The 142,876-nt window shown below is 42.9% G+C and overlaps 7 protein-coding genes and 1 long non-coding RNA gene across 17 annotated transcripts in view; 2 read left to right on the forward strand and 6 right to left on the reverse strand.

Moving 5' to 3' along the window:
• Positions 1-7,474: 7,474 nt before the first annotated feature.
• Positions 7,475-22,896, reverse strand: slc26a6.2 (solute carrier family 26 member 6, tandem duplicate 2). Its single transcript, XM_019863024.1, has 20 exons — positions 22,361-22,896; positions 22,117-22,246; positions 21,247-21,404; positions 20,944-21,054; positions 18,468-18,643; positions 18,221-18,385; positions 17,601-17,753; positions 17,053-17,135; positions 16,823-16,970; positions 16,637-16,750; positions 15,745-15,822; positions 14,513-14,608; positions 13,606-13,712; positions 13,423-13,492; positions 11,372-11,464; positions 10,150-10,263; positions 9,837-9,980; positions 8,910-8,964; positions 8,670-8,791; positions 7,475-8,079 (listed from the first exon to the last, which is right to left on the reverse strand). The coding sequence occupies exons 2-20, from the start codon at positions 22,242-22,244 to the stop codon at positions 8,056-8,058; spliced, it is 2,139 nt and encodes a 712-aa protein (XP_019718583.1). The 5' UTR covers positions 22,245-22,246; positions 22,361-22,896; the 3' UTR covers positions 7,475-8,055.
• Positions 10,270-11,157, forward strand: LOC109511754 (uncharacterized). Its single transcript, XR_002167387.1, has 2 exons — positions 10,270-10,432; positions 10,509-11,157. It is a non-coding gene; the product is annotated as an uncharacterized LOC109511754 (long non-coding RNA).
• A 1,491-nt stretch (positions 22,897-24,387) lies between the features above and the next one.
• Positions 24,388-37,015, reverse strand: slc26a6.1 (solute carrier family 26 member 6, tandem duplicate 1). Of its 6 annotated transcripts, none has more exons than XR_002167386.1 (20): positions 36,474-37,015; positions 35,940-36,395; positions 35,712-35,851; positions 35,196-35,306; positions 34,573-34,706; positions 34,173-34,337; positions 33,888-34,040; positions 32,834-32,916; positions 32,290-32,437; positions 30,893-31,006; positions 30,665-30,742; positions 28,697-28,792; positions 28,442-28,548; positions 27,796-27,865; positions 27,289-27,378; positions 27,024-27,161; positions 25,790-25,815; positions 25,109-25,233; positions 24,664-24,730; positions 24,388-24,508 (listed from the first exon to the last, which is right to left on the reverse strand). XR_002167386.1 is itself a non-coding variant. In XM_019863025.1 (20 exons), the coding sequence occupies exons 2-19, from the start codon at positions 36,077-36,079 to the stop codon at positions 24,707-24,709; spliced, it is 1,971 nt and encodes a 656-aa protein (XP_019718584.1). In that variant the 5' UTR covers positions 36,080-36,395; positions 36,474-37,014; the 3' UTR covers positions 24,388-24,508; positions 24,664-24,706. The 6 variants fall into 6 exon arrangements, 5 of the variants coding, with proteins under 5 accessions (XP_019718584.1, XP_019718585.1, XP_019718586.1 ...); XM_019863025.1 differs by lacking the exon at positions 25,790-25,815 and adding an exon at positions 25,464-25,518 and having other exon boundaries at positions 36,474-37,014; XM_019863026.1 differs by lacking the exon at positions 24,388-24,508 and having other exon boundaries at positions 24,515-24,730.
• Positions 37,016-37,129: 114 nt separating this feature from the next.
• Positions 37,130-44,100, reverse strand: wdr6 (WD repeat domain 6). 4 transcript variants are annotated; one of them, XM_019863023.1, is made up of 8 exons: positions 43,988-44,095; positions 43,718-43,804; positions 42,635-42,796; positions 42,425-42,492; positions 39,816-39,904; positions 39,654-39,731; positions 39,253-39,369; positions 37,130-39,175 (listed from the first exon to the last, which is right to left on the reverse strand). In XM_019863023.1, exons 2-8 carry the CDS (start codon positions 43,785-43,787, stop codon positions 38,251-38,253), a joined length of 1,509 nt encoding a protein of 502 aa, XP_019718582.1. In that variant the 5' UTR covers positions 43,788-43,804; positions 43,988-44,095; the 3' UTR covers positions 37,130-38,250. The 4 variants fall into 4 exon arrangements, with proteins under 4 accessions (XP_019718582.1, XP_019718579.1, XP_019718580.1 ...); XM_019863020.1 differs by having other exon boundaries at positions 39,816-42,492; positions 43,988-44,100; XM_019863021.1 differs by having other exon boundaries at positions 39,816-42,492; positions 43,718-43,816; positions 43,988-44,100.
• A 394-nt stretch (positions 44,101-44,494) lies between these two features.
• On the forward strand, positions 44,495-48,545 carry fsbp (fibrinogen silencer binding protein). 2 transcript variants are annotated; one of them, XM_019863031.1, is made up of 4 exons: positions 44,495-44,786; positions 46,087-46,139; positions 46,227-46,395; positions 46,628-48,545. In XM_019863031.1, the coding sequence occupies exons 1-4, from the start codon at positions 44,582-44,584 to the stop codon at positions 46,903-46,905; spliced, it is 705 nt and encodes a 234-aa protein (XP_019718590.1). In that variant the 5' UTR covers positions 44,495-44,581; the 3' UTR covers positions 46,906-48,545. The 2 variants fall into 2 exon arrangements, with proteins under 2 accessions (XP_019718590.1, XP_019718589.1); XM_019863030.1 differs by having other exon boundaries at positions 44,498-44,786; positions 46,586-48,545.
• Positions 48,546-51,886: 3,341 nt separating this feature from the next.
• On the reverse strand, positions 51,887-113,394 carry celsr3 (cadherin, EGF LAG seven-pass G-type receptor 3). The gene is made up of 34 exons (XM_019862923.1): positions 107,926-113,394; positions 95,847-96,190; positions 94,398-94,686; positions 85,372-85,594; positions 81,852-82,100; positions 79,937-80,100; positions 79,448-79,573; positions 78,766-78,935; positions 78,490-78,675; positions 77,364-77,474; positions 77,049-77,217; positions 71,844-71,985; positions 70,903-71,023; positions 70,463-70,646; positions 69,227-69,328; positions 69,010-69,104; positions 68,699-68,908; positions 66,499-66,694; positions 64,883-65,071; positions 64,622-64,796; positions 64,348-64,515; positions 63,360-63,486; positions 63,014-63,220; positions 61,027-61,201; positions 59,375-59,487; positions 59,121-59,200; positions 58,281-58,407; positions 58,076-58,195; positions 56,926-57,023; positions 56,410-56,501; positions 56,077-56,250; positions 55,307-55,501; positions 53,251-54,304; positions 51,887-52,499 (listed from the first exon to the last, which is right to left on the reverse strand). Exons 1-34 carry the CDS (start codon positions 113,045-113,047, stop codon positions 52,472-52,474), a joined length of 11,325 nt encoding a protein of 3,774 aa, XP_019718482.1. The 5' UTR covers positions 113,048-113,394; the 3' UTR covers positions 51,887-52,471.
• Positions 113,395-129,178: 15,784 nt separating this feature from the next.
• Positions 129,179-135,638, reverse strand: dalrd3 (DALR anticodon binding domain containing 3). The gene is made up of 13 exons (XM_019863177.1): positions 134,956-135,638; positions 133,714-134,021; positions 133,005-133,318; positions 132,401-132,459; positions 132,192-132,293; positions 132,046-132,110; positions 131,781-131,839; positions 131,553-131,635; positions 131,294-131,420; positions 130,889-130,947; positions 130,659-130,775; positions 130,516-130,584; positions 129,179-130,137 (listed from the first exon to the last, which is right to left on the reverse strand). Exons 1-13 carry the CDS (start codon positions 135,205-135,207, stop codon positions 130,018-130,020), a joined length of 1,734 nt encoding a protein of 577 aa, XP_019718736.1. The 5' UTR covers positions 135,208-135,638; the 3' UTR covers positions 129,179-130,017.
• Positions 135,639-142,331: 6,693 nt separating this feature from the next.
• The window catches only part of impdh2 (IMP (inosine 5'-monophosphate) dehydrogenase 2), a 10,794-nt gene continuing 10,249 nt past the window's right edge, over positions 142,332-142,876 (reverse strand). Inside the window, exon 15 of the mRNA XM_019863175.1 lies at positions 142,332-142,755. Coding sequence (XP_019718734.1) covers positions 142,734-142,755 — 22 coding nt within the window. The 3' untranslated portion in view covers positions 142,332-142,733. The remainder of the gene's footprint in view (positions 142,756-142,876) is intronic.

Genomic DNA, 142,876 nt, shown 5'->3' on the forward strand with positions numbered 1-142,876 from the left:
GAAGGTTTTCCATTTGTGGTGAAGACAAAGATTCTGTGATGCCATCTGTATCATGGTCAGGGGTCTTTTCATGTGGGAGAGGAACTAGTCTAGAAACGGCTTCCTCATCAAATTCAATGGTTTCTGATTGAGGTAAAGGAGCTTCTCCAAATATGTCATCTGCATCAGCCTCTACTGTCTTTTTTTGTGGTGATGACGACTTTCTTGCAACGTCTTCTTTGTCTGCGTCAGTGTCCTCTTTTTGTGGTGATTGAATTTGATCAGTTATAGCTTCCGTTTCACTTTCAAATATGTCTTCTACATCAGGCGGAGCTGTCATTTTTTGTGGTGATGGCGACTTTCCCGCAATGTCTTCATTGTCAGCATCAATGTCATCTTTTTGTTGTGATTGAATTTGTCCTGTTATATCTTCTGTTTCATTTTCAATGGTTTCTACCTGTGGTGGAGACATTAGTCCAGTGACATGTTCTTTAGATGAGTCAGTGGTCTCCTCATCTAGTAAAGGAACTGCTTCTGACAAGCCTTCTTCATCACGATCAAAGAACTCACTTAGTAGTGATGGGACTTTGCCTCCTCTGTGTTCTGTATCAGCCTCAGTGCTCTCTCTTTGGGGTGATGGTCTTATGTTTCTCCCGTATTTCATTTCCGAGCAAGTGGTGTCGATCTCTGGTAAGTGAACTGTTTCAGTCATGTCTTGTGTGTCAATGTCAAACGTATGTTTTTGTGGTGATTGAATCATTTCAGTTGTTTCCTCCATTGCACACTCAATTGTTTCCATTTGAGGTGAGGACACTAGCTCTGGGATTTCTTCTTTATCTGTGTCACCTATCTCCTCCCCATGTGAAACAGAAACTGGTTGAGATGTTTTTTCAATTTGATACTGAAGGGGTTTCATTTGTGATGAAGACAAACATTCTGTGATGCCATGTGCGTCGTGGTCACAGGTCTCATCGTGTGGGAGAGGAACAGATTTTGACACACCTTCCTCATCAAATTCAGTGGTTTCCGGTTGAGGTAAAGGAGGTACTCCATATATGTCTTCTGCATCATGCGCTGCTGTCGTTTTTTGTGGGGATAACGACTTTCCCACTGTGTCTTCTTTGTCAGCATCAATGTCCTCTTTTTGTGGTGATCGAATTTGTCCAGTTGTATCTTCAATTTCACTTTCAACGGTATCTGTCTGTGGTGGAGGCATTAGTCCAGTGACGTCTTTTTTAACTGAGTCAGGTGTCTCCACAACTGGTAAAGGAACTGTTTCTGACAATCCTTCTTCATCACGATCTAAGAACTCACTTTGTGGTGATAGGACTTTGTCTCCATTGACGTCTGTGTCAGCGTCAGTGCTCTCTCTTTGGGGTGATGGTGTTAGTCTTGTCTCGTCTTTTTTTTCCGAATCAGTGGTGTCTGTCTGTGTTACGTCAACTGGTTCAGTAATGTCTTCTGTATCAAAGTCAGGTGTATATTGTTGTGGTGATTGCATCACTCCAGTTGTGTCTTCCATTTCATCCTCAATTGTTTCCATTTGAGGTGAGGACACGAGTTCTGGGATTTCTTCTTCATCGGCATCAACCATCTCCTCCCCATCTGGAACAGAAACTTGTTGATGTATGGTTTCATCCATTTGAAGTGAGGACATGAGTTCTGGGATTTCTCCTTCATCGTCATCAACCATATCCTCCCCATCTGGAACAGAAACTGGTTGAGATATGTTTTCAACTTGAGACTGAATGTTTTCCATTTGTGGTGAAGACAAAGATTCTGTAATGCCATCTGCGTCGTGGTCACGGGTCTCCTCATGTGGGAGAGGAACAGATTTTGAAACACCTTCATCAAAATCAGTGGTTTCTGGTTGAGGTAAAAGAGCTACTCCACATATGTCTTCTGTATCAGGCGCTGCTGTCTTTTTTTGTGGTGATGACGACTTTCTCGGCATGTCTTCTTTATCAGCATCAATGTCCTCTTTCTGTGGTGATCGAATTTGTCCAGTTTTATCTTCAATTTCACTTTCAATGGTTTCTGTCTGTGGTGGAGACATTAGTCCAGTGACGTCTTTTTTAGCTGAGTCAGATGTCTCCTCAACTGGTAAAGGAACTGGTTCTGACAATCCTTCATCACGATCTAACAACTCACTTTGTGGTGATGGGACTTTGTCTGCATTGTCCTCTGTATTAGCGTCAGTGCTCTCTCTTTGGGGTGATGGTGTTCGTCTTGTCTTGTCTTTTTCTTCCGAACCAGTGGTTTCTATCGGTGGTACGTCAACTGGTGCAGTAATGTCTTCTGTATCAAAGTCAGATGTATATTGTTGTGGTGATTGCATCACTCCAGTTGTGTCTTCCATTTCATCCTCAACTGTTTCCATTTGAGGTGAGTACATGAGTTCTGGGATTTCTCCTTCATCTGCATCAACTCTCTCATCCCTATCTGGAACAGAAACTGATTGAGAGATGTTTTCAATTTGAGATTGAAGGTTTTCCATTTGTGGTGAAGACAAAGATTCTGTGATTCCATCTGCATCATGGTCAGGGGTCTCACCGTGTGGTCGAGGAACTAGTCTAGAAACAGCTTCCTCATCAAACTCAATGGTTTCTGACTGAGGTAAAGGAGCTACTCCAAATATGTCATCTGCATCAGGCGCTTCTGTCTTTTTTTGTGGTGATGACGACTTTCCCGCCCCGTCTTCTTTGTCAGCTTCATTTTCCTCTTTTTGTAGAGATTGAATTTGTCCAGTTATATCTTCAGTTTCACTTTCAAATATGTCTTCTACATCAGGTACAGCTGTCATTTTTTGTGGTAATGGCGACTTTCCCGCAATATATTCATTGTCAGCATCAAAGTCCTCCTTTTGTGGTGATCGGATTTGTCCAGTTATATCTTCAGTTTCACTTTCAATTGTTTCTATCTGTGGTGGAGACTTTAGTCCTGTGACATCTTTTTTAGCTGAGTCAGTTGTCTCCTCATCTGGCAAAGGAACTGGTTCTGATAATCCTTCTTTTTCACTTTCTGGTGATGGGACTATGTTTTCACTGTATTCTGCATCGTCGTCCGTGCTCTGTCTTTGGGGTGATGGTGTTTTGCTTCTCCTATCTTTCATTTCAGAACCAGTCGTGTCTCTCTGTGTTAAGTGAACTGGTTCAGTCATGTCTTCTGTCTCAAAGTCAGATGTATATTTTTGTGGCGATTGAATCACTCGAGTGGCGTCTTCCATTTTGCACTCAATAGTTTCTATTTGAGGTGAGTACACTAGTTCTGTCATTTCTTCTCTATCAGTGTCAACTGTCTCCTCCTCATGTAATCGAGCAACTGGTTCAGTTAATTTTTCAAATTGAACGGTTTCCATTTTTGGTGAGGACAAAGATTCTGTGATGCCTTCTGCATCATAGTCAGGGGTCTCTCCGTGGGGTAGAGGAACTAATTCTGCAATATCTTCCTCATCAAAATAAGTAGTCTCTCCCTGAGGTAAAGGAACCACTGAAAAGATATCTTCTGCGTCAGGCGCTACTGTCTGTTTTTGTGGTGACTCCACGCTTCCAGCTTTATCTTCTGGATCAGAGTCAATATCCTCTTCTTGTGGTGATCGAATTGCTCCAGTTATTTCTTCCATTACAGACGCACTGGTTTTCATTAGTGCTGATGGCGACTTTCCCGCTTTGTCTTCATTGTCAGCGTCAATGTCCTCCTTTCGTGGTGATCCAATTTGTCCAATTATATCTTCAGTTTCACTTTCAATGGCTTCTACCTGTGGTGGACACATAAGTTCAGTGACATCTTTTTTAGCTGAGTCAGTTGTCCCCTTATCTGGTGAAGGAATTGCTTCTGTCCATGCTTCTTTATCAGGATCTGAGAACTCACTTTGTGGTGATGGAACATTCTCTCCACTGTACTCTTTATCAGTGTCAGTGCTTTCTCTTTGGGGTGATAGTGTTAGTTTTGTCCCGTCTTTCATTTCAGAACCAGTGGTGTCTCTCTGTGGTAAGTGAACTGGTTCAGTCATGGCTTCTGTATCGGAGTCAAATGTATATTTTTGTGGTGATCGAATCACTCCAGTTTTGTCTTCCATTTCATACTCAATTGTTTCCCTTTGAGGGGATGACACAAATTCAGTTTTTTCTTCTCTATTGGCGTCAACTGTCTCCCCATGTGGTGGAGAAACTAGCTGAGATATTTTTTCAATTTTAGATTCAACGGTTTCCAGTTGTGGTGAAGGCAAAAATTCTGTGATGTCATGCGCATCATAGTCAGGTGATTGTGGTGATGGCATCTTTCCAGCTATGTCTTCTGTATCAGAGTCAATGTCCCCTTTTTGTGGTGACTGAATTTGTAAAATTGTATCTTCAGTTTCGCTTTCAACAGTGTCTATCTGCTGTGATGAAAATAGTTCAATGCTTTCTTCTGTATCGGAGTAAGTTGTCTCCCCATGGAGTATTGGAACTGGTTTTGATATTCCTTCTGTATCAGGATCTAAGATGTCTCTTTGTGGCGATGGCACATTTCCAGTGATGTCTTCAGTGTCAGAATCAATGGTCTCCTTTAGTGGTGATGGCATTGTTCTCTTTGGGTTTTCCATTTCAGAATCAATGTTTTCTATTTCTGCTAATTGAACTGGTTCAGTTTTGTCTTCCCTCTCAAAATCAAATGTATCTTGTTTTGGTGATTCAATTCCTCCAGGTCTGTCTTCCATTTCAGACTCAATAGTTTCCATTTTTGGTGATGACACTAATCCCGTGATTTCTTTTGTACTAGAGTCAACTGTCTCCTTATGTGGCAGAGAAACCGGTTGATTCATTTGTTCACTTTTAGACTCACTGGTTTCTTGTGTAGAAGTCACAGTATCTGCAATGTCATCTTTATCATCGTCATGGGCCTCTCCCTGTGGTAAATGAACAAGTCCAGATATATCTTGTGTATCAAAATCAATGGCCTCTTCTTGTTGTAGATGAACTACTCTTGACACGTCTTCAATTTTAGACTCAATAATTTCTTGTACATTAGAGTCAATTGTTTGCTTTTGCGGCGATCGTACAGGTCTCGTCATATGTTGTGTTTTAGACTCACTTGTTACAATGTGTGGTACTGGCACTGATTCAGTGATATATTTTGAATCACACTCAGTGGTCTCTTTATGTGGTTGAGGGATTGGTCCTGATCTGTATTTTATATCAGGCTCAGTGGTCTGTCGTTGTATTAATGCCACTCGTCCAAATATAACTTCTACCTCAGAATCAGTGATCTCCTTTTGTGGGGATAGCATTGATATAATTGTATCATCTCTTTTAGAGTCACTGGTTTCTATTTGTGTTGATGGCACTGACTCGGGCATGTCTTCTGTGTCAGGATTAGAGGTCTGTGCAGGCAGCAATGGATCTGGCTCAGATATGTATTCTCCATCAAAGTCAATCGTCTCTTTTTGTGGTGAGCATATTGATCCAATGATGCTTTCTTTTTTACACTCATCAGTTTCTATTTGTGGTGATGTCACTGATTCAATTATATCTTCTGCATCAGCACCAATGCTTTCCCTGTGTGGTAAAGGAACTGCTTCAGATATGTCTTGTACATCTGAGTCAATGTTCTCTTTTTGTGGTGATGGTATTGGTCCATCTGTATCTTCTATTTGTTGTGATGTCACTGATTCAGTGATAGATTCTTTATCAGAGTCGTTAGTTGGTATATCAGACACCGGAGTCTCCTCATGTAGTGTTGGTGGTCCTGGTCCAGATATGTCTGTTTCTGTCACTGATGCAGATCGGTGGTCTTGACCAGTCGCACTGACCCGAATGTGATTTGGTGACACATTTCCAGATATGTCATCTGTGTCGGATGCTGATGCACCAGATACATCTTGAATGTCAATTTTACTCTCCGTGTCATATTTACTCTCCATTTCATCCACTTGTGTTTCTTCGTGTGGTGATGTGAATGGTCTGGAGCGGTCGTGTGTATCCGACACAGGGATCTCTTCGTGTTGGTGTTCCTTTCTTATATTACCTGTCACCGATACACTGGAAGAACTTGACACAGAGAATGAAGTTCCCTCCTCTGCGTCTAATTCTAACAAAAGACATGAAGAATAACAAAATAAATAATTCAATCAATTCTGGCCGACTTCATCTCCCTCCGAGGATTTGACTGGCCATTTGTACTTGTGTGTCATTAGTTTCGTATTCTTTACGATCAACGGAGTGAATTGAATCCCTTGTTTAGACCATTCTTTAACATGTTATTACTTTGCATGTTTTTTTTTTTTTGGAACAAATTTGTTAACCTGCATTTGTGGATTGGCACATTCTAGCATTGTTACTAGTCCCCCCTCTCATTAGTACCAGTAACCACCCTGACTTACCCCATTGCTCTTCAAAGTGAAGGGAAACCTCCTTAATGTCTGTTAAGTCCTCTCCTTCAATTTGCGTCGTATGGGTTGTATGTGTTTCGATACATTCTGGGATGTTATCAGGCTCTGTCACTATGACTGAGCTGGACGTACACTCAATCCGGCTATTAGCCCGATGCGGTGAAGGATTACCGGAATCCATTTATCTTATATCTTATATCTAAAAAAAAAAGACATTTGATTTGCTTTGTTTAAACATGTACCACACTGAATTGCCTCCGGCGAAGAGAGCCATGCAGTGTGAGGATTCAAAAGTGTCCTTCTGAGGCCTTCCCCGATGATGACAGTCACTGTGTCACAGCAGCTGTAGAAACACAGGGTGTGGCATCACCACATGGGTTTGACGTGGCGACATCACTGGGCAGTGTGATGTCATCGATTAATGACTTTCGTGGAACAGATACTCTTCAAGTTGACATAATGTGTTTCCACGCACTGGTAATAAATGCAAATACTTTATTCACATGAACACTGTAGAAATATATTTTTTTTCTCCACAGAGCCATCTCATGGTTCTGTTACAATGTGGGGATGTAATTTTTGAGAGGCCAGAAGCAGATGAGGCTATTGCTGGGATATTTCTCCCTTTAAATTACCCGAATGAATATGATTGCTTTTTCAACTTACGTCGGTACGTGACAACAAAATCAAAATCTTATTTGTTATTCCAGCAAGACCAATGTCACTGCAAACAGCTAGGGATAAAGGATGTTTACATTTCATTTTAAAAATAAGTTCAAAATGAACTTATTTTAAACCCAGTTGAGTAACATTTAAAGATAACATTTGAATAGACAAACAACAAATCCATAAACAACAAAGAATTCAAAAGCAACACAATCTCATGAATGAGGACAGTATCATGGTCCTAGAATCCAAATTTTTTTTTTGTAACTTCTCATGTTGATAATTGTATATATATATATATATATATATATTAATGTTTATTTCAAACATGCGGTACAAACCACAAGAACAACAACAAAAATTAAATACCCCGAAATTAAATGTTCTGGAAAAGAGTAGGAAGAAGTTAATCATTTGTTTTGCAGTTAGACCACCGCTGGCACCATGACAAAAATTTTCCTCTGAAAGCAGTCCAGAAGGTTTCAGTATGTCCGTGTATTTTTTGTCGAGTATGAGATGGAATTCATTTTCTCTCGTTATACTTATTTTCCCCACTCGTGTAGGTCTGAAGCTCATTCCTGCCCGGATATAATTTGCACATTTTGTTTGCCATCCATCAACATTTTGCAGATGAGTATTCTATATTTTAAAACAATTTTTTGAATGGCAGTTGACAATGCTGTGGGATGAGAAGCTGCTGTTGTCTGTCAGGAATCTTAAAGGTGTGTTTGAACGCATATACCAGATGGACTAAGAGCTATTCTGTCTGAGGATCCATCACGGGTCATTTTACAGGAGTATACAAAAAGCCTTTCCAATTTATAATGCGTTCCAACTCGGCATGACGGTACACACATAAGTCTGAATTTGTTTTTAATTCATTGTTCTTTTAATTCTGTTGCTTTCTTTTGTGTTGCCATTCTTTAAACGGGTCGGGCTGCGCATAAGAATCCCACTTATTCGACAAGAGTCCAGTGAGTGTAATCCTCTGGCTGTCCTCCTCACATCTTCATGATATCATATAAAATTATCCACAGCACTCAGAAATGTGTTGCTGTGATCACCTGTAAAACAAAGGAACTGTTCTGTATAATGCACACCTCCCCAAAGTAATCATTTGTCTGTTTTAGTGCAAATCTGACAATTGCATCGTTTTGCCTTCTGTGGAACAGTATCCTCACTTCATTGCCAGTTATGCTGAATGAGGAAAAAATCCTAATTGATGACATTTAAAATAACCTAAGCAAATGATGGTTATGATGGCACACATACTGTCACCAATTCAACTTGTTAACTTTTGATAAGATCACAAATAACTTTTTTCCTCTTTCTGGTTCATTCCAGATTAGTTTAACAATCTTCCATGTTATCGCCGCTAGCAGGAACCCGAGGCAGTAGTATCTGCAGCCTACAGAAGTTTCCCAGGAAGTGCAGCTTGCTTTGCGAGCACAGGGTCAAAAGGGTTCACCGGATACCAGGTGCCAGTGCACCAGAGGACATTTGGACATGTGGCCTTGTACGCAGGTGGACAAAATTGTTGCTTTCCCTCAATTAAACATGTTTATATTAGAATGCGCTGTTTGAACGTCAATTCTCATTTGATTTTTTTCCTGACTCAAACAAAGTTTCCATTGTGTGTTGTTTTTTACATCACCTCAGAGACGTGCGTTCTCTCAGACTGAAAGTGAAGCACAGCGTCATGGACAGTGGCGAAGAGGCGTGACGTCGCTTTGTCGTTGGAAAAATTGCCTGTGCGCAGATTATCTACTACGCCGGCTGGAGAGAGAAACAGAGAAGCAAGTGAAGGGAGTGTGACAGAGCAGAAGAAAGACGGGAAATAAAAAGGTATAGTGTTCATTTAGGTGTGTCGCCGGCTTCATGCCAGGAAATTTACATTGACAAGATGCAAGCGCCACCTCCACACCAACTTGACCGTAATCTTTTACAATCTGAAAAACACAAAACCATCAAAGAGAACAAGTCAAGACATGACATTCCTTTATTCGTCGACCAATTAAATTCACAGGAATTGCATGTCTTCTGGATGACAATAAATGGAAGCAAGGGAGTGACTTGAAGGGTTATTAAGTTCAAAATGAAGCTTTTTAATTTTAGTGTATTCCTTTTACCCTCAGGATCAAATTCTGTGTTCCCATAACATAAATGGGATACAAAGTCAGTCATCAAAAACGTCATCCATCCATCCATCCATCCATCCATTTTCTTAATATGCTTATCCTCGCAAGGGTCGTGGGGGGTCCTGGAGCCTATCCCAGCTGTCTTCGTGCAGTAGGCAGGGGACACCCTGAACCGGTTGCCAGCTACTCGCAGGGCACACATAGACGAACAACCATCCGCGCTCACACTCACACAAGGGACAATTTAGAATATTCATTAACCAGCCACGCTTGTTTTTGGAATGTGGGAGGAAACTGGAGTACCCGGAGAAAACCCACGCAGGCACCGGGAAAACATGCAAACTCCACACAGGAAGGCCACAGCCGGAATCGAACCCTGCTTTTCTGCACTGTGTGGCCGACACACTAACCATTCGACCACCTAAGATTAAATGCCCCTCTAGGTGTTGCTCTTTTGATTAGCAACAGAGTTCAAACAGGTTCGGTTGAAAAAATCCCTCCAGCGTCTATGAACTGAAATACATGGAGCACCCTTTCTCCCCTTATCAGAAAAATTAGGTGTATATTTGAAGGAGGTGTTCATTTTTTTTAAGTTGATAATGCGCATGATCATTCTTAACTTTACACCTCTAATCTCATGCCAGGTTCTGTCCATCAGCGGTATGCATGTGTTATTTTCTTACACCACGCAAGGTCTTGACTCCCACTGTGTCTAAAAAGTTGACAGGGCTCAGGTCGAGGATGATGGCTCTGGGTAGTGAAGGGTCAGACTCAGCATCCACCTGAATGGCGGCGACATCCTTCTCGTGCTCCTCCAGCTCTCGCTCCTGAGTATGCCGAAGGATTGAAATGCAAGGAAATGTTTTATTCCTTTCCTAATAAGAGCAAATGCATTTGGCTAAGGGTAAATGTTGAAAAAAATTGACAATCTGATTTCATGTGTGAGCAGTATGACACAAAGCAATTCTGTCACAGACGGACTTTTGGCAGGCTCACCATGTCCGCCGTGTTGTTTTTTGCAGCGTTTTTGGCTTTTTGGTTCTCGTACTTCTTCTTTTTGGCTTCAAGTTTCTTCTTCGCTGACAGGATTTTGGTAATGTCAATGCCGGACTAAAATGCACAGCGAAAGACAATTATACATGGTAAGACCAACTTTTTTTTCTCCCCGGTAGAGTAGTATGCATGAATTACACGTCGCCACTTATTCATGTTTCATTGCAGATTCTGCTCACTGAGCGGTCGTATGCCAGAAATCCTCTGCACAAAACCTCATCAACCAGTTAGGCTGATCAAGGTCTCATGAATCCTTTAAACATGTCAATCCAGTCATTTTCTCGACCACTTGTTCTCATTAGGTTTGCCCGTGAGCTGCAGTCCATCTTCAGGTGAGCGGTACACTCTGGTCGCCAATCCACAAAAAGCAGTCATAGTCAATTTCACACCTATGCCCAATTAAGAGCAATTAACCCAACATTATAAAATGTGGGAGGGAGGGAGCCGGCGTACCCAGTAAAAGGCACATGAAGAACATGTGGACTCCACATATGACCTAGCTGAGTAAAATAAGTGAAAAAAAATATCCACTGATATCATATTGGAAAAGGCCTGATGTATCATTTTTCATTCAATGTAAAAAAAGAAGAAAAAAATATGTGTATGCTAAATGTTGACTAGAAAATATTGTGTACATAAAAAGTTAAGTCAAGAATACTTTAGAAAGTTCGAGAATCATTTCTCTTTTACCTTGACTGATTTCAATGTAAAAGTATGTACACCCGAAAAGAAAAAAAAAAAGGAAAAAAAATCCACAACCATTGTACCGGTATATTTGCGACCGACGTTGAATGATGAATTTGTGCACCAAGAGTGATTGACTTCCTCATTGAAAGCAATCCTTCCTGAAAGCACCTGCTCATCAAGTAATAGCGATTTGGTTAGAACAGAAAACTCCAATCATCTTACAAGGAGTGACATTTTTGTGAAAGCTGATTTGTGCTCTCAAAATAGGAAAGCATAAAAAGGCTCCTCATTGCTTGTCTTTCTGACAAGTTGACATGTAAATGGGATGTTCGATGATTATCTCTTCCATCGAGCATGTTTTTCCAAGATGTGGTTTTCATTTTCCAAACAAAAGTGATGCGCAAGAAAGACTTGGCTGACATTTTGAACAATGTTGGACATCGAATTTTTGTGCACAGGTGTGCCTGTGTGCGCTCACCTTCTTGTCCAGTGCATCTTGATACATCTCAGCATTGGCAAAGTAGAGAGTGGCAGAAGATCGGAAGATCAAAATACCAGGCACTTCTCTCACCTAACAGGAGTCAGATGATTACAAAACAAAACAAAAACTATCCAGAAAATCTACCTGATAAATTTCCACTGACAAGCCACAACATTGTGACTACATTAAATGAAGAATAGCCGAGGACCGGAGCTGGGCATGTCTGCTTCTGTGGAAGATGTGACTCCTTTTTAGTCCTGCTTTTTATGCCAACAAAGTGACAGCCATGGGTTCATTTTACAGTGTACGTCTTTGGGCATGATTATTGATGCATATTGTGACACACTAGGGTTAAGTTTGTTAGAATGAGTTTTTGTGGACTCATGAAAATGTCGTTCATGAAATTGTGATGAATTTCTCGCAAGTGCACCAACCATATCTCATCTCCACAAGACCCCATACAGCCCGGACCGCCACATCTGGCGGCTCCCGCCTGACTTGAAAGCAAATGAAACACCACGTGTAATCTCAATTTTTGCTTTGACGAAGGTCTGCTAATTCTCGGAAACAAACTTGTGATAACGAGACGTACTTTGTCACCTGAGGAGCTTCTTCTGACAATTTGTTGTGCATTTCCCAGGTAATGTTTATGACATAGCGGTATAGATATACTGTCAAATTTACATCCTGATTGCACGAACTTTGGAAGGCTTCAAATGAGATGTTTCCATCCTAGGCTTGAACGAGTAATTGTGAAATGCACAAAGGTTTTAAAAGAACAGTTAAGTAGACTTTAATCTAAATCTGTCAAGTGAGCAAAGAATTGAGTCTCCCCTGATTTGAGCTGGAGGGCAAATCTATCTCTGCTACTTTGAAAGACAACCCTGCTCAAAACTCCACCTGGCGACCTCTCGCTTCTTGGTCACCGATATTTTTGCTTTCTTTTTTGTTGTTTGCAGTCTCACGAGCTTTGCTTCAAACACTGGCAGCGATACTTCCAATTAGCTTGAGTTTTTTGGTGCTCGTCTATGAAACCACCACACATAGCAGGTTAGCTATGACAATTCTGCTGCCGGAAGCACAAGGCGAAGGTGAAGAAACTAACAAGGGTGGTCCTGATGAAGCTCAGAAACCTTAGTAAACCTTCAGTGATCAAACGCAAGTGCCACTGGGGCTTCATTTTGGCGCATACAAAAACTTGGTGAATTACATAAAGTCCGCATCAGTAAATAGTTACGACCACCTCAAGCTTTTCTATCGTGTCCCATTTTTCCCTTTCATCCATTCATTTATATATGTTTTATCCTCTTCATTCAGTTTGGCTTGCCCTAGAGTAGAATTTGGTCTTCTGACTTATATGTTTCAATATCAGTAGATATTAAATATTGTCCATATACAGAAGTGCAGCATGAATTGTGTGTCTTTGGGTCAAAGTTTTGGTGAAAGAACACATGGTTTATTTTACTGTAGCCCCACTTCATATGTAAAGACTGATTTAACTTGGTTTTTCGTCATCCATTCTCTAAAACAATCCAAAACATGACGTGGTGTCCCAAGTGGTGAGTGGAAGGCGAACAATTGCGACTGTTGAGGACGGTAGAAAAATGTGTGTACATGTCAGGGTTTGTCAGGTAAACGGATAAAATGTTTGTCCTGACTAAAACTAGATTAAAACATCGACAGTTTTTGTTGACTAAAACTAGACAACTCAAATTATCTTTTTTTTGGGGGGGGGACTAAAACAAAGACTGAAATGCATGACTCAGTCGACTAAAAAGTGACGAAATAAAAACTGGGTGAAGTTGGCTAAATGTGATAGAAACTAATGAGCGCGCTTGAAACTGAACGAAAACAAATGGCTGAAAAAACACTTGCGTCATGGCAGGTAGCCTTTGCATTCGATTACCGGTGCTTTAAATGAAAAAATTTTAAAAATCTTCAGAAGGAAATGTGTCAACAAAATACTGTAAAATGAAGACCAAGAAGGTTACACCCTGCAGGTATTTACAACACACATGAAATTAACTCTGAAAAATCATATTTTTTACCTGAGGGTAATCCTCCAAAGGCTTGTATATTTCCGTGTTTGGAACCTGCCCCAATTTGGAGTATTTAGGTCTGGAAAAACATATGGAGAGGAAAACATGAATCAACTGCAACATGTGCTTACATTCATTCGGGCTTTGCAGAAACAACTGATGATGATGATGACACTATTATTTATTTCTCACAGCTGTGTCCGGAAGATGACAGTAAGCATTGAGAAGCCAATGGAGGCAGCCAGTCCGAGGTCAGGGTTCAACAGCAGGGTGAGTAGGAAAGTGGCGACCCAGATCACCTGGAAGCAAAAATGGATTTGGGGAAGGCCACAAAGCAGCGTTTAAGAGAGAAATCTTGCCCCCCCCCCCACACACACGCACACACACACACACACACACACAACTAACTCAATTCTCCAAAGTAAGCATGACTTGGAGCTTGTTCGCTCGAAAGTCGAATGCACCAGAGGTTGGACCTTTACGTTTCTCACTTGTCCAAGCTCAGCATGTTAACTTCTTGATACGTTTGTGCATTACCCAGGAGTGTTAAAAGAGACGTTCAAATTAAAAATCCTCCTCAATGCCGCGCAGCTTTTTAGTTCCACCCTCAGAGCAAACCACTGACATCACATTGGCTTGAGTGTCTACTGTACGGTAAACATCTTGCACACTTATCATGCTGCCAGATTGGCAACGTTGGCGTACATTCAAGCATGTGTCACTCATCAGAAGCTAACACTGACACTTTGTTCTGCTTACCTTTGGGCTTTGTAGTAGTCGTGTGTAGTGTAGAAGTCATAGATGAAGAAACTTGGTGTATGAGTGGGAATAATTAGCCAGCTAATGAGCACCATTAACCAAAAATTGTGATGAACGGTAGACACATTGTCAGCAGGAGGCAGTTGAAAAAGGGTTGGGTAGGTGGTTTAATTTCACACCTGAAAGGTGGGCAGGAATATCACGATCCCCCCTCCCCCCAAATGTGCCTTGAAGGAGTCCATTTTCTTGATGTCACAATTAAAATGTTCATTCAATTTCGATTAATTCCTCTGCAAAAAAAACAATGTCATCCACTCCACAGCCTTTTTTCCCCACTCACCATGTCTGTTTTGTTACTCCTCCACAGTGCAGGTATGTCCATGAATTGCTTCATCATACCATGTAGGTTTACATAGATGATGGCAGCCAGCATTGCCTGCATTCAAAAACGACAACCAAAACGTGAGTGAACCTTTTATTAAACAATATCACAAACAAACGAAAAATAAAATTTAAGTACTTGCTAGATTGGTTGCCTTTGTGTCTCCCAACGCACATAGTGAGTGAGTCAAGTAATGAAGAACGGTGATTCATGATGGGCTACACATGCTGCACGTGTACTGCTTGACTATGATTGGTACTGTTAAACAGCAGGATGACCAGCTTGGGCATGACTCATGTTGTGTGCGGTGACTGCCTCAACACTTGAAGGTTGTTGATTTATCACCTGTGTCCAAATGCTGTTATTGGTAGATAGAACATCTATCTGTCTATCTTTCCATCCATCCATCCATTTTCTGATCCGCTTTGTCCTCACAAGGGTCGCGGGGGGTGCTGGAGCCTATCCCAGCCGTCGGGGGACACCCTGAACCGGTTGCCAGCCAACACAAGGGCACACAGAGACAAACAATCATCCGCGCTCACACTCACACTAAGGGACAATTTTGAGTGTTCAATCAGCCATGCATGTTTTTGGAATGTGGGAGGAAGCTGGAGTACCCGGAGAAAACCCACGCAGGCCCGGGGAGAACATGCAAACGCCACATAGGAAGGGCGAAGCCGGGATCGAACCCGCGACCTCTGCACTGTGAGGGCTGCCCTTTGTCTCTCTCTCTCTCTCTCTCTCTCTCTCTCTCTCTCTCTCTCTCTCTCTCGAGAGAGAGAGAGAGAGAGAGAGAGAGAGATACATATATACTTTTTTTAGAAACGTGTCTGTCAGCCACCCTAGTGAGTTCAGCAGGAATACAGTACATCAAACCGTATTTTGGACAATGATGTGTTTTTCGGCAAAAGTCATGAGTAACCCTTTCGACTTGATTCAGAACTCGCTTCTAATGTCAACACTAATAGCAGACGTGGCTTTTGGGTACGAGTCCGAGCTCTGGAAATTCAGACATTTTCACGCTAGGGAGTACGAGCTTTGGACTAAGTCAGTTTTTTGGTATGTATGTATTGCATGCACTTAGCATCAGCATCTATTCTGAAGATGATCCACATCTCACAGAAATGTTGTCTGGAAATGGTTATCTTCGCCACTTGTTGCACGCGCACATGACATGCATGCATACGCACCTTGGGTAGGTCTTCAAACAGAGCTCCGATCCACAGGGTGATGAAAAGAATAACAACGGCTGATAGTGCCCCAGCAACCTGCGTTGAGGAAAGACGCAACATAATTATTCAAGGACGGCCCTGCCTTTCTTCCCCTAATGAACCGAAATGATCAACGGGATCGTCAGGATTCATCCGTTTCCTCCTTTAAGCGCATGAGGTGCTGTGTGATGTTGAACACTTTACTCAAGTGCACGTCTGCCAAGGCTTTGACATTCATCAACCGCTGAATCGATGAATCTGACAACTTAATAGCTGAGAAGGAAATAACATTGAATCCTAACTCCGTTTTTCTTCACAGACTGCAATCAGAGAAGACAGCTAGATTTGATAAGATTTCACAGGGGTATAATTGTGGATTTCGAGAAATGTATGGTTGCAACCTGCAACAATCTTTCCCACTAGACATATTCCAATTGTGAATTGTTATTTACTGACGAAGTACAAAATGAAAGCGGCAAAAGAAAAATCTTTGTAGGAAGCACAATGTTTTTTACCATTTCAAACAATCTTGCTAACTTTTCGCATAATAGACGACAGCATTTCTAAACGATTACGACTCCACAACATTCGATATGCCTGTAGTACAAGAATCAAATCGTTGCTCGAAACTTCACATTTATGAGCACCAAGCCACAGTGCTGTCACTGCATCATACCGAGGACTGTTGACGATCTTGTCAAGTTAAACTTTGGTGTCAATTTAACAAAGGAATTGTTTTGTCATATTCCCGGATGAATATATGGCAGGTCTGTGCTCTCACTTTGTTGACAATAACTCTCGACAATAACTGTAATGTGCAAGGAAAATGGAATAAGTGCAAAATGAAATTGGTATGAAATATCCTTCCCACCTGAGTCTTCCCTCCTGTGCTCTCCTGCACCATCGAGCGAGACATAGAACAGCTGACAGCGATACACTGGAACACTGCCCCAATGGAGTTACTGAGCCCCAAGGCTATCAGTTCCTATCAGCAAAAAAGCCACTCATTTTACTCGTCAATCAATTCAACGTCCTGGTCTTTGCGCTTGTGCCCTACCTGGTTACTGTCCACTTTATATCCATATTTCAGTGCAAAGATCCTTCCCAGTGAAATAGCGATGCCATAGCCAACTACAGACAGGGCGAAGGCGTCCCCAATCACCTGACCGAAGAGCGAGGTGGGCGGGAAAACAGGCGGCTGGAGGCTGCTCGATAAAAGACAAAGAACTAGAAAAAAAAAAAGCACCTCCACTTATTGTTACATGAATTAAAAACTTTGTTTCTCACCCTGATGGAATTTCTCCAACCACATCTACTCCATATTTTCCCTGTAAGTTCACTTGCCAGGATACCAATGTAGCAATGGTGATCTGGAATATAGGTACCGTATTTTCCACACTATAAGGCGCTTGGGAGTAGAAGGCGCACCTTCAATGAATGACCTTTTGTAAAACGTTTCATATACAGGGCACACCGCATAATAAGGCGCATAGAATAGAAGCTACAATAGTGGTTGCGTTACGCATCCACTAGATGGAGCTACGGTAAAGAGAAGACAATACAATACAGCTTTATTTATAGAGAGCTTTCACAACCGCTGCAGCTGTAACAAAGAGCTTGACAGAACATTTAAAATGCGTCCAAGAAATCTGACTATTGACTATCGCCATATATAAGGCGCACTGCCGGCTTTTAAGAAAATTGAATGCTTTGAGGTGCGTCTTATAGTGCGTAAAATACGGTATGTAAATTGTTGATGAATTCATTCAATTGTTGTCAAATTGAGTGCTCCTCTATTTGTGTGAGTGAAGTGATGTGAGGTGCTTCATACTCACGCCGAGCAACTCCACAGGTATTGGGACAGGTATTTTTTTACTCAAGTATGAATTGAGCTCCTTGGCAAGGATGAGGCTAATAATGGCGACAATGCTGACCACCAGAGTCCCGATGTTGGTCTGTGGAATTAGATAACATATCTCCAGCACTGTCTGTAATAAAACGATAAAGGAGAGATAAAGTATATGTGATGTGGCAGATGCAAAGATACTCAAAAACATTTTTACAACTGCTGTATCTCAGTGAATGGACACAAATTCATGCTCATAGACGACTACAATACCATACCAGCCAGGTTATGTTTATGATACTGTATGTATAGTACTACAAATAAATTGTCAGCACAATCCCGTTCCAGTAAGAAGGTCAACGTAAACGAGGAGACTGTTGTCTTTTGAATAACATTCAGTCCATGGGGAAAAATATATAGAGTTCATCAAAATGTAATTGTTTGCCGATAGTGAGACGTCAAGAACTGCAACCAACAATATTACTTTTGTATACAAAATGGCAAGATACGTCTCTTATTGAATGTTACGTTGCATAGACTGTGATACGTTTTCCTTCTGAATTCTCATCGGGATCGTTTTTTCCATATGAGCGCGATGACCTCACGTACATATATCAAGGAGAGCGGTCCGCTGTATCTCAAGGGGCTGAATCCAAAGGTGTATTTGAGCTGAGACACAATAACGTGGATTGCGGCGCCTGTGGTGTAACCTCTGACCAGCGGTTCTGAGAGGTAAGTCACCACAAATCCAAAATGGACCAGGCCGAGCAGGATCTACATGGAGCGGGCAAACGAGACACAGGAAATTCAGAAACGTAGGCTTTGTTACAACTTGGCATGGAAACAAATACTGCACCTGAAATAATCCTGCTAAGAAAGTAACGGCGGTGGCCACTCGCATCCGTTCAGCATCACGAGCAAGGACGTCCAATACACTCACGTTGGTCATATTGTCCCATATCATAAAGTTGGAGTCTGGGGCTAATCGCTCCGTAACCCCGCCGAGCATCACACTAATCACTGCAAATGTTCCTGAAGGAGAGAGAAGAATGCAACGTACAGTATAATCCGAAGACCGTACATTCTCCAAGATAGGCGGCCCGGTGAATGAGTCGTTAGCGCGTCGACCTCGCTGTGCAGAGGTTATGGGTTCGATCTCGGCTCCGGCCTTCCTGTGTGGAGTTTGCATGTTCTCAGCCATGCCTGCGTGGGTTTTCTCCGGGTACTCCAGTTTCCTCCCACATTCCAAAAACATGCAAGGCAGGCTGAATGAATGCTCTAAATCAGGGGTGTCAAACATACGGCCCGCGGGCCGGATCCGGCCCGCGAGATGATTATGTAAAGCATCGGTGTCAAACATACGGCCCGCGGGCCGGAACCGGCCCGCAAGTAGGTTCAATCAGGCCCGCAGGATAATGTAAAAGTGAAAAAAATGCATTAAAGACACAGAATTAATATTTTTAATCAGGTGCAATTCATTGAGTATCCGCAAGGGGACACTGTTTTGATCAGAGAAGAAGACAACAGCAGCCTCAGTCTGTCACTGAGACAGACCCATGACAGCAGACGCTATCAATAGCACTCTCAAATTTACACATTTAATAGCACTCTCCTTAGTTTGTAAGGTGTAGGCAGGGATTACATTTAGATTTTATATGCACGTGTAAATGGTTTAAAACTTCCTTTCTTTATAAATCTCGTTTAATCTTAAAGTGCATTACTATATTTTTCAATACCAATTACTTGTTAAAGTTTGTACAATCAGTGGGATCAGTTGCAATGCATATATGTGAATGATAAAAGTAAATTGCACATTTGTCGAAGGAAATGTAAGGTGCTTCATGAAATGTTTTGTAAAAGATATGTTCATTAAATTTCAATATTTTCCTAATGTTCTTGTGCTTCTTTATACCAAAACAAAGGAAAGACATATTGTTTTGGTTATTTATAGCAAAGTATTGTATCATTTTAATGGTCCGGCCCACTTGACATGTACCGAGGCCGTATGTGGCCCACCATGTGAAATGAGTTTGACACCCCTGCTCTAAATTGTCCCGAGGTGTGAGTGTGAGCGGGGATGGTCATCTTTGTGTGCCCTGCGATTGGCTGGAAAACCGGTTCAGGGTGTCCCCCGCCTACTGCCCAAAGAAGGCTGGGATAGGCTCCAGCACTCCGCCGCGACCCTTGTGATGATAAAGCGGCTCAGAAAATGGATGTACATTCCACAAGATAGAATGTCAGAAGGCACCTATATTACCATGTACCTATTGACAATCCTTCAACCGAACAAATTGGGTTTCCTGTGAGTATATCATCTCAGTATTCAACAAAGCCGACCCAGATTTCACATTAAGTACGAATCCCAGTTCCCATGAAGTTGGATTACTGTGATTAACAAATTTTAAAAATAAATAATACAATTAAAATCTTTTTCAACCTATTTTCAATTGAATATACAGCAAAGACAAGATGTTTAATGTTCAAATTGATGAACGTTACTGTTTTTTTGTTGTTGTTGGGATTTTTTTGTTACATATTCTCTCATTTTCAATGTGATTCCTGCAACCCAAAAAAACCCAAAAGCTAGGACTAGGGCAACAAAAAGATGAGTGTCTAGACTGGGGGTGTAAGGAGCATTCCAGAAAGGCTCAGTTTCATAAGCAAGGATGGGGCATGGCAAGGGTAATTTTTTTTATTTTATTTTATTTTATTTTTTTATGGACATCCCTGCTTATGTCGGAGGACTGTGTCAAGCCACCTTCTACATGTGTTACAACAGCGTGGCTTTATGTAAAAGAGTGGTGAAATATTGTCTGCCAGCAGTCCAGGCCCACCTCCCATTAGAAATGTATGTCGCACAATGAAGCGTAACATTACAAAATGACTGGGGAGACACTGGACTGTTGAGCAACTCATGTTGTACATCAAGCAAGAATTACAAAGAATTCCACCTACAAAGCTTCAGAAATGTTTGAGTCTTGTTACAGTAACACAGTGGTAAACATGCCCCTTTCCCAGCTTTTTGGGAATGTGTTGTAGGCATCAAATTCCAAGCGAGTGAATATTGCAAAACAAAAAAAGGTAATCAGTTTCAACATGAAATACAGTAACTTGTCTCTGTAGTGTATGTGTTTTTATTTACACCCTAACGTCATTGGAATTGGGGTGTCTCAGTTTGTAACTAAAGGGTGACTATTTCAGTACATACACTTTTTTTGATGACATTTTTGTTTGGTGGCTTCCCCAAAGAGAACTTTGTCATGTAAAATATGTGTTCAATACATGATGTGAGACGCCGTTCTCGAGAATATGTTGAGTGGCAAATTACCAACCTATTGAGATGTGCTTGGACGTGCCAAAGATGAAGTAGATGAGGACGGGGTAGAAAGAGGAGTAAAGGCCAAAAACCGGTGCAACGCCCGCTAACAAGGCGTAGGCCATACCTTGCAAAAAATAAATAATAATAATAATAATAATAATAATAATCACCATATCAACCGATTACATTGTTAATCTTCAACAAAAGCCGTTGCAATAAATATCCAAAACATGAGTTTATCTGAAGATACAAGTTCAAGCTTGACATGTTCAGCAAGCGTCAGTATGCCGCAAGATATAAAGTAGGTATATCTCACCTTGGGGCAGCTGCATGATGCCCACACTGAGCCCAGAGATGAGGTCGCCCAGTGCGTTTTCTTTGATGGCGTAACGAGGCAACCACGACAGAACAGGGATGCTCCCCAGCAGCGACCTTTTGACTCTGGGACCAGAACACCTGAGACGAAGATTTGACCTGAGGGTGACACACACACACACACACACACACACACACACACACACACGGGGCGGGGGGGAGGGGTACTTTCATCGGTGGTCTCGGTGCGGCGCGTCAGATGTGTTCCTTTCATGTGAGTATGTTATGTTTTCCTTAGTGAGATCATTTAACCAGCGGATAACAAGGGACTTTGCTCCAACATGAGTGAAAATGCGACGGTTTAACATTTCTTGACATGAGAGAAGAACATGGCTTCAGATTAGGGTGTCCCAGCAGGAAAAAAATTCAATGGTGAAAGGGCACCGATTTTTTTTGTTGTGTTGTAGTATGAAAGTTTGGAAAAAAAAAAGAGTGCAAGGGAGTGAGCATAAATTCTGAGTAGATACTAAAGATAAGATTGTTTTCCATCATTGTAACTTTCGTAAAGAAGTGAATGATAAACAGCTTCGGATGACGCTGTTTACCTTTCGCCAACGTGTATTACAATGCTCATAACTTTTGAAGTGAAAGGGCTGCGCACGGGTGATAACATGACGGTTCATCATGAGGTGCTGCAAGGCCAGTTTAGAAAAACGAAGCGGTCAAAAGGAATGTCGCGGTTTTAATATCTATCATGGGGCGAGGGAGGAAGAGGGACAGCCCACATGGGACTTTCTCCGGGACCTCCGCTGTTTGTGTGTGTTTTGTGTACGTGCCTGACAATCAGCGGATGAGGAACAATGAAGTTTACCTGACTGAATGTTTGACCTTGTCGCACAGAGACATTTTTGGTATCAAAGTCCCAGGCGGTTTCTCCACCGCTTGTTCATCCACGATCTCCCTGTGGACTCTGTTGACGAGTTCTCTCCCCTCCTCCATGACTACAACAAAGAAGGTTTGACAGTGACACCTGATGGATCTTGCTTCCTAAAAATACATATCACGCCTCCATACTTACTAAGACCAGAGAACAAGTAGCAAGGGGATATTCTTACCTTGTGCTTTCTTGCTGGATCTAAAAATTAAGTGAATCCCAAAACAGAGTCTTCAGTTTGTTTTGAAATCAGATGACATGAGTTCTTGATGAACTCATCGAACTGAAGACAATAACGCCTGTTAGGTCCGAGGACGCCGTCCTGTGGTGTCCACTTGGTGAGAAATGAGCCCTCGCTGTGTGCAAATCAGTCCCCAGGCGTTTAAGCTAATTTGTTGAAGAGGTTTTTGTTCCCCATGCGATTCAACTGCGGCAGGTTTTCATTGACTTTTCCTTCGCCCGAGAAAAAACAAAAAAGCGACCACACTCACAGTCCGTCTCTGAATTGGAGCTCTTGTTATATCTTGTATCAGTGAGAGATTAGATTAGTCAGCCATTGGAGGGCAGTCAGGTTTGTTTCTTGTCCAATCATTACACCGCACGGAAGAAAATATGATGCCAGCTGGATTGCTTTCAAAACAGATAACAATTAACCGAGCAGAATAAGCACTCCAGAAACGGTGATGTTTACAGACGCGTCTTCTTACAGCCTCGCACGGCACGGAAAAAGTCATTTGAATTTACTTCATTGGAACGTGTACATCATCGGTTGTGCTTGATGCAACCGATGATAGCATGATCAAATTATCAACTGGCATTGAATGGAAATCCCCCACCCCCCCATGTCACAATTTGGTGAATTTCACATTTTCTTCACAAATCAGTATTGGTCAGTCCCAATGTGTGTGTTATTTATACAGCTTATTGACCAAACTTGCCTCTTTCACAATGCAATGCTAATGCTTGAATGAAGTCGCTGTTTTTTTGTTGTTGTTGTTTGTTTTTTTTTGGGGGGGGGGGGGCTCCTGAAATGTGAGGATTTTGGAGATAAAGCAACTTTATATTAATTCGTCAACAGACATATTGGAATTGCTTACTCGTATTGCGAGAAATAAAATGTGGCCTGACATTGATAAGGAATGCCTGGATACTGACATTGGTCTTCTTCTTCTGGCCGGACTGTGCAAATGTAGCATTGAAGCCACTCTGGGGTGCATCGACAGGCAGGAGGAATATTTTCCGGGCAACCACGTCACTTCAGACCTTTCTCATGATGTCGAAGAGTACCCCAATTTGGTAACGGAGACACACTGAGGAAAACCTGACAAACTTGCTCCCGTCAGAGAAGTCTGGGAGAGATGGGTGCAGCTCCTTTCCTGATGTTCAACCCAGGTCCAGAGGTGACTGAAGATGAATACTTTCTCACTTTCTGTGGAAAATGCCCCTTGCGGCAATACATGCGCCAGTAAGCCAGGCCAATATGGCATAAAAATCTGGGCATCCCCGTGATGCAAAAACCAGCTACAGATAGAACCTACAGATTTACGAAGACAAATCTGCAAGTTGGGTCCCTAAATAAACAAAAACAAAAGAAAACAACCAACCATCCATCCATCAATTTTCCGATCCGTTTTATCCTCACAAGGGTCGCGATGGGTGCTGGAGCCTATCCCAGCTGTCTTCGGGCAGTTGGCGGGGACACCCTGAACCGGTTGCCAGCCAATCGCAGGGCACACACAGGCGAACAACCATCCGCGCTCCTACTCACACATAGGGACAATTTTGAGTGCTTAATCAGCCTGCCATGCATGTTTTTGGAATGTGGGAGGAAACCGGAATACCCGGAGAAAACCCACGCAAGCACAGGGAGAACATGCAAACTCCACACAGGAAGGCCGAAGCCGGGATCGACGTGCTAACCACTGGACCACCGGGCCGCCTTCCAAACAAAACATGTAGTCCTAAATGTGTCTCCTTGACTGCAGGTATTTTTTTAAACCAGCTATAACGTTGTATGACCTTGAACAAGAACTCACCACTGGCAGGTTAACGAATGCAGCTAAACAGTATTGTTTGGAAGAGATGCAACTATGATCAATCCTAAAGTCAGACTTGGGTGGGTGAAAAAGTCTTAAGAGAGGCAAAGTAGAAGGGAGATGGGCCTGGCGCAATTCAGGTCAGAATGATCACTTCCTTTGAAAAGCCGGGTGGCTGCAGCAGATTTCCTTTCACAAATTTATTTACACCGCAAACTGGACAACTCCAAAACATTCTGACATTTCGTTTGTTCAGGAGTAATCATCAGGAAACATCACACTTTCAAAGTTCCTCATTCAAAAAGCTCGTTACAACACTCATTTAATACAAAAAAATTTGTTGTAAAATTGTGTAAATAAATTCTTGGATGACAACATTTCAATCGTTGTTGTTCTGACTTCCACGTTTAATGGTGCCATAGTTTTGAGATGCATCACACAGACGTATGGGAAGGAAGGAGGAGGAATCCGTCCAAGTTGTACATTCAAGTTTATGTTGCATCAGCGGTCAATTCCTGAGAAGAAACAAGTCAAAAACAAAACTCATTCAAACCACATCATTGCGACACAAATTTAAATGGTCAGTTCTTTTGCCTAGCTAGCCTCTGTTGTAGATAGATGTTCTTGTAGCAGTCCCATTTGTTTTTGCAATGTGAACGACTCCATAAAAATATCGGATTTATCAAAAAAATCTGAAGTAGCCATATTCTTCCACTTGTATTCATTGCCCAAGTAGCACCATCGCACAAAAGCTTCAACCTCAAAAAAAAAAAACAATCTATAGCTTATGCTGCGTTCAGTTCCTAACTATTGAACTTTTTCTGCAACAAGATCAAACACTGAATGATTTTTTAAAAAAAGCACAAAAAGTGTGAATGTAGGATGAAACACACCTCAAGAAGCACAGGCAGGGAGCTGACACAACGACGGACGGCGTGATGGACTGATGGAAAGATGGAGGAGCCGGGCAGGCTGTTGGGTATGCAGCCCTGATACCGGAGCTGAGCTAAAAGGCTCTCTATTGACACATACAGTAGTGCAGCTCAGGTTTTACTTGACATTTGCGCTTGGATCACGCAATCAAAAATGTATCAATAAAGATGTTTGTGACACCACTCACGTAGAGGGAAAAGAAACATGCACACACTTGCAGGTGTCTGCCACTGCCTCACATCCAAATTGGGTGTGTGCAAACTCGAGCACGTGTCACGGTAAATAAAAAAAATAAAAAAATGTAATAAAACTGACCCGGGCACGAGGCCAGAAAAACACGGAGGCTTCGGGCTTCCAAGTTCTCCACAAGCTGTTGGACACACACACACATCAGAAGATAAGCTTTGAGAGGATGCCGTCACTCAATTTTTCTTTCGAGCAAAATCTGTCACGAAGCTTGTCGGATTATTCGCGTCTTTGTGATTTTGCTTATCAGTGAGGTCAAAGATATGATAAAGCCGGGAACATTAAGATTGGTTAGTCATTCATCAAAAGCTGTGAAACGCAAGACGACGTGCAATCAACAGGGTGTGTCGCAGATTTTCATGATCACATGACCGCTGAACAGTAGCCTCACTCACAAGGGATGAGCATTTGAAGGGATTTTCTGAAAGGGGAGAACAAAAAAACAAACCAATGAGGTGCTCCACTTTAATTGGCTAAATGAAATGAACAAACTCAAGTTGTTGCTTGACAAGGAGTTTTGTGAATTTGACTTTGAAAAAGCGAAAAAGAGATTTTTACGGTGAATACCAAGCGAGCGGTGCTTATCTCTGAATTAAAATATGAGGTGAGGATTATTTTGATACCGTGCAATTAACTGGCAACCTGTACAGCATGTATCGCTAAATTTCCTTCTCACCCACTCTGCTTACGCGTGACTCTGAACAGGATAAGCGGTAGGAAATAATTCATGATCAAAAAAATATGTGAATTGCATCAACCACATGACAACGTCATTTAAGTTACCCTGACAGTACTCATCATGGTGGATGGTGGAGTCAATGAAGTTTGTTGATTTTTTTTTTTTTTTTTTTTTACATTTTTACTTATTTATTTGTGAACATTAACCTTCGGCCAACAAAAACTAATCCGCTGACTGAACGCTGACTTACAATTAAGCCCAATCAAAGTTGGGGAAATTCAATATTAATTGTAGAGGGGGAAAAAAAGAAGCTGCTTACTGTAGGCCAAGAATATTTTACGGTTTCCGCTTGTAGGGAATGTAATTGAAAGTCGCACAAAGAGCTGTCAAGTCAGCTCAAAAATAAAACTGCACTTCACCATTTGTAGTAGTCTGATGGAAAAAACATTTTTTCAATGCATGCCTATGTTGACTCCAATGTGAATTGAGAAACATGATCGATTGTCTCAATTACATGATTAAAGATAAGATAAGAAAACCTTTATTTGTCTCACAATGGAGAAATTCCCAATTTACGGCAGCAAAAATTATAAAAGGGAGAAGTAGAAGAACAAAAAGCATACAAGTAAATATAAATATGAATAAAAAATGTCATTTATATTATATTATATTGTATTATATTATATTATGATTTATATAAATAAAAAGATAAAATGCAACCAATTGCTTCTAATTGCCTCCAATTAAAATCCAGAAATGTTTTAATCATGCTCCACCACTCATAAATAGGTGTTAAGGCAAATAGCCAATGAATAAAGTATTTATGTGACCAATGGTGAGATCACCGGTGTTGGTGCGTTGCGCCCCATCAGGCTGAAAAATCAGTCACGCCATCTCGCATCTCGACGGTGCTTTTTACAAGACGAATATTGACAGAATTGATGAATCACCTTGCAAAGCGCCGTCATGGCGACGCTGTCCATGAAGCTGACTGAGCTGAGATCCAGAATCAAGGAGTGGCCGTGTGTTGGCAACTGGGCGGCGGTGTGATCCCCTGGTGGGTTCTCGTTCTCAGCACGACTTACAATCTGAACAGAGAATGGAAGACTTGGAGAGAATTCCATAACAATGTGTTGCTATGTGTGTGTGTGTGTGTGTGTGTGTGTGTGTGTGTGTGTGTGTGTGTGTGTGTGTGTGTGTGTGTGTGTTTTCCACCTGTGTGATTTCAGTGAAGATCATTTCAGAGTTAGCGAAATAAATTGGACTGGGACAAAGGATTATCGTAACGCCTGGAACCATCTTTGCCTGTGAAACCCACACACATTTATCACTTAACCCTCTCAGGGACGGCGGTTACTACAGTGGACAGCTTATCATGTTATCAGGTTACAGGGTACATGAAAGGGTTAAATCAGAAACAAAAGAATGCTTTCCTGCTCATGAAAGAGGGATGCAGCTTGATCCAACATACAGAAAACTCCCTTTACTCTATTTTATATGCCCACGTGTTGACCCAAATATTTTCTGTTAGCTTTCTATCCTGATTCAGAAGATTTTTAATTAATGGACTTTTTCTACCTTAGCTCAGATGGTGTCCAGTCAAGTGTTGAACAAAAGCAACACATTTTCATTTGTACAACTGCTGGCAGATGAAACTAAAAGGTAATTAAAAACAAAAAAAAAATTAAACAAGTATAAAAAAAAACAAAACTATGAAAACACCTCATTGTAGAGCTGCACATCTATGTAACAATCTGTACCAGGAATTTGACCCAAGACTGCAGTGGAGGAGCTGGAAGATAAGGACAAATGCGAGAAATGGTCATGACGACATGGCAGACGACTACACAGAGAGAGAAGCTAAAACGGCAGACCAAGAACGCTTTCATTAATCCTCTATTCTGAGAGTCAAGCCTAAAAGATCTCCCATATGCAGCAAAATGCTAAATAACAACACTGGTATATTTGGTTGCAAGATACAAAAAAAAAGTAAAAACAAACATTCGACATTTTTATGTCAATCTGCTCCACACAATTAATTCGACATTTCCATTTTGGAGTGTCCTGTCTGTCAAACTGAAGCTTGTTTTGAAGAGGGTTGAGTTAACTGCCACCATCCAGCGCTTGTATACAAATTTATATACAAATTACACATTTATGCATGCAAATCAAAGCAAAAAAAAAAAAACGTCCATACCTCAAAAAAAACCAATTCCTAAGTCAGGTCACGCTTATCACAAGGCACCATTGTATTCATTTTAGGCCCAGATGCGTTACTGTGTTCAATTGCGACGTGATCAGTTCAATCAATTGAAAGCTTAAATGTCTGTCGGTCACAGTTCCTGTAATATCACACAAAACCACTGACCGTTGTGTTCTGTAGATGAGCACAAGGAGAGAAAAGGCGATGGCCACTGCCAGACCCAGATCCAAATTTAGGACTAGAGTTGAAATCAGTGATGCCACCCACACAAGCTTGAGTAGTGAGAAACCAGAGCAGAGGTCAAAAGTTCATTGTCACAAAGGAAAAGGTTAGTAGTGCAATGATAATCGAAGGCAGTGTGGACTTGTCACACGTGTGTGTGTGTGTGTGTGTGTGTGTGTGTGTGTGTGTATACACTACCAGGTCAAATCGATCAGACTTCCACAACAAAACCACATCTTGAAACTGAGCCAGCAACCCCTGCAGGTTCACCACAATGATCACTGCTAAAATTGCCTGAAACAGACAGCGAGTTTTCTATCATTCATTCCTTGATACAAGGCCTCACACGCATTCGTGACCCGTGACGTGATCGTTCCATCCATCAATTTAGCGCTAAATATAAATAGATGGCTTCTTGTGGTCAATACTCATTCTTGCACATTTTTATGTAAATTTTCTCATATTCATAATGGATACTGCATTTCATTAATACATGTAATAAGTTGATCAATGTAATTCTGATGTATTACTATATTTTAAAAGTATATCACATTTATTGGCTTAACTCTGATTTGTGTAGTTTTTTTGTACTAATCTTTTGAATTTGTCTTTGAACTCGACAAGTGATTTACTCATTTTCAGGTCCGTTTCGAAATTATTCCACAGATTGACACCTATTACAGATACACTCCGTTGCTTGATGTTTGTTCTTGTTTTGGATTTTTTGTATTGGTTAGTTCCCCTTAAATTATAACTTTCTCGAATTTCAAAAAGCTTCTGGATGTTTTGGCAAAGGAGGTTATTATGTGCTTTGTACATCGGGCGATTTTGAAGTCAACCAGGTCATAAAATTTCATTGTGTTTAATTTGATGAATAGTGGATTCGTGGGTTCTGTATATTTAGATCTATTGATTATTCTGATTGCTTTTTTTTGTAGTTTTAAAATAGGGAGTGTGTTTGTTTTACAGGCGTTTCCCCATATTTCCACACAGTAGGTCATATATGGAAGTAATAATGAGTAGTATAATGTGTACAAAGATCTCTTATTCAGCACATCCTTAGTTTTGTGGAGGATCCCTATAGTTTTGGATATTTTTCTTTTGACGTTATCTATGTGTGGCTTCCAGGATAGTTTAGTATCTATTACTAATCCAAGAAATTTATTTTCATAAACTCGTTCTATTTCAATTGAGTTTACCTTTATTTTTAACTTGGGTGTTTGATTGGTCTCGTGCCAAAAACAACTAACTTAGATTTTTTTCAAATGTAGTGATAATTGATTCCTGTCGAACCAGTTTTTTAATTTGTTTAAATTAATTCATTTTCCACATTTTTCAGGAACTGTTTCATATTTTCTCCAGAGCAGTAGAAAGTTGTATCATCAGCAAATAGGGCGCATTTGAATTGTTTTGAGACACTACAGATATCATTTATGTATAAGATGAATAGTTTTGGTCCAAGCACAGACCCCTGAGGAACTCCATGGGTAATCTTCAGTTGATTGGATTTTTTATTGTTGAACTGCACATACTGATATCTGTTTTCTAAATAACTTTCAATCCATTTATATGCTATGCCTCTAATACCATATCTCTCAAATTTATTCAATAATATACTATGATCTATTGTACCAAAAGCTTTTTTTAGATCCAGAAAAATCCCAACAGTAAATTCTTTGTTGTCTATATTAGTGGCTATTGCTTCCAAAAACTCCATTACTGCCATTGAGGTGGTCCGTTTTTCTCTGAAGCCATATTGATTTTCACTTAATAGCACATGTTTATGTATGAAGTTATCAAGTCTGCAAGAAAATAGTTTTTCTAATATTTTTTGCTTTTTTTGCTTTCGCGGGCCACATAAAATGATGTGGCGGGCCAGATCTAGCCCCCGGGTCTTGAGTTTGACACCTGTGTTCTTGAATGTTATCTTGCTGAATGATCAAAATGTTCCCTTCCATGATGAAAAAATGGCTATTTAGCTCTTGAATGATTGTCAGTTTGTGTTTTTTTTCCTGACCTGACATGTCGCGATTTGTACTGGTAGCGGGGAGGAAGCCAAAGTGAACACATGCATGTCGTTGTCAACCAAATATGGATGCGTGACTGCAGGAAACGCTTTTCCAGCAATAAAAATAGCTTGTAATGATATTCCAAGTCGATTTTTACCTTTGGCAGCTGCTCGAAGAGATGACCAATTTTCAGCAAAACGGTTAAAATCATCAGGGCTGATACCAGGCCTGACATCTTGAAAAGCAAAACGAAAGTGCAAATGAGCAATAGGAAGGACAAACGTGAGGATTTGCATTTGAAAAGCATATTGGCGAGGCGAGAATGTATCACGTGCCCTTTCAACAGAAGAGTCTTTCAGGGGGTAAAAAAAAAAAAAAAAAACACCTGTGATTTGACACCAATGCTTTCTTGAACCATACTGCGTGAGAAGGAGCAACTGACAGCAAAACACTGGAACATGGCTCCGATAGAGTTACACAAACCCAGAGCCAGCAGGTCCTGAGGAGGGAGGAACAAAGAGGGTTTGTGTTCAAAAAACAAAAACAAAACAACAAAAAAAAACATTATCATCAAGGTATTTTTTTCCAAACTATCTGCACAGGTTGGGAGAGGGTTTCAATTGATTTTAGGAAACCTGTTGGTTGTTTACCTTCGGTCTCAACTCACCCCAGAAGTCTTCTATTTGAGTCAGTATGGTGTTAACAGAAGAGACCACTCTGCAATTTAACCCTTTCAGGGACAACGGTTACGACAGTCAACTCAACTCGACTCAACTCAACTGTATTTCTAGAGCACTTTAAAACAACCACCGCTCTATACAAAGTGTTGTACATGGAGCACATATCAAATATAGAACAATAAAGAATAAATGAATAACGAAGACAGTAGAAAGCACAAAAAAAGTACATCCAAACTCAAGTCTGAGTCATGCTGAGTCAAAAGCCAAAGAATACGAATGAGTTTTGAGACGAGTTTTTTAAGATGGGCAGTGAGGGGGCTTGCCGAATGTTCAGTGGGAGGTCATTCCAAAGAGAGGGACCAGCAACGGAAATGGCTCAGTCCTCTCTGAGCCTCCGCTTAGTTCTTGGTACCGCTAATAATGTCTGGTCCGCAGACCTGAGGGACTGGGCAGGTGTGATGGGGCGGAGGAGCTCAGAGAGTGAAGGTGGAGCGAGGCCATGAAAACAAATTATAGGATCTTCAAAAGAACTCTAAAATGTATCGGGAGCCAGTGAAGGGATGCCAGAGCAGGAGTTATGTGCTCTCTCTGACGAGTACCAGTCAAGAGGCGAGCAGCAGCATTCTGGACCAACTGGAGACACTTAATGGAGGATTGGCTGACTCCAAAGTAAAATTGCATTTCAGTAATCGAGCCGGGATGTTTCAAAGCACTCATGAGAAAGGAGAGGTTTTACTTCAGCCAGCTGCCTAAGATGAAAGAAGCTGGATTTAACAACGGCACAGTGGACAGTTTTTCATGTTACCAGGTTACACGGTGCATGAAAGGTTTAAATGGCATCGGTGTCAGTTGGTTACCAAATGCCATAAGGGCTTGCCACAAAAATATTGAGAACAATGTAACATATCTCACGAGACAGTATCGCGACACCTGAATCAAATGTGATGGTGCTGCTGTCCCTTGAAATGAATTCTCCCTAATGTGTTCAGACACATGCTGTGATGTAGCTGAGGCGATTTCTGTTACCAGGAAGCACCTTGCTAACTAAAATAAAAAAATCAATAAATGCAGTTTTTGATGAACTGTGTTAGAAGTACTGTACCTGACTGGAGTCAAAGTGGTAACCATGTTTGTGGGCAAATACCGAGCCCATGGCCGAGAGGAAGCTGAAGCCCACCAGAGCGACCGACAGAGCCGGAACGAACAGTTCCCTGGCCATGGAGAGAGAGGGGACGATGGGGGGTGACAGGCTGCAGAAGAGGAACGACAACAGAAAACACCCACTCAAAGACGACATTGCAATTCAGTGCCAAACGTAAGTGAAACGATGCCATTTTATCGCTGACCTCAATGCTTTTACTCAAGTTCAAAATCGATGTTTTTGAGATTTAGCAGATTGATCACGAAACCCAATTCTACTAAATGACAATAGAACACTAAAATGAGGGACTTGGCAGGATGATGACAAGAAAGGAAATATAGGTCAGTCAACATATGGCCCCTATTCATTCTTTCTAATCTTGATTGTGTAATTCATGTCAATTCACAAAAACAATAGCATTAGCATCTAGCATTAGGAATGATGGATGCTGAATTGAAAATAGAAGCAAAAAAAAAAAAAAGGACAATAAGACTATACCACTGACCCAGAGGGAATATCTCCAACCACCTGGACTCTGTGTTGTCCAGCCAGATTCATCTGCACCGAAACCACAGTACCCAGGACAATCTGTTCCGCCCCCCCCACCCCCCCAAAAATTCAACAGATTGAATGCATACACACATTTGTTGCACATTCTATTCAAAGTAGTTCATCTGGAGGTTGTAGAATTAAGCAGCTCATCAAATGAATGAAACACATAAAAAGGTACATAAATAGTTATTAATTAATAGGTATTGTAAGTACCGTATTTTCCGCACTATAAGACGATTCGGAGTATACGGCGCACCTTCAATGAATGGCCTATTTTAAAACTGTTTTCATATGTTAAGTCCAATTACCCCATGGGGATGAATAAAGTTTTCTGAATCTGAATCTGAATATATAGAGCGCATTGCATTATTAGGCACATAGAATAGAAGCTACGATGGTGGCTGCAGTAGCGTTATGCATCCACTAGATGGAGCTACGCTAAAGTGAATACAATACAATACAGCTTTATTGAGATCGAGCTTTCATAACTGCTACGTCTGTAACAAAGCGCTTTCCAGAACAAAATACGACGTCCAAGAAATCTGAATATTGATCCATATATCAGGCATGCCGGATTATAATGTGTACTGTCGGCTTTTGAGAAAATTGAATTCTTTTAGTGCTTTTATAGCGTAGAAAATACGGTAAGCAAGGGTGGCACGGTGGTCGACAGTTTGCATGTTCTCCCCGTGCCTGCGTGAGTTTTCTCCGGGTAGTCCGGTTTCCTCGCATATTCTAAAAACATGTATGGCAGGTTAATGGAACACTCTAAATTGTCCCTAGGTGTGCGTGTGAGTGCAGGTCGTGGAATCTTTTTTCCAAACTACAATAGAAGGCATGGTGAAAAATTGATTTGAAATGTCTTTTTAAGAGCGAATCAGTGTTTCATCTGCTCTTTTACTCTACATGAATTTGATCTATGTTAACATGCACTGTAATTGTATAATGAATTTTGTAGTTTGACATTGGGGCATTGGTTCATGTCAGTGTTTGCATGTGTTGCTCACCAGGACAACTTCCCAGGGTATGGCCGCCGGCAGCTTGCTTTTAAAATGTTTATTCAACATTTTGCCCCCAATGAGTAGCACCGTAGAAACCACAGTGACGGACAGAGTTCCTGGTATTAAACTGCTCATTCCACACAGGACATCGTGTAAAATCTGGGAGAAGGGGACACAAACAAAGATGCTTTAATGAGACTTTCCATATATATATATATATATATATATATATATATATATATATATATGTGTGTGTGTGTGTGTGTGTGTGTGTGTGTTACGACAACCAACCCAAGCGGAGGCCATCAGTCCGGTGTGTCTCTGTGCAAATATTCCCGTCATGAGGGGCAGCTGCAGGGCAATCACATGCAGGGCGGCACCTGTTGTGTAGCCTCTGATGAGAGGATCGGACAACCAGCGGCACACGGCCCCGCAGCGCAGCAAATAAAGCAGGAGCTGGAGGAGTACACACACATACACAAATGCACATAAACACCACTTGTGGTTTTCAAACCTCCATAATATGAGCTGTTGCGCTCTTACAAAACAATATTACTTATTGAAGTATGTGAAGACTTTTGACGTGTGTCCCCGTATGTGCCATCAGACTTTTAAAAGTGTGAAAAGCCATGACATAGTTGTGTCAGAAAATAGATGATAATGCATAATCCATCCATGCATGCATGCGTACCTGTATGAGACCACAGAGCAAGGTAAGTTGGACGGCTATGTTTACTTTAGCTGCCACCATATCAGCACCATCGTTAGGCAACTCCACAATGGCAGGGACAGACCCAATCATGATGGCCAGGACAGCAAAGGTTCCTGAAACATGAACACACCTTTTGCTGAGCTGAGTTTAAAAGTTAGCATCTTGATTTGGTATTGTGTCTTTTTTTTTAGGTGTTTCCATTTGTCAAACGTTGCATACATTTTGGTCATGCTGATTTGAGAACATCACACATCCAGGCAGGTGAAAAGACAAGGCCAATCACCATTCAAAATTGATATATTTGAGCATATCCATCCATCCATTATCCTCACGAGGGTCGCGTGGGTGTGCTGAAGCCTATCCCGACTGGCTTCGGGCAGTCGGCGGGGTACACCCTGAACTGGTTACCAGCCAATCACAGGGCGTGCATAGACCAACAACAACCATTCACACGCACACTGAACTATGAGACAGACGTGCTAAAGAGTCAGTCATAGTGCCGCCCTCCATATAATAATTTCACACATTTCCAGAGAGTTATTCATCAGGAGCAGAGCATATACATAATTCGTAGGGCATTTTTGTTTGAATGTGCCAGTCACCCAAGGAGAGATGTCTTGAAGTTCCAAATATGAAGTAGATGATCAGCGGGTAGAGAGATGTGTAGAGGCCAAAAACTGGGGGCACGCCAACCAACATGGCGTTGGCCATACCTGCGTAGGACAGAGAAGGGGATGTGACTTCCAAGTAACGGAACACAGGTATAAATTGTTTCCACTCGAACAGATGGCTTTGAGCGAGAGACTTTGCCCAATCAGACACAAGCAGACAGACAACCATTCCCAATCACATTCACACTAATGGACAATTAGATGCTTGTTGAATTGAAAATGCGTATTTTTGGACTGTGTGTGTGGGGGTGGGAGAGCCAGAGTACCCAAAGAAAATCCACACAAGTATGAGGAGAACATGCAAACTCCACGCAGGAACACTGGGGCTCAAATTAGAACATGGACCTTTAAAACTGTGAGGCAGAAGCATGAACCATCAGTGAGGCGTGGTGCCAGGTTTGCATTTGTTTTACCAGGACAACTTCTGCTGTGTTGAACATTACTCACCCTGTGGCAGATGCATGACGCCCACACTAAGCCCAGACACCAAGTCTCCTACTGCACTTCCTCTGATGGAGTAGTGAGGCAGCCATGACAGGATGGGAAACAAGCCCAGCAAAGTGCTTTTTAACCTGGAGACCGAATACCTGAATGCAATGCAAATCCACAAAAAAATAGATTGAGATGTCGGCCCGAGTTGAGAGTATCCAGTGAACCTGTCCTCCTTTGACTCACCGGCATTGCATCTTGACCCTCTCCAAGAAGGGCACGGACGTGTCGACTCGCTGCCCAATGACCTCCAGCTGGGCCTCATCCAGGGCCACAGCAAGATAAGGCCTGTTGTCGGGATGGTCATTTTGCTCAGTGTCATCCATCTCAAAACAAGTTTAGGGATTAATGGGAGAAAAAAAGGAAGACTTTCACTTTTTATCCTTAGTGTGCCTTCACTGTGTCCTATGCACTTTTCCCTCTGCGAAAGGACACATAAGTGAGTTGGAAGGCTTTGCAACTCAAGAGAATAAGAGTTCACACTCCACGGTGAGAGCGGGGAGCAAAGCACACAAAAGCACACGTGAGTCCAGGAGGGTGGGGAGCAGCCGTGAACTCCGGACAGAGCACAGCGTATACAACCCCCTTCTGTGCTGCCCCACCACCTCCGTTCTTTTGGTCTGAATGCCTCTATTATGGTTTCTGTGGAAATGAATGGAAAAGTTGCACTTTAGTTACGTAACTAAAGAATGCGATTGCAAGGGGTGGTTCCAAGCGCACCTTTCTTTCGTGATGTCAGGTGGCGTTCCCCCCGGAATCACAGCGCAGCTTTAAAATATAGTGAACTAAATACGCTAACAATCTTCAAACATAAATTAATAAAAAGACATCGGAGAAAACAGGAAGCAACTACATGTTCAAAATCCCCTTGCGCAAGGATAATGTATACCGTGACACAACGGAAGAAAATACCGTCAATACAATTTAAATCGAAAGTATGCGTGATGTTTCGTTCCCCCTCTTCGGATAATCGAACCAACGTTCAGGAAACAACATTCAAGATGATGACGTGGCATGGGGGCGAGACTTCTTGCCACAAAAAGTAAAAAGCAAAACATATCTAGTAGTAATAGTCATACAAATTGTATTCGTACAGTGTCTGACCAAGACTATTAAAAAAAGTAAAAATAAACTCCCACTTTTTCCTTGTCCGTTTGAGAGAGCCGCGGCACGCTAGGGAAGAGGTCCTTTACCATGATTATTTTCTAACAGTTAAAAGGTTTGGAGGTGATGTGATACGTTTGAGACAAAAAAAAAACTCTTGACTCCGGCAGTCAAAATATAAGATACATTTCCCAGAATGCACTGCAGCAGCTGGCGTGCCTCCTCCAACCGTCCGGTTGCCATTAGCCGAGGTAAATAAATATGCGAGAACGCAGTGTTTGCCGTGAACCTTGAATTAATGAACCATTTACGTTCGAAAAATCTCACGGCATACCGAAAAATATTACAAAAAGTATAAACACTAAAATAATGATGATCTCGTCTCAATTCATGTTCGTTTAACTGGATAAACTGTAAAGACAATGGATGGATATTATCATGATTATTCCTCAAAAATTAAAAAAAAAATCTGCGCCTGTTGAATTAAACGCACAACTAATATAATTGCGGGAAGCAATTTGTGCACCTTATGCCATCGAATGGTAAAGCATTTCAATGTTCTGCCTGTCACTGTATGTTGATGGCAAAAATAGATGAACGAAGTTGGATTTGTAATACATAAATAATAACTTTCAGATAAACAAAGTCTAATTGTAAAAGTTCCCAGGGCACCCCGGACGGTCTTCCACCAAACACTATTATCGAATGCGAGAGGGAGCCGGACCTGGAAAAAACTTACACAAGCCTGAGGAGAACATGACTGCACACACGAAGCATCTTAGATTAAACCCACATTTAAATAAATGGAAAAATGTACTTAAATGATGATTATATTAAATGTATAACACAGAGGTTTGAATGCCCCCCCCCCTTTCATCCATGCCATGACAGGTTGTGAGATGGATGAGACAGAAAAGGGCAACATAAAACGAGATTAATACATTAAAATATTAATGGTGCATTCAGGGTGGCACGGTGGTCGACTGGTGAGCACGTCATATTCAGTATTGATTAATATGTTTTGTTTACCAAATAATTTCATCAATATTTCCTAAGAATGTTGATGACTTAATTAATAATCTATGATTCAGGAATGTTTTTAAATAATAGAGAAAAAATCCCACTGAATTAGAGGGGAGTTCCAAACTTATGTGTACTGTACATTAAAAAATTATCTAGAAATCTTGAGCCACTCAAGTAATAAACATCCTTTACAGCTGCCTCATGGATGACTTAGAAATAAAGCAATAGAATAAATTGGCTTTATTTTAAAAAGCCTGTAAATGTGACAAAATGCTTACAACGATTGCGCCATGTGCAATCAAAAATGTATCACATGTGACGTGATCGTAAATAAACATTTGCTGCACTCATGCCGAGTGTCCGTGCAAAGCTACTGTGCGGCCTTGTCTTCCTCGGTTTTCCTCCTTTCACATGTTTGGATGGCTTCATCATTGTCTTTATTTCGAATTCGCAGCAGCTGGAAGCCTTGACCACAGACCAGCACCCATCCGATTATTTCTTTCCATCCCTTTCTCTCACAGGAAGATCTTAAAGCTATTTCTGTGATCGTCTCATCTCCATCTTGGTCATTAGTCTGTATTTTCGCGCAATACTTTGTCTCTTTGTCTATCTTCAAAATTGAGTCATCCGTGTTTTCCCAAGACCCACCGACAACGTCTTGGTCCTTATGACCCAGGCCCCCTCGTTCTAAGTGTGTTTGACCTTCTGCCCTTGTACAAACAAGGACCTTGTCAGCATCAGACTCCGCAGTCCTTCCATCTTCCACCACTGGCTCCTCCCACACTGCAAGTCCTGCAGCATCAGCAACATGGGAGCACAGCACCCCTCTGTGGTTGATACTAGTACTACAAAGCTCCCACAGGCAGACTCTCTGATCACAAGAGGCGGTGACGATCAGACCAGGTCGAAGGAGCTTAAGGGCCGTCACAGGTGCCGCATGTGCCGAAGGGAAACTCAACTGGGAGAGGAGATGTAGACCAAGATGGCTTTGCGGCTGGTCCTGTGTGACGCCCACCGTCCTCAAACGATCCTCCAGGAAGTCCACCCGGATGGTGGACACCATCAGCTGTCCGTCATCCCCGCCGCTCGAAACGGTTACCAGGCAACCGCCATCTAGGGGCCCTTGTGTGTGAGGCCAAACAGCCAATGAGTTGACACCACTCTGGTGGGCGGCAATGCTGAGGCAAGGATTTGGCGGAGTAGGAGCATCGCACGAGGAGCCAGAGGCTGCTTGGGTCAGATCCCACACTGCAATCTTGCCATCCGTCGCAGCACTGAAGAGCAGCACATACCTGCAGAAAAAATACAAACTTGACAAATTTGTCATATTTCATTTTCACACTTCATCCGAAAGACAGAAACAAGTGTTCACCTGTGGCCTTTTCCGGCCTTTAAACTGCAGGTGGCGACACTGAGCACGCACCGCTGGTGGTAAAACGTCTCCCACAGCAGGTGTATTTGGCGTTTCACTTCACTGACAGAGAACAATCTAGAAATGAGGGCAACAGCAGTGAGGAGCCATCAAATTGCTATTGATTCCAAATAAATATGTTTTAAGTTGATCTATATTTCTTTCTTGTTTTTGTTGTTTTCTTGAATGTTTATGTTATGCACAGGTGTACTCATTACACTTTCAAATGATACTAGTTATTGGCGCTGCGATGGGTTTGGGGGTAGCACAATAGTTTCTTCTTAGTAAGGGGTCGTAACAGAGAATAACTGAGAAGCACTCATCTAGGGTCCCGACACCGTATTTGCTGCATCATCACGAACCTGACAGCCCCGTCACTGCAGGCAAGAGCCACAAGAACAGCATCCGAGTTGTCGTCAACCACAGCCATAGACATGTATCTGAAAATACACAGCCATGATGCTAACAGTTCTTCAAAGTATTTACAATTCAGGCTTCGACTCCAAAGCAGTCTTGTGACTTACCTTGTTTCCGGGTCCATTTTCACCATCTTGTGTCTGTTCCGCTTCCTCTCCCAGTGTTCGTCCAATCGGTGACCGGCCACCTGCACCACCTGGCAGAAGGGGGCCAGTCTCCGCTTGTTCCAACCGATCTGCAGCCGGTAACACTGTAATTGAGCCCGCCCGCTGGCTGATATTACCAAGGCGGAGAGGGACTGGGATTGGGAAGTAAGTTTCAGTCTGTCCTGATGTGTTAGCGCCACCACGGTTCGTACACTTGAGATGTGGTCGGTAATAATGGAGAGGACCGTGACGCTACCAGAATTGGGATGTACAGCCAAAACAGTTAAGCTTGTGTCTTCCCCACCAGTCACTATTATTTCCCACTGTCCTTCAATTTGGACCCGAACTGGCCCTGGTGTTTCTGCTCGGTTTGCTGTACTGTCATTCGGAACCCAAATTCTCCCAAGCCGGCAAACACACCCGATCCCCCGCCCATGGATGCCCTCTCTAAGGCTCCATCCTTCATTCCATGTCCTTGCTGACACGCTTGTTGACTCTAGGGGGCGCTCGGAAGCCAGGACGGATCCCTGCTTGATGAAAACCAGAGCTCCGTATCCGGGCCAAACCCCGGTGTGGACTGGCCAGAAACTCCAAGAGCGATGGCCACCGCCACAAGGCACTGCTAATAACCTTTCCAGTTTTACAGGATCCCAAACCACAAATTGGGAGGCATGAAAGCCAAAGATGACAAACCGGGCTTCCGTTCCTTTGTTTTCAATCGTTGAACCTTTTTTGTCATCCCCAGGACTTTCTATCAAAGACTCCCGTAGCGTATTTTGGCATTTGAATTCATTTATAAATCCATTCTCTGCAGAAATGTTCGGTTCCATGATCAAAGCCCTCTCTAGCCACTCCATACCTTTGCAAGCTCGCTGGACTCTCAGAACCTCGAGCTGAAGGGGACCCTCACCACTTCCCTCATGGTTTTCTCGCTGTGTGTCATGCACTCTGAAAATACGGACACAGCCATCCCTCCCAGTGCTATAGAGAAGTCCCTGATATTCACAGACTGATGTAACACCCTGTTTTCCATGCACCCCAAACAAGCAGCTTAGTGGAGATAATGTCAAGTCTTTGTGCTCCTCCGGAATCTCTTTTTCTTGCAGTGCCCCATCAGTTTCATGACCTTTTATATTAGCTTGCATACAGTCAGTCGCCTCTTCCTCGCCCCTGCGATCCAGGTCTTCCTGAAACAAAAGCAGGGACCCTCTTCTGTCCCCGCACACCCACAGAGCCCCCTTGGATTTGGAGGGAAGGCGCACTGCAGCGGTCAGCCAACGCTTTGAACAAGTCGGCAGGACAAAAGCAGGACAGCATTTTACCCGGAGAGACACAGTACCCATTTCATTGAATCTCACATCAATACACCAGCGATAGACCTGTCCTTCGGCAGCCGACGCTAGCAAATACACGTATTGATCACACTGTTGCCAAATAAGACTGTGAATCTTTCCTGAGCAAGATTGGAGCGCGATCTCATTCTGGGGATGAGAGATGGGAAAGACCTTTAAGACTCCACTAAGGCTCCCAACAGCACATAAATTAGCTTTACTTATTGAGTCTTTCAATCTCACAGCCACCGTTTCCATCACACAGTAGGACTGAAACTCAGGAGACCCTCGCCATAGCAACTCCCAGTGGCCGTTACCATACTGGTAAACAAAACCTTGGTCGGTACAAACCAGAATCCTACACTGGCTCCACTTTGTATTGTGTGCTTCGCCTTCTACGACACAAACTACTTTTGGCACACCTCGACCGGAAAATTCCAGGTCTGTTATTGTCTTTGTGACAGTGTCTTCCTCTTCATCGTCCTCAACCTTCCACAACCTCACCCCTCCATCCGCTCCCCCGGTTGCCACCCATCTGCCCGTGTCATCTCTTCCCGGACTGACCGCCAGCGCTCGAATCCCACCGGCTCGATGTCCCTTCAAAGCGCGAAGCACTGTCCCACCTCCAGCCCCGTCCCAAATTAGACAAGCCCCATCTTCCCCAGCACTAAACACTCTCCTTGGGGAGAGGCACACAGAGAACACCCTTGCTTGGTGTCCGAAAAGCACTCTTAAGCAAGTTGGCTTCAAATCCCCACAATTGCCCCCGCAGCCCCCTAAAGCGCCGATAGCCCAAACCCTGACACTGCGGTCATCTGAAGCTGACGCCAGCCATCCTTTCTCCTGAAGGTAAGAGATGCTGAAGATAACACCGGTGTGACCCAGCAAACGTCTTTCCACTGGAGCTCTGTTATGACTCGCTTCTCCTCCAGGTTTCCAGAGAACCAGCTGATTGAAAACCGTCCCTCCTATCAGAACAGTATCCGCCCAGGATTTGTGCACCACAAGGAGCGCAGAGTACAGCAGACACCCTTCCAGACACGAGCAGTGAGCCAGGGCATTCCCTGAGCTGATGTCCAGGAGAAGGGCACCATTATGGGCTACAGCCACACACAGGAGAGACTGTTTGTCTTCACGTAGCCAGCGGATATCCAAAATCCAGTCCTGAAGCTCCACAGGGGGACGCGATATCTCTAAGTGTGCGAGCTTCACGGCAGAGACATCCAAATGAAGTCTCACCAGTCTGACCGTCTTCCCGCCAAACACAGCGAGGTCATAGGAGTTGGGTTGGAGGGTGGAGCTCAGGCCTGGGGATTGAGGAGAGGTGGATTATGGTCATCGAACTATATGACGACTAAATACATACGTGACAAACAGGAGCAACCAGCGGCAGCCAAATGTGTGAGGCCACCCTGAACGTTAAAAGAAAGAAGACCAACTTTAGCTTACCTTTGGTTTCTTTGCAACTTTCTGTGAACGAATTCGGTCGTGAAATAGTCGTTGAGACTCTCGACCTTGTCCCGTGGATGCGGTGCTGTTGGAGCACAGGCACTGAGGTACATGCTTTTGGTACAGGCTGAAGACTGTACACCGTCAACACTGGACCTTCACCTGGCAACAAAGATGACGGAGGAATATTACGATTGTAACATTGACAAAATTCTGAAATTCCATAACAGCCTCTGGAAAAAAGTATGTAGACACCAGAGGAAAATATTGATTTGTGGAGTCACAATCATTTTTTCTAGTTCAGTGGGTCTCAACTGTTGTTACCCTGGCACCTTGAGACTGACATTGCTCGTCAAAATGTGTTTCCAAGATAAATCCGGCCTGGAATGTGCCAACGTGTATGTAATCATCAGAGTAAATATTAGTATGAGAAACACTTCCCTTGGAAAGACAAAACTGTCAAAGGAAAAACATGTATGGCATTAAGTGAGCATGCTGCCTTGTGCCGTGTGACCGATTTCTTTCTTGTTCAGTGCGTGCCATTCTTAACCTTGAATCTTCATATGAAATGCCAATTACCTAGTTTTTTTTTTAACTACCCAACCAAAATGGCTTTTGAGTTGAGAATCACTATTTTAATTAAATCCCAAAGGTGTTAGGTGGTCTTCTTCCACACCAAACTCATTCTACCATGTCTTTATGGCCATTGCTTTGTGCACCCAGGGGCCAGAAAAGCAGCCCTAAACTGTTTTCATAAAGCTGGTTGGAAGCACAGAATTATTCAAAACGTCTTCTGAACTTGCTTACAGTGTACACTTGTATAATTCGCCCGAGAAATTTTTGATCATAACCCCAATGAAAAGAAAATACAACTGTGGGGTGTGTTTTTAAAAGTGCTCTATAAACACAGTTGAGTTGAGAGTTGAGTTGAATAATTTTCTTTTTAACAGCTGTTGCGTTGTGCTCTACTTTTGGAGAAACATCAACATTTATGAGTGAGGGGGGTACTCATGGTATGGCAAAAAGGTTCGGGGTCCACAATCCCAAACACGGTTGGGAACAAGACTGTGAGCCTACATGTACCTGTCAGTAGAAACGTATCCTGCAGGAACTCCAGAGATGTGACTGGGGCAACTAAGGCTGCCGTCTCCATGTCTCCGTGATCGGGGCCTAGAAAGAAACCTTCATAGAAGAACATACCTTGGTTACACACCGTAGATGCAAAAATAAACCAGGTTACTTGGCAGAGACTCGCGAGGGTAATACTTTGAAGACGCTGAAATCTTGCATAAGCATTTATATTAGAGTTTATGTGAGGCTATGGATAAGTAACATTTTCACTTTGCATCTTACCCACAATGTATCTTCAAAACATTTCCATTTTTTAGTGTCTAATTAGATCCAACGTGCCTCTGTTCCGTCTTCCGTTCCATGCCGCGTTCTGACCAACCAGACTTCTCACAAGGTTTTATAGTTGCTGATTGGCTGAAAATATTCTATCTGAATTTCTATTGGACACTGTGAGTCATGTGTCCGAGTTTACCGGCGTTGTGAAGCTTTCAGGGATATTGGTTAAAACGCCACAATCGAAAATGTCAACTATTGGGAACGTTCTTACAAAACACAAATTGTTCTTTTTTCCATTCATTGTAAATGCAATCGTCAACAATGGGAGCACATATAAGTTTTATGAGCAACAAATGTAAACGCCACTGCGGTGTGACTTGTTACGGATTTAATTATTGAGTTATGTGAGTAGGACAAATGCTGGATAGTTTTTAAATGGCTGAGTATTGCTGCAATAATAACGTGGGGCTTACAAAATACTGCAGATATGAAATGGAGCGGGGAGGTAACGAAATGTATCCCCTTTCCGAGTGAACTTGAATGCACCGGTAAAAGGTGAGGCTGCGTGGAATAGCGGTCCAGCTAACTTCTCCCTAGACTATGCCTGGGAAGTGTAAATTCCAGGAGTCGTGGCTCTCCAAGGAGGCCTACAAAGACTGGCTGGTTAAGGACACCCAGGACATTCACTTCGCCCGATGTCGGGCCTGTTGTAAATCCATTAAACTTCAGACCATGGGCGAGGCTGCTCTCACCAGCCACGCAGGGGGAGCTGGCCACAAAGCGGCGGTGCGCAAGCTTGTGGAAGGTAGATAAAGCTTTACATGTCAAACGAGAAAACAACCAGGGGAAAAATAAAACCATGAGCATTCTCGATGTGTTACAGTGGGCTGTTTGCTTCCTATAACATAATTACGACACCATGCATGTTGTTCGCTTTGTTATTGCTGGGACAGGTCAACAAAAACTGTTAAATGAAGGACTGCAATATAAATCCGACATTAGCAGTATATTTCAATTATTATTCTACATCTCGGGGATGGTGCGTTCCTGCCAAGCGATGCTGTCAATGAAAGGTACCCATTCATCGAGCCAGTGCTTATTAATAGATCAGCACCAGAGGTCATGGTGGTAGTGCGGTCTAAGCGAACACTTGCAGACATAGCTGTCTGTGGCACGCTTTTCTGAACGCCTGCCTATTTTTGCTTCACTATCAACAAATTGCACTATTCGTAGTTTTTTTTTTTTTTGGAAACGATCCTCTTTCGTGTACCCATTCATCGAGCCAGTGCTTATTAATAGATCAGCACCAGAGGTCATGGTGGTAGTGCGGTCTAAGCGAACACTTGCAGACATAGCTGTCTGTGGCACGCTTTTCTGAACGCCTGCCTATTTTTGCTTCACTATCAACAAATTGCACTATTCGTAGTTTTTTTTTTTCTTGTGGAAACGATCCTCTTTCGTGTCATGTCCTAAAATGCCACAAGATAGCGGCAAAGTCTTGGTTAAAAAGGAAAGTCGTAATTGTCAAATAAGTGTAGAAGCCGAAAATCTTTGTAATTCAGGAAGGCGCTAAATTTATTTGGAGCTGTCAGTGGAAGTTAAGGAGTCTTCCTCGCATGAGCATGCGTACTGCAGGTGAAATTTTAGGAAATCAAATGATCGACAAGCTATCTATTTTCAAGGGTAATGTAAGCTGGGTTTGAAATATTATGTGTTTGTGATCATAGTGTGTGGTATATATATATGGTTGAAGTTATTAATATAGGCACTTGAACACATTTTAGAGGCAGTGTCAATGCTTTTGCTGTTTGTGCCAGAGCTCACCCTTAAAAAAAGATTAGAAATGTTTACTTTCAAAGGCTAAAGTTCACTCTGTGTATGTGGATACGTTGCCAAACACTATAATACAGTTATAGTCATCAATATATTACATATTAAAGTGAGAAATAAAATGTATTTACAAATAATAACCATTATCTTAAGTCATGATTTCTAAACAGTACTGTATCTTGTTTTGAAGTGATTTTTGTTGGGTGCGTTGTACCTGCTCTGTCCACTAGTTGCCACAAACACCTGCAGTCCTCCTCTCTTGTTCTTTCAAATAGGCAGCTTGAGGATGATTAACGTTGCTGGGCAGATGAATGGCAGCTTGAATCGGGTAACTATGTTAAAACCCTTTTCTACAACAGCAACAGTATATGAAGCATTATTTCAGCTGGAAGTAAAACCTCGGTATGAAACACAGGCTGAAGACAGCAAGGACCACGTGGCGATCTGCCTGCAGCGTCACGACCTGGACAGGCTACCGGGGAACGACTGGTCAGATCTGCAACACAGCCCCGCGTCAAATTCCAGTCTTCACAATACTGAGGTGCAGGATGCGTCCTTCCCCTCTGCCTACTTCACAGCCGCAGGTAGATGCAGTCACTTTGACACCAATTCAGATATTCAACGTCACATTGACAGAGAATGGCAATATGTAACGTTTGCAGCGCAAACTTCACATTCTTCCTTCCCTAAGGGGAAGATTGCTTTGAAATAAGAACAATTCAGTAGTCGACCAGCGTCGCAGAATTCACTTACCTTTGTCCGTGTGTCCCACAGGCACCTCTGGCTTCGTCACCCAGCGTCTTGTCCCGTCGGCAGGGGGGCGGTCACACGAAGCAGCGGATCAACAGCAGAGGGCGGAAGTCTTGGAGCAGCAGCAGCACATGAGGTTGCTGGAGTGGGAGAACAGGATGAAGGTGCTGGCGTGGGAGCAGGAGCTGGTGAGAGAGAAGACGCGAGCCGCTCGCCAGAAAGTGAAAGCCTTCAGGATGAAGAAGAACTACTACAAGGCCAAGCTAAAGAGGATGGGAGAGCATGTGCCGCCATCGTCCCCCGGCAGCAGCGATGAAGAGAGAGGCCCCGATCTCACGGGATGAGCCGAGTTTTTACTTTTCGCCATTTTAGCGCTTGCCTCACACGCCACTGAACTATTTTCATACATGGTTTTCTACCTGAACGCTGATTGATAGTCCTTTGCCTCGTCAGCCTTTCCTGCACAAGGAGAACATTTGTGAGAGTAGAGCAAGGTACGATGTTAGGCCCACTTGTTTTTCAAATTCTTTTTTTTCTTTACTGTTTAAGTGAGCAAGAAGAAGAAGCAATTACCTGTTCTGTATTTGTTGCTATTAGATAGATTTTGAGCTTTCATTCCTTACGATTAATCCATATTCCAGAAACTAGCCATGTTTGAGAGTTCAGATCTCAGATATGGTAAAATAGGGGTAAAATTTACCCATCGGTCCATTCTCTTTACTGCTTATCCTCATTAGAGTTGCAGATGAGCTGGAGCCTATCCCAGTGCACATAGAATACCCAATCAACTAAGCAAGTGAAAAACATGAAAATTCCACAGAGGAATCCTGGAGCCAAGATTCAAAGGCAGATGTGCGAACCACTCAATCACCTTGTTGCCTCGAGTCAAATTGATCTGTGGCAATCCTCCAACAAACACGACATGAACATAGTTGTCTGGATTCAGTGGATACTTGTATTGGAATCTGCCCCGGATGTCGTACACTTCAGAATTAGACCTTCAACTTTGTGGCTAATTTCGGAATAAATATTTTGTATGTTAAGTATATTTAATTTTTCCTTCAGCTCTTGCTTGTGGTGAAACGTTGACCCTGGAACAGATTATTTCTATGATGTTGATATCCTATAGGAACTAATATAAAGCATGCTAAAGTGAAACTCTATGGAGTGACACAACTCACATGACATGCTAATGTTCTGGCGAATGCTAGCTTGTTAATAAGCTTTGAGCAAAATAGCAAGCTGGTGGAACGGGTTCAATGGCAGGTTTTAGTTTCCCATTTTGCCCTTTGAAGGAACCAAACTGCTTGCACAAATGCAGTTGATTTAAAGCTATATATTTTTTTTTATGTTTGTTTGATTGTTTTGTTAAAAAGCTATTAGCTATCTTCTATTAGCTTGAATGTTTCAGTTGCATATTTTGCTCTTCATTGGACCAAACGGCTGATGCAGATGAGTCCAGACTACCAAAATTATATTTCCAAGCTTTGTCTGATCTGTGAGTTATTCTATTTGCACACTTGGAAAGGACACTTTTACGTGGCAGTCAGTATACGTTTGTTTTGTCATGAATGACTGCTGTATGCATGTCACGTTTGCTTCTACCAACATTCTTATATGGACAATCTAACTACACATTGCAGCTTGTATGTGCATGTCTAACTTTGAAATGTACTATAAACAACCCCCCCCCAAAAAAAAACAATGTAATGAATAAACATAATTTCATGGTCAGAAGGAAGGTCCTACCTTGTAAATATTGAGGGACAAAATAATACATTGAAGACAATTTAACGCTCATTAGATTGAAGTGACATTACATGAACATCATTCATGTACAGTCATGTTTTCTAATACAGAGTATTTGTGTTATGGTTCGAAATGGATCAGCGATTGCATAAACAAAAAAATAATAATAATAATTTCCCCATTCTGCTGTTGTGCATTTTATTGAATGGGATCCTCGTGTCTTGAGCAGACACACTGGGACACGCACACACACAGAATATAAGATACATAAAAACAGCTATGTATGAATACATTTTTTGAATGTTCAACATTTCTATTGTATTCATGGTAACAGGAACAGTGACGATTTCATGCCGCAATTTGCTTGCTGAGTGCAGGGCATCCCATCGTAAAGACAAATGCATCAGGTATCGCGACTCATCAGACTGCCTCATTCTTGTTTCTTTCCGAGATAATTCGGTTCTGGATTCAACCACTTTTCCTCCTTGCTGCAATTATGAAACATTGAATTAAAACAAAATGGAGAGAATTCTACGTCAACCTTAGATCTGTATTAAATCAAGAGGGAGAAGAAAATGATCCCTTTAAATAATATTTACATCTACTTTCCGTGAGATGATGTTGGCATCACAGCTGTGTGACGTCATTTAAAAAAAAAAAGTTTTGACAGAAAGTTTGGATTTGCATAGATGCAAAGAGTATTCAATGTTATTACCGTGAGTCTTATTGGTTATTTTTGATTTGGCAGTTTTAATTTCAGGTGTAAATAAAAACATCGCAGGTGAGAAAATGTTACAGATCATACTCAAAAATGACACTGATTTTAAAAATGTCTGAAATCTTTTCTAGCACATCAGATTTAAAAATATATCTATTTTCTTTTTGTTCACCTATAAAACTTTTTCAATGTGGATTTTACCATGCGTTGTAATTTACCGTCTCAGAAAAAAAGTCCACCTGTTGCTGAACCTTACCCTTATTGTAATTCATACATATTATGAAATATATCACTATATTCTTGTAAGATGATTATTATTACAAAAACCTGGTGTGCGAGAGAAAAAAACACAAGTGTATATTTGGAATCAGAACAACAACAACAAATACTCTAGTAAAGTTAATTTGCATCTCTGATTAAAAATATCTGTGAAATTTTGTTGACCAGTGTAATTGATAACTGTCAGGGAAGGATGAATGGATTTCAATCTATTCCGACTCAAGAAGAGATTCGTGGGTGAAAGTGTGGAAGGTTGCACCAAAATTTCTATCATGAAGTGTCAGCCAATATTGCCAGATTTTTAGCGCAGTGATTCTCTAAAGTCTGAAAAAAAATATTTGACTTGACTTCCCCTGTAAAAAAAAAAAAAAAAAAAGACAAAAATACACCTTTTTCTCTTGGAAAAAAAACATTTTTAAAAAAACACAATATTTATTCATGCAAGGATGTCACATACAGTGCTTTCTGTAAAATTGTTCCAAAGGCAGTGAGGAAGATTTGGTTATGTATTTGTCCCCAGATGTGGGAATGCACTGTTTGTGAACTTTCAAGGGGGTCCGGAACTTAATTTGAGAATCACGCTCTAACATAGGGTTTTTATTTTTTTTTATTTATGTATTTTTTTTTTCATGGGCCAAAATACCCGTACTTCCAGAGGGCGGGCTTGTCACACAAGCATAGACGCAAACAAAGCGGTGCTCTCAGGGATACGCCTTGGTAACCCGTGTGAAATGTTGCATTTCATCCGAGTAACATGACATTTCTCGTTTCAACAAAACATTTATCTTCATCTTTTTTTGAGACACCTGCTATTGACAACTGTGGTTTCTAAATGCTTTTGAGTGATTGTGTGTTGACATCCGAGTGTTGTGCTTCCTCCGGCAGGAGTGAGAACGGCAGCAGCTTGTTGTGATTAAAGAGAGCTACTTCTCAAAAGCACGTAGAGACACAACTGACATCATCTCCTGTGTAAAATGGTGCAGTCGCACTGCAGAAATCACCCCAGGATGGAGACTAAGCCGGTCTTCACACAGTATTTCAAAACTGGGAGGAAAATCTTCTCACTCACAATGCTGGCAAGGAACACTTCATCAATACTCTCAAGTGGTTGGCAGCAAGGTGACCTGCTCATACTGATGGAGCAAATCCAAGTATGTTGAAACAGTTCCAGATGATGCGATTCAGAATGTAAAAGTTTCTCCAAATCCGTGTGGAGCTCGTTTTTTTTAGTTCTTGCTGTGACTCTGCTTTCGCTCCCATCTGGTGCAGAAAAGCTTCACCTGTTATCTGCATGGCTAAAATTGCATTTCAGAGTTTTTTTTTTTTTTTTTTTTTTTTAAAGACAATACGACAATATGTAATATTTTGGTGTGATGTGACATGATATTTTGGTGGATTGGAGGTGTGGGGGGCGGGGATTTAGCGTTGAGTTTGCAAGAATACGTGTCACGAGAAGGCACGCTCAGTTCATTTTCGAACTGTTATTTTTCATTTGATTTTGTGTGTGTGTGTGTGTGTGTGTGTGTGTGTGTGTGTGTGTGTGTGCATATATACAATATATAATTTTTATTACTAATGGGAAAATTAAGCTTCATGAAACACTTGTGATATTTTTTACTGCTGTTTGGTTTGTTTTGCACTGACAATGGATTTTACAAAAAACAAAAACAATTCATTTCAAAGGTAAAATAATGTACAAATATTTAAATGTAAAACCTAGATTAAATTATTTCAGACAGCCATCCATTTTCTAATCCGCTTATCCTCACAAGGGTCGCGGGGCGTGCCGGAGCCTATCCCCAGCTGACTTCGGGCAGCAGGCGGGGGACACCCTGAACTGGTTTCCGGGCATTTTAAATAGATAACTATTGAAATCAAATGCAGGTTATAATGATCAATTCAAGAAATGAACGGATTGCTTGACAAATAAATGAATCGGTTGAACAGATTGTTTTAGTTATTACTTATCCATGCATCTTCTGTCTGAGCATTTTACCCTCATTTGTGTTGTGTGGTACACCATGGAATGGTCGCCAGCCAATAACAGGGCACATAGACAAGCTCCTCTGGCCGGCACCGATATTGTCAATACGTGGCTGTTAGCTTCAGTGAATGCTCTCAATTGTCCCTCGGCAAATATGAGTGACTGTTTGTCTAATTATGTGCTGCAATGGTTTATGACCAGTCCAGGGTTTACCCCCACCTCACCCAAAATCAACTGGAATACCCTCCCGGTCACACAAAGAGGATGGAAAAAGGATTAATATAACTAATTACCACCTCACAACTGGCACAAGTGAATCCAATGCCTCAGTACAGTTTTGGGCTTGTTGACACTTTGCCTTGAATGTGTGTGTGATGTCTCTTGAGGCAGGTTGAGTTGTTACGGAAAAAGAGGAAATCATTTTAGACGGCTCAATGCAGCCACATTGAAGAGAGGCGGGCGGGCGTCAACCCTCACCCACTGAGGATACGACGCCGTGCGTACACGGACACGGCCCAGGCACGGAAGGTAGACAGACGACAGGGTCACATTCATCGAACGGCGGAACTTGGATCACAAAATATCACAATCTCACGACAACTTGTGACGGAGCTTTAATGGTCAAAACCCTGAAGCCTCGCGTGGCGCCCTCTTCGCAGTCGTCCTCGTTACAATCATCTCGTTCCATTCAAATCTCTTCACTTGGAATAATAACGGCCCTCTATTTACACATCAGCCAACGATATGTTGACGGTTTCCCTCCAACTCTGCTTTGCGATCTCATTTGCAATTACCACGCAGCTTTGATGAGAAATGTTTTCTTTTTTTGGGTTTTTTTCGTTTTTTTTGTGAATTCAATACAGCTCACTCGCACCAGCCTCACTCAAAGACATTACAAAAAAACCAAAACATCACGAGAGACATCTTTGTCCCCAATGAAAAAGATACAAAACGTATAAAAATGTTTTTGTCTGTACAGTCTTTTCCACCATTTTTTTTCTGTCTGCATCTGACTGAGTGTGATATTTTGTAAACAGTTTTTGTCCTCTGAGCCATCAAAATCAGCATCTTATTTTTTCGCACAATGTCGTCACCTGTGTCCAAAACTGTATTTTAGTCCTCCGTTGCCTCGCTGGTTCACCTTGTCCTCGGAATGCATAAAGGAATACAGAGGCCGTCATCAAGACTGCCCTTCGCTTCTGTTGGCTCTGAGATGGAGATAAGATAAAAAATCACTTCAATGACAATATAATTTTACTTTGATCACATTTTTTTTTTTGGTCCAAAAGGAGGAGACGAGGACATGCATACAATGTAAACAGATAATGTGGACAGCGGGACGTAATAGCTGGAGCACCCGGAGAAAACCCACGCAGAGACGAGAGGAATATGCAAACTCCACACCGGAAGGCCGAAGCTCAGATTTGAACCCCGATTTTCAGAACTGTGACGCTAGCAACTCGGCCATCGTGCTGCCATGCTTAAATATAATACAAGTACCAATTGATGCAACTTTTACATCGTTGGAAATAATTTTGAAAAGGTCAGAACATCTTGGGAGGTCCGGCAGAAATTTTCAGAGGTTAATATCAGCACACATCATAAATAACATCGAAAATATGCTCGCAAGTTGCTGTCAGTAGCATAGGAATGGCATCAGAGTACCGTAATTAGATTGGGAGCTTACTAAGTGATTTGAAGAGATGTTTACCATCTCAATAAATTTATATATATATTTTTTAATCCTGTCGCCGCGCTCTTGTTTTGCACGCTTAAAATCCGATTTTTCAGAGGCAACCTTTTTTGTTTGTCTGAATGAGACTCACATTTTGTGGACATTTGATGAAAGCTGCCATTGCACCCAATTACAAATGCGAGCAATCAAAATAAGATGCCATTTTTAAAAAAATATGCTTTACAAAAGGACATTGTGTTGGAACAAACGGAGAGGACACTTACTCCGAGTCAGGGGAAACCTCTGATATGCTGTGGGAGGTGGCAGACTGTGGCAGGGAGGGGGAGGGGCAGTGGGTCGAGCCGTTGGGCCCGGAGTTGGAGGCAGTGTTTGGGGGAGTGAGGACAGAGGGGTTGAAGGACGCGAGGATGGAGGACAGAATATCCAGGTGTTCGCTAGAGGGTTGTCTCCCCAGAGGGTTCATACCCACGTTGGGAGCGGCCGTCGGACCGGGGTACCTACATGCAGAGTCCAGGCGTCCTCGAACGTGAGCCGATGATGGGAAGGGCTCTTGCTGGGGCTCCTCCGAAATGGGCGGAGGCGGGGAGGACGGCGGAGGCTGGTCGGGGTGCGAGGGCTGGCGCGGCGGGAGGGAGCGCAGCCACTCCCGACAGGGTTGGGCCTGCGCTCCGACCCCGTTGGCCTCCAGCTGCTCCCTCGACTTACTGCTCATCAGGGCGCCTGCCAGGTGCTCTCGAGATGAAGCCTGTCGCCGAGTTTGCATGTTCAACTGAGATCTGGACCCGCTCAGGGTGCCCTCCATGTTGCCACCCAGAGCGCCGCCATTTCCCCTCAAGTCCTCTCGTGAAGCGTGGATAGTGCCCGAGTGATGGTTGTCCAGTCTGTCCCTGGAGGAGGTCAGGTTCTCCCTGGATGACGACACTCGCTGGTGATCCAGCCCCAACCCCGCCAACCCTGTGCCCTGTCCCAGTTCTCTCCTTCTGGGTAAGAGGTCCAGATTGTCCCGGGATCCCCGAGAGTCCAGCCGGTCTCTCGAGCCCCCGACGGTTTGCCTCCCGAGAGGATCCCGAGACAGATGCCTCCGGGTGAGCGAGTCCAGATGCTCCCTGGATGAGTAGCGGGATCCCGGCTGCGAGAGGGAACCCGTACCCCCTCCGGCACCAGCCGAGGCCGAGTACATACGGCCGTAAGAGGCCGCAGGAACGCCTCGGTGGCCCAGGGTGGAGGTGCGGTACCAATTGAGCTCACTGGCTCCCCGGCCCACTGTTGAAAGCCCCTGCAGGGCGGGGGGACAGCCCAGACGATTCTTGAGGATACCTAGGGACACAAAAGGTTCAAATATCAGGAGGCAGCCATGAGGGAAGAAGGGGAGTCGAGGCAAAGTTGAAAAACAGGAAGAAAACTTTTGCAGCTAATTTTTGCCTTTTTTTCTATCAAGGTTAACAGTTTAAGAATCTCCACGTTGGGTTTTAGTGATACACCCTGAGGGACTCCCAACTAAAGCTCTAACTGTTCAAAGAAAATAGCTTCATACACACTGGAAACGGCACACTGTCCTGTGTGTGAGTGGCGATGCTGGATGAAGTTGATTTGCAGTTTGCCAGCTTCACAGACAGAAGGTCAAACATTTGAGAGATGCTTTCCACACCGTTGTATGTTCAAAGAAGGGAACATTCAGTGCTTTAAGCTCCACCCCCTGGCAGTTAAAAGGGATGAAATAGAACTCATCTTATATTACCCGGAAGGCTGAAGCATTTTAATTAGCAGATCAGCAGAGCAAAGCCAGAAACACATGACTCTCTGTCACTAACAACCCCTGGCAAAGACTTTGGTCCCTCAGTCGAAATATGTAACTTCAACATATTTTCCAGACTCCAATCACTGTTTTCCAACTAGCTAGGTGTCTTCATCATCTTTATTTTGTGTGTTCTTCAGCATTAAACAAAGAGCACAAAAAAATGCAATCAGGCGCAACGAATAGTTCCGCAGACCAAAAAAAGAAAAAAAAACAGCTAAATGTCCTTGTGAATAGCTCACTGTGAATAGGCAGGATGTGACTTTGTTTCACTATTTTACCATTGAAAATATTATTTAATTTTCCAACATAATTCAGCATTTTATTTAAATACTGTATTTATTGATCAAAAATTACGCCACGGTCTTTTCAGAGCTTGCACACACTTTGCGTATTAAAAATCACACAAACAAACAAATAAAATTATATCGTTAATTATCCAAGCCTATTTATTTTGACCAGTACTGACAATCGGGCTCGGGTCTTCCATGTTTGATGAGTAAAAATGGTGTCTGTGAAATTACCCTTGCGGTGCCTGTGCGGCTGCGTGAGGCCGCTCTCGTCCCCGCTGGTCAGCGCTGCGTCGGCTTGGTTGTTGTTGGCCGCGTCCTTGCTGTAATCGGCTCCGAGCGGGCGCTCGGAGCCCCACTTTTGCAGGGTGTGTTTTTCGCATTCCTCCAACGCGGGCCAATAGGACAGGAGGTCGTTGCCATCCAGATCTGGCACACACCACAAAGAACCAGTCAAGGTCTGCTTACATTCTTTATCCATTTTTTACTCATTATTTAAGAGTAGCAAAAGAGGTGAAATTAAAAGTGTATCATTGAACTATTCACTGGAGCACACACAAGAAGGGGTTCATAGTCATACACCCTCTGCTAAGTCAGCATCAAGCACCTTAAAAGTATTCCCAGGATTTAATGAAATGCTTCTCTATCTACATATACATACATCCCGTATTAGTATTTGACTTTATCACAGTAAGAGATGAAGAATTATGTCACTTCTTATTTGACTGCAGTGAAATTAACTGGTTCTGGAAGAAATTTCTTTACTAGAAAATGTTGTAAGCAGAGACGTGTTTTCCATGTAAATGCCCTAATCCGTTCCAAGCCCCCCCAAAATTCTAACATAAATGTTTTCTAAAGCATAAAAATGCATCAAAATATGTAACAAATGCATGTTAGAATTAGATTATTGTACAATCAATGAGAGTTGTGCATAATGTAAAAAAACACAAATAGTGGCTTAAAAGAAAAGAATTATCCCAGTACGGATGAGACAATTTGTCTACCTTTGGTACCATTGTGGGCGGGCTCAGTGAGCAGACGCTCGCCGTGATTGGATCGCTTGAAACGCCGCTGGATGCGCCCTCGTAGGCGGACGTTGTCCTCGCTCTCCGATGACGGGATGGACAGACTGCGCTCCTCCTCCATGGACAGGTCGGAGTCGCTGTCTGAATCTTCACCTTTTAGGAAGGGAGAGAGACAAAAATCAATAGTTTTCAAAGTCGTCTCTCCTCCCGATTTTGTAGCGAAAATGTCCAAACCTGGTGCGTGTGTGTGTCTGCACTTCATAAACGGAATTTGTTGACCTGTGCTTATTGAAGCGCTTTCGGGTTGTTTACCTCCATCTCTGTGGAACATGGCGACATCCAGGTCCGTTGCCCCGGTTTGAACAATGCTTTGTTCCAGAGTTTGACGCGCTAAAAGATTCTCTCTGAAAGGCAAAAGAGGGAAGAGGAGTGACGACACACTGAAGAGACACGTTGTGCTGCATGTTTACTCATGCTGACTAATAGAGGGCCTCTGCACAAATACAGCATGTCAATTCCAAACAAGGGGACAAGCAGCGAGCTACAAAGAAAAAGCCACTCCCGGCAACAATTAGTCTTGCTCTACATTCACTAGAGTACCCCGTTTGATCCGATATGTATTCTCTTTACCCCACTGACCCACAAAACAGACAACAGGCTTTTAAAAGGCTGGAGTGACAGTCTTCCCTCCCTAAAGCAATAGTGCCCCATATCCAGTGGCACAAGGACACCCGAGCTACTTCTTCCTGAATGATTGATATTTCCCCCCTTTTTTTGGGCGATGTATTTCTGTATGGACGCTGCATGATATATTTATGTGCTTTTCACCTGGCGGAGCTGACAGAGGAAATGGTGGATGCTCCCAGCGTGATGCGATGAAGCCCACTCTGCTCAAGGAGTGAAGCATTGTGATAGGGATTCTGTGCCTGTGGCGGAAAAAAAACAAACAAACTTCATATCAGGTCATATTTAAAAAAAAAAAAAAGAAAAGGCTTTGTTAGGCTATAGTTGATGTTAGTAACAAGCCAAGGAGGCTTCACCTGCGTGAAAATATGTGAAAGTGAAAATATGAGGAGTTGCCCTGTGGTGATAACAGCTGCTACTCGTTTGGAAAGATTTTCTACAAAATTTGGAAATACGCCTGCGATTGGGATGTCATTGAGATGTCACTGAGACATTGAGAAGAAGTTCCTCCAGGTTGTGAATCAATATATTTATTTATTTTTTTAAATATTGAGTTTGATAGCGCAGGTGACAAATACGAGGTAAGTATTTCCACCGTACATGTAAGGTGCTGACATTTTAACAAATCCCTTCTTTGTTGTCACTTCCATGGGACGAAGAGCTTTGACAAAAGTAGGACATGATGAAACTCGACATGACCTCGGTCGGCTATATACACGGTATATACTTCATTCACAATTAATAAGCCGCAGCGCTCGCAGATCATTTATAATGTACATATACTGTTGGACTTCAAACACGGTCAATTCTGTGCAGCCAATAATAGCTCGTATGGGGTACTATATAGTCATTTTAAATCTGACTGTGGGGGTCGCGGCAGAAATGGAGGTTAAAAGGTTGGATGAGCTACATTGTTACTAACGTACACTAATGTGCACGCACGCACGCACAATGCAGGATGGGCCCTATATTATTATATTCGGGTCAGGACCGAATCCCGGAGGCAGAAGGAGAGCGAGAGGACACAGGAGATGGACGGAAGAATTGATGGAGGGAATTATCACAGTAAAATCAGTGTGGCTAATGAGATTAGCCTGGGTGGATTTTATCATCGTAAATAACCTCATTGGACACAACATTAGGTATAATTGCATCATCTCATGAAATCCAATATATGAGCCATATAGGATACCGTGCCTTGACCAAGATCATGCTGAGTTTTCTTCACAGTTTAAGATAAGATACGAAAACCTTTTTTTAAATAATTAATGAAAAAATAATAATAATAACTCACAGCATTCGATGTTGGCCTTGGCGGTTCTTCTCCAGGGCTCTTTTTTCCTAAACAAGCCACCTGCCAAGCCTCTTTCACCTCAGAGTTGAACACGGTGAACACCAGCAACACTGACAGACCCTACAGAACACAACCAGTCTAAGCAAGGGTCTGACGCCTGACATAGGGGGAAGCCCCGCATGCTGACCATGCAGAATGCGCATACCTGCACTAAACAGAGGACGTCAAAGATATAGTAGAAAGCCAAGATGCTGTTGTTCACAGCCATTAAACCACACAGCCAGGTGGAGGTGGCCACCATCAAGAGCAGGAAGGCGTTGCGGATGGTTGCACTGCAAAGGATGACGGCTTAGATGTTAGATGCAACGCAACCACACAAATGGGAGTGGAGCTAAAATGGGGCAACACAACAACCGATTTGCTCATGTCATTAATTGACTGATTCAGATCATTCATATGAATAATTCAACACACATTTCGACAATATGTTCATTTGATTAGAGTTAGGGACTGCCTGAATATAGATATACCGTATTTTCCGCACTATAAGGCACTTCGGAGTATAAGGCGCACCTTCAATGAGTGGCCTATTTTAAAACTGTGTTCATATATAAGGCGCACCGCATTATAAGGCGCATAGAATAGATGCAACAATAGTGGCTGCAGTTGCATTATCCATCCACTAGATGAAGCTATGCTAAAGGGAATAAAATACAATGCAGCTTTATTTATATTGCACTTTCACAACTGCTGCAGCTGAAACAAAGCGCTTTACAGAACTTTTAAAATACTACGACCAAGAAATCTGAATATTGATGCATATATAAGGCGCATTGGATGATAAGGCACATTGTCGGCTTTTGAGGAAACAAAATGTTTTTAGGTGCGCTTGATAGTGCGGAAAATACGGTAATTGAAGTATAGAGCAGACCTGGGTGTCACCACTGTGGTGCCGTGCTCAGAAACTTTTACATATAAATACACGATAGCTGTAATGGTATTAACTAGTTAAATATGTCACTGTCCTTCATGCTGCTGTACCCACATGACAGGAAGCTTCTTGGTCTCCTTCTGAGAGGTGTTACAAGACATCTTGGTGACAATCATGAAAATGCCGCCATTCATCTGGACAAAGGGACGACAGCCACAGAAGAAGAAACAACTGTGTTCAACATTCAGCTTTGGAAAGGAATGTTTGCTCGATATTTGACCAGAATATATATATATATATATATATATATATATATTGTGTGTGTGTGTGTCTGTGTGTGAGAAAAAAAGGAAATGTGAACAACTTACCAATATGACAATGGCGATTGGACCGGCAAAGCTCCAGATGAGCTTGTCATAGATGGAGATCCAACAAAAATCTGGGTTTCCATAACCTTCTGGATCCAAGCCCACAGCCAGACCTTCATGAACGAGAGACCTAAGTTGTTGTTTTAAATATTTTACGTGTGTAATAATGTTTATTGCTTTTACGTTTGAAGTGAACTCCCCCAGACTGAAAAAAAAAAAACCCACAAGAAGTCTTTCTGATATGGGCATCATTTTCCCATGGGCAGGGAACACAATTTCACATTTCATTAAATAGCGCATGCATAAGTTATTAAATAAAGGTAATTAAATTAGTCGCGAAGAGGATGAGTGCTGGCAAATGAACAGACGTTGTATTAACACAAGTGCGTGTTGATTTTCCGAGGACCGTCAGAACAGAATTGAGATCCATACAACAGCAATGGTTATGTAGACATATGGAGCTTTAGAGATAGATTGTGGCGCAAGTAAAATGCACCCAAAAATCTCTCGTTTTTTTTTTTTTTCTTTTTTCACATCAATTAATTTTTGCTGCACCTCTGTGGCTGTGCATGTTTTTGATGGTCATGGCTAGAAGAAACATTATACGACAAGGAGTGTGTTGTAGATGAACAGTGCTCAACAAAAATGAGGGCCTCCAATATCCAGCAATCATGCAAATGTGTACCATTTTCGTGCAAATTATATTTTTCAATATGCACACAAGCACGTTAAGTTTTTTTTTCTGGAATGAATGGATAAAATAAATGTCATGTTGTGATGTTCAATTTCACAACGAGTGAACCACAGATGAGTTAAATCCTCCCGTTTCTGCTCTTGCGTTCATTGAGAAACTAGTAACTTTTCAAAAGGTTGTTTTTTTTTTTAAACCTGATGTGTGTCTGTGTGTGTGTGTGTGTGTGTGTGTGTGTATGTGTGTGTGTGTGTGTCTGTGTGTATAGCAGTGATGGAAATTGATGGAAAATAATGGATTTCGAGAAAGGGAGACAGAAATGACCTGCAAACAGGATGTGTAAAAAAGAAATCTTCCTTCTGAGTATCTGTCAATTTCAGGTTTCACCTTATGACTGCTGAGATAAAAATTTCAGTGAAACACATTCCGCCCAAACGCCAACAGGACACCTTATCTGCACAGACAGCTGCCGTGGACGGATGCATGTGGAGGATATTGGCGAGGCATCAGCATCGCCGTCTGACAGGTGTGAGCGCACGATTTGACTGTCAGCATGCGGATGCAGCAGTCACTCTGCATTAGGAGCAATGTCACGTCGCAACAGATCCTTTTGACAGCACCGTTTTCTTTCTGACATGCATTTTTTGGAGTTAATGTAAAGAATAGAGAGATGTGCAAGTGCATCAATATTTTTTTTATGCTGTGAGCTATCCAAGAAATCGAATTAAAAGACAGCATGTATGTATTTTTTTGTTCTCCATTAAGATGTTTGAAATGACTCACCGATTATTATATTGTTCAATTATTCATAACTGTGCCTTTGTAAAAAAAAAAAAAAAAAAAATCACAGACATAGAAGTATGCTGGCCCAATATTTAAGTGTTTAAATGCCTATCATGATTCGTCGAAGAGATGCTTCTCCAATTCAGTAATGGTAAGCATGTTCATGAACGTTCGTTACCGGTGATAATGGCTGGCACGCCCCAGCCGATGGCGTAGTAGAACCTCATGGCGCCAAAGTTGATGTTGCGTTGCTCTGTCTGCATGCGGTAGATGTGAAGGCCCTCCACAAACATCCAGGCGAATGTGGACATGAAGAAGTAATGCATGAGGATGGCCACCACCGTGCACAGGAACTGCAAGAGAACGTGGAGAGGAGCAGGAGGGTGATTCCGAAGCGAGGCGCCACAGACGGCGCAAAGTTAAGAAGGAACGGCAAAAAAAAAAAAAAAAGAAAAAGATCAAGGATCAAGAAGCAGATACGAGCAAAGAGAAAGATGAAAAGGAGGTGTGCATACTCTTGCAAATGGATTTAGTCTTGGCCACACATCTTGGAGGGTGGCCAGCAACACTTCACGAGGTGCAAAAAAGGCATGATTGAGGTGACAGGCATCAGTAATTTAATCGCCAATTCCACTAAACCACAACATTTACAGCTCATTGATTTTGCAATGGATAAGAAAGGCAAAAATATCACAAATTCACATGAACGTGCTGTAAACGCGCGGTAGTGTACACATTGTAATGAAAATGAGATTGCAGCCATAATTCAATTAATAGAAACATTACCCTTCACTAGGTGCTCGCAAAGCGTTGCGACCAGAGCTGTGCAATATTTCAGAACACACACACACACACACACACACACACACACACACACACACACACACACACACACACACACACATGCACACGCGCACTCGGCATGAACTTAACAGTGAAGAAAAGCCAAATATAGCAAAGTGAGTACTGAGAATCCTAACGTGCTCTGCTAAGCATGATGCACGCTATACATTAATTAAAACAGCACATACAGTCGTTCAGCTGGAGGTGACGACCATTCACAATGTACAGCCGACTGTGTGAGAATGCATTTTAATTAATGAGATTTCATGCTGAGTGAGCACACATGTGCAGCATTTCGTCTGTAGGAACGCAAGATATACCCCGCCACACACAAACGCATCGATGAGATTAATCCAATGGTATGAAAAGTAGCCACGAGGGAAAATGGAAGCGCAGTGCAGCACAAATGGTGCAGGGGGGGGGGGGGATCACTTGATTTCTTTTTTTGAATCTAACAAAAATGAAAACTAGTGCTGTCAAGCGGTCAACATATTTCGTTGTGATGAATTAAATTTTATTGTTCATTGTGAATTTTATTTGTTGAAAAAAAAATCCTTGATTTTTTTTTTTGTCCGATTATTTTATTGAATTTTAATACCCTTAACATAAATAACAGGATTCATTTTCTGATCCAAATACTTTTTGAGTGATTGAAGTCAAAATGGGCCTTAGTTGCAGGATAAACAAAAAAGGACGGCGTTAAAAGGGGGTTGCATTAATGCCGTGAAAAACACGTTTCACTGACACCACTAATGAAAACATAAATATTTTTCAGAAATTCAATTTTAGGCTCTGATCAAAAATATGAAATTGGAAAACAGGCTACAGAGCTGAGTTTAACCACAATGAAACTCGATTGAAATAATTAAAACATTACCCTTGACCATGTCCTTGCAAATGGCCCTTCTCTCTGTGACCCAGACATTCGGTAAAAACAAATGATGAACAGATGAAAGAACTTTTTCTTCCTAAGTGACACTTGTCATGCCTCCACTTTGTACTTTTACTCGTGTACAGTTGCTGATGATTGGATTGGCCCCGAGTGGCTGTGACAGACGCCATTTGGCAGCGCTTTTTCTCAAGGCTGTTTTACAGACTGATTTGTGAAACAAACCATCTGGCGAGTCAACTTAGGAATGATGCCAAAGTTTACAAGTATCACAACACCGATGCAAGAATCCAAAGTGAAATGTCTCCACAGATTTCACATTTACTGCCTCTTAACGCCGGTCACTCGTTTGGCTGATGTCAACAATGACAAAATAGAGGGAGCATAGAACACAAACTTGACACCGACTGGGCGGTCGACCTCAAGTACCAACCTGTTGTTCGGTCTGATTGACGCCCAGCAGAAACACAAGCTCTGACAAAAACATGGCCGCCGCCGTGTTGCAATGGATGCTCCTGATGTTGGACTTGAGGCCTCGGAGGCAGGACAGCACCAGGACGGTGAGGAGCAGAGCCAGCATGGACAGCACCAGAGAGGAATAAGTGATCAAGGCGAGCGTCTCCAGATCGCCCTCCAACTGCTGCTTGTGAAAGCAAATAAAAAGGAAATCAACGGAATGACTGGAAGACATAAGGCCTGTTACCTTTAAGTGTTGCTCGCATAAGTACCCGCGCGCTACCATTTGATTGAGACAAACAAGTTGTGTACGTGCCACCAACCTCTCTCTGTGAACTGTCCATCAGCACTCCGAAGGTGCCAAGCCTTTGACACTGACAGCGGACATGTGAGGTGTTCCTGTACACCACCATGCAGTCCCTCACTGTCCAGCAACCTCCAATCTCACACCTACAGGGCAACAAAAACAAATCCATCAAAATTGGCGAGAAAAGGTCGTTGTATGGATGACATTATGACCCAAATAAATCAAGAAGCTCAACATTATGTCATGATTTTATGAAATTATGTTTGCCGTTTGTCTTGGGAGACATGAATCTACTGCCTTACAGCTGCAGCTGTTCTGAAAGCGCTCTATAAATAAAGATGAATTGTATTGTATTGTGTCCGCCAGAAGCACGAGTCAGCGCTCTGGTCTTTCCTACCCAGCATTTACATCATCAAGAGTCCTGTAATGTTTGTCGAATTCATTTAGCAGATTTTTCAAAAACACGAGTAATTAATAAAATGCATGTATTCATTTATGTAGTTATTTTTATTCCTTTATCTCATTCAATAAGGAAATGAAAAAATGCTAGTAGAAGAACAGAAATGCGTACAAATATAATTGTTTTGCACATACACATGGTCACAGTAGGAATACAGTGATTAAAAACAAATGTGTGAGTTGTGCAAAAAACAAGTCAAACAAATTATGCAATGACCAAACAACATACAGATTTACTTTTTTTTTTTTTTTGCCTCATCCACAAATCCTAGTCATTTGTGGATGAGGCAAATACTGGTCATTTGTGGATGAGGAAAAAAAAAAAGTAAAATTATATGTTGTTTGGTCATGGCATAATTTGTTTGACATGTTTTTTGGGGAGGGTTTTTTTTTTCTTACCAAGTGCCCTTTATTTACACAACTGTCTGTTATACAAGTCAAAAACGACTTCTCGCTGCACAAAACTTTCCCCACCACTGCTCTAAAGGCGAAAGACCGACAATATGAATGCATTGAACTACACAAAAAGCATTTTGTGAACTGACTGGCTGCTGTGGTTCCACTGCACACACAGCGGCTTGCTGCGATTGGCCGTTTCCAGTAGTTTAAACTCCAGTTGGATGGGCTGGTCCAAATGTCCACCCACAAACGTTTGATTGTTGTAGACGGAGATGGTCACTACTGGGGAGTTCATAACTGGGTGCCTGGGAAGTCTGGAAACAAGGGAGAGAGAACGGCATTCGAGGCAAAGGCAGAGCATTTCAGTCTGGTTCTTTCGACAGAACTAAAGAGTCCAGAGTCCACTGTGTCGATTCTCACCTCACTCCTCGTCTGTCCGTATGATATTTGGGAGGGAGCGCTCCGCCCAGACTGCGATAGATGAGCAAAATGACGATGGTGATGGGCGGTTCAACTGCGCGCCGGGCTGCAATGTATTCTGTCTGATTGGCAGAGAAGCCGACCGGCACTTGAACAGCGTTCGGGAGAGGGACGTCTGAAATGGAGAAAGATCTCTGCATTTGTATCTTACCCTTGCCATTAACTATCGCACTTGAATTTTATTTGTGTGTGTCTTCTCACGTTCTTTCTCAGCGCGCTCCTTTTCCTTCCAGTTGTGTTGCTGTTGCCGTTGTGGCATCAGTGCAGCGGGCGGCAATATCACATGGGTGGAGGGATCCCACACGGCCTGACTCCGAAACATTGTGGTATGGTAACGTGGGAAACGTCGCCGCACATGGGTGTGATTTTCCACCCGATCCAGATTCATGACTGAAGTGCAGAGAGAGAGAGAGAGAGAGAGAGAGAGAGAGAGAGAGAGAGAGAGAGAAAAAAACAATGGTTATGAAATAGATCCGAATGTTTCTCTTCGTGACTCAAAAAGGGTCATAACAACGGCAAATCCAGGGATACTTTGCATTTCCACTCACACTTCCAATTCCATCACGCTGTCGTCAATTGTGCGACATCCCCACCAAAGAGCATGCGCTATCCATAAGTATGAACACACAAGTTAAGCATCTGTTTTTGGGGATCTAATTCAATCTGGCCATATGTACTGAATTTCATCACCCCTATCTAGCACTTGTTGAATTGAGTGGTTGGAACAGACATAAACTTTGTCTAATCACCTTCAGAGTCTTTAAAATAAGGTTTTGCCACCCCCCCCAAAAAAAAAAATCAAGCCACAACCAGACAAATTCTAATCATTATCATCTGAAATATATTGCAACAGCACCCCTCCTGACCACATAGCACTATAGTTGGGGAGGTAGGAGGGGATTTGCATGGTCGTGGGTGCGAAGAGGTCTCCATTTGCCCACCTCATATGCATGGCCGACTACATTATCCGCAAGGGGAGATCTTGCAGTTTGCCTCGATAAATCCAATTTGTGAGCGCCAATCTCATGCACGGACCCCAGCGAGTCTTTTTCTGTTTCCGCAATTTGAAGCACAGTGAGACCTCTGAACTCCCCGATTTTAATGCAAATGAGGGCTGCCCCGACGATTGGCTGGGGAAGTTCCATCTCATAACGATGCACAATGGTGCAAATGCCCCATTCTGCCCTATTCTGCCTGTGCTAAGTGTAGGAAATTACCAAAAGAGAGAAAACTCCACCAATGCACATAGATAGACTCCGCTTTGCGCAAGGCTCGCGCTGGGCACCAAAATAGGGTCTAAGGACTCCTTATAATTTGAACTAATCCCTAAAAAGAGAGTGTCAGTCAGGGAAAATGCAGGTTTCGACAGAAAGAGGACATGGGCGAGAATTAATTCCTCCAAAATCTTGTTCTTGCGCTGAAAGTTATTTTCATGATTTTACTAAGATAAGGCAAGCGTTGGCTTACTTGCCTTGCCTTCGGTTTCCTTCTGACAGACTTGGTGTATTTGCTCATTTGGCAGCTTTAGGTCAAAATGCAGGCCAATGCTCAGATGCTTCAGGCGCGGTACATGTTATGGAAGCGTCCATTCCTGTGCGTGTGTGTGTGTTGACATGCGTGTGCCTGCGCGTGTGCATAACCCATCTCTATGCTGCTGCCAGCTCTTATCATTTGCATCCCCCCCCAGATGTAAAAGAAATCATTCTAGCCCATTTCATAGCCGATCATCTGCGAGGATTTACATGTTATTGATGTTGTACTCGATGTTTTCGTAGTGGTTAGCTGGATCATGTCTGTATGCGTGTCACGCAACTCACCAATATTGGGAGCCACCAGCGCCACGGGGTTGAGGTAGGTGAGCTTCATGTTTTGGGCCAGATTCTGCGTATACTGCTCCAGCAGCTGCGACAATTCAGCCGGACCGCTTGGGATGTGGTTCTGACCCTGAGCGAGGGCGCGCCATAGCCCCTCTGTTCCCGGAGCCAACAGCACACTGCAGCCTCGCAAAATGTTCTGGAAGGAGCCAAAGGTGGACATTTTGGTGTTTAAAAAAAATGGAAATGAATACCAAGATGGCAAATGTGCTTTTCTTGTCAAGAGACCAAAACCCGTCTTCATCTTTACATCCTTTTTGTCATAGTCATGCTTTAAGATCGCACACAAATCGCAGGAAGAAGAAGCAAAATAGTGTGTGTAAAATAAATCAATAAACTAATAAAACACCATCAGAGAACCTTTTGTTTGGATGTTTTTGTCATCCTGTTTGTAGGTCATATATGATCAGAGAGCCTATGGGAGTTGGGTGGAGTGTCATGATCATCTAATAAAGTACTGGAGCATCATGATACTCAGGGGGGAAGACAGTAACAGAGTGCAGTGAAGGAGCAAAGCAATGAACTGTAAAAGAAAGAAAAAGGTTGGCTGAATTTATTTGCAGAGGGGGTGACAAGTAGGAAATGGCAAAATAAAACCAAGAACTCGGGCGACAGTTCATCCAGTCATAAAAAAAAAAAAAATCAACATGAGTTGTATTATATTATTATTGTTATTATTATTATTATTATAACCCAACATTTTCTTTTAAACTAGAATGGTGCTTTCTATGTGTGTGGAAATGTGAAAGAGAAACGACGACAAAGCTTGTTGGCATGATCACATATATAAAATTGAGACATGAAAATACACCACAAACATTTCTCCTTTTAAAAAAGGTCAGCACTTGCTTAAGGTATGATTCAAACCGCTGTATTTACAAGACACTGACGATATATTACTGTCCCAACCACATCAGTTTCTATAGCAACCCATCTTTAGTGGTATAACAATGACAGAGTCATTTACAACAGCACGGGGTGGAGCCACAGCTGCCAAGTAGAAGAGGGCCGCTAAAAAAAAAAAAATAATCCTCCCTTGAGACAATTTCGCAAAGACCAAATACGGAAACTTGAAAATTAAATCCTCCCTCTCTGCATGGATGAGGTGAAGCGGTACACAACACACGCAACCGTCATTGAGGCTCCAGGAGCAGGAGGAAGCTGAATACTCACAGAACGATTGCATGACTGGAGAGCCTGTTTAGCGTGCTCAAATGCCAATAAGTTCCCACTTTCTCGTCACATCAGGAAAAAAAAAGAGCTACCATCATTGCACTGCCATAGCAACACTGCCCATACTGTCGCATGTGTAGCTATAGAATAGAGGTTGAGCGTAAAACCAAATTATCAGGAGAACGGCAGTAATCCTTTTGTGAAACTAAAATCGCACACGATTGATTGCATTTGCATGGATTAGAGATGATGTCTTAATCTACTGTACAGTCGTTCATGATCCAATCAGATTGGGAAACAATTGTCACGGTTCACAAAGCCGGCAGGCATAAAAGGCACTGTGGCGGTGCTCAATTTCATACCATGTTTACATTTGTTTTCATTTTTATTTGATCAGATTTTTCGTAATTAATTAACATAAAAATACAAATTAAACGGAATTGATTTAGGATGGGTGGCCCGGTGCTCGACTGATTAGCGTGTCGTCCTCACAGTGGAGAGGTGCAAGTTTCGATTCAGGCTATGGCCTTCCTGTTTGGAGTTTGCATGTTCTCCCCATCTCTGCGTGGGTTTTGTCTGGGTACTTCGGTTTCCTCCCACATTCCAAAAAATATGCACGGCAGGCTGATTGAACACTCTAAATTGGCCCTCGGTGTGAGTGTGAGCGTGGATGGTTATTCGTCTCTGTGTGCCCTGCAATTGGCTGGCAACCGGTTCAGGGTGTCCCTCGCCTACTGCCCGAAGACGGCTGGGATGGGCCAAACATCCAAACATGAAGCAGGTTGCAGTTAAATGACAGACAGTTTGAATTCAATCGATTTTGTGTCGAGAAGAACGAATAATTTAACTCTGTATTTCTATTTTCACCACTATCCTATAACTTGTTCTTGCCGCCTACTCTCCACTCATCATCAAAGTAAGTCTGCATTCTTGTCCGCTTAAAACTTGAAAATGGCTCGGCGTGTCCCACCTCATTAAAGTGCGCATCTTGAGTAGCGGTGAGTCCAAAGCCACTTTGTAGAGTTTCGAAAGTGAGGAGGCGTGACAGTAGTCGCTCTGCGATGAGTAAATCATTCCCGTAGAGGCGGCCTGTCGCTTCCGTGACATCGCGGAGTTGGTATGCGAGCTTCTTCTCCATGATTGTGTTCAACTCCGTCTCGTTGCGCTCAAGTGAATCCAGCTGGATGAAAACAAAGAAATACGGCAATGCAGAAACAGCGACAATTCGATACGAAATAGATTGCGCTGTCTTGATCAACTGAGCGCTATTTGTCAACGTACAGCAGCATTGAGTTCCACAAATGGAGGGGAGGTGCAGTTGTAAAGGTCTGGCTCCATCCAGCCTCTCTCAACATCACAGTGTCTGATGGCGGCCCCTGCAAGCCAGTCAGAAAAACACAGCATTGTTGTTTTTTGTTGTTTTTTTTTTTTTTTTTTTTTTTCGAAGCACCATTTCTAAATGTCTGTAAGGATTTCATGGATATGAGTGTGGACTCACCAACAGAACCTTTCGGGCATGGCACTGCAGCAGGCAGGTTGAACTTGGTCCGCGGCCACCAGATCCCCTGAGTGATGGTTTTTGGGCAGCCATCATAAATGACTGCGCGAAGAGAGCGAGAGCAAAGCGAGCAGTCACAAATGATGTGGGAAAACTTATTTTGCTTTACATGTACAGAAGTATGGAGGATTCTGAACTATAAACCAGTAAAAATTGAAAAGGGACACTGGTCATGTGGAAAGGTTTGAAAAAAAAAAAACTCCGAAGCTATCAAAAGTAATTTCCCTCAGGAGATGAAGTTATCCATGCATCCATCCATCACAGTTCTTGTGCTTTAGATTAGATTTGCAGGCTTCCTCCAGCTTTCCATGACCATTCTAAAATGTCAAAATATTCATCACATAATATTGTTTTTTTTTTGTTTTTTTTTAATGTAAAATACACTTGGCATGGAGTAATCATGAACACTTTGAAACAGTAATTCATGCCTCCGTCACATCCCGGCTGGATTACTGTAATGCACTTTACTTTGGAGTCAGCTAATCCTCCATTAAGCGTCTCCAGTTGGTCCATAATGCTGCTGCTCGCCTCTTGACTGGTACTCGTAAAAGGGAGAACATCACTCCTAGTCTGGCATCCCTTCACTGGCTCCCTATACATTTTAGAGTTCTTTTTAAGATCCTATGTTTTTGTTTTCTTGCTCCACCTTACCTCTCTGTCCTCCTCCGCCCCTTCACACCTGCCCGTGCCTCAGGTCTGCGGACTAGACATTTTGACTCAGCATGACTCATACTTGATCTTAGTTGTACTGTTTTTGAGCTTTCTACTGTCTTTGTTATTAATTTGTTGTTTATTGTTATATATTTGATATTTGCTCCATGTACAGCATTTTGTATACAGTGGTGGTTGTTTTAAAGTGCTCTACAAATACAATTGAGTTGAGTAATCTAATTAAAAGTATTCAATTTGTATTACTTCAATATTATGGTACCTGGATGACATTACTCGATACATTTTATAACAGGTAGCTAGGAACTGTATCGAAATACATTTTTCAAGTAACCCTACTAACCCTGCAAGAATGGTATATTGGATTTGAACCCTTTCATGCACAAATAATAAGACGTAACCTGATAACCTAATAATCTGTCCACTGTAGTAACTGATGTCCCTGAACGGGTTAATTTCCAAAAGAAATAATCCCTAACCACATGAGAATGAAAACACAGCCCTCACCTTCACACCCTGAGTTCGTCACCTCCGCAAACGGGTTGTCACACGTGTTACACTGGCGACCAATCACGCCGGGCCTGCACGGACACTGGCCGGTCTCTGGGTCACATGTTCGTGAGAAGGAGCCGATGGGGTAGCAGTCGCAAGGCAGGCAGCTGTCTGAGCCCCGCGGACGGTAGTGAAACTCCTGAATACGCAGACAGTGAAATGCAGAATATTTCAAAGCTTTTAGGGCCACAGCAAAGTATTTGTCTGTAATTTTGCTTTTAAAAAGCATTTCCTTCTCAAATAATCCAAATGTATTCAAGTTTTATCCTACTACTGCAGACTATCGTTGTGAGTTTGAGGTGAGTCAGAAGTGCCTTACAAATTGTGTATTCAGGTATCAATGGGGCATTCCCCAAAGTGAGCTGGCCTATAGACGCCATACGTGCGCGTCCTACCTTGCAGCGACAGTGTCCACTTGTCTTGTTGCAGTTGGGGTCAAAGCCGTTGTTGACATCACAATGACAAGGCCCGCAGGTGGGAGACCCCCACCAACCTCTGGGACACTGGTGGTCAATCCTAAATGCGCACACAAGACAGTCAACTTGGAGGGTTGGGGGAAGGGTGTGTGTGTGTGTGTGTGTGTGTGTGTGTGTGTGTGTGTGTGTGTGTGTGTGTGTGTGTGTGTGCCCATTTAAGTAGACACAGCGGCGATAAAAAGTCTACATACCTCTGTACAAATGCCAAATTTTTTAGATTAAAAAAAGTGTGACCTCAATAAATCACTGTTAAATGTTTCCATCTTTGTTCATCTGTACAAGTTATGTTGTTTGTTTTTTTTTAAATATTTCTGAGCGCTTAAGTAAAAACACACAACTGAGATAGTGTGTGGTTGCATAATAATAACCATTTCATGCACCCTGTAACCTGATAACATAAGCTGTCTACTGTAGTAACCGCTGTCCCTCAAAGCGTTAAGTAAATGTGAAGTAAAATCAGCATACAAATGTCACCATTATTCTTATTAGCCCCAGATAAATGTCAGATGTTCGAGTAGGCGTTTCCTGATATTTCTTACGCTTTCCAACAAAAGCCTGCAGGGTTTATGCTGAAACCGACTGCCATTTAGAACTGTTCATAAATCCTCGCACCTTGTCTAAGGCCCCATTTCGAGCTGAAGAAAAAGGGCCCCAAAAAAATGATACTGCCATCGCTATCCTTTACTGTAAATATGGTGTTCTTTTGGTGACAATAACTCAGAAGTTCAACCTTGGCTGAACGATTCAAGAACAGTACTATTTGGAAGTGAAACAATTCATTTTGGGATGACAAAAATTAGTCCCGTAGGTATAGCGTAATCCTGCCAATGAATATATGCAACAGAAACAGAGACACTTACCTGTGTTGGCAGTACTGTCCATAGTGGTTGTCACCACAGTCACAGACGTATCCATGTGACGAGCTGGGCTTCCTGTGGCACTGAGCGTCATTTTCGCAAGGATTCAGATGGCAAGCATCAGTGCAGCCTTTCCCATAGTAACCTGCAAGAGAGAACGTGCGTGTTGAAAAATGACGATGCTTTTGGTGGAATACGAGAAGTAAAATACAATTACACTTAATATTAATGTTGAGCTAATTTTCTTTGTCAAAAACGTGGGAAGAAAACGGCTGCCTATGCAAGAAATGTGATTTTCTCTTGAACCAAAACCATGATTATTTATGGATTAGATACAAAAGAAGGATGTCATGAATGGTTAGCAGAAATCTTCCCTATGAATATATTGCTAGCAGTGAGCATTTTGTAAATACACAAATATATGAGGGTAAATATCACAGCAGTTGTCAACCCGAGTGATAAAGAAGATCCACACAGTCAGTACAAGAACAGTGCCACATATTTTTTCCTTCTATTTTTGTTGGGACTTTTAATAGTGCAAATAAGTAGATCAGTGGTAGACTGGTTAGCACGTCAGCCTCACAGTGCAGAGGTGCACGGTTCGATTCCGGCTCTGGCCTTCCTGTGCTGAGTTTGCATTTTCTCCCCGTGCCTGCGTGGGTTTTCTCCGGGTACTCCGGTTTCTTCCCACATTCCAAAAACATGCATGGCAGGTTAATGGAACGCTCTAAAATTGTCCTTAGGTGTGAGTGCGGATGGTTGTTCGTCTCTGTGTGCCCTGCGATTGGCTGGCCACCAGTTCAGGGTGTCCCCGGCCCTTTGTTGTTGGGTTAGTATCATGGATATTCCGAACATTCATTGAAAAATGAAATATACAAAGAGCGCACGTGCACATATTTTGTCCAAATGTAAAATTGCAATATTGTCATACATCTGGTTAGGAATTGTGTTGTCCTATGTGCCCCTCCCACCCATCCCCAGCAGGACTGATGACAAAATGTGGACCCCTCCTGCATTTAAGTTGCCCATCCCTGATTTATCTGCATTAGAATGATTTGAGAACAGACACCTGCAATCAATGTCAGCTTTCTGTCTGTGCCAGTCATTTTATTGACTGCTATCTGTATTGCTTTCACGCTCACAAACACACCGCCATCACCGCTATATGTTTTTCACCATGGCAACTGACAGAATGCCGTGACGACGGCCTTGGCTTTTCTTCACACACTTTTAATTACACGGTCCTTGAAACAACAATATGGGAGAAGAAAGATCGACCAGCTCTGAAATGTGGACAGATTTGAGACTGTAAGAACATAAAAGCATCAGACGAGTTGATAATACATCATTATCATTCAGACAGATTTTTTTTTTTTTTTTTTTTTTTTTTTACATTCGTGTGGTCGTCTCTCGCGCAGTTTTTATTGGGTGCTCCAGACAGCTTCCCTTCTGAAAGGGAATCTTTTTTTATTAAACTTCAAGCTGCAGTTTCCTGAGATACTGTCGCCAAAGTGAAATGCCGCAGAGAGAAATCAAAACAGCACTAAAACACTTAACGGTAACTATGGCCCATACTGTTGTTCATAATACATCACAACACTCTTTACTGGACCTTTTTGGGGCTGTGACATGACATCATAGCTTTTGACTTCAATATCTGCTCATATTACATGGTACATATTTTATAAACAGATCAGTTTTGTTTCAGATTTGTGATCGACAGTTAATAGTAACAGCAGTATGTTAGATGCATTTTACGTTGTGTAGAAATGTAAGATATCGATCAACGGGGGCTGGCAGCAGTGGCCCATCTCTTTTGTGATGCTGATTACAACGCCGGGTGACAGACAGCGGTTTTATTAAAAACTGGAAAGAGACATTTTAATGAGAGTCCACGCAGCTATCAGTGATTGCAATATCAGGATTTCACTGACATTAGCTTCTTCGGTTCGCAGTTATTGCAGCATGTCGTAAAATGTCAAAGTTCCTTTTAGGTTTAGTGGTTTGTCTTCTCGTCTCGACTTTCATTACTTCCATGACCAATGCTGATCAATAGTTCACCATCATTGTTCACGTTGTGCAGAAGTAATCTGTCAGACTGAACATCTTGGGGGTTTTTTGGGGGTTTTTTTTGGTTGGGTTTTTTGGGGGTTGGCCTTGACCGGGCTGAGCATAAACTAAAAACATATGAGCATAATTTTAAAGATATTACGTACCACAAGCAATGAGAGTGAATGTCTTGTCCTGGCAACCTTGTGAAACGGTTTCAATAATTATTGATCTGCATACCTTTGGAAAAAAAATGCAGGATCACATATTCTCCGAAAGATGTTCCATGGACTATGCTGAATACAATAACAGTTCATATTTATGAAGTGAACATGGGATGGAATAACGGCCTCTTGCTAGCATCGTAGGTTACTCAATATTGTCAACAAAAAGTGTGTGGATACCCTGGCATGGTGCACAGGATGTTTTCGATTGGTTGTATGTGTCTATATTTTAGTTTATTTGTCATTTATTAAAAATCAAATATATCATTGGAGGAAAAAAAACTGAACAAATTTGCCCTGTTTAAAACTGCACGTAATGTATTATACTGGACCAATTGCATACAAAATCATTTCGTGTTATTGGTCTCTCAAATGAAAGGGAATTATTGAGAGCGTACCTTTCTTCATTTTCTTCCCCCCTCAGTGCTGCTATTAAACTTTTATTTGTCTCTGGGCTGCACTCATTGAACAACTTTCTTAATTTTTAATGATCATTGTGCTGATGAAATATAATGAGAGCTGTAGTTTAAAATAAACAAGAGCATGCGCAGGAGGTTGTTTTTTTAACAAATGTTTGGTGTGTATGATTCTGTTTGCGTTTGCGAATGTGCTTGTGTGTGTGTGTGTGTGTGTGTGTGTGTGTGTGTGCGTGCGTGCGTGCGTGCGTGCGTGCGTGCGTGTGTGTGTGTGTGTGTGTGCGCGTGCGTGCGTGCGTCGATCCATGTTAATACGACAAGGTGCTAGAATTAGCTCGTGGGGCTAGTTGAGGATGCTACAGGAACAGCAATGCCTCCGTGCTTCCTCTCTCAGGCTGCGAGGCCCGAGGCTTCTGAACACACAGTGTATCCTCTTCATCCTGTATGCAATACACACACACTCACTGACTTCTTTTGCTACCTCCATGTTTGCTGCGAGCACATGCTCTCATTTCCAAACTTTTTCATGTTTAGTGACTCCCCTCTAACTTTATTTTATGTGTGTGTGTGTGTGTGTGTGTGTGTGTATGTATGTATATATATATATATATATATATCTCTCAAGAACAGCTTCAGGTACCGGTCGGTTCAGAAGTGGAACAACGTTCCCCTCCTCTACATGGATGACATCAAGTTGTATGACATCGATTCCCTGACTCACCTCACAAGGATATACAGCAATCACATCAAAATGTTATTTGGACTAGATAAGTTTGGGTGAATGATATCTAGGCGAGGGATGATGATCACAACGGAAAGGACAGAACGAAAGTCAGCATAACACAAGTGCAGCATGGCTCCAAATACTTCAGAATTCCACAGACAAATAGCAACCATGAAGAGGCAGCTCAAAGGAAGGCCACGTCGAAATATCTAAGGAGGCTGAGGCAGATCATGCAGAGTCAGCTGAACCGCAAGAATATGATCGAGCCCATTGACAGCTATGCCTTTCCATTAATCAGATACCCTGGCCACTGGAAGAGGTGCGAGCCACTGATATCAAGACAAGAAAGATCCTTACACGGCACAGAGGGTTCCACCCCAAGTCCAGCATCCTGAGGCTGTACACAAAGCAGAAATACGGAGGCCATGGCCTAATGAGCGTCACGGGCACTATCCAAGGGGAAACAACATGATGGTCCCCAGGTACGACCTGCTTCATGAATGCCTCAGGCAGCAGGAGCCCAGTAAGGAGAAGGAGCCAGATGGGCTGTCATGGAAAGAGAAGCCCCGGCATGGCATGTACCATTGACAAATTGAATAAGTAGCTGACATTGAGAAACCACACCAGTGGCTGGAAAAGGCTAGACTGAAAGAAAGAATGGAGGCACTAACCATGGCAGGACAAGAACAGGCCTTTAATACAAGATCAATTGAGGCCAGGGTCTACCACATCAAACAGGATCCCAGGTGTAGGCAATGCAAAGAAGTCCCAATTCTCAAGTCAATTTACTTTGTTTTCTCAAATACCTTTTTCCCCCCACTGTGCTGACAGAAAGTTGCAAGCAAGCAATCCAAACAGCAAGGAAAATGACAGCATGCTGACACGTTTCACTCGCAACATGTTTTGCTTAATTAATGATTCAGTCTTGATTCCTTTTTTTCTCAAGCCTACTGTTCCGATATTTTCATTAAGTGTGTCGCCCGTGTTTCCAGGCTATTTGATTAGACTTTCTAAAGTTCTCTTTCTTCTCTTCTGTTGTTCTACCGCCCCAAAGCGCTGCTGTTTACATTATGTTCGCCTGCAATCCCTTTCACTTAATTAAGCATGAACATTTTTAAGCCGTCTGCTCCTCTTCTCCCTTTAATTCATAGTCCTCTAACTCTTTCTGGGCTCATTTCTTCATCTGTTTGCTCCCGCTGTTGTGATTATTGATGCTTTAATCTCTTCTCATCTAGCTCATTCGATGTCAGTCTCTTCAGAAGGCCGTCAAAAGTTTCAGTTTCTTCCTGTTTCATGTGGATGAGAACTCAAACAGCTCCTCAACATCAATGAGAGATACGTAGCCGTGCGAAAGAAAGAATTTTTTTTTTAAATTTCTTTTTTTTGATAACCTTTGTTACTTTTACTCCCCACATTGTTGAGGACAACTCGGTGCTACTTAAGCCACACGAGCTAACTAGTGTTTGGCTTGCACCTGTGCTTAAGAAGAAATTGGTGGTATACTTGCCAAGTGTGGTCTCTCTGAGGCAGTGTAATGCATTTTACACAGTGTACCTTTATGTACACACAGTCTGAACTTTTTTTTTTTTTTTTTTTTTACCTTCTACGGTTAGGGAGTTGAATCAGTACTTCTACTTTTCACAGAGCCCTTTTTCACACAAGTATCCATTCTTCTGCTTTAGTACAGAGTGCCAGTTCTTTTGCCACTTTTGAACATAAATATAGATTGCAGTTGGGGTCGATTTCGCAATTTCACTTTCCCAGGTGGGGTATAAAGGCTATCCCACCCACTCACCAGGTTCACATATGCAAGTGTGCCGCTCCCATTGGTCCGAACAGCGGCTGTGGGCGGGACACGGAGATGAGACGCAAGGGTTCCCGACGTTGCAGCCGATCTCGACTTTGACAGTTCTGGAGGGGCGCGGCAGGGGAGGGGCGTCCGGTCTCACACCCAAACGAACACCCTAGAAAGAGAGAGAGAGAGAGAGAGAGAGAGAGAGAGAGAGAGAGAGAGAGAGAGAGAGAGAGACTCAGTTTTTTTTCTTATGAACAAATAATTATCTCTTTATGAGACAGCTCATTCGTCAATAATTCATCCATGTAGTCTCACCTGTATGCATCCTCTGATCCCATTCTGGACCTCTCCAGAGCCCAACACTCCTCCCACATGCAGATGTTTGACCTTCAATCCATGAATCTCATTTCCTACTATTGCTGTTCCCTAATGGAGGGGAAAAGATAGTGAGAAGTCAAAGGGGGACAGAAAAGGCAAAAGATTATCATTCATAATAGATGGAAGGTGGATTCCTGAACAAAGATGCATACTGATTTCATTCGAATAGCTGTGTTTAACCTTGTAAAAGAGTAGTGTGTTTGGAATCAAGATATCAAGGTTGTCAAAGTTTCTGATTTGGTCCAAAAAAGGAAAAAAAAAAAAAAAACGATGAACTTCCAGTTGTTGAAATTCAAAATGTTTAAATGCAACACAATGCAGTACATCTTTATTGAAATAGCGCTTTGACAAGCTGCAGCTCCAACAAAGCAGTCCTAAGTACGATATGTTCACGCATGATTATTTTGCCAAGTACTATATTTGACTTCATGGCAGGCTATAAAAGTAGCACTGGATGAAAAACTGACTTGATTAAACAAAACAAAACAATCAAGTATGATAGATGCGCATCGGGCCAAAGCTGAAGAAATAAGAGCGCAAGTGTCGTGAAGCAGCCGTTGGCTGCGAACATGAACAATCAAACATGAAATATAAATCAATGAGTTCCATTTACAGTGTTAGTCTTTCAGCAGTAAGAATTGATGTTTGGCTGACCGTCACTACCAAACAATTTCAAAGGCAATTCACGGAGGCAGTATGTCATAATCTCAACCTTTGACTGCTGCACACAACATCACCGACCTTGCTCGATGATTTCAGATACAATCTTTGGGCATTCGGAACAGTCTTGTTTGTTGCATACTCCCTATAAGGAGCATGACCGTAGCCAACGTTGTTTTTATTTCTTTACAGTGTTTGGTTATTACTGTCAATATGGAGTCGTGAGTCAATTGTAGATTGAAACATTCTAGTGTGTGTGGCCGACATACATTTCATTGGCCTGGAGTGAATCATGCCTGTTGCACTATCATTTCGTTTGCATCTGTGAGGACGTTGGCTGAGACATTTTCTCTCATCATACCTCTAAAATGTAAAATTGAAGTATTGGCTTCACATCTCTTACTTGATAAAGTCCAAAGTCAAGGCGGAGTGTGGCGACGTAGCGAGTTTCACGGCCGCTGCGAACGTCCCGTAGTTCCAGTTGGACGTCATGCCACCGCCCATCTGCCACCTGAACCTGATCCAGCCTCAACCTCACTGGTCTGGTCGATCCTCGAGTCACGGAGAACACTAGCTGACCATTTGTCACCTGGACGTGGATGGAACATATCAGCATCAATAATCGGGTAGCCCAGGAAACACGAATAAGGTCAAAACTTTGAAAGAAGTGTTTCAGAACCTGGAATAGCAGGCTGGTGTATTGGCCGGCCTGGGCCTGAAGCAGCGTCCCGTCTCGGGCTCTGGTTCGGAACACTAAGCCCAGGTACCAGGGTGTGGAGATGGTCACGTCGTTCTTTAGATCCCACCAGAGGGCGCTGTTTCCCAGGAAGCGATGGGGGTGTGGCATCACTGCAGGAAGAATGAGAAGGAACAATGCACGGAAGGTCAGAGACATCTCGGATGACGATAATGGTGATGGCTCATCGAATGAGTCATTGGACTTGAGAGGAAATATGATACAGACAAAATTCAACTTTACTGCCCACGGAACCACATAAGGACTACGGTACAGTTTGCATATCACCAACAACAATGATGAGACAATGTAATTTGAATGTTAGGGCAGTAGGAACTTAAACGTAAAAGTCGCATCAACTGCTTGTCTTTGGTCGGCATAAACTGTAGTTGCTATGTGAATCAAGACTTTGGTACATTGTGTGACGAAGGTGCACTCGACTTTGACAGACAAGCATTGTTAGCCTGTAGACAGAAACTACAACTGTCACTTTCTATCCGAAATCCGCATCGCGTAATGTTACGTTATATGTGTGTGTGTGTGTGTGTGTATATATATATATATATATATACTGAAATACAGTATATAGCAAAATGGATTATATGAAGGTGAAATAGGCTCTTACCATGGCTGCAATCTTTCCCGCCATACCCAAGAGTACAGTCACAAGAAAATGTCTCCCAGCTGACCCGGCAGGTTCCACCGTTCTGGCAGGGATTGGACTTGCAGAATGGAAGTTTGGCACTGCAGCCTATCATAAACATAGGTCAAAGTCAACACCATATGTTTTTCTCTCTCTAACAACGTTAGCAACAAGCCGTACTAGCAAATATCACTACATCAAGTATAGATCTCGTTATTATTTTATCTCGTTATTATTTTATATTCTCTCTCTCTCTCTCTCTCTCTCTCTCTCTCTCTCTCTCTCTCTCTCTCTCTCTATATATATATATATATATATATATATATATATATATATATAATTACAAACACGTCTAACCCGCCTCCTCTGTGCATGCCACTACATAAATACAGCGCGGCAATGGATTTACTGTATGCTACTCACGAAAATCGAGCCACTAAAGTTAGTTATGACTTGAATAGTATTGCTCACCTGGCAGTGTTCCATTGTTAGCAATAAACCCGGCCAGGTCCAGCGGCTTGTTGTCAATGTGCAGCTCCTTCATACAGCCGATGAACTCCCTGATGCCAAACGGGAAGTTGTCCGGAACGTTGGGGACCCCACCCAGGAACAACGGACCAGTCAGGTCAAGAGACCTAAAAAATAAGGAGATATGGATTTAAGGTTGTTCAGTAAAAGGTAAAACGTTCTGATACATCCATTGTCAGACAATAATAAGAAAGGACAGGATATCGGGATTAAAAAAACCCATTAAATATCTTGTACAAAGAAATAATAATGGAGGCATAAGCACAGCTTTTGGGGGGGAAAAAAAAATCAAAGGATAATGGTGGTCTAAAAAAAAATCAGGAGAAGAAAGAAATTGAAAAGAAGATGAGGAGATAGATGAAGGCACAAAGAGATTGAATATGAGTGACATTACACATCAAGTGGACTATAAAGCGCGGGACAAATCAGAGAAACATGGGTAGATAAGAAAATAGGGTGTTTTTAAGGAGACAGCAACAGAATCATAATAATCAAAATAATCATAATAATAATGGGGGCAAAAAAAAATGAGAAAAGAATGACAGAAGGCAGCTGGGGAGACAGATGAACAAACAGAGATTCCGTGTAAATTACAGCAAAATGTCAAGAGAGAAGAAGTGGAGAGGTGGATGAAAAGACAGAAGGTGAGCTGAGGGAATATGCGAAGAAAGATGTCACGTTAGATAAAAAAAAAGAGACATCCATGTGCTGTTGCTGTCACATTTTCACCCTCCAGTGTTTGTTGTTGTTTTTTTTAATGGCTTTGGTAAACCATCATAAATTAAATAGAGAAGAAAAACAGATACATTAAAACTCAAACAAGAGATTTACTTTTGAAAAATATTAACAAAAAAAAGCATCATTGGAAGCCAGTGCTGGTTAAAAAAAAAGATGAGATATGCCACGAGGGTGATATCCTCAGTGTTTCTCTCATCCTTCCGGCTTTTTCAATGACAAATGGAATGCGTGGAGACGCTTTCATTGGCCAGGAGATAAGGCGGCTGTGTTCACTCTCACAACGGTGCAAACGCCTCTTCCTACCTGCGCCAATCTATGAAAATCCCTTAAGAAAGAAAACTCCACCCAGGTGTACAGTTAGACTGCACTTTGCGCTAGACTTGCGATCAGCATGAAGATAGGGTCTTGGGAACTGATTTTAACATCCATCCATTCATCCATTTATCCATTTTCTGTACCACTTATCCGGTTCAGGATCGCAGGGAGTTGGCGTCTATTCCATCTGAGATTGGGGAAAGGCGGACTACACCCTGGACTGGTGGCCAGTCAGTTGCAGGGCACATGTCGGAAAACACATCTATTCACACTCACGTTTTCAACTGTTCATACCTATTTCTATTATTTTTCATGGGAAATTCAAATGTGACAAAAACATATATCGTTTTCATGCTGATATTTAACATTGTGACTGCAACATATCTGTTTTATGTGTTGTTTGTTGCAGAAAATGCCATATTAGCACAAAATTCTAAAAGTATTTTGTGCTAATATGGTTCATATAATTCCCTCCAAATTTCTGGTGACAGCACATTGGCCTATTAGGATGTTTTATTAAAGATGTGAGAGCAGGCATTGCTGAAAGAAATGAAGATGAAGTATAAAACGGGTAACAAGATCATTAGAGAAACACAGCAAATCACCAGGGAGCATGCAGTCAACTGGTGGATCTCATGAAAGGCGACTTAATATCCTATTTCAAGCTTTCTTCATTCTGGAACTCTAAGGGAGCAGGACTACATGACTTTCAAATTAAAAACAAATCCATATATCCTATATTGGCACTGTAACTGTAAACATAATATTTTAGGATGAAAAAAAAGGCGCCCAGACAGACACTCACTTCTTGCTGCTGGTCTGTTTGCCCTGAGCAGCACAGCTGTAATTTCCAAGCTGGGTGCCAAAGCGGAGTGACAAGGCTGTATCGCAGTCGTCAATGCTCACAACTGCAATCTTCTCATCTGAGGGACCCTGGGCCTCGCCACTCATGCTGCGCCTCGGCTGAACACACATAGGAGCAAAATGAAAAAAAAAAGATTTTATTTTTATTTTTTTCCAGAATGTGTTGTATGACACAACTGTTTTTTGTTTGTTTGTTTGTTGAGACACACATCAAAGAACGAAATTGTCAACTACAAATGCACTAGAAATGAAATCCTACAGGATATCATCTGGGACTTTGCATTCATTCAGATACGCAAGTCGTTGGAATGTATAGATAGATATAGATAGAGATAGCACTACATCAAGTATAGATTTATATATCTATTTGCTAGTACGGCTGGCTTGTTGTTAACATTGTTAATCACCATAGCAAGTTACTATTTGTTCAGCACAAGTAGCTGATGATGTCGCTAGCTATCTCCATGGCTAATTGCTCCCGGTGCTAGTGTGTCCAAGAAGCAGCAGAGCTGGTTGTGCCTCCATTGTTTGTTGCTAACATGGCTAGCACATCTGTATGTCAGTGTCGCTAATTGACTCTGTGACTAAATTCTACCATTGGTAGCAAACCCATTTTACGGTATAGCTAGCACCCTCCACTGAGTGTTGGTTCATCTCTACTTGCACCAGTTTTGACAATAGTCACAGTAGAGGGGAATTGTCCAAACGGAAACAAAACATTTTAACAATAACATAATAATAATCGTAGAGGGCCAGCTTCTGTTGTATTTACTTCTCACATGTGGCAGCTAATTTTAATCCCTTTCACTAAATGTTAACAAATAACATGAAAGTCTTCTCAATAAAATTGTGACACGCATATAGCAATAAGTCTTCTCAATAAAATTGTGACACGCATATAGCAATTAATGTATTATAAATTGCGACATTTCAAGAACATACCATTTTGGCACAAATTCATAAAAAGAACATGCTTCAAATCAACCATGTGGTATGGACACAAAAGTCCATTCCATGTCTTACTCCCAGTCTAACATATAGCCTGTCAGTGGGATACATGTCTCATATCTCATAGCAAGGAAAGAGGAAAGGAGTTATTGCTCAGGCAAGACACAATAAACTGTTCACACACAATCTGCAGGGTAAGAAAGGAAGACAGACAGCATGTATGAGGACTCTCACGCAGTCATACTCACATAGCGTATAGCTGGCTGAGGAAAATAAAAGAACAGAGCAAAATTAAAGGTGATGTGCATTCACTGTGCAAGACTCGAATGACAAGCAAACGCCCGCGCGATGGTGCAAACACACGTTTGTTCTCAATAAATGAGCTATGTTGGCATGAAGTCTTAAAATCGATTCTGCAGACACAGCAAAAGCAATTAAAATTCAGGAGGAAGGCAAATGAGGTGAAGTCATTATACAATGATATGTGAAATGTGAGCGAGAATAATAAAATAGCGCAATTGTTAGACAACACACAATGTGACTTTTTGTTGAATAAAGCTATTGAAAGTCTCTATCAATCCTTGTGGGGGCATTACAATATGTTCGTTGTGTATCTGTTTGTAGTTACGTCGCATTTACTGTACGAATGACAATGAGACACTAGCTTGATGTCAATACAGTGATTGCTTTTATTGCACACAGGAATAACAACCCCGGCCATCCACATCACAGTATTGTTATCAGATTGCAAACCAAGAGTCCCTTAAAAGCCTTCTGACATGATTGTCCGGCAACATAAACATAGAAAATATGGCAGAAAAGAAAGCATACTGAAAGCATTGGAGAGGTTAGCATGTCGTAGTATTCTGCTTAACCACAAAAACACAGCCTGGATTCAACATTTCAGTCACTAAAATCACAGCCTTTGTTGAAATGTTCTCAAGCTGTTCTTGATTGTCTTCTTTTTCATTGCAAGAATTCCAAACAGATCCACCTTGCCTTAATATTATTTTCTATTCTCTCTCTCTCTCTCTCTCTCTCTCTCTCTCTCTCTCTCTCTCTCTCTCTCTCTATATATATATATATATATTGGATATTTAAATTATTCGTTTGCCTTAATATTATTTTATATTCTCTCTCTCTCTCTCTCTCTATATATATATATATATAGATATAGATAGATATATATATATATACATATGTATACACACAATTACAAAAAGACTTTCAATGAGCTCAATCATAAGCATGAGGAAAAGGCATCACGTTTTCAGTGTAGACTTAAAAACATTCACACCAAGATTCATCAACAAAATGACAACTGAAATGAAGCATTTAAAAAATAATAAAAACCAACAGACCCACTCTTAAAAGTAATCATAATGAACTGAATTAAAAAAAACATTCAAAATGAAATAAAAACTAATTATTTAAAATCAAACTCTAATATAACCCTGATTCGTACTTGGGGTGGACTTCTAAAGCATTATTAGACCATCATTATCAGACCACCAACTTACTTTTGATCAAATTTGGATCAAAAGTAAGTTCAAAAGTCTTGTAAATGTGAATATAGCAGAAGACAAAGAGAATTGGTTGAAGTTGTGCAAATATTGATTCATTTGACAGCAGTCACTGCAGCAGGACTGCACCATGCTTGGCAAGGTTATGCGGAGCTATCAAGTTTCTGCTAACCAACCAGCGGCTAAAACGTAGACAGAAAGGAAAGGATGCGGTCAATTTTACACAGTGTGCCCAATATGTCTATTCCTAATGCATTATGCTATTGCTCATTACATTAATATGTTGTAAAAATGTAACGTCAAAGCATATTTTAGATCGCACTGCATCTGTGTCCCCTGATGGCAAAACATATTGATGTCCTCGGCCTGAAAATCGCTCAACTAATGTTGGTTGGTCTTTGCAGCGCACACACTCCTCCAGCTGGCCTGTACACACAAACATCTCCTGCATGCTGCAGCCCCAGGGAGCACCGCATATTTACCCAGTATCTGTCTTTAGGCCCTGTAGCAATGACAAATTGTGCACCTCTGAAGGTGAATGATGAAGAAAGCGATACAAATTTTTTTTTTTTTGGGTGGGGGTTAGGCGGTGACTTGAGAAATGGTAGAGCCCTGCAATGCTGTGCTCTCCAAAATCAGGCCAAACATTCTTGCTTGAAGCGAACAGGATGATAAAGAAAATATGGAGATCAGGGCAAAAATGTCGGTGGAGACACTTTGGTGAGCCACCTCAAGATCCATCCATCCATTCAACCATTTTCTGATCCGCTTTATCCTCACAAGGGTGTGATGGAGACGAGCGAAAAGGAAAGCGAATGGCATCGATCTACGAGATGGAGACGAAATAAAAAGGCAGAAAGAAACAGCAAAAGATAGGAATCAAAGAGGTGTAATTATAGATCTCTGGATGAGGGAAATTGCATTTCGAGGGATGAGAGCCCAAGGAAACGTGATAGCAGCAGAAAAAAAAATGTATTCTTATCTACTTACGTTAAAGAGATGGAGAGGTGAAACCGCTGTCTGAGGCCCCGGAACATGGCGAAGGTCTTCGGCGGGAAGGAGCGGGAGGTGACGGTGCAGTACGGTCGCTCGTACCCGCCGGCAGGACACTCGCAGCGGAAGCCGCCACCTGAGAGCTCCCGACACGTTCCTCCGTTACGACACACACCCGGCACGCAGCCGCCATGTCGCCGATCAAATTCGCATTGGTCACCTGTATAGCAAGCGCACATCATATTTAACCATAAGACAAAAATGCCATTTTAATAAAAATGACCCAAAAAAGTGCACACGCGAAATAAATGCGCTAAAAATATGTAATTTTTTACAATTGTTTCTCAATGTGTGTACTGCATAAACAACAAGGGTTGAGGCAAACAAGAAAATATATATTTTTTTTTGCAGTGCAAAGGGCTCTCTTACATCAAAATGACCATTCAAGGACAGCACAAAACTGATAAACAGCAAACCAACATTAAATGCAAGAACTCATTTTGTGAATTTCGTCACAAAAATCAACTCACTCAAAAGTTTGATATTATTGAGGTACTGCGTTTGTCCTGCATGACATTCCAAATCCGCAAAAAAAGTTATTAGGCCTACTCACGTTGTCGTATAGTGCTGTATAAGACAAGGTGTAAGCGCAACTAAGTCATGTCTGCCATCTAGTGGTGAATGGTGATATTACAACTTAAAACTATAAACCAGAACCTTCCTATTTTCTAGGGAAAGTGAAAGTGTGTGTATAATATATGGCTAGTGGAATGAATTTGGGGGTGGGTGGGGGGGATTTGTAAGCCCAAATATTTCTACAAAAAACCCTGGTAATCCTCCAGCATCTATTCCCCACAAAAGCGGGTGCTTTCTCCACCCAAAAACTCCAAAAGCAATTTTTTTTTTTTTAAATATCAAAAAAGATCAGCAAATAGTGTCGAGTCGCAAGTATTCAGCATCCTCAGGAGTAGAGTAAAATTTTTTCATTCAAAATGACTTCATCAAGGGGCCATTCAGCAGCCTGTGGACTGCCATTTGCACCTCCCTCCAAACAGAAAGGCCCGAGCCAGAATTCGAATGAGCTCGGCCTCGTGAGTTAACTCGTTTGTCAGGCTTGTTGGCACCTAGGTTGAAGCTTTGCCTTACCTGAAGTCACCCGCTCAGCAATGCTTTTCCTCTTTTAGGAACAGTATGGGAACAAGAAACAATAGACACTGATTGAAATACAGCACTGTTTTTCACCTAGTTTTGCATAACAGTTCCAGTAATGAGTCATTTTACTGTTGCACTGGAACCTTCAGAAAGTTTTACCTGGAAGTTTATAAGAATCTAAAAGTAGTGCAAACAAAACCAGGACTGATTCTACCGCCATTATGCACCCTTTTCAAAGACCGCTGGTTTTTCTTCTCAATCAGGCAGCCAATTACACTCTCCTCTTTATGCAAATGTCTCCTTCATTATGGAGTACAGGCAGCAGGGTGCTGATTCCTTGAGGAGGACTAAGAGCTTCTTTTATAGAGGACTGACCTTTAGAGTAGATCAAATGTAGCGAACACAGGATATGATGGGGAAAACACAAAAAAGATAATTGGCAATCTGACAAAAGGGATCAAGTGGGTGTGGCATCTATACGGTCTCTTAATAGCACGACAGATTACCTCGTTAGATTTAGAAAACAACCTCTGTTTACAAATGGCCGACAACCTAAATAAACGTGTCATCAAGTTATATGCTGAAAGTGGGCAAATGCGTTGCTGGTATTTCTCGTTACACTTTACAGACTAGCTGAAATATGTCGCGGTGACCACAACCTAATTTAAGGTTAATGCCTTAAATGACAGCATTTTGCCCAAATTTGAAAGTAACAAAGAATCTAACCGGGGGTCTCATCCCAAGTCACATTTCGGAAAGTTCCCTTTGCAGTTAAGTGTAAGCTAGCTGAAGGACTCCCCGGTGGATTCACAAATGTTCATTGCGGATCACAAACTTTGCATGACATGGCAATTTAATTACAACTACGGCTCGATGAATGTTTATGACACACCCTATGTTGTTTCAATTTCATCTGAATTTACTTTTGCACACACCCAAACAGCCTCCTTGGTGGAGGTAACAAATCAAAAGTGAGTTTTATCCCCCCCGAGAAAAGAAACACCCACGTAAGCCCGCCATCACCACACACAGAATGAAGCACGTCGATGCCCAGTTTCTACCTTTCCTCCAGCCTATTTGGACACAAACATATTCTGACACAACAGCTGCTCACACTCACACTCCTCCTCTTGTCTTTTCCAGACAAAAAAAAAAAAAAGAGCAAAGAGGGTTTGAAACTGGCCTGCGGATACACTGCCCCTTAAGGACTCTTTTAAAAACCTGACGACAGCCTTTCAAGCATCGACACTGCATAAGATGACAAGCAGAAGCATGACACCCAATTGTGTGTGTCATACCTACGGTATCTCTTTTATTTGTGTGCACACACAAAAAAAAAAAAGAACAAAGAATCGTTGCCCCTCACCCTTGAGGCTGTCAAGTTTGATCATGTAACTGTCTCTGTTGGCACGTTGTTTGCGCCTCTTTTAACTGGTGCCCACTAGCAAAAGGTCCACACATCACACAAACACACCCGCCAGCGCATAGGCAGATGGTTGGAAGTCAATAGCAACCTTCGCCTTTCCCCCGTGGTCGTCTGAACGAAAATATCATCTGACAGAGAAGACATTGAGACATGTAACAGCGGCTACACATGTTTAGAGGGCAAGTAAGGACCCCCCCACCCCTCCCCTGCCCGACCCAGAACAGAAACAGCAAAACAACCACAGTCTTCCCACTTGTTGTTGAGCTAAGCCGCATTGAAAATTTATTCAGAGAAATCTGATCGGAGCGTTTGTGAGTGCTTTCAGGCGATACAGTGACATCGTTGCTATATCATTGTTTTTAGTTTCACTTCGATATTCTCAAAGTATGTTGTACACTCCTCGGAGTATGTACGGGGCCACTGACAAGTGCTCTTTGAGTTATTCTTGTGGTTTCTCCCAACACCACTTTGCTTTCTTGACCACTGTTTGTTTGTTTGTCCTCGCAAGTCTTCATCAAACCACCAAACCGCCATGAGGAAGGAAGGAAGGAAGGAAGGAAGGAAGAGCAGCTGGACTCACACGGTAAAAGTCTTGAGCCAGTAATTGAATGATTGTCACCTTTTCGCATCTTCCAGGACTGGTCCCGCGTTTTCGACATCCGAAACATGACGAGAGCATGAGTCCACACACACCCACACACACATACACACACACACTAAGGCTGCCTATTAAAGAAGGACACAGTTTTGCTAATCCAGCAAATTGGCTGTCTTGCCTTTGTCTCTTGGACCGTTTTTCTGCACAGGCTCATTAATATTAAAATAAATGGATAGACATTAATACTCATGAATAATGCGTGTGGTGAGACTTAAAACACACTTATAAACACCCCCCCCCACACACACACAGACAGACACACACACGCCTGCATGCACGCACATGCCAAACACACAATCGGGTTGATGTTGAAACACCCAGTTGGGAACAGGTCAAAAAACAAAGGCTGGAAACAGGGAAGTAGGGAAAGTAAAGAATGACATTTTTGTTTTTCATTCTTGGATTGTGAAAAGAGGGTGTCAAGTACTTTCACCGGAAAATATTCACAAATCAATGATACAATTTTGTCAGTGCGCATCCATTATTCGCCTAAAATGGAATAATTTACACAGACAGTACTGTACATTTCTTTGCATTTGAACTGTATTCTTCAGGATTCAACATTTGGCCCTAAAATATATAAAAATGGTGAGGGTTATGATTAACATTTACATTGACACCTCTGGCTCTATATTGATGCCAGGTCATGAGCAAAGTGCAGTCTTACTCTGTGACTGGGCGGGCTACACCAAGTTTTTAGTATTTTTTCAGATGCACGCAGCTTGGCGAGTTCGAAATGGGTGATCTGCGCCATTGTGGGTGTGAACACAACAGACTTAATTCACAGCCAACCAAAGCGGGACTTGTTATTCCCTTTAAAATTGCCGTTCTCGAGCCACACAGTTCACAACATGGCAGAAGCAAAAATTGATTGCTGGAGTCCATAAAGGAAGTTGAAGCACGCAAGGTACGTTTATAAGGAACTGCAAGCAGACCTGCATGAGCAGATGATGTCAGGTTGGTGAGAGCAAGCACAGATCACAGCTGTGAAGTACACATTTGGAGACCATCTCTCACCCCAATCGTTCATGTCCATGTGTGGCACCGTAGACAGAGGAAAGATTTTAAAACTATAATAAAAATGTTAATATTAACAATGCATCCAATGATTCTGACGGTTCGATGCGCGCTGTTGTCATATTTATGAATGAAATCCGATGACATCCACCACGTGCACGACGTTCAGAATCTGTCTGCCAGCGCCTCGATTAAATTCACTAAAATCACATCGCGTTACGCTCCATGCACCAATACTTAAGACGGTGGGGATTCACAGTACTTCATCCCATCCAAAGCAAAAAAACATTTTTAGAACATGATTCAAGTCCAGAAACGTTACACTTCTCCCTGAATCATCACTTAAGCGCGGTTTTGTTTTTGTTTCATTTTGCCTCCCTCCGGTCTATTGCTTCATCCTTCCTTTCCTCACCTGCGCTCTCGCTCGATCTTTGTCCATCTTGCCTCATCTCGAGTTGCTCATCCCTTCTTCCTCTTCCACGCTTGGCTTAATGTATTCACGCCATCCTTTCATTCATGCAGATGTTTTATTCATCAAAGCCACGATATTCTTCAACCGCCCCTCGGCATCTTCGTTTGCTCCGCCTCGCCTCCCACCGCCTGGTCCCCTTCCTCCGCTCCCACCCGACCACATGGTGCATCCCTGGAGGCCAATACGTGCCACGCAGATCCCTCTTTCCTCGCTCTTGTCTCCTCTCTGTAGGTCTTGCTCCCTTTTAAATCTCACCTCCCTCACTCGTTCTCTTTCTCTCCTACAGCACCCTCAAGGAATGCATAATGGACTCCCAATTTGCTTAATCTGTGACTTTTTTTTCGCATAAATAAACGATCTTTGCTGTCAATGTTTAATTCTCGACAAGGCATCGGTGTACTGTGAAAGGCCGTTTCCTGGGTTGAGTTACTCGACGGCAGCTGTTCAAAGGTAAAAAAGACTTCTGATGGAATCTTTTTTTGATCCTTTGAAATATTTATCTTTTTCATCCTGTCTAACACTTTGATTCATCCCTTTTTAGTTTTCCCAACAGACTGAGGGGGTATCCGCAAAGTGTCCACTTGCTGCATTTTCTGGGTTTTAAAACCGTGCAATTACAATTATTTTTTATTATTTTTTTAACTACAGTACCATTTTCCTAGGGCGGCACGGTGGATGCCTGGTTAGCACATTAGCCTCACCGTGCAAAAGTGTAGGGTTTGATTCCGGCTCCGGCCTTCCTGTGTAGAGTTTGCATGTTCTCCCCGTGCCTGCGTGGGTTTTCTCCGGGTAATCCGGTTTCCTCACACATTTCAAAAAAACATGCATGGCAGGTTAATGGAACACTCTAAATTGTCCCTAAGTGTGACTGCGAATGGTTGTTCGTCCATGTGTGGCCTGCGATTGGCTGGCAACCAGTTCAGGGTGTCCCCTGCCTACTGCCCAACGACGGCTGGGATGGGCTCCAGCACCCCCGGCGACCCTCGTGAGGGTAAGCGTAAGCGGATTAGAAAATGGATGGATGGATACCAGTTAGCTGTTTGTTAAGTCCATGGCATGGGTTGATTTTGCAGTCAACAGTATACAGTGTTTCTATAATTAAAAAATATATAAATGTCAATATCAATAGCTATGTCTCAACTGTTTCCTCTTCAAGCTATTTTTGTTTTTCGACTATATCTGAAATATCCATCTCAGGTTTGGACAACTGCAGTGCCGTGCTGAGGTTGTGACGCCTTGTTGAATCAGGCACATATATGCTATAACGGTGTTTAAGCAAGCCGAAAAAAATACACTCAAAATGCTCCTCGTGTCTGTGAGAGACTGGTCATAATTGTACTACCTACTCATGAGAACAGTGTGGCAATAATGATGTGTGCTGATGAGTGCATTGAGACATTCAGAACGCTGGATAGCAGTCCTGTGCTTGTACTTCCCCTCCCTCAGGTTTTGGTGTGCAGTAGTTAAGCCATTGAAAGATAATTCCGAATGCCCTCCCAATTTCATCAGCGACCACCCGGCTTCGTTTCAAACAAAGCACTCCTCCATCTCGTTCTAAATTGAGGAATTGTGCTACATGATTCAATTTCAGCGAAACATATCTCACTTGCATGTATGCTGCTTTATATTTCTACACTGCAAACACTTGAATCAATCGATTAGCTTCATAACACAGCAAAAGATTGTGCGAATGAGGTATTATTATTTACAACGTTCATTAGAGAGCTTAAATGTGTGATCTTTTTCTCTCTCCTCTGGCGAACGGATTACATTTCTCACTTATAACAGCCAAAACTAATCGGGTCTTTACCTGCATTTCCTAGCCCTCTCGGTTTAGCTTTTGTCTCAAATTCGCTGTGTATGAAAAAAAAAGAGCCTGCTGCATAACCACCACGAGAGTTCATTTCTATTTGTGTCGTCTCTCCCTCTCCTCACAAACTAATTTAGTCTGCGTCCCTGTTTGTGTCTCGTCTCGTCTGTGTAGCTCGAAGCACTCCCTCAAGAGCACATTTTATGTGTCATACATTCCCATCTTGAGTGTCCTTTATCGTTGTATCTTTTTCATGGCATCATGGATACTTTTCCATCGGAATTCAAGGGAATACTGTGTGTGTGTGTGTGTGTGTGTGTGTGTGTGTGTGTGTGTGTGTGTGTGTGTGTGTGTGTGTGTGTGTGTGTGTGTGTGTGTGTGTGTGTAGACCTCTGCACTGTGAGGTCGGCGCACTAACCAATTGACCACTGGGCCGCGGCAACAAATATGGACAAAAAAATGTTTTCTCTTTTTTCCTCAAAGCCTTCCGCTGATTGTCCTTGTTAGGTATTAATTAGTCAGCATTAGTCATGTTGGTCTAAATTGTTCTTCACCTTTTCATGCAGTAATAATGATAACCTGTAACCGGATAACATGATAACTGTCCACTGTAGTAACCGCTGTCCCTGAAAGGGTTGATCATCTGCTGTGATAAATCTGTTGCTTTTATTGATACTGACAGATCCTGGATCAGTCACCCAGACACCTCTACTTCTCTCGGCTGCCTCATTCACATAACATCAGTCGACTCTACTTGCCTGAGACCACTGGAGAGCCAACAAATCATTAGTCCTTGAGTTCTGTATTTCTACCAATTGTGCTCAGTTTTCTTTCCATTCTGCCTTTGCCTTGACTCTTCCTGAGTGTCCCAGTGGGAGTTTGAAACCACTTTTTCCTCTATGATGTGACACTGTACAGCATCATTTCAATTCAAATACAAAAATGAAGTTAAAAAAAACCCTGCAGTTTTATGTTGTGGTGCTGCGTGTGTCTGTGTGCATAAATGACAAAGTAACAGGTAGACAACTGGAAAGCAGACGTTCTCCCACAAGACGATGGTGCGTGTTTCATGTTGTCAGGCTCAATGTGACAAAAGTGGGAAAACACAGCGGATCAAAAACAATGTCAATGTGGGACGTCAACAAAGAACTCCGTTAGCTTCCCCTCACAGAAACGCCACACAATGTGTGTTCTTTTCCTTGGCATTACGACAAAAAAACAAAACATTTTTTACCCGAGGCCACCTTTTTTTTTTTCTTTTTTTTTGGGGGGGGAGCTGATCTGGATTTGAAATTCATGAGTGGCGTAACACACTTATTCGTCTCAGATCTCAACCACATCCATAGTAATTACATGGAAGTGAAAAACAACAATAATTACACGGTACAGCCATCATTAGCAGCTTCTATTTGTGAATCTTTCCTATGCAAAACAAACAAACAAAGAAAAAAAAACATGCCAACTCTCTTCTCAATCTGCTAAACTCTTATGCAAAAGTGAAAGCCTATTCTACACATAATTAACAATTTTAGGATATAAAAAAAAAAGTTTCTTCTTGTCATTGCTATGGGTGGGATTTTCAAAGTAATTTGCAGTACAATTTCCACCCATTCATTATCTGTTCCGCTTATCCTCAGGATGATCACAGGCTTTCTGGAGCCTATCTCAGCCGTCTTCGAGCAGCAGGCGGGGTACACCCTGGGCTGGTTGCCAGCCAATCGCAGGGCACACATAGACGAACAACCACTCGCACTCACGATAACATCTTAGGACAGTTGTACAGTGTTCAATTATCCTACCATGCATGTTTTTGGAATGTGGGTGGAAAATGGCAGTACCCGGAGAAAACCCACGCAGGAACGGGGAGAACATGCAAACTCCACACAGGAAGGCCGGAGTCGGAATTGAACCCTGCACCTCTACACTGTGAGGCGGATGTGCTAACCAGTCGACCGTGCAGCCCAGTACAATATTATTGCAATATTTTACCAATGGTAACAATAATCATTATTACGAGACAGCGATGATGCAATCATCAATATATTGGGGAAAAAAATCAGCTACAGTACAATATAGAAAAACATTTGGCATGCAAACATTTTTTTGAAAAATGAATAAAATATAGATTCACGTTTCTCATCATGGTTTCATAATTTCAAGGTGAAGTAAGGAGAGATGTGGCCAATCATTTATTTATAAGGTGGTTTTCATTTGTGGTTTAGATCTCCAGCGTTGAGCGCAGAGAACGCTTTTCCATTCGTAGCTCGGGTTAGGTTGGAAAAAGTGAACTGCAACTTTGTGGGAACTCACGGTTGCTAACTTGTTCAGGCTTTGTTTTTTCTGAAGAGTAATTTATGTTCTTACCCTGTTGATTGCATCACTTCCATATGGAGTTGCCGTTTTAAAAGTTCCAGCATAATATCGTGCTTCATTTCAGTAAAATGTCGGACTAATTTTGTTTGTCCAAATAGAGTAGAGCAGAACTCACCGGTGTAGTCCTCACGGCAGATACACGTGTACCCTCCCTCTTTGCGGGTGCACACCCCTCCGTTCAGGCAAGGGTTGGAATAGCAAAGATTGATCTCGGTTTCGCAGTAGTCACCGGTGAAGCCCACAGGACAGCGGCAGCGCAGGCCGGCGATGGGGTGAATGGGCCGGAACAGGATGGAGGGGGAGGAGATGAAGGGGGCGGAGCTATTGAAGCGCAGCACGGAGATGCACTTCATGTAGTTCTGACACGGCTCACGTAGACAAACGTTGTCGTCAAATGGAAGGACCTGAGGGGGGGCAGAAAATGTCAGGGGGATAAAAAAAAAAAAGACATTGATCACAGCATGTCAAAGCGGCTACCGATGAAATGTAGATCTGCCCCTCTGAGGCTGTGGGCGATATAGCAAAATTAACATCTGAGCCATTTGTCATGATTCTATTTTTGTTTAGATGATGTTTTGGTTTTGCTACTTCATGCGCTTTTGTCTTCCTCGTTTGGTTTTGTGTCCGCCTGTTGTCATCCGGGTCCCTTGTGTCAACCAATCAGTGCTCCCTTTGGGTCTTGTCAAGGTGTTCCTTGTTGTCTCGTCAGTTTGCTTGTCTTTAGTTTCCTGGGTTCTGTCAGTCTTTGTTGGATGGGTTTTTGTTTGTTACTTTGCTTTCTTGTGGTTTTCAGGACTTTGTTTGTGTTTTTGATTTACTTTCTCTGGTCTACCCCTGCAAGTGTTTTTTGTCAATACAGTTTGTTCAGTACTCCATCCATCCATCCATCCATCCATCCATCCATCCATCCATCCATCCGCTTATCCTGAACCAGGTCATGGGGGGTTGCTGGAGCCTATCTCAGCTGACTTTGGGCAGAAGACAAACTTCACCCTGAGCTGGTCGCCAGTCAGTCGCAGGGCACATATCGAGACAAATGACCATTCACACCCACACCCACACTGTCACTGATTGGGAACCGACCCCATGCTACCTGCACACAAGCCAGGCGAGTGTACCCCTACATCATCAGCGACCCGTAGTCATTAATGTGAAAGGTTTAAGAAAAAATATGAAATGAGGATTAAAACGTTGGTGAATATTTTACAGCATATCTGGCCCCTGTGGCATCTGAGTAGCTTGTGTTTCGATGCAAACATTCTGATTGGACGCTTAGTCAAGGCAATTGGGTGTTGCTATCATATTCACTCCTTAGCTTCTCTGTTCAGGATTTGCCTTTGTGTGCATTTTTTTTTAACATGACATGTACTGTTCAAGACTTTAACATCAATTGACTGCATCTAAAGAGCACCGTTCTTTCTTCAAGGTTAAACTCCTTTTATGCTCATCTCAATCACACATTCCATGATGGCTTCTGTCGCCATGGGAACGAATGTAAACGTACGTCAAAAGCAATGGAGTGTCACAAGCATTGGTGGAGGGAGTTTCTTGCAGGGTTACAAACCTCCATCTGTGTGAGCGAGGTCAGCCGCGGCCTGTTCAGGTACAGTTGTTCCTCCAGGGCTTCGGAAGGAAAGAAGTGTCCCCCTGGGAGCACCGCGGAAAAGCTCACATTGAGGATCCCTCCCGGAGCCGCATCCATGTCCGGCTGGATGTTGAACACAAAGACGTCCTCGACGGGCACCGAGAGAACCGCCGACACACCCTCCAGGAAGTGACCCAGCAGCGGTGAGAGGAAGTGCTCCTGGGACATGTTCTGCAGGCGGACGGTGACGCTGCTGCCCAGCATGTCCTCGGTAATGATGAGCACACGTAGAACGCAGTGCGCCGAAATGCTGTGAACGCCATCTGTAAGCAAAAGAAAAAGAAAAAAAAAAAACAACCAAGATTAATTCAAACATTAATAAGGTGGGTGTGAAGGGAGAAACAACAAGGTGATGAATGAAGACACTAGCAAAGAGGAGAAAATGAATCAATCCAATGCATGATAAATGAATAATAATTTGGAAGGGGGGTAAATATTGTCATGCGCAATGTTGTACAAATATTTCACACAAATAACAATGCAAACAAATCATGATAAGATGTAACGTCAGATGTCACGAAGAACTAAGAATGTGTTTCGAAGGCACTCACACTGCATTCTACAGGCTTCCCCTACCAACCCCACCCCGATACTGAAGTGGATGAAATCGTAACTATACTGTTGTTGTTCGACATAGCGGACAACTGTAGTTTCATTAATTCAACAGCCAAAATTAAAGAGGGCAAAGCCATTCTTGGTCCATATTAAGATTTCAAGTACTGTTAGATACAAAATGTGACTGCATGTTCGAAACACAAAAAAAATATGCCGTTGGGATAGAATGAGGAGTCCAACTGGGAGAGGAAGAATGACAACTCCCAAACGAGATACTCTAATTAAGATGAGAGGCACCGTATGTGACTGAAGACACAGCAGGGCTGGGTTCTAAATTTTGTGTTCACTCTAACAGATTGTGTTCACTGTTGGCAACAGTTGTAAAAGTGGTGGAAACTGCTCTTTTTAAAAAGAGGATTTTGCGCTTTAGGAAGCTGTGATCATTTTCAAATGGAACATTTGGGAGAGCCCCGCAAGCGCAAAATTATGGTTGAAGTAATGGAAGTGAAAGTTTTAGTGGAAGCAAACAAACAGACTGTATTAATTGGGTTACAGAAGAGATCTATTTGATTTAACTGCTCCTGAGCATGTGACAATTGGATGATATGTCCATCGTGCATAATACTGGGCTGACAAATTGGGGCAGTGCATTTGGAAAACTACTCTGAGAGAAGCCAGCATCAATTGTCCCAGTCATGGGAAATGACCCACGTGCAGAAATGCGTTGACAGGAGTTTAGTCATAGGTGATATGGCATGACTCCTTCTTGTGACTGTCTCCAAGTCAGCTCTGCATAGATTAGTCAAAGGCTTAAAACTTGCATTGATGAATGTATGACAATGTGTTGCGATTAGTTTGTTTGGGTGCATTTCAAAAATGTTTACACAAGCAGAATAGCTCCCCCCGAAACTTCTCGTTTTGTATGTCCTACACTGGGGTCACTTTGCATGCTGGTTTGTACCTTTCTTTCAGATGTGCTATTTGAGTACCAGAATCAGCCAATGCCTTTTTACTTCAGCATATACATCGCCCGTAACATGCTAAATGAACTATGAGGCAATTTTGAGTTTGGCAGACACAATTCTGTTTGGGCAAAATTAGCGTCGACATTTTGCGTGCCCAATCAAGTTTGCGCAACTCACGCCCAGAAAGTTCAAAATGTGGGATGAGTTTGAAAAATGAGAATTGATTCTAAAGGTATCAACCAGAAAGAGAGAAGCATGGCATGGCAAAATGGAAGCTGATGTGTCAAAGAGAAAGGATGTACACATAGGAAGGGAGAGAAAGACACCTGGGCAATGCAGGGTAGTGTAGGATTATTAAAAAAATAAATAACAGCACACTTGAATGCAAGAAAAAAGTTGACTTCGTGAAAATGAATCTGGAAGAGCAAATCAGATGATAAACTGAGAATCATGATCAAATCATTACATACAGCATAATTTGTATTATGAATCACTGATTGGTTTTTATTAGCTCATATTCCCCACAAAGTTATTCAAATGGTTCACTTTGTATCAGATTCATAATTTGCCAATTTAAAAATGGTTAGACAGAGAGAGCCGCTGAATGTGGTCAGAAAAAGACAATAAGTGAAAGCAACAGAAGGAGAGTGGGCTAAAAAGGAAGGAGAGGGAAAGGCGGAAGCAAGGATGGGGGTTGGGTGGGGTGGCAGCTGGTTTGATTACCGGATTATGAGGAGCCTCACTCCCGACTGACCTCTAACGCGCACGCGTACACACACAAACACACACACACACAAACACACACGCACACACACAAACGAAGGCGATAAACAAGGAGCCAGAAGGAGGAGTGACCATGAGGAGTAACACGAAAAAAATAGATGAACACGAACAGACTACATCGGCCTATTATGTCACAAGGATACACAAAGTTACACCACCACACCCACAGTATGATTCAATAAACTACATCCCAGTGTCGTCAACTTCCGAGGGCCGAAGGGCAACATTATTTCATTATTGTCATCACTCCACATCATGTAGCACAAATTGAAGCTGATCTCCTATTGTTATTTAAATGACTGAAATCTTGGGAATGACTGCGGATAATCTGCTGGTGTAGGATTTAATCACTCATGTGCACACACAAATACACACACACACACACACACACACACACACACACACACACACACACACACACACACACACACACGTTTCACATGTCAGTGTATTTACAGTGTAATTGCAGATCTCCTGACATCGCCCTTGATTTTCGATTTATTTTCCTACATTGTAAAGAATGCGACTCTTCTCATGCTCCACGAAAAAAATATTTAAAGCCTGCAGCCCAAATTTTTAAAAAATGCTACTCTTAGGAACCATTGGTGGTGTTGATTGAGCTGAGACCACCACCAAGTGTAAAATGTATTGTTTTGAGTGCTGCTGGGTTGTTTTGTTTTGGTAATTAATTACGGTAGTAGGATGATGTGGAGGAGTGGCACGGAACGGGGAGAAAAGTTTGTTTTCCTGAAATAACCAAGTCTGATGACATTTGGCGCTCGATGCTAAATCCTCTCTTCTGTCATTTGAGTCACTGCGGAAACATTCCCACTTGCCACAGAATGCCGAGTGCCATCGAGCCTCTTGACTCTTTCTCCAAGAGCCAGAATGCAGCCTGCTGAAAATATGTTGTTCCGTCAACTTTTTTTGTCTGAATTTCTATGCTCTTTTTGCCAATGAAAGACTCAGTCACCGAATTAAAAAAAAAAAAAAAAAAAAAAAAGATACGATGCTGGCATCTCATGCCATTTTTGATGCACCGTATGATATACTGTAATGTGTGTATTTGCTTGGACATCCACTCTCGTGTTCTTAAAAGATGGAGTGTGTAATTATTTTGACTTGCACTGTAAGGTCCTTTTATCTACGGTCACGTGCTATTAACAGACACGGCCCATTAGGCAGAGAGAAAAACTCACAGTAAACTCTATTTCTGCAGTTTTTGGGTTTTTTTTTTTAGGTTTACTCATTGCTCCATTAGAAACCAAGGGGAGGCTTGAAAAGAAGCAAATGAAAGCAATTTAAGAACACAAATTGTGCACGCTCTACCACACAAGTGAGGACAGCTAAATGTTTTGCCGTAGCACAGAATATCAAAACAAATCACGGGTAATGTTTTCTGGAAAAATAAAGACGGCGTCTCATCATTTCTGAATTATTTTGAGTGTGGGTATATTTGTCAGGAATCATTCCATTTTGTATGAGGACTGGAACATAAAGGAATACAAAATGCATCCTTCACTTTGCACTCTGACCGGGCAACAACAATCACGCTGATGAAGGTTAAGAAGTCTCAGCTTGCGTCAGGAGCGCACGGGGACTTTGACTGACACTTGGCAAATTCATCATCAGACAGACAGTCGCACTTGTGCAAACAAGGTCAAACACCCTCGAGCGGAGATGCGAGTGTCTGCCATGCGCAGGAGAAATCACTTCAAATGTGGAAATACAAAAGAACAATTGCCCGCAACTCTTGGCACACAAGCTGCAGAGAAGAGATGACAAAAAACATTCATGTTGACTGATACCATGATTTATTCATTTAGAAATATACCGTACGTCCGTCTTTGGAATAGAAAGCCGCGGAGCTATTGTGAAGCACTCCTGAGTGGTGATGCGAACTAGCGACGGCATGTGATGTTTGCACCTAACTTGCTAATAAAACATCCAGGTCATAAATAATACATCAGCCTTTTTGATGCTTTAGCCTGCATGGAAACAATAAAACATTAATATCTTACAAAGGCCACAAATGGAAAGTTACTTTGTTGCACGACCGTGGAACAAAAGATTTTGTAAATAACTCGGGAGAAGCTTTTTTTTTTTTTAAACCCCTGTGGACTCAAAGACATCATCTTCCCCTTCAAAAGCGAGGAAAGCACTCGTAAAGCCTTTAAAGAATGAACGTGCTGATGTGGAATCACCAGCAAGGTCCCACCGGTGCCAGAACAGCCGCTCGCCATAAGAACGAAGCGGGACCAATGCGTGTTCTGCTTCTAAGATGCGTGATGAGTCGGCAAACGGGGATTTCAGTGCTATCTCACTTTGCCAGGTAGCCTGACTAATAGGACACTGCAAGCTCCTTGAATGTCAGCGCTCACTTCCAGGAAAGCCGGATGCAAATAGTCTGCAAAGTCATGTAAAAGGCAAGCCTACTGCCGGCGCTGAAAACAGACGAGGAAAGATCATTTTACACGGCCGCGGTGGAAACATATACTGTAAAATGCATACTTCGTGCAGTTCTGAAAAAAAAATAAGTCGGCATGCTTCACCAGAGATTAGTTTGGTGAGTATGAACTCTGCATCGTGATTTTACCTTTAGAACTCCATCCATCCATCCATTTTCTGATCCGCTTTATCCTCACAAGGGTTGCGGGGCATGCTGGAGCCTATCCCAGCTGTCTTCGGGCAGTAGGCGGGGAACACCCTGAACCGGTTGCCAGCCAATCGCAGGGCACACAGAGACGAACAACCATCCGCGCTCACACTCACACCTACGGACAATTTTGAGTATTCAATCAGCCTGCCATGCATGTTTTTGGAATGTGGGAGGAAACCGGAGTACCCGGACAAAACCCACGCAGGCACGGGGAGAAGATGCAAACTCCACACAGGGAGCTGCAATTGAACCCGGTACCTCTGTGCTGTGAGGTCGACGCGCTAACCACTTGATCACCCCTCCCTCACCATTTAGAACTTATATTCCAATAAGAGTAGGCCTAATGAGTTGTGCCACATGAAGAAAAAAAATCTGAGAAGAAAAGTCAATGACTGGTAGACTATTAAAAACCCCCCCCCAAAACAAATGTTTCGGCAAATGTAGACAAACAGAGCTTCAGAGGATGCAGCAATGAACCATCAACCCCCCAACAGCCCCCCGGACCCTCAGCTGACCTTGAGCAAGACACCGCTAACAATGAACTGCGTCCCGGGTGCCATGTGTTGCGTTCAAAGCCTTTCAATTTTGCCACATTAAAACAGAAGACAAAAGATGTTTGCCGTGTTACGAGAGTGAAACGCGATATTTGGAGAGCACAATGTATGAACTGTTTAAAACTACAACATACTGTACCACAAACTATGATCCCAAAACACTCATACTCATTTTATAACAGTACCCTTGAAACTACATGGCTTACAGATGATTCAATCTCAAAAGAATACACCGGAAGGGCGAAAGTTTAGTGCATCCATGAACAGCAATGACTCATCGTAACTTCCATTAACAACTCAGGCTAAAGTTACGTCTTTCAGTCAAAGTGTATCACTTCGATGTATTTCTTTGACAGCAATGACTTCGACTGTTTCTTCTACGGCTATTAGCCCGTGCTTTGGCGCCATTTTGTAGCGTGACAGCGACAAAGCCACAACAATGAATAATGTCACTCCAGAGATGTGCACAACTGGCTAAATTCCGGGAAATGTATTCTCGAGCCATGCACTTCAGCCAACACGGCACCATGACTACCTTGAAGACAAAAAAAATGTAAACAATGCTCCACTTTCAGATGTACAATTGTACGGGACTGAGAATCAGTTGAAGAAACGCACTCAATTTGTCAAATATCAGAATAAAAGAAGTTCTTAATCCTATATCTCTTCATTTGCTGAAAGCTCATTGGATGTCGATGTAGCAGACACGTCTGACAGGATTAAAGGCTTCAAATCCCCTCTTGCTTTACTCATTCCTATTCATTAGCCCTGTTGTGGTTAAGAGCCTGGCTGAATATCTGCTCTCTTGCTCATCGAAGAGATTGGGATTAAAAGTAAAAAAAGCCCAAAGGGGGGAAATTTACCATTTAAAAATCGGCAGAAATTGGATTGAGGGTGAACAAAAGCCATTTGGTGCTTCTCAGAAATACACAAAACGTCTGTCATGGTGCCTTCAGCCCATTAGTGTACAGTCCATGTCGACACCAACGGATGCGTTCGATCCCATTTCACACTGCGCCGTCAACATGGTTTTGTCCGCCCTGTGTGTGACACTCCTCTCTGCTGCCGGAAAAGGCCCAATGTGCACGAGCAGGTTTGACCTCACAAAACACTGTCGTGAGAGTTCCCTCCGGATAAGGAATAGAGACGCAAGGGCTTGCTTAGATCCTTCATTTGACACAGCAACAAAGAATGAAAACTTCACTGACATTAACTACGGTCAACCTGTTTGACAATTCAGAATGTTCAAATGCAAATCTGTCACCGCTGGACAGCCCCGGGGTGCTTATGTTTTTTTGTTTAGCGGAGATGTCGGCGCTGTTGGACAGTCTGCACTGGTGCGGTTGGACGGATGGCTTTGTGGAGCCGAGCATGAGGACGGAGGAGCGTGGATGCGTAGTTGGAACTGAGAGTCGGCGCTTGGAATTGAAGCGGATCTAAATGGGACAGGAGAAGCGAGCCAATCTCTTTTTTCGTCAATGGACGCTGCAGCTTCTCATTTACTTTCAAACTTGGCTTGCAGCAGACGTGTGCACATTTTGAGCATGACGTCTCTGTTTTGGAAAGCACTTTGTTACAGCTACAGCTGTTGTGAAAGCACTATATAAGTAAAGATGTATTTTATTGTCAATTGAATTATTGCCTGTATATTAATAAAAGTCACCTATGATCATTTTTGGATCATTTGGAACTAGAACAGATCATCTCTACTTTCATCTTCCATGGTAACATTTTTGGAACACCCAACATTATAAGGGCTTTGTTGTTTGGTTTTTTTTGTTGTTTTTTTGGGGGGGGGGGGGGATTTTTTTTTGCCTGCAACATGTGTCAACACTAAAATGCAATTTACGAGGTAATATCAATTTACTGTGATGAGTATCATTGTCTCCATATCGCCACAACATGTACACACCAACAGCTCAGCCAAGTGGCTGGACTGCTGATTTCTGCTCTGTTTGTTTTGAAAGCCTTTCAAGCCCTTGGGTCAGTCATTATACTAAAAGTAGAACTCGGTTAAAAAAAACAGCAGCACACACACACACACACACACACACACACACACACACACAGAGCAACGTTGGCAACATCAGGGTTCAAAGCGGCCTTTTACAACAGAAGCTTTAATCCTTTACATTAAAGCGGATACTTGCACTGACACAAAAGCCATCTCGCCTGCTAAGTCCTTGCCCATTAGCCCCTATCACAGGTACACACACACACACACACACACACACACACACACACACACACACACACACACACACACACACACACACATTATGGCTATTGTACTTCATAAGTTGATCTGCAACCTCACACAAATCCGTACACCTTTGACCTCCATGACATGCACGGGACAGCGATGAGCAGCTGGAAAGTGGCAGCTGCCACCATCCTGCTATTTGTTCTATAAATCTTTTCTTTCAAATGTGCAACCATCAGTGGTGGGAAGGACCAAAGTAACAATACTGATGAATTTTTCAGACTTTTGACTTTCACCCGCGATTTGAAAACAGCTATCTGTACTTTCTTCTGCTTACTTTGTCAAGAGTAGGTTCATGACTTTTTTCGACATCCGCAGATGACAACGTGAAGTCAAATAGTCAGATATGGAAAGATGGAAGAAAGAGAGTGTGTGAGTAGGCCTGATCTTGCTACCTGAGCCTTAGAACATCCATTCAGGGAAGGAAGCAGTGCAGAGATTTATTTGCTGTGATTCTAACAGTCTTCATTTTATCGCCAGTGTCCTTGTATGATATCATTTGGTATTTTGCAGTCTTGTGAAACTCATTGCCTCAGTCGAGCACCTGAGACTGATTTGCGTGGGACGTGGCGCCCTCCTGTTGCCTGCCCAAATTGGAATTTTTCCAAACTGTTGAAGCTGTTACGTGCAAGCATTGAAGCTGCCGACAGGGTCACGGGTCGAAGGCTCTGACATGGTTGCTGGCCATTGTGCCACCTGAGCCTTTCGGGGAGCGGCGAAAACTAGGACTCTCTGCACCACCTGAAACATTTAATTCTTGGCAAGGAACTGTGGAACCCCTAATGGCTTCTAATGGGCCGGTAAAGGCGCGCTATAGTGTTGTTAGACCGGGCTCCGCTGTACATTATATATACGGTATAGTCAGCGCATGCAGGTGGCTGTGGTTGCAGAGTCAGCATGCTAAACAAAACTCTACTGCATATTAAATTCGAATGGCACTCAGTGTAGCATAAACGTCCGCCAAAGCTCAAATTCATGTGTTAGGTTCTGAGTAGTGAAGAAAACTGCTAAGAGTCTCACAATACAAACATGAGTGTGATGGCAAATTGGGAACATCTTCCTTGACACACAAGCCAAGCTTTAATGAACGCTGCGTCAACAAAATCACATTTGTGAGAACAGCTTTTCATCAGTGATTTTTTTTTTTTTTTACATTTAGATTGTGTTTTATTATTTATGGCATGATATTGTACAAAATTTCGTACAGTTTTGTCAACAGAGCAATGTCAGCACTTAAACATGCCAATTGTGTTGAGTTAATTTTAAACCTACACTAAAATAGAGGAGGAGGAGGAGGACTATGATGATTATTATTATTTTATCACAAATATTTTGTATTGAAGAACTGAACTGTCACAATATTTGACAGAGCCAGTTGTTGCTTCTTTTTTTAGGCTTTCTGCTTGGCTAAAACGGGACTCAAAAACCTGCAAATACATTTATTTGCACTGTCCACAGAGCTCCTGTTAAAATGCCAATAGATGAAATTAGATATTCGATTTTTTTTTGTCACTCCAGAACAACCAAGACATGCATTTTAAAAATATTCTGATTCATGTGGACATGACAAAGTAGTTCCTGGTAAATGGGTGGGCAGTTGCTAGAAGCTACTTGCTATAAATGCTTCGATAACTACACCATTTTTTTTTATTTTTTAAATGAAATATCAGAAACGGGCATCGTTACGTTTGTAAAGGCATCAACATTTTTGATCCAGCCTTTATATTGTACTTGTGCCGGTGAGAGCATTTGTTGTTGTTTCCAAAACTGTGCTCCACCACTGTGAGTGAACACTATTTACCATTGATGTGTCCCGGAACAAATTGTATGTTTTTGTTGTCACCCAGCAAAGCCTTGCCTCTGAGAGTTGGCGAGTACAACCAAAGCTGTTCTTGGCCACTTGATTGTTTTTTTTTTTTTTTTTTTTTGTTTTTTTTTTTTTGGGCTTTGATCAAGGTCACCTTGAGCTGGTACAATTAAAAACATGAATTGTCTGCAGTATGCTGGGTGACCCTGCGGCACGATATTTTGTGCATAATTGTGCGTGTAAAAACTGGCTAAACATGAATGGGCAACGCATTCAAACTACAATGAAGCAGAAACATGGGAATTATGCAGAGAACCAATAGAGTAGAAGCTGACAGAAGGAAAAAACTGGAGTAGAGACCAAGATAAAAGAGGGGAGTGCAGCCCCGGTACTCTCTGCCATGCACAGATACTTTTGACGAAAACAAAACAAATACTCTGAAGCATTGAGCTTATGAGCCACCTGAGAGTACACACTTTTTGATCTCAAAATGAAAACGAAAACCCCACAAATATTATTCATAACGCAACAAAAAAAAAAGGACGAAATTCTGCCTACTCCTGGCCACAGTCCACCTAACTCTTGCATAAACGCACATGTACGCATTTCGACAACACATCAATGGTGCGAGGAGATAAGCGGTAAGAAAAGCCAAGAGAAAAAAAAAAAAACAATATGCCATGCAGGAGAAGTGACCCAGGAGAAGTTTTCAGGATAACATTCTGAGAAGGAAGAGGTGAGTTCAACTATGTGCACAAGTGAAAACAAAAAAATGGATGGTGAGATAAGAGCACAGTGAAGACTGAGAGGGCAACAAGACAAGAGAGAGACCACTGATAGGAATTAATTCATCCATCCATCCGTGGATCCACACGTGTGTATAGAATCAAAAAGGAGAGGAGTCACAGACACACACACACACACACACACACACACACACACACACACACACACACACACACACACACACACACAGCAAGAGCGAGCGAGAGCAAGCGAGAGAGGGGTAGAGAGTGACAGCTTTGCTCCGAGCCTGACTGGAGTTTCATTATAATCTCATAACTGTCACATCCTGGAGGGGAAAGATAGTGGGAGAATCTCATATGAATACACACTGTGAGTCAGTTCAAGCAAGCCGAATGCTCTGTAGAACAAGTCAGAGGGGGCAGCGTTTTGGCACATTTAAAAGTCTGCAGCGCACACATATTGTCTGATTATTGAGTATCTGTAATGGCGTCTGACATCCATTGACTCCCGTTTAATAACTGAAGCTTCCTCACATGGCGCACGGCACGTGAGACAAGAGATGAGTGCATATCACTCACAAATCAAATGTGAACAATACACTGACAAGCAATGATACCACTGCAGAAGACGGGCCCTTATTGAAATACTTCCTTTGGATGTTTCATCAAAAGGGATGGTCATACTGTATACATTCATTCATTCATTTTCCGATCCGCTTATCCTCACAAGGGTCGCGGGGAGAGCTGGAGCCTATCCCAGATGTCTTCGGGAGGTAGGCGGGGGACACCCCGAATCGGTTGCCAACCAATCGCAGGGCACACAGAGACGAACAACCATCCACGCTCACACTCACACGTAGGGACAATTTAGAGTGTTTAATCAGCCTGCCATGCATGTTGTTGGAATGTGGGACGAAACCGGAGCACCCGGAGAAAACCCACGCAGGCCCGGGGAAAAAATGCAAACTCCACACAGGAAGGCCGGAACTGGGATCGAACCCACGACCTCTGCATTGTGAGCCGCCTAGTGTATACATGTCATTTTAAATTATTGCAGTGTACCGTAACCACTCAAGTTACTAAATATGGTTCATAGCCAATGGCTGTTGAAGAGTCAAGTCAAACTAGTCACATTGATGATGAAAGGCGTGCTGTTAAAACCATTCAAGCACTATGTAACAATGGACAATGAACACCTTACTCACTCGTGATTTGACCTGTCGTCATTCATTTACTCCTGACCTCACTTGATTGACAGCTCAATTATTTGCTGTCTCACTCATCGCAAGCTCAAACCACACGTATGCCCTACGTATAAGTGAATGTTGTCACCACTGATTTCCCTACCCTTGACTTCAACTAGACAACACCAAACAACCCTTCGAAGGATCCTTTTTTTTTTCCCCATTTTGGATGATCTACTTTTAAGGCAAAATGTTGGTGAGCGCGTGACATGAATCCATAGCTAACAATGTAGCAGGTATGTTCACATGCCATTCCACCATTGAAAAGATGAGAGAGGAAAAAAAAAAAGCTTTCTCAGCTTTTCACCCGCATGCTAACGAACCTGTGGAGTATTCAGTTATCTTCATGGCTTTTGGCAGAGTAGACTCTTACCCCTCCCCACCCGCACTTCCCTCCCATGTCCCCATTTGTGCTCTCTTACCTGTGACAGTGATCAGCATGGGAGCCACCAGCGGCCTGTTATTATCCAGTTTACGGCTCAGCCGGATCTCCCCGCTGGTGTGATTGAGCAACAGCAGGTGAAGCTCGTTCCCCCTGTCAATTGTGTAGTACAACCGGTCCGACACATCAGGATCATTGGCGGGGACTCTGCCGATTATCCCGTTGGGGAAGCTGTTGGAACGGTTTGATACAAAGTTGTTGAAGATAATTTGGAAGTCCTGCAGAGTGGGTTTGTTGTCATTCTGATCCACCAATTTGATCCGTACAGTAGCCCGGCTGACGAGAGGAGCCGAGGTGGCCTGGACTACGATGACATACTCGTTGCGAGCCTCATAGTCGAGATCAATAAGTGATGTCAGCTCCCCTGAGAAGATGTCCATCTGGAATATCTCGGGAATGTTGCCCTCTACAATTTGGTACATAATTTGGGCATTGGCACCCTCGTCCGGGTCCGTGGCAGTGATCTGGGCAACCACAGAGCCCACGGCGCTGTTTTCCCTCACCAGAACCTCAAAGTCGTCAGCAGGGAAGACCGGGGCATTATCATTCACGTCGAGAACGGTGACTTGGATGTGGACTGGCGTTCGCTGAGGCGGTACACCTCGGTCGACGGCATATGCGGTGAGCTCGTAAAACGGCACACTTTCGCGGTCCAACCGGCGGACGGTTCGCACGATGCCAGATGTCGGTTCGATGGTAAAGTCTCCATCTCCATCCTCACCATTTTGGAAGGTGTACTGGACGCGGCCGTTGGCGTGTGCGTCCCGATCGGTTGCTGAGATTTGGAGGACGCTGGTGAAGGGAGGGGCGTCTTCGCTCACGGTTCCCTGGTATCTGGGGCTGAGGAACTGAGGTGCGTTGTCGTTCACGTCATTGACATTCACCTCCACATATGTCGTATCTGATTTCTGCGGGATGCCGTTGTCTTTGGCTGTTATAGCCAACGTGTAGGTCATCTGGTCCTCATAATCAAGCTCCGCCTGCAGCGTGATCGCCCCCGATGCAGGATCGATGCGGAACTGAGGGATATTATCCTCCAGCAAGTATGTGATGCGGGCATTTTCACCGACGTCGTCATCTGTTGCGCTGATGACAACCACGGTGCTCCCAGCTGGCCGGTCCTCATTCACACTAACAGAGTAGTGCGCGCTCTGGAACACGGGCCGATGCGTGTTGGCATCAGTGATGTTGATGTGCACCTGACAGGTGTCGTGGAGCGTGCGATCTGAAGCGGTGACGGTTAAAACGTAGCGCCGCTCTTGTTTGTAGTCCAGTGGGAGGGCTAAGGAAAGCAGCCCAGCACCCCCTGCGGTGCTGATGGCAAAGCGGTTCCTGGTGTTCCCACCTGTTATCTGATAAGTCACCGCACTGTTGACATCCCGATCCATAGCCGTGACAGTGACCACACTCGTTCCAACCACGGCGTCCTCATTCAGGCGGGCATAATATTCTTTTTGTAAAAACTCTGGGTGGTTATCATTAACGTCCATAACTGTTATTGTCACACTTGCTGTGGCAGAAAGAGGGGGCATTCCGTAATCCCTGGCCTCCACACCAAAGAAATAGTGTTCGACGGATTCTCTGTCAAGAATGGACTTGACGGTGACCCAGCCTGTGGCAGAATTGATAACGAACGGCGTGTCGGAACTGGTGCCGGTTAATCTGTATTCCAGGCGTGCGTTGTCGCCAGCATCGGTATCGATGGCTTGGATGTGAAGGATAGAGCTTCCGACGGGCGAGCTTTCAAGCACAGACGCTTGAAATGGCGTGGAGACAAAGATGGGCGGGTTGTCATTGACGTCGGTCACCTGGACGCTCACAATGCCGGTATTGTTGGAAAGCGGCGGTCGGCCATTGTCTTGCGCGCGGACGCGGAGCGTGTACTCCCGCTCGGCCTCGTAATCCAGAGGCGCCACCACCTGGATCTCGCCCGTGACACTGTCGATGGAAAACTGGCCGCGGCTGTTTCCACTGATGATGTTGTAGTGAACCGCAGCGTTACCGTCTTTGTCATGGTCGGTGGCACTGACGCGGAGTATCTCCGAGTGAGGTCTCACGTCCTCCTTGACGGCTACCACATAACGCTTCTCGCTGAACTGTGGCACATTGTCATTTTCATCCAAAACTGTGATGAACACTTGAACTGTGGCCGAGCGTGCGCCCGGTTCCTTGCCCTGGTCACTGGCTTCCACCTGGAGCGTGTAGTGCTCGTTCGTCTCTCTGTCCACAACTCCACGGGTTGTGATGAGTCCGGATCGCGGGTCTATCTCAAAGGCGCCTCTCCCGTTTGTGGCAGAGTCGCCGACAAAGCGGTAACGAATATTGGCATTGGACGGGGAATCTAAATCTGTCGCTCTTAACTGAAGGATGGGGTACCCTTCCTCGACATTCTCCCTGATGGTCTCCCGGTACTCTGTCTGCTCAAAAATAGGAGAGTGATCATTGCGATCCGCAACCGTGATGGCGACCATGGTGGTGCCGGATAGACGAGGGGAGCCATGGTCAGTTCCCGTGATCCGGAAATAATGCAGATCCATGTGTTCTCGATCTAAAATCTGCGTGGAGGTGATGAGGCCAGTATCAGGGTGGATGTGGAAATAGTCTGAAGACCGGCTATTCATCAGTGGAGCCATGCTGTAGCTCACCCTGCCTGCATCCCCTGCATCGGGGTCTGAGGCAGACATGACAATTACCGAGGTCCCAGGTGGCTGGTTCTCAGCTACTTGTACTTGGTAGTTATACAGGGAGAAATGAGGATGCCTGTTAGCTGCCCGTCGAGAGCGAGACCACGGCATGAAAACCATGCCCGCCCTTTCTTCCAGCGAGGTCTCATCATCTGCTTCTATTATCAGCCTTTCCAGGCTCCTCTCTCCCCTTGAACTGCGCCTCTTGTTGGCTTCCCCCTCTGGCTCACTCTCACCCTCGTGGCTTTCATCAGCCTGGCTCTCTTTCTTCCATCTTTCCATATCTGACTGTGTGACGGTGGCAGTGCTACTGAACCTATCCTGACCCTTCCCTCCCTCTACCGCTCTCTCCTCAGCTTGGCCCGGCTTTGTTGTCCCGCTTTCGCTTTGCCTCTCATCCTCCTCTTCTCCCCACGGTCCTCTCCCTCCCATTAACTCGCCCTCCCCCACCTGTAATTTTCTTCCCCTAGCAGGGCCCTCCAGACCGTCCCCCTCAGCCTCGCCCTCCCTCCTCTCTCCTCCCTCAACCCCCATCTGCCGCCTTTCTGATGGTCTGACATCATCTAACGGCCCTTGCTCACTGGACATAGTTATTTCTGATTCACCGAAAACATGTATTGCCTTCCTCACCTCCTCTTTTTCATTGTTGTTATTACTATTCATGTTAAATCCCCGCCACATAACTCCAACATTCAGGGGAGCTGTCCCAAGTGCTGAATCCCACTTGTTTCCCACAGAGAGAGGCAAAATAGGAAATTCACTCGACCGAGTGGTTAGGTTGATTTGTGAAGGGAAGGGGGGATGTTTCGCGAAAATGAAATCATGTTGCAAAAAAGGACTAAGCTTGGTTGAGTGAACGGGAAACGTCGCTTGCATAGAAAATGCTGACTCAGCTGCCCCTGAAGTTGCTTGAACTTTTTCAACAGACATAAGGAAAAGTTCAGTGGGTTCGATTTCTGCATCATGCCTTATTTGTAAGCTTTGATGAATTTTGTTACAAAGAGAACAGTGATCTTCCACCTCTCTGATGCTGTCTAGTCGAAATTGAAGGATGGGATTCCCCTGAGTCCTCCCTCCCAGGAGAAAAATAAACTCAGCTAACAATCCACAACATGTTCCTAACCTCTTCAAATTGCAACAACTGCTGGTAGCCTCCCTCTTCTCTCCCCTCACTTCATTGCTCCGTCTCCCGGTTGTAGCTGCAGCTTTCCCCTCATTATCAGCCCGACATTGTCGAGTCAGTCTCACAAAAGCCAAATCATTATCCGCATAATTAGATAAGTTAATGCGTGTGTTGCCTTGGCTCACCCCTCCTCCTCTTCCAGCCCTGCTCTCACCCATTTCTCGGGACCTAAACGTTGCCGGTGCACTACATCTGTCCTCTTCCTCCACCTCTAACCAGTCTTTCGTCTGCCCCCTAACGCACTTGGGCCAGAAACCTCCCTCAGCCCCGACTCGGATGTCACTTGCGTCGATAACACTGTGCCTGACCAAATGAGAACCATTACCAGCTCTGCTCCTAACCCTGCTGCAACCACCACCAATACCATCACAATCATCATCATCATAATCTTCATATGCCTTTTGGTGTCGATAACTTGAATGCTGGAACACACTGAATGCAGTGGAATTTAAAATGTCAGTCAATTCCGAAACGTGGATCCAAAGTGAATTGCTGCTAAAACAAGAGTGTGTTTCCACTTGATGATTAGACGCCTCTGTCCACGTTGAATTGTATCCAAAACGAGAAAGGATGCGACAAGGCACGGGGTCCGACGATGGTTCGTGAAGCGCGACGGGGGCACCGAGTCTGCTCACCTCACGAGCCCTCTCCCACACCCCTCCGCCACTCCTTCCTCCACTTCCGGGTGCGTCGCGCAGGCCAAACGCTCGCACAAAGGCTGCGCCACGTTGAGTTAGGTGTGGCCGTGGCAGCGCGCAAGCACCGGTAGTCCTTTGTACTGTCCGTTTTTTACCACTCCGAACCGGCGAGGAGCCGAAAGCGGCCGCGGTGCAAAGCGGCGGAACAACGCCCTTCTCCGACAGCCATCCAGCGCGGCTCTCGTGTGTCACACCGGGGAGGAGATAAGGAGGAGGTAGCATCGTTGACTCGTCTCCGCGCCTCCAAAACGTCCCGACTCCTTCCCGTGCCTCCTTTCGTGGCCCCGGAATCCCCGCAGCTGCTGGTCGTTCTCCTCCCTGCGGTCGTGTCCTGCTGTCCCCCGGCGGCTCCCATTCTCGCTCGCACCGCTCGCTCCCTTTACCGGCATCCCGGTGACGGGGCCCCGAGGTGCTCAGGTCGGAAGCCCCCGCTGCATTCACCACCCGCGGGCTAAGGGCGAACAAAGAGCCAAGGAAGAGTAGCAGGTGAAGACCCAGAGGCGAGAGCGGGGTGAAGCCCGGTAGCCGTGTAGCCATTTAGTCTCTTCCTTTCTCGGTCTCTCCCCTCCTCCTTTTTCCTCCTCCACCTATCTCTCCAAAGAGACCGTCTTTCCTTCTTCCCCGGTCACTTCTCTCTCCTCCGCTCCACTTCTAGGAGCGCCGGCACCGCCCGAACCCTTCCCCCAGGCTCCCCCGTCTCTTCGTCAGCCTGGAGAGTTGGCATCTACCCGCTGTGGTGCGTGATGCTGCTGGGGCTGCGTGCGTCAGGAGCTGCAGCAGCATCTCTCCACACCTTCGCTCACATCCAACATGGCTCACACACTCACTGGTTGCCTCTCTCACTCTCTCTCTCGCACACACATACGCACGCACGCACGCACACTCCTGGCGTCTCCACTATCCGCACACACACGCACACAATCAAACTCTCCTCCTCTTTCCCCCTTTTCTCCCCTCCCCCCTACCGCCAGCATTACCTCGTAATGGTGCAAAACTGAGGGGACGTGTCTCCATCAGCATCATAACTCGTTGCAACAACCGATAAGTTTCCTTGAATTGAAGGAGAAATATGGCATACATGTATTTTAGATTATTTATTTCTATTTCCTGTACTGCACTGGAACAAACTGTGATTTGATTAAACCTCTGAAATTACATTGAAAAGAAAAATCATTATTTATGATTATTATGTTGTTGTTGTTGCATGTTTTGGTGGGAGTGTTTTGCAGGATTCCTCGACTTTTGTAACTTAAATATATTGCTCGATAATCGCTAAATTTGAAAATTCTTGTTTGGTTTTGTTCTTTGTTTTATTTCTTCCATTGCATTCCTGAATCTTATGATATCTGTTTTCGATAATAAACCGTATCACAATGTTCTGCTGCCTAATAAGGATAGGTGAATTCTAATCACCAACATGCGAATAAACTGGTGTGTGCGTGCGTGCGCGCGCGTTTGTACGCTGTCTTCCTGTACGTGTGTGTATTTAATACTACTTTCAAAATGCTCGTCCACTTTTCGCTTGAACATCATGTGCCTTTTTATGTCGGGAAACCCAGAGTGCAAGTTCCAGTAGGGTGACGTAACCTCCGAGATGTCAGGCAGCCCACGAGTGACGTCATGGTCTGTATTGACTATCATGGACAGATGGATGGATGGATGGATAGATAGATAGCTAGATAGATAGATAGATAGATAGATAGATAGAAGTAATCCATCACTGTTGTCAGTTTAGCACTTGTGCACAAAGTATCAATTTAACATCATTTTGTGCATGGCCAAACAGGCAGATTCTGTTCATCACTGTGTTGGAGAAAGGCAATGAAATCAAATTATGCAAATTACACTGACTGCATATTTTCTGCAGGAATTCGTTTACCATCTCACATTTAATACCAATTTACCCTTCCGGCAGTTTTTTTTTTTTTTTTTGCCCCAGACCCCAACCCCTTCAATGTGACATGGGTGTGATTGTGCATGATTTCTTGTGTGGATGGCAGAAAAAAACCCACATACACACACACGACATGCCAGCCACTAGGAAGATGAGCAACGTGAGCGAGCATCTGTGTATGTGTGCGCGCGCGTGTACGTGCGTGTGGTCACAACATTCACACTTGGTCACAACGTTCAGAGCGTCACGTGAAACCCTGCAGCCGAATGTCGAACTTTAAAATGAAGACAAACTTTCAAACAACTATCAGCTGCTACTGGAGGGAAAGATATTGATATGCCCTCATTTGCGTGAAAGAACAACACAGTTGGGTCGTTCCAGACGCCTGGATGCTTACCCACACAAGGGTCGCGGGAGCGTCCTGAAGCCTATCCAAGCTGATTAGAAAATGGATGGAGATACTGTACAGCGTGATAAGCGACAAAAAAGTGGTTAAAAACAAACCCTTGTTATGATGCACCGTGACACTACAATTACAGTGGTTTTTAATGTGAATGCCTCTCTGGCAGTGTCAATCAAAACTGAGCAATATCATCTCGAATATATTGAGGCGCTTCCAAATCCTTTCACTTTCTCTTAAGTAAGATCAAATGTAACATTGACCAACGATACAGCTCATCCATTTGGACTCCTGCCCCTTTTTATCGTCTGCCGGCACTAATAGAAACTTGGAGCTTATCCACAACGATACGGTACTCCCAAAAGGACAGATTCCATTTCTAAAGACGATTTAAATGCACAAAAGATAATGTTCTCCTCTCTCGGCCTCGGAATGCCTGCAGCCTTTCGCTTCGCCAACAGGATTTGTTGTCTTTTTTTTTTTTTCCAATGTGGATGCAAGAGCATCGCACGCCTCGGTCACACAGTGTGATTACAGTGGAATGTAGGTTACTTGGCACTGGCTGGTGCCCTTAATAGGATTTGGAAAGGGTGCGTGTCGGGAGAACACGTCGGAGGATGTCTAGTCAAGTTGTGAGACGGGGGAGCATGTACTGTAAATCACAGTTTGACAGCGTGGTTCTCTCAACACAACACAGAAACATGCGCACACACACACACACACACACACACACACACACACACACACACACACACACACACACACACACACACACACACATTTGTGCAGAGATTGATTGATTGATCTTTTTATTTTGAACACATAAATTAATGAAAAATCTACATCCCATAACAAAACATAGTTTATTGCCAGTCCAAATAGGAAAGAAGTACCGTATTTTTCGCACTATGAAGTGCTTCGGAGTTTAAGGCGCACCTTAAGTGAACGGCCTATTTTAAAACTGTTTTCATATGTAGGGCGCACAGCATTATAAGGCGCATAGAATAGAAGCTACCATAGAGGCTGAGGTTGCGTTATACATCCACTAGATGGAGCTTCGCAAAAGGCAATACAATACAGCTTTATTTATAGAGCGCTTTCACAACTGCTGGAGCTGTAACAAAGCACTTTACAGAACATTTAGAATACTACGTCGAAGAAATTAGAATATTGATCCATATATAAGGTGCATCGGATTATAAGGCGCACCGTTGGCTTGTGAGAAAATTGGATGCTTTTAGATGCACCTTATACTGCGGAAAATACGGTAAATGGAAGAAGCCAAAACTTCAAATACAGCGGAAGCCGTCATTTCTCAATATTGTCAACTGAGGTGGGCAAGGTCAGAGGGCTTACTGTCGCTCTTTCTTCCTTTGCCAGCATTCAATGTCACGCATGAGGTCATTTCATCATGACTGGCTGTTGCTATGGTGCACTTCAAGGACCACAATTCTTTGAGGTGAGCAGAAGGCGTTTCTGAGATCCGAAAATTCCATGAATCAATTTTGTGCTGTGCTTGTCCTTGTTTAGGGACGCTAAGGATCTGCAGCGTATCACTGCTGGCTTTGGGTGATGGACTAGTTACTACAGGAGAGATCCGGACAAACTCTCGGTGTTAAACAAAGAAAACATTTTACATAAAACATCCAGTAGGTCCAAAATAAAGGATCATCATATGGTTCTTTAACCCTTTCAGGGACAGCGGTTACTACAAAGGACAGCTTACCTTGTTATCAGGTTACAGGGTGCGTGAAAGGGTTAAAAGAAAGTGTCTGCATGCGTCACATGATAAAAATTGCAAACCTCAATTCATGTTTGCCCTTGAAAGTCTTGATCTTTGGTTGATTCTGGTGAATAATATTCGCTCAGCAGAACATTTCTGCCACGAAGTCTTTTTACTGCAACTATGGAATATAAACGTTTAATTAAATAGAAAGGAAAATCTAATTAACAAAAAAAAAAAAAAGTGGGGAAAGATGAGGCGGACAGACATTCTGCTTTAATAAGCCACTCGAGACCAATAAAAATCAATAGACACGAATAAAATCGTTTTAACCATGGAAATATTTCACTTGCTGTATCTATCCATCCATCAACTTTCTGATCGGCTTATCCTCACAAAGGTCACGGGGCGTGCTGGAGCCGATCCCAGCTGTCTTCAGGCAGTAGGCGGGGGACACCCTGAACCGGTTGGCAACCAATCGCAGGGCACACACAGACGAACAAGCATTTACACTCACAATCACACCTAGGGACAATTTAGAGTGTTGAATCAGGCTGCCATGCGTGTTTTTGGAATGTGGGAGGAAACCGGAGGACCCGGAGAAAACCATGCAGGCACGGGGAGAACATGCAAACTCCACAAAGGGAGGCCAGAGCTGGAATCGAACCCTGCACCTCTGCATTGTGAAGCCAACGCGCTTACCAGTCGATCACCGGGCCGCCCTTGCTGTAGGTGACACAATTCTAGGCCAGTGTTCTCTCAAAAGAGTTTAGTAAGAAACTACACAAACATTTCAGCACAAGATTAAGTGAAACTTGCCTGAGTGCTGTTTCTTTCTTTCTATTGAAAGTGCCAGTGGGGTCTCACACATGGCCCCCTACCAAGTGTAAGTTTTAACTAGCATGAATAAAATTAATTGACTTTTTGAGGATGAGAAATCCCTCCAAAAAGATTTTGGCCTGAGAACAAGAATGATGAAGAAATGGAGCAATTTCAAGAAGGCTTTCGCTCTGCCATTCGAAGGCCCTAAAAAAAAAAAGTAAAAGAATCATCCAAAATGCTTCGGGAGAACAGGCTCATTGTAATTGTGTAACAACACACAAAAGCAGTAAATGTTTCATGTCCATCTTCATATCCGCTGTGAGAACCTGGCCAGGATAACAAGTAGGAGAATCGAATAGGAAGTGATGAGTGACAGCACTGAGACTATGTTGTGCCACTTAGAGCTATTTATAATGGATCAGAGGGTCTTTACGGACTACAAACACTAAACGAAAGTGACTGACTGACAGTTAGGAGAAGACCCTGCGGGCTTTTGACACCAGAGGGGGACGTCAATATTGTAGAAGGAAAAAGAGGGCGGAGACATCCATCCATCAATCCATGCATCCATTTTCTGATGCGCTGATCCCCACAAGGATCACGGGTCGTGCTGGAGCCTATCCTAGATGTCTTCGGGTAGTAGACGGGGGACACCCTGAACTGGTTACCAGCCACTCGCAGGGCACACATAGACGAACAACCATTCCCACTCACAATCTCACCTAGGGGACAATTTAGATTGTTCCATTAACCTGCCACACATGTTTTTGGAATGTGAGAGGAAACTGGAGTACCCGGAGAAAACCCACACGGGCACTGAGATAACATGCAAACTCTACACAGGAAAGCCTGGAATCGAATTCTGGACCTCTGCACTGTGAGGCCGACACGCTAACCATTCGACTTCCGGGCCGCCCGGGGCAGAGACGAAGGACAGAAAATCGTAAAAAAGTCAACTTATTTTAATTTCAGTGAAAGAATCAGAAGTTCCATTCTAAAAGCTTTTCGGAAAATAGGAACATCAAACTGCAATTAAATTTATGATTGAGTGTGGCGGTCATCATCAAGACTCTAAAGAGCAAATCTTCCTGTTAGGTTAGCCGAGGTTATGTGGTGCAACTGGTTCCTGTCTGCCGCCTGCCACTGATCCGCTCAGCTGCAGTCTGCAGTGCAATCCATTTATCGGGCCACTTTTGAAAAGATTACTCAAAAGGAAACATTTCATCTTTTAATGACTGATGATCTGACAAGTAAGTATAGTGGAGGCAGACAGGCCGGAGCTGCACTCGCAGAGGTCGTGACAAAACGTCTCTTTGATGCGGCCCCGGGGCGGATGAGGTTCAACCAGAATATCTCAAGGCTCTGGATGATGCGGTCCTGTCATTGCTAACATGTTTGTCTCTTCTATGTTGCGTGGGAGTCAGGGACAGCAAGCGTAAATGGAGTTTAAGCGGCGCAGCGGGTCGGGAAGGCGCGATGACACGGCAAGAAGTGCTTCGGGCTCGATTCCAGCTCGGCGCAAATTAAGTCTTCAATTGGGGATTTGTTTTGTATCGAGTTCCTTGTTTCTGTTCGCATGGACATTTTCATCCTGGTCACGGACCACTGGACCTGCTCCATACCAATTCACGGGTATTCAAGGTTGTTCAGGAGTTTTCCGGACCCGTCCACATTTTCTTCTCAGACTCAGAAAAGGCATTCAAACCGGTTGGCTCCTGGTTTTCTGTGGAGGTTGACCCGAGAATTTGGGTTCAAGAGTTCCGCGCTTCAGCCCATTTGGTCCCTGTACAATCAGAGTGCGAATTTGTTTTACCATCGCCTGCTTCAGGTCAAACTTGTTCTCTGTGGACTTTGGGCTGCGCTACGTCTGCCCGTAGTCATTTAAGTCTTTTCATGATTTCACTGGGCAGAATTTCTAAGAGCAGCAAAAGCGCAGAGGGTGCGCAACTCAGTTGCGGTCTCGACGGCTTCACTGAGCTGCGGCCTTCAGTGTTTGCTGAGGGGATCTGAGGATTAGAAAAAACAAATCAAAGGAATCGTTCTCTTAACATTTAGAGAGACTCATCTGTATGTTTCGTGGCAAAAGGGTGAATTGCCTCTTTGGGTTGGAAGTATAACACTGCCTCGGGTGGAGGAGTTAATTTCAGGATTCATGTGTGAGCGGAGGACAGATCGGCAGTGTCCCAGAACTTGGGTTGCTCGTGGCGCAATGAGATGTCCCGACTCAAAGCCAGTTGTGCCTGTGCAGCTGCGTGTCCCGATGGCAGTTGAGGGAATTGAACCCAAGGACCCTCCAGTCGCAGGCTTTTATTCTCGATCACCGTGGCCAAAGGGGTTGTTGATAAGAAGAAAAGAGAGCAAAGGACAGCAGTGGGTGCTTTTTTTGGGGACGTAAAGGATGTTTTCATTCTCGGTGTGTGTGCGTGTGTTTGTGTGTGTGTGTGTGTGAGTGTGCGTGTCTACTCATATGGACTTCTACACTAGCAAGATCAATAACTGGCTGACTCCTTATGCGGGAAGTCTCCTTGTTGTCTTGAGCCTCGCAGGCATGGGCCTGTGTGCATTCTGTCGGTGTTGGTTTCCTTGGCAACAGAGAAGAGTGAGTGTATATGTGTGCGTGTGTGTGTTTGTGTGTGTGTGTTTAGGGGGTGCACTGGCTGGCGGATGATGGCCACTGCTGTTTGTGTGAACGTGTGTTAAAGTTAGAAAGATAGAAGATGAGTACGAAGATTGAGAGGGAGCTGATAGAGCAAAACACACACACACACACACACACACACACACACACACACACACACACACACACGCACTCTTGTGTCTTCCTAGCGTGCCCTCTGTGCATGCATATACTAGCCCTCTGTAATTGCCCCTCTGTTGCTCCATCTCAGGGGTGGCGGGGGTTTTTTTGGGGGAGGACCTGAATGATGTGGTGGGGGGGGGGATGGGGGGCCTGCTGCCACAGGCTGTCTGGAACCCTGATACCCCCTCCTGACACCCACTCCGAAAAGCCTGGGGAGATGGTGAGCGGCAGGCCAGCAGGTGGTCACTGGCTTGCTGCTCATCTGTCCGCTTTCTAAGTGATGCATATTCAAACACAGTGTGTGTGTGTGTGTGTGTGTGTGTGTGTGTGTGAGTGTGTGTGTGAGTGTGTGCGTGCATGTCAGACACCCCTCCTTTTGCATTCAGAGGAGCAGTCAATGACAGAAGAACCACTTGCTTGCAAAAGCCCCCCCCCCGCCAAACCTCAACCCCTCTCTCCATGAAGCCACTCAGTGCGAGGGCGACATATGGCGTCAGCAGCAGGACGGCGCGTGCCATGATAGTCTAGAAATTGGAAACGTGTGAATAAAGAGCCTTTGCTTCACCTCGAAAGAATGACGGAGAGGAAAGAAGCGACGTTAGAAAGTCTAACAAACCGTCGAACCGATGAAATGTTCACCTGACCGATGGAGTCGTTTCAGTACGTCGCTCTTTTTCTGGAGCTCCTCTTGGAACGATAGTCCTTTTTAAATTATTTCCTTTTAGGTTATTGCTTCAGTTTGACTGAATTGAGACCTTTTATTTTTTTGTTCATGTCATTTCCACCAACACACCGTGGACTCTAAAAAGCTGGAACACAATTCAATGTTAAGCTTGAGTGTTATTCTCATCGGGAAATAAGGACTAAAATCGGCAATCGGTTCCAAGGTCGTACTGCAAAACACAATGAAATTGAGCTCTCCTGAGGTACTGAAAATCGTTGCGTATCAGAGCAATATTTGCTTCCTTGCTTAGTTCTGCTCCTTTTTTTTTTTTCCTGGTGTTCTGTTCCAGAAAAAGCTTCGAAAAATGAATCTCCAGAGAGCGCCGAGCCTGAAATGATGGAACATGAACGTGTTTTGGTATATGTAATACTCTCCCCGCTTTTCCATCCCTCTGAATGGTATCTTTTCATCATCTGCGCTTTTTTTTTTTTTTTAACACAGTCACACTCTCTTTGTTCACCATCTCTCTCTCTCTCTCTCTCTCTCCCTCCCTCTTGCTCATTACTACCGGTGCCCAATTGGCTCACATTGTAACAGCTTCGGACGAAATGATGTCATTAATTATTTGGGAGGTTTGAGATTATGTGATTAAACTTGCCCTGTAGAACATGTCAAATGTGTTGTTCCGTGCTTTTCCTCGCGGCCACTTGATTAGATTTAGATTGGAGAGCGTGCCTGCGAACAGAATTAAACGGAATCCTGTCTTGCAAAAAAAAAAAAAAAAAAAAAATCCTTCTAATGCAAAAGAGAATGTGTTTTGCTTTGTTTCTTGGTTTGTTAACACCTGGATTAGCCCTCGTGAAAAATATTTCGATAGTTTTTCTTGTTTGTGTCATCATTCGGTATTCTAATATCTTCCTTAATATTTTACTGAATAAATCACGAATATTAACAAGGGGAGATTGCAATGAAAAATAAAATCATAATTGACAAGAGTACGTGATTGAAGTGATCTATGAAGACGTCTTTCTGGCCCAATCTGGTGCCACTACTTTGATAGACCAGAAACCACTGTGCCCAAGGAAAAACAACCAATCACAGACAGGAGGCGTGACTTATGAGATGTCAATCATTTGCCACCAATTTACAGGCACACACTCGCGGCCTCAAACCGATAAAATTGTGTAACACTCCCGTTATGGATAAAGTCAGAAGGTAATAATAACAGGTCGGTAAAAGGCCGCGGGGAGTGTGCCCGCAATGAGTGTGCCGGCAAGTGACCACAGATGATTGACACCTCAAAAGTCACGCCCTCTGGATCAGAGCGTTTGCTTTTCCTTGGGGTTGATGGCTGACTTTTTCATAGATCATATTTTTCATGTATTATTGTCAAGTCAGAATGAATGTTTCAGTAAATACCCGCCGTTTAATGACAAATGTGGGCAAATGCAAGATGCTCAACCAATTCTGGAGACGTGGCAGATTTCTTACAGGGAGAACAAACTATCATATAAGATCGGGCAAACATGACTTATGAATTCAAATGACATTTTTGAAAAATATATTATTATATTATATATATTATTATATATTATAAAATGAAGGCAGGGACAACTGTGAAACATTCAAACGCCACTCAGAAAGGCCCCTATAGAAATTGAAAACCGGATCTTTTTTTTGTTGTTGTTTTTAATGCAAGGCAGATGTAGAAACCACATGCCTCGCCAGGCCACCCACACCCACACCCACACCGGCTTAATCAAATTTACATATCCGCTGGACAGAATTGTTGCAAAAGTCCACCAGAGACCTGGAACAGATTTGTGTTTGACTTTTTTATGATTCGTTGTTGTAATTCCATAAAGAATTGTGTTAATATAACTTTCAATTATGAAGATTCATTCCACAAAAAAAAAAAAAAAAAGTGGAAAATGCACCAGTCACAGAAACTAAGAGAAGGCAGGAAAATAAAGATGGCAGCACCGACAGAGATTGGCGGTTGTCAGCGAACACAGGCACACATCGTTGTCCAGAGTAAACACCCAGAATTGACTGCTTTAAATGAGGGGAAGGGGGCGGGGGGGCGCGAGACGGAGCGCTTTATAGGCCAGATGTGTGTCGTCTTTTACTCCACCGCTGACCTAAATCACCGAATAAAAAGAGCGAGAGGTTGAAAAAGCCTGAGTGTGAAAGGGGGATAATGGGGTGAGCAGATCAACTCCGGGGTAAGAATAAGAGCAACATGGGAGGGAGGGGGCAAGTTTAGAAACAAGACTGAAGAAAGCATCACAAACGCTGGCTGGTTATGGGCGTAAAGGGGATGGAAGATATTCGTGAAGCAGAAATTATGCAGCTATCAAGATATAAATATCCGAGCTTGTTAGCCTCGTTTGCATTTTTACTGAAACTTCAACTACAGAAACATGATTGTCCTATTTCAAAGTTTACGTGTGGGAATTTCACAGTACTGATTCAAGTGAGGATTCCGCAATACATGAATTATCCAATCAGTGACAGTGAAATGATTGAAAGCCAAACCATTCATAATGTAATGCATCAAAATAAGACAAAAAATATGAAAGTCATCTTGAACAATAAACGAACTGTTTTTTTTTTCTGTTTTTTTAGTTTCAAACTTTCCAAAATAGCAATCTTCAATTCAGGTATTTTTTTCCAGCAGCAATAAATATTAGATTCGCCATCAAGTAATGAAGTAAGTAAGATGAAGTAAGTAATGACTCAATTGCCGCAAACTGATTTGCCTTTTTATATCCTGTAATTCAGCATAAATAATTGAATGGGCAAATTTACAATCATAAGTTTGGGCTGCGTCAATCCGACTTTATGCAGCAAAATTACATTCTAATCAGTTCATAACTATAATTGGGATGAAAATGGTGAAAAACACAAAGAGAGCCGTCTTGTCATTTTTAGCAACAGGACTGGCCACCAAATGTTATTTTCATGGTGTCATTTCGTCACAAACGTTCTGATTCTGATCTTGTGTATCTCCAGCAGGTGGCAGAGGAGGGCCTTCCCTCCATCGTGAGCACCTGCTGCCAATGTTCATCAGTTAGCCATGTATTTGAGGACTGCCTAATTGCAACACTCTGTCGGATTATTGACCTTGTTTGCTGCTCATGCTCAAGTGTTGTTTTCTAGACCTCTCAATCGCGTCATTGTCGATTTTGTTCTCTAATCTCTCGTTAGTACGTATTGATATTATTTTTCCTTTGACCTTGCGCTAGTTTTGTTTTCGTGTAATTGGACTCTTGTCGTTTTTTTCATATTCGGTGCGCTTTTTCTTTGTAAATAAATATTTTTGTGATAGATTTTGTTTGTGTCTACATTTGTGGGATACAATCACCATTCACCATCTTCTTCTTCTTCTTCTCCTTTCGGCACGTCCCTATTCAGGGGTCGCCACAGCGAGTCAGTAATTTCCATCCGCCCCTGTAAACCGTCCTACCAACTCGCATGGTCGTCTTGGCAAAAGTTTTACGCCGGATGCCATTCCTGACGCAACCCTCCCCATTTCTCCGGGCTTGGGACCGGCACTGGGGAACAGTGCACCCCCAGGGGAGGGCACTGCCCCCGAGCGGCTGGGTTAATCACCATTCACCATCAACGTTAAATAATAATCTAATGCAAACCTAATGCAGACTAATGCAAAACTACATATTTTTTTGTCCTTTCTCTCTGTGAGTCCCAATTTAGTTAAGACTGCAAACTAGCTGAGACTGATTCAACAGCACTTCAAGAAGTAGTGCACCAAATGCATTCAGTGGATTAAAAAAAAGCGGTAAAACTGGTAATGGAGCTCTAAATCGACACTGGGATTTGATGACATTCATGACTGGATCCAGTTGAGATGTCTCTTTCAATTTGGACCTCCGTCAAACCGCGTTCATGTTCAAAAAGCACATCTTTGTTTGAAGGGAGCCTCGGCTGTCACACAGTCTGTCTGGTTGGCACCGCACAAGTCTGACTTCACACTCCCAGAAATTGGATCAATATTGAGGCCAGCAGGAGGAAAATTGTCTTATTATTCCAGTTGAATATTTCATTTTAAGTGCATCAAATGCATTAACGCCACCCCCGAAAACTAATACGTATGGGTGTTATGTGTTTCAGTCATCGTGTACAAGTACAGAGCAAGTGTCAGCGTGTCTTTTAAGGGTCCGACTACGTTGGATTAGAACATCATTGTTGCAGTCTGGCCCCGTGACCTTCAGCTTCTTTCTTGGGAATGAAGCGCATGCGATTAATGCAAACTTCAGCCTATTAAAGCACTTCAAGCAGTCGGTTAAAGCACTGGTACAATTCCAGGCGAGCGCGAGCTTGACAGTGTAATTGGAGTTAATCCCAGCAGTTCGCTCTGTGGCGTACGGGACCTCTGAATGTAATCGCTAAAATAGTGAAACGCGGCCTTGAGACGTGCTTTAAGCTCCCAACTTGTATTCCTCGCGGACGTCTGCAGACAGCAAAGCGCTTTACCGCATTTGCATTTCCGCATTTGCATTCCAGGCCGACGCCACTTATCATAAGTGCAGTCGGATGGATTGATGAGCACCCCCAACCCCAAAAAAATGATCATATTATCGTAAAAAGCCTTTCAAGGAAGGTGATTATATACATTGAATGCAGCGAGGAGAAGAGTAAGCCTCAATTATTCCTAATTTACTACCTTTCCATGACTAAAATTGTGCGATTTATCGTTTCTGAATGTCAGATAGGTTTGACTGTCATGATTTGATGCAAGACGTTTAGCATTCCTATTTTAAACGTTAACTTTCACTTAAGCACGGAGCACTTCCGCCTGTGGTATTCGGTGCCCGGCACGGTTGACACGAGATTTTCAGACATGCAAAGTTTGCATGTTACGCTGGCTGTACACTATAAAACCTGGTTGATTTTTTTGTTTGTTTGTTTTTGCATCCATGCATTCATTTTATATAAAACTTTTGTCCTCCTCACTGTGAGCTCTATCCAAGCTGCCTTTGAGCAAGCGCCAATAAATCACAGGTGACATATGCGTATCGTCAACTGTTAGCATCAAGCTCATAACAATACATTTTAAGAAAAACACAATTGCGGCATTATGTCTACGTTCATTGATTTTGCTTCTCACACTGATTGCAACTGATACAGCTTGTGACACATGCTGAATTCAACTTTTTTTTTTTTTTAACTAAGTTCCAAATAGCAGGACTCACATGTACATACAGGACAGAATAAGACATGTGGGGCCTAAAGAGTTCATCAATACATTGGTGGATGGGTCGATGCAGGATGCGCGCCTGATCCTGTACTTGTTTGTGATTTCACAGCACTGATGCAGTCATGAGTGGTCTGTTACATTTGGCTGATGAAACGAGTGTGTGCACAGCAGAACATCTGCTGAAGATTAGGCCGCGGAGGGTTAGTGCAGTACAACTACCAAAAAAAAAAAAAAAAACGCCCTGCCAGACTCCTGCAAGCTGCACTGCAATCAAATATTAGTCACAACTCACAAACAATTGAAGTGAAGTGAAATCCGCATGATTGTGTTTTCATTGTCCTCATGACGTCTGTAAAAGGGAGAGAATAGCATCTGTGTCTCAACCAAGCAGTCTGGTCTCCAACACACCACAGCAGTCAATTGCAATTAGTAATACATGGACTCTTCATTTAAATGCCCTCATTTGATTCAATTCTCAATTTATTCCATTAATGAAGAACGCGAGCTTTTGCTTCAGCTGCCCCAACTCCCCCACCTCACACCAATCCGCAGGCCCTCGCCCCCACTCTTTCCCTGAACTGTTTCCCGTCTTTCTGTGCTGCCATGTCAATCTAATCCGCCACGGACTTTTAGAATCAGTAGTGCAGACCCATTTAACTCAAACTAAACTAGCAATGGGACTGTTTCTTTGACCACACTTCCATCAGCACTTTTCCAACCTCTGATTGGTTGGTCAGAGCAACCTAACAAAATATCTCTGTAGTGATCTATATGTACTACTCCATTTAAGTATAATCATCTCTGTTGAGTATGATGCATTTAATTTAAATCGTTTATGTTTGTGTCAGACCCAAAGACAGCTTGGCTGTAATTAAATTAAAATGTTAGTTTTATTTTGTTGGGGCGGGGGTCTGTATATAAGCTTTTCTCGTGGGAATAAGTAACAAGTCAAAAAAAAAAATATGGATTTTCATTATTGAGCTCCAAGAGTGGGCCAAAATATTGAGATAAATTAGCTCTCAACATGACAGTAGTGCATCAACACCTCAAAACTTAAAGATTGTTACTCCTCCTTGCACCTTGTGGCTCCTCCTTCTCCTTCACCCCACCTTAACTGCTTTCCTAATCTTTTTCTCTATTTTTGTACAACGCTACTACTCCCAGCCCTCAACTCCACCTTGCTTCTATTCTCAGGGGTGTCCCTGGCCTCATTCATTCATCACTCGTCACAAAACTAGATCGGCTATTACTCTACATGCTTCTTTCTCTTTCTTTCTCTCTCTCTCGCTCTCCAGTCTTTGTTTTTTTCTATTCATTCCTACCACTTTCACCGCCCCCCCTCCAGCGGCACATCGCTCTTCCTCCTCGTTTTGAACTCATTTTCAGTCGCTCCCCTCCCCCTTTGTCTCGCTCCAACCTATCGCCAGAGGGGAGTGATTGACGAGCAAAAGGGGGCTTATAAAAAGGTACTTTTTATATATATATATAGAGAGAGAGAGAGAGAGAGAGAGAGAGAGAGAGAGAGAGAGAGAGAGAGAGAGAGAGAGAGAGAGAGAGAATTTGACAAGGCTTTGCAGGTTTTAAAAGCATACCGTATCGTTTCCTTGACCATGGCTCGCCACTTGACATTGGATCAGCGTTGCAAAATTGCCACCTGACAAAATGTTTCCCTGGCCCCAACTGCAGTTAAGTTCAGCACCAGTTCGAGAGGCTTTATGGCCGCCACAACACGCACATCTTAGGCTTCCCATAACATCTTTCTTAAAACAAGGACTGGACATGACGAACCGCACAGCCTTTCACAGCTGATGAAAACACCAAACATTTCGAAGCTGGGAAATGCGCAAGGCTGCAATGGAACTCGGCACCAACAGTTTGATTCTGCTTCGGAGAGTGATAGAGTGTTATCTGCGCCGACTTCAAGTTCTGGAGCACGACAATCTTGTGTTGAAGCCAGTGAACTTTGGAAGGAAATCATAACGTATCCCTTTTGATGAGTTGAATGACAGTTATTTAAAAAGCTGACATGTCAATAGGGACTCCAGATAAGTCTCCCCCCCCGATTGAACGTTCACACAAGATAACTTAGACCAGGAAATCCCATCAGTGCTATTGTGGGGCAAAATTGGACAACACATTTCCTCACCAGATATATGACAAAAGTGCTGTTTTAAATGTGGACAAAATACATGCTCTTAATATATTTCCTTTTTGATAATACATTTTTCAATGCATGTATAAAAGTTTCACTGTCCTAACCCAACAGCACAGGGTTTGAAGCAAACAACAAAATAACCACTTTTTTTCACAGTGCAAAGGCTTGTCTTGCATAAAAATTACCATTCAAGGACGGTACAAAATTGCTGAACAAGAATCCAACAGCAAATGCAAGTATTCATTTTGTAATTATTCCCCCACAAAAATCAACTCACTCAAAATTATAATATTAAGAGATTCTATGTTTGTCCTGCACATTATTCCAAATTCGCAATGAAAATGCCTACTCGTGTTGTAGTACAGGGCAGTGGAGCGCAACTAAGACATGTCTGCCATCTAGTGGTGACTGGTGATAAAACTTAAAACTAGTTGGCCCCTGTATATTCGCAGCTCGGCATATTCGTGTTTTTTTTTTCTTCAGATTTATTTTTTAAAGGGATTTTCTTTACGCGTTCCCGCATTTTTTTTAATCAAGGGGCCACTCAGTATGGTTGCAGGCCATCGGTTTTCTCTGTATTTACCAGGGTTGGGCGCTGTAGTGTAATTTCAATAGGAAATAGTGTCCTTGTGAGCATTAAGATTGGAAGCCTGGAGACTTTTGAGGAAGGAGTACTTGTACTTAGCTTCTTTTGGATGGTTTTTCACCATGAATGCAGCAGCCACCAAGCTGGTCCAAGGATATTCGAATGAGTTATTCCCATCTTGCTCCAAACAACAGGCATCATCCAACTCCACTGCAGTGATCCTTCATAGCGGGACAACGTAATGTTTGAGGCTTTCGAAGCCATCTTCTTGAAAACAGGTCGCCCCCTAACGTTGAAGCTGGGACGCTGCAGCTAGCCTTTCTGTGAACCAAAAACATTGTGGAGCATTTATAGACATAGGGAATCTGTTTTGAAACACTGAACAGTGAAAATAAGACATAACTTCCTTCTTCGTGTCGCCTGTTTCAATAACATGAGCATAGTCAAGGACGCCAAACGACCGTTGCGCTGAATGAAACGGCATATTTTGGTAATTTCTCTCCCCAACCGTCACGTAAACAGGAAAAAGTGATTTAAAAAGACGGAGTGAATAAGTAGGGACAATCAACATTTAATTTCATGCAGTGAGAAGTGACGTTTGGTTGCGGCATAGTTTTGAAAACAAGCAATGGCACATTTGAGCCAAGGTGAAATGGCAACACAATCACTTGGTAACACTGACGCATCAATAATAAATCACGAAGTTCGACTTTCCGACATTTATAAATAATTATTTTTGAAAAAGAAAAATCTTCATATACAATATGCTCGTGCTATTTCGTGCATTATCCTAACGGTCAGAAGAAATCATATGATGATGATGGCTATGTAAGATTTATACTGCATGATGAATAGCTGTACATGCCTTTTTAATATTTGGAATAAATATTTAGATGGCATTCATAAATAGTAGGTAGATAAATCACATGGATTTGGGAAAATGGCTCATTGAAAGCAGATTTTGTTTGTGGGTTATACAATATACTTGGCACGGGCAAGAAGGATTTGAAAAACAATACATTTTTAGGGCAGGCATTTGGCATCACATGAAGAAGACATTGAAACAGCTGTAAGGACTGTGGAGACACACAACTAAGTGGCGTCAGGCTTCAGGAGCCAGTCAAAACCAACTTTCATTTGATCGTTAAAAAAAAGGACAGGGAAGCAATATTGTCTCCTGGTGGAACACAGAGGCTACAGGTGAGGGGCAGGCGGGGCCGAGTGATGCGCACGGCGTGGAGGCTATAGTTGCCGAATTGGAGGAAGGTTGAGGGTTTCCAGAGCACTGTGGTAGAGCTCCCGCAAGGCTCTCAACAGATACAGGCGGCAGAACATCTGGTTGAAGAGATGAGGCAACGGCTCCTGCGAGGAAAGACGGCAAAGGGAGTCCAACGTAATATTTGAAGAATACAGATTCACAATGTTCCCGTGCAATATAATTTTAGCTATTTGCGGAGATACGCAATGAAGAATGCAGCCTGGTAAGCTCTTCAAGCTGATGCAAAGAAAAGTCAGGATCCCTATTGGCCGTGGTTAGCAGCTGATAAAGGTTTTATGATGTTGACAGTTCAACCCTCCAATGGATTCTATTTTCATTTCCATTTCTGGTGGGGAAATGACATTGTAAATATGAACAAATGAGGGACGTGCGTGTCTTCAATCATCGAGGTTTCATCGTGCAAGTTATTTGTAACGGTCTCTCAACTAATTTCCTTGAAAGAACTACAAACATGGCCTCACCCCCAGGACGTGGACTCTGTTGTAGTACGAGCTGAAGTCTTTACTGAGAGACACCAGAAACTTACAAATCTGAGCGGGGAGAAATTAAAAGTAGTAAATGACTCGACATTCTATGCAAAATGTCATTACTGGTGTCACCTGACCTGCTCGGTTTTGAGATTGACTCGAGCCCCTCCCCCTTCGCAGTCCAACACTTGTCCCGATTGGTCCAGCAATTCAGAGAAGGGAATGAGGTAATTGAAGAGGAGGAGCCACTCACCCTGCAAATCCAAACACAGATGCAATGCCACAAAGTCTTTTCATAGCGTGAAAGGAACAGTGGAAAAAAAAAAGTCTTATAACTTCAATAAATACGAATTTAATGAAAGGGTACCTCTTCTTTGAGGGCAGAAAAGTCTAGTTCTGAGCCATCAGGGATTTCTGGGTACAAACCTGCAAATAGGAAAGAACATTAAATACATTTGGAAGACCAAGCTTTTTGCCCTGCTTTCTTTAGAGATGAGGAAATGGGGTATATTCTGGAAAATATTATCTTTGATGGTTTATTATGCTCTCATGATACTTCCTGTTGTCATCAAACTATATTCTAGTTTAGCATGTGTTTTTATGCATTTAAAATATGCATCCCTGCTACCTCAACATTGATGATTCCTCAGGCCTCTTATCTAAAGTTGGACAAAATGTTGTGACGTCAAGCATGTATTGTCACATCTATGACTAGGTTTGACTTTTTCTCTGACCTTTGTGAATCATGTTGATTCAAAGTCTGGACTCTCACCTTTTTCCACTCCGCGGTCGTAGCTATCGAACAGCGTGTGCAGTCTGGCGCAGTTGTACATCACAAACACGCCACCTCTCGGTCCCTTGGTGGACACGCCCCCTTCTCTCTGGACATCCAAAGTGACCTGAACAGACAGACCTGTGTTGTCTCATACTAACATTGATGTATTGGTTTTCAAAGCAAATTTGAAAATTTAAATAAATAAATACAATCTTTCAGAAGCTGTATGAAACATTCTATTGTGTTGTAGACTCACCGGACTGGTGTGGACTGTTGAGAGAAGCTCAAATCTGATTGTAGCCGAGCTCATGACCCTGATGATGTCATCCCATGTCTGACCTACAAAGAGGTGAAGGAAAAATGCCATTAATTTACTGCAGGTAATGATCGATTTTATTCGGCATACGTGCGCGAACACACACACACACACGCACACATGCACACACGCACACACACACACACACACACACACACACACACACACCTTCAACTTGATCTCCATACTTCATCTCTGAAGCCTCTTTCATTTGACCTCTTCTAAGCCTGTTGAACGGACCAAAGGGGAATAAAAAAAAAAAAAACCTTAATGATGAAATGTAGTTGAAACACCAAAATAACAGCAAGCATCCTATCAAAGGAGTTTAACAGCATGTGCATGTTACTGCAAAAAGAAAAAAAATAAGGACAGAATGTGTGGCGAGAAGGGGGAGGAGAAGGAACACTGTTTTGAAGATGAAGGTGTATCTTACTGCAGATACTGTGCGGAAGAGAGTTGAGAAGAAGGAGTCTTGACAGGCCCACACACCAGATGTCTCTGCAAACACCCAAGAAGAGCAGGTAAAAATAGTAACAAACGTCCGTGCGCATGCGCGCGCGTGTGTGTGTGTGTGATTACCTGAGTGTGCGTCGCCCCACTGGCTCTCCACAGCATCGCGATCTGCTGCTGGCGGAACTCATCCTGGCAGGAAGTCACGTGCAGCGCTGTTGCCACGGCAACCTGCAAAACGTTACCAAATTTGTCGAAATCTTTCATCCATTGCTCTGTTGTGTGCCATTATATTTAATACGTCGCATGTCTCTGTGATCACGTGTGCGGTGTCTTACGGTGCAGTCAGCTGCGGCGAGGTCCAGTTGTGCCAGATGCGAAACGCTGTCTCTGTGGACTGAACGCACATGCACCAATTATCTGTTAGTAGCAAATATGGACAAAAGGACACATTGCTTAATTAACTCATCAATCTGGGGTTGGATCAGACACGCCATCATGTGAGAAAGAAATGTTTGTTCAAAACACGCGAGGAGTTTTTGATCTACAAACATTGGTGTCACCATGTGTACTTACTCCAACACTATGTTTTAATTAGAACATTTGGGGTTGAGCACCCAGCAGTGTTTTCTAATAACAAGGTACCACTAAATGTTTCTTATGTAAATAATAATAAAAATTATCATTTAATTAGTGTGGAGCATTCCAGAAGATGTGAATGCAAGCCTGAATGGTTGTTGGTTCATTCGTGCACTGTGATTGGCCGTGGAGTGGCAACCCATCGAAAATCTATACGTGTGTGTGTGGGGTCCATTTAGAACAGGGTTGCCCAAACTCGGTCCTCAAGGGCCGATGTCCTTCCTGTTTTCCATCTCTCCCTGCCCTTGAGGACCGAGTTTGGACACCCCTGATTTAGAACATGGTTACTTGGCCGTACCTTACCTGTGCAGGTTCCCAGGCTAGGATCATACCCTTGCAGCCCCTCATCCTGGAACACTCGTTTTAAGTTTATCCTGACTGCTCCTTCATTCTCGCCTTTGTCTGCCTTCTTCCTGCCTGGCCCTCCGCTCATCCTCCTGTCTCTCTCAATTTCCCTCTCTCTGTATGGCGACTTCTCTAGCGCTTCCTGGATCTTCTCCTCCCGCCCCTCATTGGTCCAGCAGGCTGGGGATGTTGGCCAGTCGATGCCCAGAGTGCAGAGGAAGTTGACGATGCTGCTTTCTTCGGGCAGCACTGGGCACAGGGACACTGTAAAGCTGAGACAGGAGGCAAGATGGACAGCTTGTTTCAAATGTCATAGCTACCAGACCTAAAGGAAGAGTGATTATTACAATGTCAGGTAAATGCCACACAGGCAATGTCATTTTGATCATTTATAGCTTTAGTTATTTTTAAATCATCATCATTATGATTATGTTTAGCAGTGTTGTTGTTGGTCGTCGTAGTGGGAGTAATATAAGATACGGTATATTGTTGTTGTCCTATGAAACACCTCTATCTATGTTTTTCAGTTTAATTCTGTGTTAAATAATGTTTAGGAAGGAAATTAAAAAATAAGAGATGAGAATTTTTTTATTTCAACAAGTGGTCGAGTGAAAAAAAAAAAATTAATCAATGGGGCTGATGTGAGAAATCATAACAAGGAACTCACCCTTGCCCTCTCAACAGCGACCCCATGTGGTCAGCCAACAGAATGGTCCTGAGTTGTCCCAGACTGAGGCTATCAGGAGTCGGGGGTTCAGGTTTTGGGTGCAGGGCCGGACAGTTGAGCAGCACGTAGCCTTGCCTCTGAGCAGCGGGCGCCAGGTACTCGGTAGCTCCGCCGTCCAGGACAGCCTTGAATGCGGCGGCACGGTCCACCCTCACCCTCAGACCTTCATCCACCACCTCACCGCCTGCCACAGGGAGAACGCCACGGCCTTGTACCGACAGAATCCTGGACATCACTGCCGGAGGGACCTGAGAATAAACAAAAAATATTAAACTGTTTTATTGTAGTTGCTGTTTAAATGAGCATTAATGTTGCAAAAGTGATTTCGTGATTTAACATCATATTGGAAACCAGAGGTATGTGTCGCATATATGGACAAAAAAAAATCTGAATTGAGCTGCGGTGTGAACGTAGCTTATATAATTAAGTGTGAATGATTGTTTGTCTATATATAATCACAGGTAATGTTACAGAGTCTTACAATAATAAAAATAATTGTTAGAAAGAAAAACAAATGGCTTGTTTTTCTTGAGCACTTTGTCTTACTACATTACTGTATTTAATGAGAAAATGCAATGGACAGTTTGATTTTTGTACACACGAATGCACACGCATGTACACAAACACAGTTGCAGCAATGCGTGAGAGTCTGACCCATATTGTGATCTACCGCTCACGGGTCGATGATTACTGCCTCAAGCAAAATGTCTGGTCGATCCTGATGGCCCTTCCTTTAAATATGACTTTTTGTGTGTGTGTGTGTGTGTGTGTGTGTGTGTGTGTGTGTGTGTGTGTGTGTGTGTGTGTTTATTTTCTGCAAATAGATCCTCTAAATTTGTGTTGTGGAATTTAGGTATGTTGTTGTCAGTACTTTATAGAACAATTGTTTTTTTAACCCACGAAGTAGTCCCATACATACCAGAGAAAATAAAGTCATACTTTTCCAGTATTATTTTTTTAAACAGCACTGTGTTTTAATATAGCTGATCCTTTCTGTAGTCCACAAAATCCTACTGTTTGGGGGTTTAGATGAAAAATATTGTGCCCTAGTCAACACGAATGGTATACACAGTATGTTCGCATGAGTTATTATCAACGTTGAGTCCATTTGTTAAGAATGTGGACGCCGTTTAGATGAATTTGTGCTAAATAAGAATGCCGTGTAATGAGCCAGCAGCCAACCTGTCCGTCCGCATAGAGCGTGTTGAGCATGCTACTCGGTGACAAGAAGTCTCGTGTTCGGAGGTTCTTGGCGCTGCTCTCCTTGAACCACAGTTTCTCCTTCTCCGGCTCTGGGAACATCCTCTCGCTGTCCCTCCGGCCAGAGTCATGGGCATTTCCACGCGTGGTCCGCAGTGCGGAGCTCAGCGCTCGGACCGTGGGAGTGATACGGAGGGGCGAAGACGACTCCTCGATGTTCTCCATCGTTATCATAATAACACAAACGTAGCTAGAAGCACATCCGCGCCATGCTAATACAACACTCCCGTGCTGAGTGGCAATCCGGGTTTGGCAACTGGACGCGGTCGACAGAAAACAGGAAGAGTCGTATACTGGTCGATGTCAGATGTGTTGGGTAAAGTGGAAAGGGCGCATTGGCTATTTTTTCCCCTAATCGGAACCATTCGCTTCAACTTGTGTTCCCCATCGGTTATGTTTCCGAGATGGACAGAGGCGTTCTTTTGCGTTTTGTTTTTCTCTGGAACATAAATTGTCTACTTTTTGTTTCACCCTGACAGTTTTATATTAATAATAATAATAATCATCATCCAATTGCTAATCCGTCTATTCCCACAAGTGTCGAGGGCGTGCCGTGCTGGAGCCAATATTAATAATGATAATAATAATACATTATTCTCTGCATAAATAATCGCATAAAATTTGCACCGAGATTATAATAATTTGGTGTTTGTTTTTTTAAGTGTGTTTTATTTCGTTTTGACTTTTTTAAAATTCCGTTGCTGTTAATTAGTTTTTAGAGATGGTTTGTTAATTTTTTTGTTTTTAATGTTTCTTTAGTTGTTATTATCCATCCATACATGACCGCAGTCATTTTCTGATCCACTTTTCCTCACAAGGGTCGCGGGCATGCTGAAGCCTATCCCAGCTGTCTTCGGGCAGTAGGCGGGGTACACTGTGTGGAGAAAAGGCTCACCCTCCTCCTTAATTTATTTGCCCTGTGACGACCGTAGCGTAGCTCCTTGCCCCGCTGACAACGAAGGGGGTTAATTTGTATTGAATGTGTATCGGCTGATGTCATTAGATGTAGTTAATTTGTGTGACCCCTAGATGGTGCCATTACACTGACATTTCTCTTGATTCTTTGGTTATACAGTACGTATTCAGATATACTGTATTCTGAACGGTAGTTTTTGTAATATCGGAAGTTGGAGCTAATTATTTTGACTTGTTTATTTGTAGACTGCCAAAAATACAGTTTAATTACAGTTAAAGCTGGGACAACATAGTATTCGCTATCATCCTTAGTGTTGTGTAGTACAGTTTTATATTATGCTGAGCAAAATAGCTGCTAATGTTTATTTGGCAAAACAAGAGGTGTAAGAAGCAACACAAAGACAACAAATTGCAACTTAGTCTGATGAGAGTTGACAGTGGCGTTACTTTTAACCTTTTCGCTTATTATAAACAATGCTTTGAGTAGGGATATAGACTACAGTTGAATGCGCTGAGATAGCAGTATGGTCGCCTCAATATTCGGCATGGTCAGGAGGATTTATATTTGGTGTCATTCTTGGCTGACACGGAATTCCCGGCTGTCTTCTGTTGGCTAAGCAAGCCGGGAGAAAACGTGTCATTGAGGAAAATCACCAACTTCTCTTCTTTTCAAAATATTGTTACAATGCAACAATCCTCAAAAAAAAAGAAAAATCAGGTTGCTATTTGTACTATTATAAACCATTTAAGTCCATTACAATTTTTAAATTAAGCGCTGTGGGCAGCTCGGGTGTTGAGATGTTTTATGCAGGGTGAGATGGAAACGGAGCCCCTAACCAGCTGGAAGTCAGCATTACAGCTGCATTATGGGTTCCGTTACAATCCCACTCGCCAAAATAAAAGTCCCAGTCCAGGTTGGCATCTTGTCCTGACAGCACTCCTGAAAAGGAAAAGAGATCCAGATCTTCTACATATAAAAGCACACAATCCATACAGTAATGTATGCAGTTGTAATGTATTCAGTATCTAGTATAATTTAGACCTAAACGGCCAGTGGGCTTTCGTGACCGTGACGATGACAGGCTAAACACTTTCGTTCCTTCACAGAGTCTAGCGTGAAGAGAAACGTGAGTCTCCAGAACGAGAGTACATCTCCATTCAGGGGAGGCAGCACTTCATCTCCGTGTCGCTGAATTACACTTAGTCAATTAGTGCGTGGATCCACGCACGTGACACATATTGCCGACACATCGTCAAACTCAAATATCCTCTATCCACCTACACCACTAATACTGCGAGCTAAAACTATGACATGTCTGACTATAATATGTGATAACGCTATAGTTAATTCTGAAATTATCGGTATTAAATGTAGTCTGGTTAGTGGACTCCCTCTGAACCATCATCCAGTCTAGCTCCCGAGTCATGTGTAAAGAGGCAAAGTAACGCAGAGCGAGGGCAATACTGCCTAAATTGATTCAGAAAAGTTTGCTTATAAACGCGTGTTCTAAAAATAGGTAAGTCACAAAAGATTTACCTGGTTGTTAAATTTTTACACATGACAGCGGAGCGGGCACTTCAGAGACCCAAATACGGAGAATCAAATGACCTAAATATGCTGTCTCGACATTTGTGAAATACAGTATAATTTATTGTTAAAAATGGACAGCGGTAGAGGTAGTGATGACACTAATGCTACTACAACATGAGAGGTGTCCTGGTTCACCAACGAGTCTAGAACACAGCAGTTGGTGATCGTCTATCGCTAACGTAACGCCGACACAATTCCGTTTTTACGACATCCCGCAAGTGCATTCTCCAGCCAACCATTTCCTTTACTGTGCAGCAGGGATCACCAATCTTTTTTCAAACGAAGTGCTAATTCTTGACGACGGTTACTGCAAAGCGCTACCGGTAGAGGTGTATAATTAATTGATTGATCGACAATTAATCGATCGCCAAATTAATTCACGACTATTTTGTTAATTGATCAATCATTTCGAACCATTGTTTTCCTTAAATTTTTTTTACATTCTCTCACTGCAGCCAGTCAACGTGAATATTCTCTGATTTCTGTAATCCTCCATTAAATCAGACTTTTGTTTTTGATCCAAATGAGACATTTGCAAACATCTGCTATTAATTTGGAAAACAACGATCAACATGTTCCCGACACGTTACCGACCAAACCAGTATAACTGATCTATCCATCCATCCATTTTCTGATCCGCTTATCCTCACAAGGGTCACGAGGTGTGCTGGAACCTATCCCAGCTGTCTTCGGGCTGTAGGCTGGGGACACCCTGAGCTGGTTGCCAGCCAATTGCACGGCACACACTTGACGAACAGCCAAATGACTTACACCTCGGGACAATTTAGAGGATTCCATTAACCTGCCACGCATGTTTTAGGAATGTGGGAGGAAACCGCAGTACCCGGAAAAAACCCACAGAGGCATGGGGAGAACCTGAAAACTCCACACAGGAATGCCGGAGCCGGAATCAAACCCTGCACCTCTGCACTCTGAGGCCGACGTGCTAACCAACCAGTTGACCACCGGCACCATGTTGGTGACTCAGGTCCACCGGGAAGCGGGAGTCTATCCAAGCGGATTTTCGGCAAAAAGGCAGACAACTGTACACCCTGGATTGGACAACAGACAATATTCACACTTATGATGACGCCGTCACTGAATGGGAATTCAACCCACATACTGCAGAAGAGTAAACAACTATACTGTTAGGGACGTCAAGAACATGATAGTCATAGTAAATAGTGTTGAGTATACAGAGCTGTGTTAGATTCACAAAAAAAAAACTGTTTAGAACAACTACAGCAACACAATTACCGGTAATATTCATGCCGTCCCAATGAGTGAAGACGATGTGGTCACAGCAGAAAATAGCAGGAATTGTGATTGTTTGTTCCACTTTCAGCTGTTTGTTCAAGGCCATCGGAGAACAGATTGCTCCTGTTTTGGCTCTCAATGTCGAGATGTGACTCCTGTTGCTCAGTGCAAGGGGCCGACCTATATTCTCGTTGGGTTCAGGGCGAGAGGCAAAGTCCTGAAAATCTTTTGACTTTTTGACGAATCACCTCGCTAGTCTTTTAGAAATGGAGATCGCTCGGCATATCGTTGATTACAATGATGGACTGGTTTAAGTTTACAAAATAAATGAGCGGTGAAGCACGTGGCCCTTGCAACATTCCATTTTTCTGTATGGCGGCCCTTGGAAGAAAACCTTTGGGCCCCGCTGTCTTACAATCCTCAAGACATTCATTTTTGACACGGTGACCTGCTCTCGCTGCACAACCATCCAAAATGCACCCGCACTATCCACTCAATACCCAACACCCACACATCCGCACATCCGAGAATGATGTGCCCGTAGACACATTTGTCCACTCACCTTACGGGGACATAAAAGGAGTGGCCTGGTCTTGAAAAACCTGTTGGCTCCAAAGAGAAAGTAAAACTCAGCGTGTTACAGGAGATCAGCTGGATGAGAAAGGCTGGAATGGAGACAAGCACCAACAGGAGCTTCTGCTGACTTTTGAGCTGAAAGCAGGAAGTCCTGAACACATTGAGGAAGACACACATATTCGGTTTTCTGAGTCAGGCGCTGATGAGGAACAAAATGATGATCCAGTCAATGTGAAAGTTTTAAGGCTCAGACGTCAGATGAGTCATACACAAAGAAATAAATGACAAAACAGAGCTCACACACTATTGTGGCTGTGTGAAAGTTGGTGTTGTCTATCTCACCAGCACTACAGTGTCCCTCCGCTCTTCCTCGTCCTCGTCGACCTCCTCTTCCTCCTCTCCTTCTCATGCAGTGGTGTCTCGTCGTACAACTTCCTCTTTATAAGGCCTCCACATTCATTTCACTTTCACTTCTAACCACAAGACAAAACTCCTCCTTCCCGATTCAACCCACAACTGGAGAGGGATAGCGTTCTTTTTTTTTCCTTCTTCTTCTTTTTTATTTTGTATTTGAAATACTGTATACAGCATTTTCAGGACACGCAGAAGGGGAAAAAAACACTTTGTCCAGACATTTTAAAAATTATTTAAATTTCAATGATACATAAATACAGTTTTTAACTTTGTTTTGCAGGTTCCTTAAAAGTTGTATGCGGTTAACTTATTAAGGTTTGTACTGACTGTTGATATTTTTACAGATGTATTTTGATGGCATTTGTACAATGTCTTTGTTTAATTTGGTACTGACTTTTTTATTCAAGGACACACACTCTTATTTTGTACAGTTACTTAAATTACTTTTGTTAGCTAATTAAAAAAAATATATACTTTTTTTTTTTTTTTACATTTTCATTTTGTACAGACGACACCATGATTTTGCTTACATCTCATTTGGCACAGATTGTTTTTTACTACAAAACAAAAGTGTGTTAAATCATTATGAAAGCTGCACAGGTTAATAATGACATCCATTTAATACGATCGCTAATTTTAGGTTGCGATTGTTACAATCGTTGGCGACAACATCAGGTATATCAGCAAAATCGAATGAGCCCCAACGAGAGCAATTGCAATTACAAATACTGTATCAATATTTTAACTGGCAACACAAATGCATGAATTATTTACTAAATAGCCGTTGGTGTGATTTTTCGCAGTCAAGGCCAAAATCTATTTACCGTTATACATTCTTTATCCCTTTCCAGGACAGCGGTTACAAGAGTGGACAGCCATTCACATTGTTTTCTCTTCTATTAATTAATTTTCATGTGCATCAACCACTACAATGGACCCTTATGTGTGTTGCCATCCACTGCCATTATTTTTTTTCCATGCCTAAAGACGAATAAAAACACTTGAGAAAAAAAAAATCCTGATGTAGGTTGTCATTATTTGTGCATGAAAGGGTTAAGCAGCGACTTTTATGGGAAAAATAAATCAAACGAGTTCCAGTCGTCAAAACTTACAGCCACTGAGTGTCAAATGCGGTTGAACGGATGTGAAGTGCAAATGTTTAAAATATATTTTGGTACAGTTGATTGTGCGGTTGGGTTGTAGAATATCAAATGGAAGGTGGAACTTCCAGCAAGATACAGATACGGTTTAAGCACTGAAGGCTGTAGTAGCGCATAGTTGTAATACAATCCACTCGCCTTCATGCTGTTTAACTGCAAATGTGTGTCACTGATGAGCAGACATAACGGATGAGGATGTGAGGCAGGTGAGACCAACAGAGTGTGACCACTCCATTTCCCGCAGTTACTGTATGTCTCATGTCAGGCCTGGAAAGTCCGGTGGATGTGACAGAGTTACTTGATCCTCCCTGGAGACGAGGTGAATGTGAGCGAGGTTTGCACACACAACCGTGAATAAAACACCGTGATGACCATTTGAAAGTTATTTTTTGTATAATTTTAGAATTTAAAGCACGCACAGGAATCCGGTATTCCGTTTTTTTTTTCCCGGTAGTCTGAAGAACTGAATGGCACATTTGAACAAGGTTCTGATTTTCTGATTGAAGCAGCGCTCTCAGTGCAAATTTCGAAACTCACCTATGATGAAGAGATTTTGTGGGTAACAAGCTCTTATATTTTGTGGGTAACAATCTCTTATGTTCATGGTCGCGGTTTTTGCAAAAGAAATTTCTACTCTCAAATGAAAAAGAAAAACTAACAGGTCTGACTTAGAAGAAGAAATAGAGAAAACCCACAAAACAGTGAGGGAAGTTTTTTTTTTTTTTTGCTCTGCTGAAAGTGCCACGATGATCAGCTGGAATGCGTCTTCCTCTGAATATTTTGTTTACTATACAAAAATATATAATATTTTTTGAATTAAAAGGTACAATGTCGCTATTTTATTTGATCGATTATGTCACTTTCATTTTAAGATTGCACAACAAAATGCCTGCAGATAATATTTTGACCTCAAGACAAACAGTACCATCCAATCTGTTCGTTGATTGTTAATTTCTCAGATGTCATAACCCAGCAACAAGAATCATCTGAATTCATTTTGCATATTCTCACCGTTATGTCAAACTAAGACCAAAAGTATTCACACCAACCAGCCCGGACTTTTTTTTTTTGTGAATTCTTTTTGCTGCAAACGCCACACGTGTCAAAATCACTTAAAATGTTGAGAAAATATTACTTCAGGGAAAAAATTCAATATTTATTTTTTCGTTGGGGGGGGGGTGGTATTTGAAAGGCTTTTTTCCCCCGCATACACAAAAATAAAATTGGCATGCATGTAATCAATTATTTATTATTATAATTATTTATATTTGTCAAAATACAAAAAAAAAGCACAAACACATTTAAAATTCATACCACATCTTTCAGCCTTTTGCCCCTTTTGAATCAAAAAGAGACTCAATCAACAAACTGAAAGACTTGTTACGGTGGCCATTCCAGGCTTTTAATTGCAATTTCATTTGAGCTTTATTCTTTTTTTTTTTTCCGTGACTGAACAAAAGTAAGTAAGAATCATGTAAAAAATAGAAGAACTTTTATTCTTTGAAAATGAACACAGTTGTATAGTGGGCACTTAACAATGACATGGAAGGCTTTGGAGAACAGTCACGTGCATTGACTGATAAGGCTTAGCTGTCCTTCACGCATTATTCGAGGATGCATAGAAAATGCGAAATGTCTGGAAGACTTGATGAATAGAAATGCTCTGAGGTTAGTCGTTCGTGTGTGTGTGTGTGTGTGTGTGTGTGTGTGTGTGTGAACATTAATAGGATCATAGAACAAGAAGACCTGGAGTTTTGGCATCATCGTCTCCAGCTGAAGGATCGTCTTCAAAACAGACGCTTCTCATAACTGTGACGAAAAGATAAAAATCACAGGACTGACCACATGGCATTTCTTGTCATGAAAAATGGCTTCCGTGTGTTTATTTAAAGAGAAAGCCTGAGCAACCGTCGAAACAAAGAACCTGTAC

The sequence above is a fragment of the Hippocampus comes genome, unplaced genomic scaffold (assembly GCF_001891065.2).
Source record: "Hippocampus comes isolate QL1 unplaced genomic scaffold, H_comes_QL1_v1.1 scaffold1, whole genome shotgun sequence".
Classification (NCBI taxonomy): Eukaryota; Metazoa; Chordata; class Actinopteri; order Syngnathiformes; family Syngnathidae; genus Hippocampus; species Hippocampus comes.

What these genes read in the sequence shown, in the direction of transcription:
- slc26a6.2 (XM_019863024.1), bottom strand. Translation starts at nt 22,244, where the DNA reads ATGGAGGAGGGGAGAGAACTCGTCAACAGAGTCCACAGGGAGATCGTG. An exon ending in GGAGTAACAAAACAGACATG is followed by an intron (nt 13,713 to 14,512) that starts GTGAGTGGGGAA and finishes TTTTGCTTCCAG; the next exon opens with GTGATCTGGGTCGCCACTTT. An exon ending in GGCGCTTGCATCTTGTCAAT is followed by an intron (nt 8,792 to 8,909) that starts GTAAATTTCCTG and finishes TTCTCTCTCCAG; the next exon opens with CCGGCGTAGTAGATAATCTG.
- slc26a6.1 (XM_019863025.1), bottom strand. Translation starts at nt 36,079, where the DNA reads ATGGATGACACTGAGCAAAATGACCATCCCGACAACAGGCCTTATCTT. An exon ending in AGGGTCAAGATGCAATGCCG is followed by an intron (nt 35,852 to 35,939) that starts GTGAGTCAAAGG and finishes CATTGCATTCAG; the next exon opens with GTATTCGGTCTCCAGGTTAA. An exon ending in AGTCTGATCGATTTGACCTG is followed by an intron (nt 28,549 to 28,696) that starts GTAGTGTATACA and finishes TCACTACTCAAG; the next exon opens with CTTGTGTGGGTGGCATCACT.
- wdr6 (XM_019863020.1), bottom strand. Translation starts at nt 43,787, where the DNA reads ATGGAGACGGCAGCCTTAGTTGCCCCAGTCACATCTCTGGAGTTCCTG. An exon ending in GGATACGTTTCTACTGACAG is followed by an intron (nt 42,797 to 43,717) that starts GTACATGTAGGC and finishes CTTTGTTGCCAG; the next exon opens with GTGAAGGTCCAGTGTTGACG. An exon ending in AAAATGGACCCGGAAACAAG is followed by an intron (nt 39,732 to 39,815) that starts GTAAGTCACAAG and finishes GTGTATTTTCAG; the next exon opens with ATACATGTCTATGGCTGTGG.
- fsbp (XM_019863030.1), top strand. Translation starts at nt 44,582, where the DNA reads ATGCCTGGGAAGTGTAAATTCCAGGAGTCGTGGCTCTCCAAGGAGGCC. An exon ending in TGAATGGCAGCTTGAATCGG is followed by an intron (nt 46,140 to 46,226) that starts GTAACTATGTTA and finishes TATGAAACACAG; the next exon opens with GCTGAAGACAGCAAGGACCA. An exon ending in TGCCTACTTCACAGCCGCAG is followed by an intron (nt 46,396 to 46,585) that starts GTAGATGCAGTC and finishes TGTGTCCCACAG; the next exon opens with GCACCTCTGGCTTCGTCACC.
- celsr3 (XM_019862923.1), bottom strand. Translation starts at nt 113,047, where the DNA reads ATGGCTACACGGCTACCGGGCTTCACCCCGCTCTCGCCTCTGGGTCTT. An exon ending in TTGACTTTGGACTTTATCAA is followed by an intron (nt 77,475 to 78,489) that starts GTAAGAGATGTG and finishes CCCCTCCATTAG; the next exon opens with GGAACAGCAATAGTAGGAAA. An exon ending in CAAGGCCAACATCGAATGCT is followed by an intron (nt 57,024 to 58,075) that starts GTGAGTTATTAT and finishes TTTCCGCCACAG; the next exon opens with GCACAGAATCCCTATCACAA.
- dalrd3 (XM_019863177.1), bottom strand. Translation starts at nt 135,207, where the DNA reads ATGATAACGATGGAGAACATCGAGGAGTCGTCTTCGCCCCTCCGTATC. An exon ending in GTATGGAGATCAAGTTGAAG is followed by an intron (nt 131,636 to 131,780) that starts GTGTGTGTGTGT and finishes ACCTCTTTGTAG; the next exon opens with GTCAGACATGGGATGACATC. An exon ending in CGACCGCGGAGTGGAAAAAG is followed by an intron (nt 130,948 to 131,293) that starts GTGAGAGTCCAG and finishes TCCTATTTGCAG; the next exon opens with GTTTGTACCCAGAAATCCCT.